Source organism: Podarcis filfolensis, assembly GCF_964270895.1.
Source record: "Podarcis filfolensis genome assembly, chromosome: 6".
Classification (NCBI taxonomy): Eukaryota; Metazoa; Chordata; class Lepidosauria; order Squamata; family Lacertidae; genus Podarcis; species Podarcis filfolensis.
In genome coordinates, this window is record NC_139609.1 from 77,610,270 (window position 1) to 77,721,509 (window position 111,240).

Below are 111,240 nucleotides of genomic sequence, written 5' to 3' on the forward strand. Positions count from 1 at the left end.
AGTATTAACAGTTATAGGAGTTCCGTTTTAAGCTTCCTTACCTATTGCAGACAGGAATGCTACCTGTTTTTCAGACAGGGGTCATGTGCCTCGTTTAAACTGGAACCATTGATGGTGATGAATGTATGTAATTGTTTGGAAGTGATTGGAGGGTGGAGGGCAGTTAATGGATTGAGGCTGAATCCTGACAAGACAGAAGTACTGTTTTGGGGAAAGCGGGCAGGCAGGTGGGGGGGGGGACTCCCTGGTCTTGAATGGGGTAACTGTGCCCCTAAAGGGTCAGGTGCACAGCCTGGAGGTCATTTTGGACTCACAGCTGTCCATGGAGGTACAGGTCAAGTCTGTGTCCAGGATGGCTGTTTACCAGCTCCATCTGGTACGCAGGCTGAGACCCTACCTGCCCACAGACTGTCTCACCATAGTGGTGCATGCTCTAGTTATCTCCGCTTGGACTACTGCAATGCGCTCTGTGTGGGGCTACCTTTGAAGGTGACCCGGAAATTACAATTAATCCAGAAAGCAGCTGCTAGACTGGTGACTGGGAGTGGCAGCCGGGACAGCATAACACCAGTCCTGAAAGACCTACATTGACTCCTAGTAAATTTCCGAGCACAATTCAAAGTGCTGGTGCTGACCTTTAAAGCCTAAACGGCTTCACCCTGTATACATTGTAGAGGAGCGTCTCCACGCCATTGTTCAGCCTAGACACTGAAGCCATTCTTCTGGCGGTTCCCTCACTGCAAGACGTTAGAGAACCAGGCAGAGGGCCTTCTAGCAGTACTTCCTAAGAGATGTCAAAGAGATAAACAATATTATTATTATGAGTCTCTTGCTCTGCCAGCTGAGCTATCCCAATTTTACAAATTACAGTTGTAAATTTCTTATGGATAGTTTTAGCTTTTTTTGTAAACTTCTTTGGGTTTTTTTCCCCCTGCAATCAAGCAATACAGTCATACCTCGGGTTACAGACACTTCAGGTCGTGTTTTTTCAGGTTACTGACGCACCAAAACCCAGAAGTAACCTATTCCCATTACTTCCGGGTTTCGGTGGTCGCGCATGAGCAGAAGCACCGAATTTCAACCCGCGCGTGCGCAGACATGCCGCTGCGGGTTGCGAACGTGCATCCTGCAAGGATCATGTTCGCAACCCGAGCGTCCACTGTATATGTATAACAATCAATCAATCAACCAATCAGTCAAGTCTGTTCCAGATGAGGCTGGGAGAGACCCCCGCCCCCAACCCAGGAGAGCTGCTGCTGCCAGTCAGTGCAGACAATCCTGAGCTATGGCCTCAAGGCAGGCTTGCATGTTCCTAACCGAACTCTGCACATGCTCAAGGATGGCGGGAGTATTAACCTGATTTTGTGTGCCTCTCTGGCTGGGCCTGCCCACCCTTGCAAAGGCAAGGTGAGGAGACCGCCTCGGGCGTCAGGACCCGCAGGGGCAGGAGATCCTGATGTAGATCTTTAGTCCCTTCTGGTCGCTGGTGCAGCTGTTCATCATTCACCCTTTGACTGGTAGGATGGGGGCGCCATTTTGTGGCGCCAAAATGCCTTGGGCCGGCCCTGCTGTCTGGCATTCATAACCTGCACTGAACCCTAGAGGTGTGGTTGGTGAGGAAAAAAACTCTGTATGTGTGTCAGAGATGAGCCGGCTTCGTAACTCTCGAAGCCCTGACAGCCCTGGCCGCGACCGGCAGCGTCTGTTACTGGCAGGGAAGGGTTGTTGTTTTTTCCCGGTCGCCTCAGCCGCCCTTCTCGCTGCCTCACACACCGGGCGGGCCGGTCCCAGAAGAGACCGCTGGGCGGAGCCAGCCCTGCAGGAGAGCAACAGGCCGGGCCGGCGGCCACTGAAGCCCGGACTGGCGGAGGAGCAGGAGGAGGCAGCAGCATGGAGAACAGCCCGCGGGTTTTCGACAAGCCCAAGGTGAGAGAGCTGGGCGTCCCAGAGCTCGCCGTCAGCTCAGGCGGCTTTCCCGGGCCGCTGAGGGGGCGACCGCCCGCCGCCGGGCTCGCCTTGCCCAGGCACCTCCGCGGACCTGCTGGCTTCGCCAGGGGCTCTTGCTCGGCAGGAAGCCCCACGGTGCTTCAGCGGGACTTACTCCCAGGGAAGCGCGCCTGGCGGGAGGATCCCTGCCCGTGCTTCCCTCTCCTGCCCTTCTCGCTCTGCCGGAGCAACTCCTCCCCACCTTCATTCCCCCCTCAACGTTATTTCTGTTTTTCTTGCCTCTTTCTTGCCTCGGGGAGGTGCCCGCTTCACCTCTCCCTCAGACACCCGTTCCCAGAAACGGGGTCTCTGAAACAGATGACCCAACTCCCCCCCCCAAAAAAACCCCGGTGGTATTTTGTTGTTTCGTTACTATTCGCTGCTTTATAAAGGTAGGTGGGCTTCCCCGCTCTGCCTTATCTGGGGAAACCCCAGCCAGATGGGCGGGGTATAAATAATAAAATTATTATTGTTGTTATTATTATTATCATTATCATTATCATCATCATTATTATTATCTGCCCCCTTCGCTTACCTCTGTATAACCACCTCTTTTTATTTCGGCTTTCCCCACTTTATTTGCACCCCACTCCCAAGACCCCAGTTCCCTTTCAATTCCTGCCTCTCCCTCCCATCACCCTATTACCTTTAATGTTACCTGCCTTACTGCTCCTGCCTGATATACCTAGGCTCCCCTGGGAAAACGATGGAATAGAAATTTAATACATACATACATATATATATATATATATATATATATATATATATATATACACACACACACACACACATACATACACACACATACAGTATAGCAAACTGCCTATTCTCCCCCACCTTCTTCCTATCTCTTGCATTTTATCTACCGTTGCACATGTTCCTGCTGCACCTTGCCTGTTCCTGCCCTAAGTGTCCTCTTGCCTTATACATCAAATGATAACATTAGCATTGCTACTCCTATGACCTTTAGCCCCGCTTTGGGCATCCTGTTTGTAGGTCTGCCCAGTTTCTATCACTGAGCGTTACACAGAAAACAAGATTTTGCTTATCGGTTACGGCATTTATTTTCCACCGAGGAGCTCAAGGATGCATGGGGTTGTCTTCCCTCCTCATTTTAACATTCCAACAACCCTGTGGGGTAGTTTAGAATGAGAGATAGTGACTGGCCCAATAACACCCAGTGAAACTTGTGGCTGAGTTACTCATTATTCAGAGCTTCCTGATACTGTACTTCTGTCTTGCTCATAGATAAGTGCTGTTTTGGCCACGTCAGGATAGGCACTCAGATTTCAGTACTGATACAGAGAGTGAGCAAACAGTATCTGGTTCATCAAAGTGTTTTTATGGTGCGACTTCTGCTTTTGTCAGTAATTCAAGGAATGTAGTCTGAATCTGATTGCAAGCTAGACAAGTGTGACCTAACTCTCTCTCTCTCTCTCTCTCCCCCTCTCTCTCTCTTTCTCTTACTACCCTTTGGGTAGTAACATGATCTGAATGTATGTTAAGACATTCATGAGTACTGTCTCCACATGGATGCATACATCCACATTTTATAAGGGGAAGTCAATGGGTGAAAATTTTGCTAAATTGCAGTATGCTTTTTTTTGGTGTATTTTAGCAGCTCCTGCAACCTGAACTGCACACACCAACTTTAAGCATATAACTTTGCACAAATCGTTTAGTAAAACAGCACTTTATTCTTTATTTATATCCCACCTTTTTTCTTCAAGAAGCTCAAGGTGGTAGACATGGTTCTCCCTCTCCTCATTTGATCACCACAACAACTCTCTGAGGTAGGTTAGACTGAGAGGCACTGACTGGCACAAGATCATCCAGGGAGCATCATGGCAGAGCAGGGATTTGAACCCTGGCCTCTGAGCTCGTAGTCCAAGAGTCTTATCGACTAATAATATATAGATCTAATCCATTTAGCACTGATGAACTTGCATCAATTGCTGATGGCACTACAACTTTTTGCTGGAACCAGCTTATTTATCTTCAACAAGGCTCAGCAGAAAGAAGTAGGAGTGTTTAACAAACAAAAAACCCTGGAAACTACTTCAATCTATGCAGTAATCATATGGGTTGTATCTCTGACACTCGCCTTGTTTAACATTCAGTGACAGCACATTCTTGCTAGTGAGTAAAGTTCCAAACAGCAGGGAAGTTCCAAATGATGAGGAAGTTAAATATGCAATGCTGAATTGCAATAATAAGACATGAAGTAAGTTTAAAAATAGCTTTTCTTTTATGATTCATTGCCGTTTTGAGACACATTATCTTCACATTTTTGCAGAAATCTGATAAAACAAGATTTTACATATTTACGAAATAAGTTGTGCCATTAGTCATTACTTAGTGGGAGTAGTTAAACTTAGATCCAGATATTATGGTTAAAATGAGTTGGGGTAGTTTTGTGTTGTGCCAACTCATTTCATCCCTTTGTGGGTTTCTTCACTGCTCAAACTCAACTTAATTCATTAAATAATAAAGTTCACACAAATTCAGTGAAACACAACCTCTTTTAAAAAAATATTGGTAGCAGTGATATTACTGCATCCCTAAAACAACATTAATTTAATTTAATTTATTAAATTTATATACCACCCTTCATTACAAGATCTCAGGGCAGTTCACAAGATAAAAACACAGGTTAAAAACAGAAATACAGGGTTAAAATAAAAACTACAAAACAATAACCCTCTCCCACAAACACATTTTAAATACTAGAATATTAATCAGCCAAAGGCCTGGTTGAGGAGAAAGGTTTTTGCCTGGTGCCTGAAGATATATAATGAAGGCGCCAAGTGAACCTCCCTAGGGAGAACATCCCACAAACAGGGAGCCACTACATAAAAGGCCCATTTTTGTGTTGCCACTCTCCATACCTCCTATGAAGGAGGCACATGAACATCTGGTAATCTTTTGTAACACTTTTGAAATAAGCTGAAACATTGACAACCCTTAGGAAACTGACTTTTACTGTAATGGTGCAATTGTCTGGACTGCCTTTCTCTGACGCTTCAGACTCCAAATAATATTATAATGATGACACTCATGATTGATTACAAATTTCAATAGGATATTGGAAGAGGACAGTGCCATAAGTTTGTCAGCCCTGGTTCTAAATCATAAGATAAACCTTATTGTATGAGATCAAAGGTCCATGTAGTTCAGCATCTTGGTTTATGTTAGTGACCAGCCAGATGCCTTTGGGAAATCCAGAAGCAGGGACTACAGTATTCTCTAAGCAGTTTATTATAATAAAAATGTTGACCCTAGTTTCTTAAGAGCACTTTGCCCTCCCTAAGTAGTCTCATTGACGTCACAGACTGAGGAGGAGTCATCTGCTTTCTTCTGATAAGTGGCATCAGCTGGAAGAGTTTTGGTAGTTAAGTTCAGTATGCATACTGAAGAATTTGCAGTATCAGGCATCAGTGCTCCTTGTTTTATTTATATATAACATCTAAGTGAGTTCTTGGTCTTTGGCTCTGAATTTGTTTATGAAAAGATAAACAACAGAGGCATAATAATCATATGGTGAGGCTTTCAGACTTGTACTGAAGATAGACAATTGTTTGGTTACAGCTAGGAGAATTTCAACAATACTGCTTTTGATCCTCTTGATCCTTAACAATATTGCTCTTGATCCTATTCAGAATTGGATACGTTCAATGGAACACAGTTTGTGAAATTTTATTTCGGGAATGCGTCATCTAGAAACAAGCAAAAGTTTATTCTTGCTTCAGGAGTATTGTTTTTACCCGTAAATAAATTTAATTGGTGGATTAATTAACTACCCAGCTGCATTTCTAACCCCATTTACCTGGAAATAAGACCAGCAGAGGGACACGGGGGGCGCTGTGGGTTAAACCACAGAGCCTAGGACTTGCTGATCAGAAGGTCGGCGGTTCGAATCTCCTCGACGGGGTGAGCTCCCGTTGCTCGGTCCCTGCTCCTGCCAACCTAGCAGTTCGAAAGCATGCCAGTGCAAGTAGATAAATAGGTACCACTCCGGCGGGAAGGTAAACGGCGTTTCCGTGCGCTGCTCTGGTTCGCCAGAAGCGGCTTAGTCATGCTGGCCACATGACCCGTAAGCTGTACGGCGGCTCCCTTGGCCTATAGAGCGAGATAAGCGCCACAACCCCAGAGTCGGTCACGATTGGACCTAATGGTCAGGGGTCCCTTTACCTTTTTACCTAAGACCAGCGGAATTCTGTATGACTTATTCTGAGTTGCCATGGTTAGGATTACACTGCAAGATTTCTTTAATTGGATGACAGCCATCTATCATGCTTACATTTTTATTGTTAGAAAATACAGCGTGTCATAGATTTGCAGTGCAATGAGCCAAATTTTATTAATGAAATAATTTTAAAAGCAAAGCAATGTAATTAGAATAATTCCACTAAATATGTTTAGTCTGAAAAAGTTATGAAACAACATTTTGGGATCAAACCTAAAATCATATGCATGTTTCCAAGTATCTGATAAGAATAATTTATTAAAATTCAATGTAGCAAATTAGATTGTAAATAATAAACATGTAATTAATAAATTAGATAAAATAATAAACTGAGCTGTACCGCATTTCTCTCCCAATTTTGAACCATCCATTTATTCCAGAGAGATATGTGGTAGCTGGGACAGGGCAGTTCATTTGCCATTTTCTCCCTGCTGAGATGTGTTGATAGTGGTTCCAGAAAGTAATGTCTGAACAGGCTTCATTTCATTGGGTGGAGGGCATTTTTTTCAAGCTTTGTGGTGCTCCTTTATACCATTGAGACACCCAGTCATTGTATCAATGTAAGTATGTGGTACAATGAGTCAGTGAGCCTGGCTGCTAACCAGAAGATAGTTGGTTTGAGCCCGCACAGGGACAGCTGTGAGCAGGATTCCTGCATCGCAGGGTGTTGAAATAGATGACCCTCAGGGTCCCTTCCAACTCTACAATTTTAAGATTCTACCAGGTCATTTACAATGCACTGCTCTTCCCAGTATAAAAGGTTTGAAAAGAAGTCTGTATGTATTTGTCAAGCTGTAATTAATGAAACTGGTTGAGTGGGAAGAAGTATTCTAGAGTAATGATAGTGTTGTGGACTTACTGTGAACTTATTCATCTACTAAAACCCTTGAGGCGTTGCAACAGCTTGTTGAACACTAGCATTGCTATGATTTCACTTGGTTGCATGAGTGTCTTGAGATCACTTTGATCCTTTCCCAGGGAGTGTAGTACAATTTTATCCATGCCCTATAAATACCATACCTCAGCTTGTACCAGTTTCTTTTGTTAGGAGTAATGACTATGTTTTCGTCTCATAAATCAGAGGCTTTCTTTGCTACTGATCTGAAAATACACTTATTAGTGAGGGGCAATTCAGTACAATAGATGTCAGGGAATCAGAGTAGTCCCCCATTGGGCAGAAACATATTAGAGAAGTCAAGAATTGGTTTAACCTGCTTTATATAATTAGGTTTTAGTAATAAAGTTACTAGTAATAAAACAATTTAATAACATGAAATTAAAACACATCTAAAATTTGTACAAATTTTTACAAGGAACTATAAGAAAATAAATTCTTAATGTAACATAGAGATCTTATGTACTGCGCAATCCTAATGGTTTGTCAGAACTCTCACAATGTGCAGCTTGGTTTGTATGAGGTTTGAGCAGTTTTCTTTTTTGTGTACAGCAGTTGAAGCATTGCATTGTGGACTTATCAGATCTAGACCAGATCAGGCAGTCTGATAGATTATACCTTCCATCTCTAGCAGCTTTTGCTATGTCAGAGGAAGGCGTTGGAATTTTGAGTACAGTATATCTTAATATGAGCCTTCTGCAGACTCACTGACTTACAGACAGGGTTATTGTCATGTACATAAGGAGCCACTCTGGGTTCTTTTCGGAGGAAGGGTGGGATAGAAATTTCAGAAATAATACGTTGGAAACAAAGTCTGCTACTTGTTGCTGAAGTGTACCACTATTCTTAAACTATCTCAGGGGTCAGCAACCTGCGGCTCCGGAGCCGCATGTGGCTCTTTTACACCTTTGCCGCAGCTCCGGGGCGGATACTAGCGAGGTGAGGAGGCGCATTGTGCGCCCCGACACTCCCCACTGTGGCGGGCGCTGTACTGGCTGTGACGTCGTATGGGGGCGGTGCGTGCGTTAGTCACGCACCGTCCCAACGTCACCTTCCCGCCCGCCCGCCCGCTACATTGTAAGGGGCATGTACGCTGGTCACTGCATTGAAAGGGGGCATGTACACTGGTCACTGTTTTGAAGGGGAGTGAAGAACACACACACACAAAAAGGTAACTTGTTAATTTAACGTTTATTTCTATGAGGAGGAGTAATTCTGAGGGGTCAAACAAAGAAATAATAAAAAAGGGACAAAAAAGTTATTTTTATAATGACGAGTTTTGCGGCTCCCAGTTTTTTTTTCTTTGGAAACGGGTCCAAGTGGCTCTTTTTGTCTTAAAGGTTGCAGACCCCTGAACTAGCTGAATACATTCTATTTTGAACTCACAACCCTGGGCTGCCTGGATTGGGCATATTATAGTGAATAGTGTTCTGTTCTCTCCACTTTTCTGAGTGGTGAGAAGTTCAGCATATACTAGGTTTAGTTTTCTTTGGAAAGGGGTCACTGGAAGTGTATGGTGTTCTGTAATATTTTGAGTGTATTTACAAATATATAGGTTGGGTGTAGGGGAAGGCAGGGCTCAAACATTCCAAGATCAACTGCTCTCACATCAGATCTCCAGAGGGAGAATGTCAGCACTCCAAAATGCTGTTAGCTTGCAAAACCCAAAACTCACAGACATCTCTTTACCACAAAAGGAAATTACTAGTGCACTCATGATGAGCTATGCTGCTTTTTACAAACAGGTTCAAAAGAGCGTCCATAATAGGCGTTTTCATTGGGAGCAGGCAAATGAAGCAAATCTTGGAATCTGATATGTTTGTGGCTTCTTCCTTCATAAGAAGCTGCTACGCAACCATCAGCCAAATTACTATCCTCATTTTATTTGTTTAGATTGTGTTGTGTAAGCAGGCATTATGCAGAGATCAGAGAGTAAGAATATTTGGTTCTCTTTTTACATCTGAAATTTTGACACTGAGAAGTTGTTGCAATTGCAAAATAAACCAGATGCTTTGGCTAGTAAGTTTCTTTTACGAAAGCTTATCATTTCCCTATGCTGGTTTTAAATGCTACCAACTTTCAAGTTGCTTGTATTTTGGAGGATGGGGGGAGAGAGCTGCTGTGCTAAACTAAAAACTACGACTGCATGCATATATCTGTCAGAAATGTCATTTTCCACTCTTAGGTCACAAGGGCTTTAATGTATATTACTATTCACATTCTTTCAACTGTTTTGCAGGTAGAACTTCATGTCCACCTAGATGGAGCCATTAAACCAGAAACCATTTTATACTTTGGCAAGTGAGTGAGTGGTTTGGGGTGGTGTTTTTCCTTTTTATTTTTTCAGAAGCTCATGCTTAGTCTGAATTGTTTGCAAAATGTTCCTTGGTCATTAATGTCTCCAGGATAAAAGCAAATGAAACATCAAAACCTTTGATCAGGCTTCATTACTTGCATTTTGTTAGTTTAATGCAATTTTAGAGAGTAAGATTCCACCTAATTGTTATAGAACAACTAGTGTGCTTTGGTAAGGGAAATACATCAAAAGCACAGTTTTGTGCATGTGTATGTCCCACTGTGTTCAATAGAGCTTATCCCCAGGTAAGGGTGCATAGGATTTCCCCTTCAAAGTTTGCAAGCTGCAGTAGTGGCATGTTTCTCATCAACTATCCCTCTGCAATTATTTCGAAATCCATCCCCAGTCAGGAAGGTGGGGGAATCTGGGAGTCAGAGACAGAAAAGAATCAAGCAAGCTAAGAAGTGTGAGAGAGCCTGATTCTCTGCAGAGAACTAAAGAGTCTATTCAGAATCAAGACTATCACTGATTGGTATTGTTGTTTTAAAACTTTTTCCAGATGTGAAAATCTATTTAAAAGTTCAAAGATTTTTGTAAATAATAACCTATTATAAATATACTTCAGACCTAACTATTACAGCAAAATGGGAAGGTCATATAAGGTTACTGAGTTAGGAATTCAGATTTGCAAAGGGGACTGTCAGGCGAAGTCAGATGCTTTTGTTTACAGAGATACCAGTTTCTATGAAAAAAGGAAATTTGACAGAAGAACCAGAAGTAAGGGCCATGAAACATCTGGAGTAGAAGAATATCTTACCAGAAATTGTACTCCAAAAGGGGAATTTGCTATTTCATTAGCCAGCACTCAGTTTAGTTTGGCTTTTAGCTGAGGATGGAGATTCTACACAAACATTTATTTAATCAGAAAGCCAAGATTCTACAAATGTGTGCTTCATTTACATTCTTTGTTCAATTGGTTTAAGAGAATTGTCCTCAGGCTGTCAACTTTGCCTCCTTCAACATAAGAACAAGAAATTTTATAATCTAAAAATAAAGACATAATTCCATTAATCACATAGAGTCACTTTGTATGTTGTTACATATGTTACAATGTATATTTTTATAGTCTTCCGGAGCATAAGAGAGGAATTATAGACACAGAAAGTGCCATCAGATTAATCAGTGACTACATGAAAAATATCTAGGGCTTTCTGACGCATCAGTTTTCTTCACTGACTTACTAAAAGAATTTAGTTCAGAACTTGCCCAAGTAAGCCTACCGCAGTTGATACATGTATTTTGTTTAACATCTAGGAAAAGGGGAAAACAGCTTCCTGCAGATACAGTAGAAGGCCTTCTGCAATATGTTAGCTACAGCGAACCTATCAGTCTCACAGAGTTCCTAGAAAAATTTTCTGTCTACATGCCAGCAATTGCGTGAGTAAAGTAACTTGCTCCATCTTTACTGTTGTCAAACCTCCCTTCTATCCCTTTGAGTCGCTGTTGATGCGTGTTGCATAGTATATGACCACCAAGCTTTGGTTTTGCCCTGATTATGTTTTCTTGCCATGAAAGCATTAGACCAAAATAGTACAAACCTTTAATTTGTGAAATTGCTTAGAGATCAGTGCCGTTATTCCCGCTGAGAAAGAAACAGCCTGGTGTATGTGACTTGCTGGTGCATGGTGACCCTGTACCCTATCAGTAGTTAATGAGTGGAACAGGTTCATAATCTATCTTTGTCCTTGAAGCCCTGTGTGGGCAGTTCTAGAACTGCTGCCAGCAGGATTAGATTGATTGGGACCAGCACAATATGCTTTCAGCATAGCAAAATGATCACCAGACTACTGAACTGGTTGCAGAGCTTACTGATTTTGACACATTGGATAAATCTCTTCCAGTACATAGATTTTTTGCATTCTGATTCTTGGAATAAATTCTGGTCCACATTAACCATCTAGATCTTAACCGAACACAGGCTTAATTGTATTGCTGACAGGCCATATTTAGGAAAAGCACAACTACTGCTAACTTGAGAAATATGGCTTTTGGGGGATTTTGATTTGCTCTATACTGTAATAGCAAAAGGGGGAGCTTTTACTTCCATTCCAACTAGGATCCTAATTTGCAGAGTCGTGGGGAGGGAAATACAGGACCAAGGTCACAGAGGGCAACAAACATGACATTCCTTTTCCTTGAACCCTTTAAACTTTTAGTGGGTCACTTAGGGATGATTCAAAATAGAGAGCATACTACTTCCTGAAATCCAAATTAATATCCATTCAGTTGTGAAAGTAGCAACACCCTTAAATCCTTAAATAATCATTGATTAGTATGGCATTGGCAGATTTAGGGAAGCGCAACCCATTTGCCCACACTGGGTGCTGAGCAACGACAAACAGTGGAAGGCCAGAAATGGGAAGGCAAATTTTGGTGTTGCACAGGGTACTGCTGAAATTTTAAAGTCTGACACTGATATGTGCCATAAGATACACATTTTGGATGAAAAGGCACACTGTGCTTTGTCAATAGCAGCGATTAAGAAATCAAGAGGAAACGGAGAGATAGTGTATGAGTTTGAATCTCATGCAACCTCAAACACTAGTTTGTATTACATCTGAACTAGCATGGTGTGTGAATGCTAGTAACTGACTAGGCAAGCCACAATGTCTAAAAACTGGGAAGAACTGGGATGTTTCTTTTGGAACCTACAGACTTCTTTGGCACCCTTGAAATTTGGCTGCTTAGGAAATGGAAGTGTTGGCTCATATTGTTGTTTTTTCAGATCGTGAGTTAGAACTGACTCATAACTTATGGACACTACCTTAAAATTTAGGCACTCAGAAATGTCACATTTTGATGACTGGTAGGAGGACATTGGCAAGCAGAGAAAGTGCTGGTTCCAAAACAGAATAAGCCCTTATCCAGTGAATCCAAAGTACACTTTGCTTTTTATCTGTCTTGCACACTTAGAACTACAACCACTTTCTTCAGCTCCTTATCTGCAACTCTGTGTGAGAGTTAAACTGAGTGCCTTACCACTTAGAATGCAAAAAGGATCGAAAAGATTCTTTGCTGCAGCTAATTGGCTACTTAAGTATCCTGAATTTTCCCATTAGCCTATGTAGCTCATGCTGAAATAGGAAAAATGTTTTTCCTGCATTAATGTGGCAAACATAGCTTAGCTGCTTCATAATATTTTGGGTTTTAGAATTGGATGAGACCATATTGGCTCCTTTTATTTTATTTTAATTATCGTGAGCCATTTTAAATTCCTTTGGGGAAACAGCATATAAATGTACCAAATAAAATTTTATTAATCTGTGGTCATATCAGGCTTGCAAATTCACAAGGGTTTGAACAGTGTGTTACTGAGGCGTAGAATTTTGGTCTGCTGAGAAGCATTAACTCCCACAGCACCACATATCCATGTTTTGTAGAGTTTAGATTGTTGATTGACTACACCAATTACAGAAATCAACATTTTCTACATTCACAGGGGGGACCGTGAGGCTGTGGAAAGAATTGCTTATGAATTTGTAGAAATGAAAGCAAAGGAAGGTGTAATCTATGTTGAAGCCCGGTACAGCCCTCACCTCCTAGCCAACTGCAAAGTGCATCCTATCCCCTGGAACCAAGAAGAGTGAGTATCTTCTTAAAGGTGTAAGATAACACAATATAAAGTAACCTTATTAAGAGAGGTAAATAGCTGGTGGCATATTACTAACCGACAGCATGCAGTTCAAGAAAATATGTTGAAAATAAGTACATCTTCAAGGGCAATGTGAAATTCCTTCACATGCCTCACTGCACTTCACCCTACACCAGGGATCAGTGCAGTATGTCCAACCAGCATTCTAGAGTCTAAATAATAAAACGTACCAGTCTCTTTGTTTAAAGCAGCCTTTTTCAACCTGTGGGTCCCCAGATGTTGTTGAACTACAACACCCATCACCCCTAGCTAGCAAGGCCAGAGCTCAGGGATGATGGGAGTTGTAGTCCAACAACATCTGGGGACCCACAGGTTGAGAACCGCTGGCTTAAAGGATGCTGCCCGTGCATTTCTGATAGATATGGTTCAACAATGGATATCTAATTGACTTTCTTTGCATATACTATTGTTATATTTTCCCCAGAGAATGAGAGAAAAGTATGAAAGTGCACTGTTGCTAAAGTTAGCATTTTAGGCTATGTTCATTTTCCTGGGAGTAAAACCTGTTGAACTCAGTGTGGATTAGTTCCACGTAAGCATGCATAAGCTTGCAGCATTAAAGCCCAATTGGTGTCATAGACAGGGATTAGGAACTGTTTAACTTTCCCTTAGAAATCAGTGATACTCCGAAATTTCATTCCCTAGTTAAAATACTTCCATGTTTTTGGATCATCCTCATAAGCACTCACTCTCTTAATGGAGCAGCATATTTAGATTCTTCAAATCACATAAAACTCTTTACTGTGCACAATAGAAAAATAACTAAACTTTCAACTATAAAACAGAAAAGGGATATTTAGAAAATTAGCCGTTGCTTGAGGTAGACAGTGAACAGATAGTAAAATCCTGCACCTCAAATATGACATAACAGAGTTGAATATCAGGTTACTGTAATTAGTCAGGAGACAAAGATCTCTAGCTACCCTTATGTAGTTGCCATGATTTGCATGCCCCCACACACCCAAATTTAAAATAGGTTACAATAGGTCTATGTTACAACAGGTTGCAAATAAATGGCAGCAAATGTGTAGGATAAATAAAATAAGTATTTGTGATGTGCCCACAATTAACAGAAGTGTTGAGGCTTGCCTTGTGTTTCTACTTTTTTATAATTATATTTTATTAACTTTCCATCAAAAGAAAATACAAATCACACCACATTACAACTTCTATAAATTTTTCCATTTTTTGGCTTCCTTCAGCCTCTCTGCCAATCATCCGAATTATATCTTCTTTAATTACACATTTCCAAATTTTGCTATTGCCTTTATGCCTACCCTCCACTTCTATTTTCCCTTTTTACAATATTTCTTGTGTTATTACAGAGCTTCTTTAAATGCCACTAACGTTATTGTGTTTCTACTTTTTTGACAAGAAAATAATCTTAGTTTTAGAATATGAAATCCACAGCTTTTGTATTTACAGAGCACATGAAGTCCATCTGCCTTTAGCTTTCCATTTTAGAAAGCAGAGCTGGTGATTTATCAAGCCTGTCGTATTTTTTTCTCCATCCCTCCTTTTCTCTGAGAATGCTGCCACGTTAGTGAGACCTCCTGCCCCGAGTACTTCATCCATCTTGCCTGTGTGAAGCAGCTGTAAGAGTTCTTGGCAGAAGTTACTCTTAGCTGAAGAAAAGAACCAGAGCTCAAACACAAGCATTTTTCTTCCCCAGCTCTTATTTAAAAATAAAAAAATCCTTGCAGTTTTGACTGTTACAGCTACTGGTTTGAAACCCTGCAGGTGATCTTTCTAGCTCTTAATTTGTTTAGAAGAAACCAGAGCTTTGTTTGACAATACATTGCTAATTTGTATAAGGGAGTTTCGGGAGTGAGAGTAGAGAAGGGAGGAACGTTTGCTGCTATTGCCTGCAATTCCTGCCAGGGAAGACTGAAGCTGTGCATGTTAATAAAGAGCAGGGAGGATGCTATTCCAGTGGAAAAACCCATTTCCTTATAGAAATACTCAATGATCTACCATGGTCATTACCAATATAGATGTAAAATTAATTTGACTTAATACCAAGAATAGCACCTAGACTTTTTCTGGTATGTTTACAGTGCTTAGAAAATGTTTTGGGAACTGCTGGATCTGAACAGCGGAGACATCCTTAGCCTGATTTGGACCACTGATCCCTTGAGGACCAATATTGTTTGCTGTTGCCAACTCTGCTATCTGAGGGCTCATCCACACTTCCGCTTGCCCTGTCACTTTCTCCCTGGGAAAACCCACTCTTTACCACTGAATTGGAGCTGACATCAGTCAGGTTTTCTGTGAATTGATGTTTGTTCCAATTCAGCGCTAAAGAGCGGGTTTTCTCGGGGAAAGTGGCAGGGCAAATCGAAAACTGCTCAGACCCAAACAGAAAACCTCTCATACTTTGCAAGTGTGGATGAGCCCTGAGATCCTTTCAAATGGAGATGCTGGGGACTGAACCTGGATCTTCTGCATTCCTGTCATCTGTTCTACCACTGAACTAGGTTTTATCTGGCAGACTTGTTTGCTGTTTGTACCCAGATGTTGGTTGTACTGAGTCCTTTGTAATTCAGCCTGAGATGCAAGCAGCTTGGTGGTAGGAGTATGAGCACTTCCTTGAGCACTGGTAATTGGAAACAACAATGCCCTAACTGATCTCTTCGTATTTTTCTTTGTACAGGGGAGACCTAACTCCAGATGAAGTGGTTAGCCTTGTTAATCGGGGGTTAAAAGCTGGAGAGAAGGCTTTCAACATCAAAGCCAGGTCTATTCTATGCTGCATGCGTCACATGCCAAGTAATGTATTACAGGTCATCTGTGGCTCTGATTCTTACTTTATCAAATCTGTCTTGCTCACCTCTCTGCCTCCTCACCCCTTCCCCACACACTGAGGTCAAATCCTTTTGCAATATATCAGTAAGTAATTCATTGTGTTTAGATGCTCAATCACAACATTGCACTTAAGTGTAGGTCCAGGGATAGAAACAGAGGAACAAATAGAGACAGGAGGAAGATAACTTCATATAACAATAGCTAAGAAAACTTGAACAGGTTGCTAACCATTCAGGCATAAGAGCGTGGGCTAATTTTGTAGTAGTTAGTTGGGAACTTTTGACAAGTATGAATTAACAGTGCAATTGTTGTGGTTGATATTGGTAATCTTAGACTTCTTCCACAGTTGTTCTTTTCTCTCTATTTGCCATCCTTCATTCACTCACTTTCTGCGCATGGTTCTAATGACACAATTAACAAATTATTACATCCTAGTATTTTCTACGTTGGCCTTCTATTTTCCCCCTCAGATATTAATTTCACATATATGCTGTTTATGCAGCTACCTCTTTGCAATCTATTGACCCAGACCTACTGCTTATGTACATATGTTAACTTAACCTAGCCTACCTCACAGCGCTGTTGCAAAAATAAAAGGGGAGAGGGGAGGAAAACCTACGCAATCTTGAGTTCCTGGGTAGAAAAGAAAAATACAAATGTATGCATAATTCAGCTATGGAATGCACTCCTATGGGAAGCTGTGATGACCTCCAACTTGGATGGCTTTAAAAAGAGGATTAGACAAATTCATGAAGGGTAAGGCTATCAGCGACAATGGCTATGTTCTGCCTCCATGGTTAGAGGCAGTCTGTTTCTGAATACTAGTTGCTTGGAGGTAGGAAGGGAGAGTGCTATTGCCCTCAGGTCCTGCCTGCTGGCATCTTCTCAGCCACTGAGAACAATATGCTAATCTAATTCTTAACAATACCCTTAAGGCAAATAAGATGCAAGCCTCCCCCCTCTTTTTAACATTTATTTTATCCATGCAAGAAGTCTCAGTCATACTTTAATGCTTGTGTGTTCATTTGAGTAGACAATCATTTTAATGATTGCTTTGTATTACTTTTAAAAGTTGTCACCACCCTGATGTTTTGCAAGATAGAATGTAAATACTTTTATGTATTTATGTAAATGCAGTCTGTAAATAAATAAATTTCTGAATAAACATCTAAAACTTCATCTCCTGGGGCTATTAAATTGTGGGCTTATGGACATATAATACAGAAATGCTTCTGCGCTATTTTAGGCAGATGTTGTTCTTTGAGTTCGTAATAAAGGTAAAGGTCATGGCCGACTCTGGGGTTGCGGCGCTCATCTCGCTTTATTGGCTGAGGGAGCCGGCGTACAGCTTCCGGGTCATGTGGCCAGCATGACTAAGCCGCTGCTGGCGAACCAGAGCAGCGCACGGAAACACCGTTTACCTTACCGCCGGAGCAGTACCTATTTATCTACTTGCACTTTGATAGGCTTTCAAACTGCTAGGTTGGCAGGAGCAGGGACCGAGCAACGGGAGCTCACCCCATCGCGGGGATTCGAACCGCTGACCTCCTGATCGGCAAGTCATAGGCTCTGTGGTTTAACCTACAGCGCCACCCGCGTTAATTTCAAATAGAGTTTATAGTTCACAAGCTAGCAGCAGTGGAACATGTGGCATGTAGAGTGGCAACTGTGCCCTCCCAGTGATGGCAGAGCTATGTTCACCAGGAAGGGCCAGGTGAGGCAGTGCTGGATCATAGAGTTGTGGAGTTGGAAGAGACCTCAGTGTCATCTGGTCCAACCCCCTGAATCTTGCCCACAACTGTCCCTGGGTGGACTGGGCTCATGTTCTGCTTTCTGGACTAAAAATATTTTGATCTTAGAAGACGTTTGTTGCCAGAATTTTTGTAGAAAATGGCAGGTTGGATATTAATGTCTGCTATATGTAGCTGAAGTGTCTGAAATGATTACAGTGAGGTTTGATCTTTATTAAATGATGAAACAAATTGCCTTAGTGTGTCGGAGCACTACACAGTAGGTAGTTAATTGTTAACAACATGCTAACTTATCTCTGCTCTTTGCTGAAGTATGGTTATGTAATAAATTAAGAGTCCGCATACCATCTTAATCACAGATTGCTGAGCTAACGAGAATTTTCTGTCTTGAGTTTTGTGAAAGCAGCAGTCAATTAAAGTTGGTGTCAGTGAAGCTTTGCCTATGCCTTGAAACTTTGGCAGGTATTAAAGATCTTGCTGAGCTGATTTCAAAATATTGCCTGGAACTTAGAACAGCCTCTTTACAGCCTATATATTTAGGTGTACCTAAGTCCATTCATTTGAGTGGACTATGGCATACCTAACTTTGCATAGAATTAGACTGCAAGTTGAAAGGAAGCTGCAACAGGCAGAAGTTCAGATCAGTCAAGCCTCTTGGTTTAAGCTGTTGTTGTCTGCACTATCATCTTTAGCAAACATCTGTTTTTTAAAATAATATTGTAATTGGAACACCTAAAAACGGGTGCTTTGCTATGTGCAGTACAAACAGCTATTCTTAATAAAGAGCCATCATTATATCTATTTAGGTACCAGGCAAAAACGTTCCTCTATAACCAAGCCTTTGGGCTTTAACTACCTGTGGCTTTTTAGAAGTGAGTGGGATGTTTTTAATGTCTTTCTCTTTCCTCTTGGTTTCAGTGTATCTATATGGAGTTATTGTCTGTTTGGTTGTAAGTTGCTTAGGGCAAGATAAAGTGACTGCAACTTTAATAAATTAATAAAAAATGTATTTTTTCGTTATAAGATGCCCCCATGTATAAGACAACACCTATTTTTTGAGCCCAAAATTAAGAAATAAATTTGTTTATATATTTAGTTGCAACATTCTGTGTATAAGACGACCCCCAATTTTTAAACTTAAAAAAATTGGAGTGAAATATAGTCTTATACACAGAAAAATAGAGTAAGTGGAGTGTACCATAGGACCCACTCTGTTTCAGTTTTCCACAACCTGGTCCCCTCCTAATGTTGTTACGCTACAGCTCCCATTATCCCTGAAACACTGGCCCTGTTGGCTGGGGCTGATGGGAGTTGTAGTCTAACAACATCAGGAGGGCACAAGAATGGGTAGGGCTGCCCTATTTCTCCCTTTCATTTGAACCAGGTGCAACCTCCGTAATGGGTGGTGGATGGCGGTGGATGAATAAATAGGAAGCTCAGTTTAGACAAGGCAAATATGATGATGGAAGATTCCGTTGAGATATTTGTGGAATTCCTGATAGCTGGATTGTTTTACATGGCAGAGCCAGCCAGAAACCCAAGCAACCTCCTCAGGATCACTGGCAGGGCTGGATCTGCTGGAGGGTGATCATCCCTCTGCTCTTCCACATCTGAACCTCAGGTATGGGCAGGATTGAACCCTGCAGTGCTTCGGCTGCTTCACCAGATGCTGCTTCTTTTTTGGTGATCACTTGCAGCCGAGTAGGATTGTCTTCCATGAATATGGTCTTAACAGTGTGTCCTTAAGTTACTGTTGAGGCCAATTCTGGATCCACACATCCTTCCATAGTGAGGACATAGGTTTCCGGGTGGGAGTTGATCACAGTGAGGATTTGCCAAACATGCCTTCCTCTTAGCTCACAGCTGGAAGTCACAGAATTGATTGCTATGGTTATTGTTTAAGTGATTTCCATATTAAGCTTCTGAAAATGTATTGGCATTTATACTGAGACTTGTCAGGACAGAGTTAATCCACTGCTTTATAAGGAAAGGGTCACACTTTCCTGTTAGTGTGTGGAAATCTGACAGCTCTGATATTATGATTGGCATTGTGGTTGGAATGACTCAAGTTCAGGGCCAAGATAATCTGCAGTACAGATATAGTCACTTGCATAACTAACTCCATTGTGACTTCTGTGCTAACCCTGTGCTTACTCAGAACTGTAGTTGAGCAATGAGCAATAATACAGCTTTCAAACCAGCTATGGAATTATGTAGTAACAAGCATGTCTAGAGGAAATTGACTAACAAATGTAAAAAAATAAATAATAGGAAGCAGTTGTGAGTATCTCCTGAAAATATCTTCTTGAGGAGGTCTTCTCCAATAAAGTCTAACCTAAATAGTCAAGTCTCAATTATAAGTCAACTATTGCCTGAAGAAAATATTTGAACTCACTGCTCCTTTATTTTCCTTGCGGTTGACCCAGGGCAGTAATGAAAAGAACCTTTGCAATTACAGATTAGAAAATGAGATATCCTTCCCCTTGCTCTTTCAAACACTCTGATATACATGACCTTAATGCAGGGATAGCGCTTCAGCGTAAGAAGGCATGGAAGCTGTTTAGATTAGACAACAGCAGACATATTTCGCTATATAGACCTTTGAAGTTGATGTTTAAGATAGAAGACCAACTGTCCTCTATGCCTACGTTAAATAACATGCAAAGAGGTGTTCTTGTTGGGTTAAAAGGCTGTAAACCTCCCATTGTCTTAAAGTCTGTCTAAGCGTGAACGATGCAATACCTACTTGTTTCAGCTGGTATTCAATAACCAAATAATAAAGGCGGAAAAGATCTAGAGTGACTGTATACTGCTTTTTTAATTAGCTGATTAGTTTTGATGGTTTGCTTTCCTTGAACAGTTGCCTACCCAGAGCACTTAGGAAGTGGTACAATAAAAAGCAAAATATTTAAACAAAACTACATTTGATTCACTAATATAGCAATTACTTGGACGTCTTCAGTTGTAAAAAAGAAAGAAAGAAAGTTTGTTGGTGTTGCTTTTTGAAGTTGGGTGTGTGCGTGAGAGAGAGAATGCAGTACTGTATACCTGTAAACAGTGCTTGAAAACAGCTTCTGTCAGAACACTTCCCATTAATTGGCTTTTAGGGAAACCAGTTATATTTTTACTTCTTAAAAATTGTCTGCGTTGCATTCAAACAAACTCAGCTAACACCCTGGGTGCACCCTGTTTATTGTATTTCAGTTTGAATTCCATAGAATAATACAAGAAAATACAATATATAAGAAATAAAAGACACAATAAATATAGAGTTAAAAATCAGTGTGAAATTTTAATGTGATGGGTGTGCCATCTCCCATCTTCAACTGTCTTCAACCACAAATCCAGACATGTCATGGACTGTCTGAATGAAGTTTGGACTACTGGTGGTCCACAGACCACAGTTTGGGAACCCTTGGCTTGGATCAATGAAATACAGTGTGTCATTTTTCTCCGTCTTGTAATCATGCATAAATTATAGTGGTCCATGCACGAAGGAGTGAGTAGAGTAATGCAATAATTGATGGGATTCTAGATTTTTTAAAAAAATCATGGTGCATCCAGAGTGTTTGCTGAGTTTGGTTGCATGGCAAACTTACAGTTTTCTATGAAATCATAACTAGAGTTGCTGAAAACCAAGAAATGGAAAGGGTTCTGGCAGAAACTGCTTTCCAGCAATGTTTGCAATTATACCGCAAATCTTCCTCCCCATCCTCTCATACACACACTATTAAGATGTCCTCAGTATTTTAGAAGAGGCTTATATTTATCTTCCCATCTGCTTTCTATTTTGTCTGGCAGCTGACCCAGTTAAATCACACCTAACAAGATGCTTGGCGTTCTCTGAACTCCTGACCTCTGGACTTCACAGCTTTTGTAAAAATAGCTATTGTTGCAAGTTTACTTTTTTGGCCATTTTAGGATTTGTATTTTTCTCTGATTCTGGATAGCTTAGTGGCCTGCATAATGTGCTTTCTATAGAACCATGGTGTGTGTTTTTTTAATTGTTCTCTATCAAAGCAAGGTGGGCATTTCCATGCGCTCTGGCTTCCATTACGGTGTTCCATTGTGCCAAAAGCGGTTTAGTCATGCTGGTCACATGACCTGGAAAGCTGTCTGTGGACAAATGCCGGCTCCCTTGGCCTGAAAGCAAGATGAGCGCTGCAACCCCATAGTCACCTTTGACTGGACTTAACCGTCCAGGGGTCCTTTACCTTTTTACCTTACCAACAATTGCCTGATCTTCTCAGAAGGCCTTGTCAAAGGAAGGAAACTCTGGAAAACACAGTGATGTTTTTATGTGACAAATATTTTCCTATACATGGTGTATGTGTGTGTCATTGGCAGCTGCAGAAACTCAATTGCATCCTTACAAGATTGTTGTGCTTTTCTTTCCAGGCTGGTCACTGGAAGTGGTGGAACTGTGTAAGAAGTATAAGAATGATACAGTGGTTGCTATAGACTTAGCTGGCGATGAGTTGATAAACGCTGAGACCTACCCAGATCATCGGAAGGCTTATGAGGTTTGTTCAGATGATATGAGTAAGGAGCCAAAAGAACAGGATTGGGGGGAGCTGGGTAGTTCAAAACCCTCAGTGCCTGCCTTACATGCAATCTGAGAAGAACAACATATAAGACTCCCATTCCAGGGTTTTATTATCATGCACTCATGTAAAACTTGCTACATCTTTTTATTAAAACGGGACTGGTCTACAGGTACGAGAACCTAATCCCAACTGCTAGCAAACCTTCAGTCACAGACTGAGACTAGAGATAAGAAATGTCTGGCTAAAGCTTTCCAAATAGAAGATTGGTGTAGTTACTCCTCTCTGTAAATTCACTCAGGTATAAATTAATATGCTTTTGCTGGATTTTTTTTTATCAACCATGTGAACAGTTATACATAGGGTTAGAGGGTATACAGGTGCTACACCAGTTTTAGCCAAGGACTCTTGGGTGCCACCGACTGATGCTAGGCTCTTCTGTGAAAGACTTAAGACTCTTGGGGGTGCGAGAAATACATTTTCCTCCAGACTAAAAGCTTGTCCACGCTTAGCTTTTGCCCTAGTCTTTCTAGGCACAGATCCACGCTTAAAACCTCTTTGAGCATTTCCCACTGCTCTGCAACCTGCACAGCTTCCTCTGTTTTCCATGTTTTGCCGTTTCCTCCCATTAAGATTTAAAGAGTGGGTTTCTGCAGGGAAAACTCGGAGGGTGTGCGTGTGCGTGTGCTCAGACATGAAGATTTAAAGCACAGACCATGCCTGGAAAGAGTGGAGGAATGGTGCCATAACATGTAAAAGTGGGAAGGAGATAGGGAAGGAAATGTACTGCTGCTAGGCTTATTGAAAAATCTTGGTATCATTGTTACCTTTGGTTACAATAAAGTTATTCCACCAGCATTTGAAGACGTGCCCAAGAACTTTCAAGCAGTCTCCTGTTTTAATCTCCAAGGAGCTTTTTTGCATAGTTTAATTCCACATGTTTATGTTTTAATGGAATGGTTTTATTGTGTATTTTAACAATGCTGTAATTGTGTTTTTTATTGTGTTTTTTATATTTTGTAAACCACTTTGAAGCCTATTTTGGCATTAAGTGGTATTTTGCTACACATTTTATCATGATTGTTGTGAAGCAAAAAGTGACAATCTTTAGTTTTACATGTATTTTAATAAAATAACAAATTTTCCTCTTCGGGAGAAATACCAATTTTAAGCAGATTTTTCTATTGTGCATATTCCAGTTTTTAGCAGCTCTGCTTAGACTACAGCCAAAGAAAGATAAGGTAGCAAATGCTACCTTGAGAAATTCTATGAATCTCTAGCATTTGCCAGTCAGTTTTTATTCTCTTCCTTGTGTTCCCTTTTATTCAGGAAGCTGAAAGATATGGCATTCATCGAACTGTTCATGCTGGTGAGGTTGGGCCACCCAAGGTTGTCAAGGAGGTAAGAAGTTGTACTGCAGAACAAAAAAAAAAAGGATGTTGTGTCATTGGAAAAGCTGACAATTGACACTGAATATACAGCAAACTGTAGAATGTACAATCTGAACAATGGGGGAGAGGGAGAAAGGAGAGCTCTGTTGTGACTGATAGGTCAAGTTTGTAATCAGAGGGAACAATTTTACCTAGACTCTCCATTTCCAGCATCTTGAGGGTGGAAAGTGAATCCTATTTAGTTCTTTCTCCCTTCCATTCAACTTTAAAGGTGCCTAGTTCAAAAATTGCTAGACCGATTTGTGTGCAATTTTGATACTTTTACCTAGAGCCACCTCTCTTATCTGCAATTTTCAGACCACAGGATGCTAAGGGAGACTAAATGATTCCTCTCTTTTTTGTTACACACATCCCAAACTGTAAGAGCTGCCCTTGCAAGAAGACTTCTGCAGCTACCCTTCTGGGATTTGGTGGGATTCGTCTCCTCACAAGGAGCAAACATGCATGTATGTTTCATCTAATTCTTACAAAAAATCAAAACAGTTATAAACTGTTCCTTTTAAAAAAAAAAAAGCCACCATTGTGTGGTGTAATTTCACAGGAGTAATCCATTCAGGAGAGGCAAACAGAGCTGCACCCACTTCTGTAAAAAAACAAAAAAAGTTATTTGTTGTTGTTTAGTCGTTTAGTCGTGTCCGACTCTTTGTGACCCCATGGACCAGAGCACGCCAGGCACTTCTGTCCTCCACTGCCTCCCGCAGTTTGGACAGACTCATGCTGGTAGCTTCGAGAATACCATAACTTTTATATGCCTGTTGTCTTTGTCCATGGAGTTTTCTTGGCAGGGATACTGGAGTGGCTTGCCGGTTCCTCCTCCAGGTGGATCACATTTGGTCAAAACTCTCCATTATGACCTGTTCATCTTGGGTGCCCTGCTCGGCATAGTTCATAGCTTCTCTGAGTTATTCAAGCCCCTTTGCCACGGCAAGGCAGTGATAAGTTATACCAGGTGTTTAATTTCTGTCTTCCACCCATCTCTCAAATTTGATTCTGATTTGAGTGCAAGCTGCATAGCTTAATCTTTCAGGTAAGAAAACTATTGCTATTTGCAAAAGACAGTGCATTGGAGATCATAAAGAGAGGAAGGAATGTGTGAGCCCAATGCTTGTTCATGTAATGACAAACTAAACCATACTCTCCCACTCTTTTTTAGTATTACAATTCAAGGGTTTTGGGGGGTCTCCAGAAGGTCTGTGCCATACATAGTATGGCTGTGTTTCTTAAATAAGCTTTTAGCAGATTGTGATAAGTATACCTTATATAATAGGAGTAATAGCTCAAAACAATTTATAGAGCTGCTCTCACTTTAATGCTGTGGGCTGTAGTTATCGTGAACTGTGCAATTGAGAGTAACCTAATTAGCAAAAAGTTGATTCTACATTCCCACCACCCCCTGTCTTCCATTATAGGCAGTCAGCATCCTAAAGGCCGAGCGAATTGGCCATGGCTACCATGTCTTGGAAGATGAAAGTCTATATAAACGGCTGTTGAAAGAAAATATGCATTTCGAGGTAATGGAATGTCTTTCAAGTCTCCAACTCTGTTACGTGAACCAGATAATAGCTGCAGTTGATATTAACAGAGGAAGCTGCCTTGTACCAAGGCAGACCATTAGTCTGTCTAGCTCAGTATTGTCTCCCTTCACTAACAGCCACTGCCCAGCATTTCTAAATTATGAACATAGGTATTTTAAAGGGGACGTGTATTGATTCTGTTTTGTTTTTTATATAAATCTACAGATCTGCCCTTGGTCTAGTCACCTCACTAGTGCATGCCAAACCAGCTTCAGTATGCATCCATTAGTAAGGTAAGGATATGGGTTGGGTTTTTTTAAAAACTTTGGAATAATCTTTCTACATTTTATTTAATTATTCTGACATTACTTCTCACTTATTGGATCAAAATCACTGCCCAGTTATCAGCTCAAATCCTAATACTGAGGCGAGCCATGAGGTTTAAGCCTCCCAGTTTGGCATCTAATAATAATAATAATTTTATTATTTATACACCGCCCATCTGGCTGGGTTTTCCCAGCTGCTCTGGGTGGCTTACAGCATATATAGCAACATAATAAAACATCAAGCATTTAAAACTTGCTGATACAGGGCTACTTTCAGAAGTCTTCTAAAAGTTGTGTAGTTCTTTATCTCCTTGGCATCTGAAGGAAGGCTGTTCCACAGGGAGGGTGCCACTTCTGAGAAAGCCGTCTGCCTTCTAGAGCATACAGTTAGCACTTTATCTAATTTGTCTTTTCTATAACAAAGAAAAGTAACACAGTATGACAAGAAGATATTCAACAATATACATTGGATCTTATATTCTTAAGATCTGAGAAAACTTAATATGATTTGATGTATGATAAAACATTTTTTAGTGATTTCTCCCCCTCTGATATTTTCTGTGGATTACTTGAAATGTGTTGTATCATGTCACATTATTGTACAGTGGACGCTCGGGTTGCGAATGTGATCTGTGCGGGAAGCACGTTCACAACCCGCAGCACCGCATCTGTGCGTGCGCAGGTCGCGATTTAGCGCTTCTGCGCAAGCGCCAAAACCCGGAAGTAACCCGTTCCGGTACTTCTGGGTTCAGTGCGATGCGCAACCTGAAATCGCGCAACCCAATGCGTCTGTAACCCAAGGTATGACTGTACAGTGAAAAATAAATAGTATATTTGGTGTTTGGACTGTAGTTTAATGGAAATTGTCTAGGAGGTTCAATACAAATGGGATAGAAAACAGGCTTCACTATATTTTTCCCCATGAGGAAAATGCAAATTATACTCTTAAAAAAAAACCTGATGTTCTTTCAATTCTGCTTTTTTCAGGTTTATGAAAGATGAAGCAAATTATTCCTTGAACACGGATGATCCACTCATTTTCAACTCCACAGTTAACACGGATTACAAAATAGCTCGTGATTGCATGGGCTTCACTGAGGAAGAATTCAAGAGGCTGGTAAATTGGTTTCAGTTTTTTGCATTGGTTGTGCTTGATCCTAAACATCTTTGCTTTGAAAGAATAGCTTACTTCCAAGTAAGCTGTGCTTCGATCTGCAGCCAAAGTAAATCTTCTCAAAGTTACTTCTCCAAAACAGAAATGGCCTTATAGGAGCTCACCATAATGGGCATAGAGCCACATCTGCAGCCTGTCCATTTCCATGAATTGTACCCCACACCTGCACCAAATCACAACTCTAGATTGTAGAGGTATGGTGAGATTCTTAACGCCATATAGACAGGCGCAGTAGTCAGTCAGCTCACCACATAATTATAAGACCATTGCAGAAAGGTTACTGCTTTGTAAATGGACATCTTAATTCACAATCTGTATCTGCATATGTTCATAAACTTTGTCATTGTGTAAAGCACTGATGCACTTCAACCCATGCTCTGACTGATAGATTTAGCTCCTTACTTCAGATAATAAAATAACCAGGAAGTGGAGTGCTTCTTAACTCATTAAGGAGTTGTTGAGAAGAGCAAATCTATATAAACTCATTCAAGTGCTTATTACAGGACACAGTGTCCTTTATTGCAGCCATTGTCCTCCTCCCCACTTCATAGCTGGAGTGTTTCCTCACCCATTCTTGAAACCATTTTTAGCTGAATTTCTACTTACCCACCCATTCAGCCCTTCTTCCTTCTTTTCCAGAACTGTCAGTTCTTTGCTTAGTCATTTTTTTAAAAATGGGCACATATCTGCCCATTCACCCCAAGAGCCTTGTTGACTTGGTATGTGGGAGCCTGGATATAATTGTTTATTTTAAATACTGTGCCCATAAAAAGGAAAAACCAAGTAGGAAGAAAGCATGTGGATATGCAGAAAATATATTAGGGTTTGACTTATGAAAACAAAGGCACAAGGCATACAAATGGAGACAAGTGCTCAGTTTCACTACAAGCCAGGAAAAACAATCTCCATTTACAATCTCTGGAGAAATGTTGACTCATCTTGGCAGACATGTCAGGAGGAAAGAGAGTGCTGAGTCACCACATCGTTTAGCCAACAAGCCAGCATATGACATGTTATTTATGTAGCAGCACTACCAACATATCTGGCACTTTACAAAAAATGAGGTGATAGGTTCTTGCTTCCAGAGATCAGCAGTTAAACTGCTTCTGGAAGTCAAAACACGGAACCATCTATTGCTTGCATTGCTGCGCTCTCAGAGCAGTATTCTAGTTTTGAACAATAAGCCCACAAGGCTCCAACTTTTGTGCATCATCATGGTTTGCTGCCAGTGGTTCACACCAGCCTGGCAGGTAAGGAGTTTGGGGGGAAGAAGGCCACTAACACGGGGCAGCTCATAGTGTAGTCTGCTTCTCTCACCTACGGAGACTAACCAGGAGATGTGGCAGGTACCACCCAGCCGTTTAAAGAGGTTGAAATGTGAGCCCTTACCGCTAAGGGTCACCCCATGAGGACAGGTTGGGAGTCCACTTGTTCCTGTCTATGATCCCTGCATAATGCCCCAGACCTGAAGTCATTTTGACACAGACAGTAATATGAGAACAAAAGAGAAGTATAAACCTTTGTACAGTGGTACCTCGGGTTACATATGCTTCAGGTTACATACGCTTCAGGTTACAGACTCCGCTAACCCAGAAATATTTCCTTGGGTTAAGAACTTTGCTTCAGGATGAGAGCAGAAATCGTGCTCCAGCGGCAGCAGGAGGCCCCATTAGCTAAAGTGGTGCTTCAGGTTAAGTACAGTTTCAGGTTAAGAACGGACCTCCGGAACGAATTAAGTACGTAACCAGAGGTACCACTGTAGCTGTAATGAGGAAGGTATTAAAAACTCAGAACCCTAACACTGGCAACTTGGACATGTCCCATAGCATAGGAATGACCAGCAAAGGCATAAAATTGGTCAGGCAAGGAAAACATTTGTTTGATTTTTAATGGGTCCTTAATTTATAAGCCAGTGCACATCCCCCATCCCATCAGGGAGCAGGGCTGTACTGCTTTGTCGCACAGCTTTCCCCTGCCGCAGCCCCGACATCTGTATATTAGGCATGGACAACTGAAAGGAGAGAACCATGTGCATTTCTGCACACTTAGGTTTCCCTTGGAGCTGGTGGCAGTGATGGTGGGCCGCTGGAATGAGAAGTGGGCCAAGTGATTGAAACTTTGATTTTTCCCACCAGAAACCTCTCTTTGTAGTAGTGGTAGAAAAATCTGGTAATAATAATTTGCATGTTGGAGGTCCCAGCTTTAATCCCTGGAATCTCTACTTAAAAGTTCTGTGGTAGGAGCAGCGCTGGGGAAATGCTACCTTTGATTCCATAGAGCCCTCACTAGTCCTGATAGATAGATGGATCATTGCTCTCACTTGGCATAACACAGTGTTGCATCAACTGATTACCAGATCTGTGGAATATGTGCTTCTTAAAGTGCTCCACTTTGCATGTCTAATCAGGAGTATCAAGGCTTAATCCCATCTAAGTGATCAAAGCCTAAAGACTGTTTTTAAAAGGCTGACATTTTCCCACTTAACGAAAAGCTGAAAATGTAGGGTTGGAAACTGCATCCATTACTTTCACTTAGACTTGGCTAGTAATACATACTAAGACACTAGCAGAATATTCTACTTGCTGAGTTCACTTCTGTGTTTGTTCCAATTTTTGCAGAACATAAATGCTGCCAAGTCTAGCTTCTTGCCAGAGAAAGAAAAAAAGGAGCTTCTCTACAAGCTGTATGAAGCCTATGGGATGGTACAAAGCACAGAGTTCTGATCCATATGATGCCGTCTACTCGTGACCTCTTTTCCTGACAACTTCATGGTAGTCAGAGACCTCCATTTTGTTTCTTTGAAGACAATGCACAAACTTAGTACTGTGTTACTATCTTGTTTACTATTACCATCCACAGAGTGGGGGCATACAGTATATATAAAGAACAGTATTCCTACAAGGTTTGTGTTATATTTGCCTAGAGCACCCAGATCCCATAAATAAGATGGGTGCTATGAGTTTACATGTTTGGTTTTTTTTAGGCTAAAGATAATAATCTTTTCAGAGACTGGAAAGTTTGGAGGAGGGGTTGCTTCTTGTAATGGCTGAATTTACCTCTGTTTACCAAAGTAGAAGCAGGTTTTAGAGACTGGATTATTTCAAGAACCTAGTTGACCAGAAGCGACAAAGAGACAAAAGAATGTGTATATACAATGGGGAAGCAAAGCATCTCGCAAACCATTTCCCTCTCTCTCTTGAAAGCTATAACTTATCTCTGGCCTTACTGAGATTTCTCTGTAATTTGTCTTCTGTATGCCCATACACTTGAAACAGAGAGAATCACAACTGAGTTTTTTCAGATGTTTAACATCTTTTAGTGGGGAATCTCTGATAGAAATGAGTATTTCACTTTATCCCTGGTTGTCATAGGCTGGGTTTATTCCTTTCTTGATTCTGTTTGGCCTTAATACCAACTTAATACTTATTTAAATGTCATCAAATTCTTTGGAGCTAATACTTAAAGAATAGTGGTTCTGATCCAAGGATTGTTGAGTGCACCTGGAAGATAACAGTTCCTACCTGTATTTCAAGAATGCTGGGAGCGTGCATCACTATCCAGAAGAGAGTGTCAATGGTGATCACCTTGAATGACTCTTCTGAGTCACATGCATCTGATCTGTTCATATAGGTCCCAATATAGCAAGGGATCGCTGCCGAATTGGGGCAAATTACTGTAGTCCAGATTCAGCATCTTGCCTTTCCCCAAATCAGATTTGTCCAAGATGTCTTAAGCTGTGTATGTTCAAAGAACAACACAGCACTTTAAAAAGGATTGATTTGCAAAAGAAGCAAGCTCCTTTATTCCAGTACACTTGCTTTGTCTGCTGCCTACGCTATTGGAACTGCTGCCCTTTTTTACTAGCATTTTTGACTAAGCTCTGTTTTATACAGCATAATGTTTTTTTCTTGTCTGTTACCAACAGTATGGTAAATTTAGCTAATGGTGCTAAGTTATCTGGTAGGTTTTCAACTGCCTGGTACACAAACTAGTTAGGCTGAATTTCTGGAATTGAACTTCATGGTCTTTTGATGCACACACACACACACACACACACACACACGATCCATGGAACTGATTTGACTTATGCAAATACTTTGGTTTAACCAAGTTATGGTCAGTCTGTAAGTAAATACCTTAAAAACCACATGTCAGTGGTCTTTTGCAGAAATATAAAATATAGTATCCAAATCAAAGTAATACTTCATCACCATGCCAGGAGGCCTCATCTCGCATACATTTGTGGGATTTCTTCTAGTGATTATAATATTCTACTTTGCATATTTTAGAAATACGTACTCATTTGTTGGAGAATCTTTTAAAAATATCCACAAAGTCTCCATGTATCTGAGCAGATCCTTTTGTCCTTGTATTTCATTATAAGGAACCTGGAAGTCTTGTACTTGCAAGGATAAGACGAATGTACTACAGAATTTGTCTCCTAGACTCACGGAAATCTTCCACTCTGGAACTTGAAACTCCCAAATACATGTGCTTTGATCTGAACTTCTATTCTTTCCGTGAACAGAACAGAGTTCATAGAACAGGGATTTCTTGATTCTCCCTTCCCTTTGCATATCTGCTCCTAGGGACTGGGGAGCCTTGGATGTGTTGTGAGATACGTTGTGGGGCTGCAGATGGAGGGAGGAGTTGGCAATATTTGCTCCCCTCTTACATGAACAGAGCAGCGTTTAAAGTGGATCTTTTAAATTATGTAATTTTATCAGATTTCTAGAAAAGTGAACAGCATTTGTGCACCTCTAAAGATGCCTCAAGGTGTTTTCAGTAGTAGAGCATGAATAGTTTGTGCAGTGGCTCAGCATATGTTAAAATACCCAGGTTTTATTTATTTTACCTTTGTGCTTCATTCATAAGGAATAGTTGTTGAGGGCACAAACAGATAATCTAGCAAAAGTGCATCTGCTGCAACCACATGTTTAGCTCCCCTTCCATAATGTTTAATAGAACTTACTGATTTGATCACGACACACCATGTTTCTGCCCACTTCCAAGTGGCAGCCAACAACATGAAGTGGCGTTGTGACATCAGAATGCAGTTGAGTTCTTCTAGATGTCATGGACAGGAGGGTGGTGCCTAAAACCTCAGTTACCATTTTCAGTAACAGCTGTGCACTTGATATAAATCTGGCTTGGTCCAGAGACACATGTCTTCAGCCACACAAAAGTGAATTCACACAATTGTGTGTTTTTTCTATCGACAGAGCAGGATTTCTTATCTTAGTTTAACATTTCTGGACTGACATACTTGTGAACATGGCTGGCGCACAATCTGAATGTGTATTAAACTGTTCACAACAAATGGAGGCTTATTGTAGGCTTCTACCCTGAGCTGAAAATGAGACTGAGGCCCTTTATAAAACGAACATATCGTTATGCTTTTTTAAAAAATGAAAAGAATCTATATCAAGGAGCTGGACTTGCTTTAAACACTGTTTCTTTGTGAAAGGAAAGCTCTTCACAGAGCCCTTTGTCTGTTCGAGCTTATCACCAAGTAGCTCTTGACATTGCTGGGACTAGTGGTCCCTTTTTTGTCTTAAGTGTGGCCGTGAAGTGTTAGTTTTGTAGGACATAGGAATGACACACATCTTTGCTTTCATCACAATGCAAGCAGGGCTTATTGCTATCAGAGATAACAAGTGGTATATGCGAACCTAAGTCTGCATGACCCAGAGCCTGTCTATCACTGTATTTCTGATGCTGTACTACTAATTATTCTATATAATAGTGATATAGGCTTAGGTTTACAATGTTTTTAAAAGTTCATAAACACAGCTGAGGAAATCATACAATGCCATATTTCGGTGGTTATATAGGCTGGTATTACAAAGCTTCAGACACCAAAAATATGCCTCTGATGAATGGCTTTGATGTCACTGGGTCGCATGTGAAAAAGAGACTGAGCCTTGCATAGTGCTTGTCTCCAAAAATAAGTTCTGAATGTAAACTATAATGTCTTATGTATAACCAAGAATATATATATAGGAATTATTTTGTTATTTTTATAATGTCAATGAAAAGTTATCCTTATAAATTTTTCTTATGTTGTTCACATCCTGAAGAACAAAGGAGAATTTTTATTTTGGTTTAATGAAATAAATTCCATTTTAACTATATTCATATGTCACTGTTGTTGTTGATTTCAAGCCCAAGTCTGCAAGATGTGATTCAATTAAAAAACAAAACTAGAAATGTTGTGCTTTTATCTCAAAGGCAGGTACTGTCACTTGGTGGAACAAGGGGATGGAGGGATGTCCAGTTGGATTCCACCTGGACTGCAGTAGCTATGAAACCTGTTAGGGCAGCTGGATGGGCAAAATTAACTGTAATGAAGGAACTGTGGGCTAGACATCCGCTTAAGAGTGCCAATGCGTGGCTACATAACACAGAAGAAACGAGAACTTGTGCTACTGTTCTTCATGCTTCTCAAGGCCAAATTAGATGTGACACCCAATTGCATGCCTCTTCCCCAGCAGCTGGCTGTTGCAGCTGCTTCTTTTTAAAAAATAGAAATTAAAAGCTGTGAGTTTGAGTATAGGAAAGCAACTGAGGGAGGGAAGAAAGAAAAGGGTTAAGCAGCACTGCACACACTGTTTCCATGTCATTCTTCCACAACTACAGACTCTCAGGGATTCTTTTTACTTAGAAAGAAGCCATAGGTGGATAGCCCTGGCATTTCCAGTGAAAAAGCGGGTGGTGAGGAAGATCCTTCATTGCCTGAGGTCCTAATGAGAGCTGCCATTTCTCTCCCCACACCCCAAAAGAATGATCCTGGGAAGATCCTATATCATGATGTGGTATCATTTCCCTGGGGCATAAAGTCCCAACCGAAATGCCAGGCTGCTAAGCCACTGCTTGAAGCAACGGTGAAACTTTGCTTTTTGTTTCTTAAAAATAAATAAATGGGCCATCTCATATTTAACGTAAGCTCAGCCCTGCCTTAAGTTTTGTTTTGTTTTGTTTTTTGCCTGCCCCACTCCCCAATCACTGATACCATCTAACTTTCACCAGGGAACGAAGGGTCCTATGAAAGATGAGTGGGATATTTGGTCCAGCCGTTGTATAAGGCAACTTCCTTTGGTTCTTATCTAGATTGGCCTGAAATAATCCAATCAGTTTTGGAATTTGCTTTGAATCTTTTGTCCAAAAAGGACATCAGTCAAAGGGAAGTATCTTGCAAGGGGGACCAAGTGGTTACCAGTAGATAGAGCAGATAGAACTTATAAGAGTTTGAATGGTCACTGCATCACCAAATATTCCAGCAGGTAACACAGTGCTTTGGGAGGCCAGTGTAATGCAGGCCAACAGACAAGTTACAGGACTGCCTTGGAAGGTGGTAGATTCTCCATTGGAGGCTTTTAAGGAGATGTTGAATGGTCATCCTTCATGTATGCTTTAGTTGAGATTCCTGCATTGCAGGGAATTGGACTAAATAACCCTCGAGGTCCCTTCCCGCTCTACAGTTCTTTGATTCTATGAAGTCTGAAACTGAATATTCACATCTTTCTATACAGCTACATATGCAAGATCCATCAACTTTTGGTTGCCAACTTATATAGTAAGGAACTAGGAAATACTATATAACCCGGATATAATAAATGGCTGCATGTCATTCAGTGGGAAATGCCTTTGGAAAACAGGATGTTACATGATTTAAAAGAGCATGATATTTCAGTACCATTGGCAAATGCTCTTCATATGTTAACTCCCCACTGAAACTTCATGCTGAAGTAGCTTGGAACCAGCTCACAGGGGATTTGGCTAAATATAATACTTAACCCAGGCATACTTAACAGGCTAGAAGCACTATGTTTAGTATGTCTCCTGTAATATCACAGTTACTAGTGAATAACCTACTGTCCCTCTTTTTCCCCAGTGTAGGTTTGCGTAGGAGACTGAAGCAGGAAAACTCATTTTGCTGAGCAGGGTAATTGCTGTTGGTTATGTTCCAGAAAGCTCTTCCTTATTGACACCACCCTCTAACTCTTCACCCCAATTAAAGGGCAAGGAGAAAGGGCAGAGACTGGTTTCTTATTGAAAGAGGTAACACAAAGCCTCTTGGCTTTCTGGAAGGGGAAGGAGTGACTGGCATGTTATTGAGAGAGATTGGATCGAGTAGGCAGTTGTATTGGATGATCTAATAGTCCTACTCCAACTCTTGAGTCTGATTTAACCATGGAAGAATTGAGGTAGATCAGGCATAGGCAAACTTGGCCCTCCAGATGTTTTGGGACTACAACTCCGATGATCCCTAGCTAACAGGACCAGTGGTCAGGGATGATGGGAATTGTAGTGCCAAAACATCTGGAGGGCTGAGTTTGCCTATGCCTGAGGTAGATAGCCTGATCTGACTTTTTCAGGAAGTAGGTCTGAAGAGCTGACACAAATAGTGTTGGCAATAGATGAAGTTAAATGAATTACTGGTCAATTAAAAATTAACAGATCGCTGGTATCCACCCAAATGTTTTTAAAGCCTATGTGGATTGCTAATCTAACAGAAATATGTCACCTGGCCTAATGTACTAGAGGACTGGATAGCCGCCAATGCAACACCAATTTTACAGTGGATCTGGAGGGTGGTGGAGTGTGTGTGTGTGTGTGTGTGTGTGTGTGTGTGTGTAAGTGTAAAACATTGCATACCCAGTAGCTTAATGTATAAATTACTGGAAGATATGAAAAACAAAAATTATCAAACATTTAGGAGAACGTGCCTTGCTGGAGAAGAATCAGCAAGGCTTCCGCAATGGTAAGTCCAATTTCAGTAAACCTTTAGAATTACAGTGGTACCTCGGGTTACATACGCTTCAGATTACATACACTTCAGGTTACATACTCCACTAACCCAGAATTAGTACCTCTGGTTAAGAACTTTGCTTCAGGATGAGAACAGAAATCGTGCTCCAGCGGCGCGGCGGCAGTAGGAGGCCCCATTAGCTAAAGTGGTGCTTCAGGTTAAGAACAGTTTCAGGTTAAGAACGGACCTCCGGAACGAATTAAGTACTTAACCCGAGGTACCACTGTATTTGAGTGGGTTCATATGGATAGGAGTGAGCCAGTAGGCTGTGTGTATTTGACACTGTGTACAGTTTGGGTCTTATCTCAAAAGAATGTAGAAATAATTTCTTAAATTCATAACTGTAAACATCTTTTATCCCATCCCATCCCTTAACAACAGCCATATTTGTCAGATTTTCTGCGTTTTCTTATATAGTGTGAATGAATGTTGTCCTGTTGACCCCCCTTTTCCATTTTTTCTCTTCTGCTCCCTTTCCTCCTTTTATCCCCACCCCAACCCTGTTCCTGGTGTTTTCTTTGAGAACTGTAAATTTGAAAACTTAATATATATTTTTAGAAAGAAAGAATGTAGAACTGGAACAGAGCAGCCAAAATGATCAGCAACTCTCTTATGAAGAAATATTGCAATGTCCAGAACTGCTTAGTTTAGAAGTGTATGGACAGACATGACAGACAGTTGTATAAAATTAATGCACGGTGTGGAGAATATATAGAACTAATTTTTGTGCTCTCCCTGATAATAACCAGAATCCAGGGTTATCCAGTGAAGCTGAATGGGGATAGATTCAGGACACACAAAAGGAAGAACTTCCTACAGCACAGAGTTAATCTGCAGTATTCACTTCTACAGACTGTGGTGGAGATGGCCAACAATTTTAGATGGCTTTAAAATGAAATTAGACAAATTGATGGGAGAACAAGATATTCAATGACTAGTGCTAGTATATAACCAAGGCAGTATGTCTCTGAATATCAGCAGCAGGAGAGGGCTATGGCTATCATGTGGTGCTCATTGTCTGCTGGGCAAAACAATGCTGGGCTATAGCCTTGGGTTTGATCCAACAAAGTTCTTTTGTTCTTAGATTGCCACACTCACACAGCTAAAATCATGTTGCTGTGAGGGGGCAGCCAGCTACCATTTCCACCCCACCCTGCTTGAGGTGTGCACACATAGACCAGTGATTTAATGCCCCCCAGAGGCCATTTTGAGAATCCTGCCATATTCCATGGGTAGACATGGCTGTCTGTATTCTGATCCGAAGAATTGATGCTTTTGTATTATGGAGCTGGAGGAGACTCTTGAGAGTCCCATGGACTGCATTCTGAAGGAAATCAGCCCTGAGTGCTCACTGGAAGGACAGATCCTGAAGCTGAGGCTCCAATACTTTGGCCACCTCATGAGAAGAGAAGACTCCCTGGAGAAGACCCTGATGTTGGGAAAGATGGAGGGCACAAGGAGAAGGGGACGACAGAGGACGAGATGGTTGGACAGTGTTCTCGAAGCTACCAGCATGAGTTTGACCAAACTGCGGGAGGCAGTGGAAGACAGGAGTGCCTGGCGTGCTCTGGTCCATGGGGTCATGAAGAGTCGGACACGACTAAACGACTAAACAACAACAACTCTGATCGTAAATATCTGTCCCTGCAGCACTGCAGCAGTAACTTATATTGGCACAGGAATTGGGGTGCTCCAATTAACGCAAACGTTTTCTGGCACACTCATAGTTAAGATTGGGTTATAAGCAGTGCTTTTTCCTGGGGGTATGCATACCCCTAAACATTTCATGATTCTAAGTTTGGCCTCACTGAGGGGCAGTATTTCAATATGAGTAGGAAAATGAGAGGAAATGTTAAGTATTTATTTTTTTAAAAAGCACTGGTTATAAGACCAAATGAAAACCCTGCATGTCTGGGGCATAAAGTGCTAGAAAAGAGCAAAACACATGAACGAAGAACTCATTTAGTTTTAATTGCTGGGGTGGGGGGACAACAGGTTTATGGATCTGCATATAAGTTTCACCACAAGATACAACTCTTAACAGAGGATGCAACAATTTACCAGAGGCATTGGAACTCTAGAACTTGGTAATGAAGTTTGCTTGAAGTAGTGCTGCCTTCTCTTTTTAGCACGCACAATTAAACCAATTTTTGAATCCACTGGTTTGTGCCTCTGAAACCCTTTTCTGCATACCAGAAAGAAGCAGCGACGTAAGCAGAAGTGGTATGTCACTGGTGCCTCTTTCATGGAGAACACTTCCTGTGGAATTTCCACTGAACTGAATTAGTGTTGTGCAAGGCTGCACCTGCCCTTATGCCACAAAAGAACCAAACTTCATTGGTTTCAATGGTGTCCATGTTGGAGAAGTGGCTGGCGGATTATGTCCCATACTTCTCTTCACCAATGTTCACAGCCCCCCCAAAAATCAGCACTTCTGAGATGCAGTATGTGCACAAGTGAGATAGATACCACAAGTCACCTAACAATCTACAGGGAGATAGGAATAAATAATAGTTTATCGTGTGAGCAAAATGTACCTTGTACGATAAAATCTGAAGTCTATATATTATTACTGAAATTGTGTTTTTCCTATACAGGAAGATAGTTGCCAAAAGGTTCTCTGAGTGGCTCAAGTCACTAAACATCTCTTGGTGTGTAGTGTTGCAGAGTGAGAGAGAGACAGTTCTCTGAAGGTACCAGCTGCCACAGAAAGTGACTGTAAGAGCCAGATGGCCATGGCAGAAACCTTTAAGTGGGGACTCCTTATTGCAATTTGGTTTCTTAACAGATGGAAGAGCCGTAGTTGTTGTCGTCCACCCTTCCGCAGCCTAAATCAGAGCTCTCACAAGGTCGGGCTGCCGTCTTCGCTCTTAGGAGTCAGTCCAGATTCCTTCTCGGTAGCATCGGCCGAATCTTGGTTTTCTGTAAAAGTAAATGATCAAACAGAGAGTTGTGTGAATTGGATCCGATGGAAATTGATTTATTTAGCTAATAAAGCTGGTGTGGCTATTGCCAATGGTTCAGTGGTACCAGCAGAATACTACCTCTTCAGCAACGTGTTAAGAAGTGTGAGAAGTTGGATGTTAGTAGCATATACCTATGTCCCATCTGCATTACATGATGTAGCTGGTATACATTGTGCAGTGATTTAGATAAGCCCTGTGTGTTTTGCAGAGAACATGTTCATCTGAGCTTCCTGATTAGATCAGCTGCCTGAAAAGCGGCTCGGGTTGGACTTGGGCAAAGAGGGACTCACCATCCCCTGCAATAGCGATATCCTCCATGGTGCTTGCCAGTTTCTCCAGTTTAAGAGCAGCTGCGTCTCCTTGAAGGTCGGGTATTGCGTTTCTCCGGCCGCTCCGGTCACAGCTGATGAAGTCAGAATAGGCAGGCTCGGTCTCCATCGTCTCATTCACATTGTATGAGGCAGGATCCCTGTGTAACGGAGATGTGTACGGTTGAGAAAACGTCAAGGGGCACGAGGTCCATTTTCACTGAACAATTCATAAGCATCATATGAAACCACTGTCACTAGCCAATGTAATCAAGGAGCCATTTTGAAATTACACCTTTTCACTTTCTCCATATAGCTCAGGAGTTGCAAGCCAGACCCACTGCCTTAAGAGGAAATTCCTATTGGCAGACCACGTGTCCATCTAGCTCGGTAGGAAGTGCCAGATACAATTTGGAAAACAGAAAGCCTCTTAGGATGCCAGTAGAGTAAACCCAGGCCTGTATATATATATTTGGTATGAAAAGTACCCACAGAAGGCTAAAAGCAGGGGTGGAGGGCTGGCAGGGGAAGAGGTTACTTTCACTTCCATTTTCACAAAAATGGGAAGCAGGTATGGGTGACTCTCTCAATGTTGGTTTCTCATTTTTCTGTTCTTAAGCTGAATTCTCCACATATCCACAACAGGTGGCAATTTTTAAAAGTCCCCATGAAACTTCTTCAATTTAGTACAAATCTCTCCTAATATGCACATTTCTTAAGAAATATGCAACTTTGCCTAATATACACACATTTGCAAAGCAATGTTCGCTAATACAGTGGATTTTTGTATGCTGTTTTCACCAACACATGCATATTCTTGGCTGGAGAATTGTACTGCAAAATTCAGAGAAGTGCGGCTTTCAAAAGATGGCAATGTATTGTTCCAGAAGGCATAAATTAGATAGATTCACCTTTAAAGGTGAACTGAACCAAATTTCTCTCCTAGTCCTGCACATCACCTGCTTTTGGGAAAGGAAGGTAACAATTTAAACAGCCCATCTCTGCACTCCAGCCAGGCTGCCATTCCTGATTTCAGTCTCCCATGGCTGAATTTTTAAAAGCAGAGAGAGGGAGAATCGTGAAAGTGCCTGGCTCTTTCAATGTTCTTTGGTGCCCTGTTTCCTGCAGCCCCAAAGATTAGGGCACAGGGCTGGGCTGGCACGGTGGCATCAGCATCGTACCTCACACCTATGAGAACATGCAACACAGAAACTAAAAAAGCTGGCCACCGTTGGGATGAATGTTCAATACACAGGTTATCAGGAGGGGCCCCACCATCCTACTAAGCTTAGCAGGTTTGGTACAAAAATACTGCCAGGCATAACATCCTTTCTCCCCTGCCCTCCTTCCCCCCAAGCTCAGCTGTAAAGTCCATGATTGATGAGGAGCTAAAGGAACACAGAGCTAAAAACTGATTACCCTTGAGAAATGTATTCACCTTCAGCATTACAAAGATGCCCTTTCTCCAACCGGGGCATTCTGCCACCTCAAGAAATATTATCTGTCTGAAGTCCAAAATGGAAAGACCTGAACTGAACTCCTGAAGTCTATAGAATTCACACTGTCTTTCCTCTTGTCCAGATCTGGATTTCTTTTTTCAGGATCTGAGAATACACGCCTACATTCTGAGTTGTGGTGTTGTCCTTTTGGAGCTATTTCCTGGAACAAGCATGCTATAAATTGTGGCAAACCAACTGATCAGGTTGCTACATTGGTATGAGAAGGTGACACAGAGTTTACCTAACAGCTGTATTCAAGAACAGCAATCAGGGACCAGTGAGATGGGAGCTTTCAGAAAAGGCCCGGGCACATTTACCTAGCATTAAAAGACACCCTCAGGACCCAAATTAAAAACAAATAACTGTCAAAGCTGCAACAATCCCACCATAAAGCCTACAATGAATTGCAAAAATGAGGGAAGTTCTGAGGAGAGGACTAAAGACAGCATGTGGTTTCTCTTATTGCAAGCTTTCACAGCAGCTACTATAGATACTAGTCATTTGCTGGTCGTATTTCTGGCAACATATATTGAGAATGTCGGGTTGGTGCCAATAACTTAGAAATGCACCATGAAGCAGCTTTCCCCCATCCCTATATGACAAGCTGCACTTTTTCTCTTCTTATAGACATTTAAAGGACATTTAAAGATGTCCTTTCTTTGCATCTAGACACCCTATTGCCTCAGTTCTAAAACTATTCTTTTATCAGAGCACTTGAAAAATGCTGGAGGTCTCAACAAACCACTTACCGTACTTTTCGCCCCATAGGACGCACCGCCCCATAGGACACACCTAGGTTTGGGGGGGGGGAATAAAGAAAAAAAGCCCGGGACTGCAGGCAGCTCTGCGCAGCCCTCGGGAGACCGGCGCAAAGTCGCGCCGGTCTCCCGAGGGTTGCGCAGAGCTTCCTGAAGCCTGGAGAGCGAGAGGGGTCGGTGCACACCAACCCCTCTCGCTCTCCAGGCTTCAGCAAAAGCCTGCATTCGCCCCATAGGACGCACACACATTTCCCCTTCATTTTTGGAGGGGGAAAAGTGTGTCCTATAGGGCGAAAAATACAGTACTAAACTTCTTTTTTGTTTTGCACACCAACCACACACACTCTTCATATGACACTCTGGGCGCCTGCATACACAGCAGCTCATTGTGGTCATGCTCATGCAAGCATGTTTTGCACCGTGTTTTCCACATGGCAATGTCCTCATCAAAGTCATGCCCCGTATTATTTTCCTGTTGAATCTGGATTCATCATATCCATGGAAAATACATGTGGAAGTGGTAAGTCTGGGTTGCGGGGGGTATGGGTATGTGTGGCATTTTGATGAGGACAACATTGTGTGTACAGTGTGAAAGACTTGCAGCACTGGGTCCACAATAAACTGTGATAAGCTTCTCTGACTCCTTCCATTTTTAACTAGATTGTCCTCTACCCACTGTGGCTTTCGCAAAGAAGTAGCTAATGAAGCTAGTCCCCCTCCCAGAATTCATGCACCATTTCCTATCATTGGTTTTTGTTTAGCATTTGATACGTGTTAAATAACCTTGATTTTAATAAGAAAAAAGGCATGGTAAATAACTTATAAATATATTTGCTGGAAAATGTAAAAGTCCTCTCAGGAGATTACTATTTAAGTAGTTCCAGAGGAACAGAGTCCAATAGCACCTTATAGAATGATAAATTTCTTGTAAGAAACACTTTTGTGGGCTGCATCCTATTTTGCTAGATAGATTTTGACAGGACTCATTGCTCATGGAATATCTTTGGGGTTGAAATATTAGAGTTCTAGTTAGGAAATACTGGGGCTCCTGTTAAGACAGAGAAGAGACAAGTCTGGTGTGCTGGACTGAGTACATTGTATGGCCAGCAGATGGAGTCTTTGGGTTATGTTTAACTCCCATTACAGTAAAACATGGGATCTTGACAAGGTTCACATGTTCTGCAGCAGGTTGTGGATGCTCTCAATAAGCGGCATGGCGATTGGCTAAGCTGTATGGGAAGCGGCATTAATCAAACAGGTTCTCACATGAAATGGTGCTTATTTGTTTTTGTTTTCAAGCAGCAAGACTGAAGTCCAAAGGCATGGTCCAAAGATACATGATGCATCCATCTTGCTGGAGCCAAGCCTGAGAGTGAGGCCATCAGAATCTGATGGAAGAAATGTAGGACACCAACTAGAAAGAAAAGGGTTTTTTTTGTAATGTGAGGAGGGAAAGTGGCAATGTATCCCACTCTAATTCAACTGATGTTTCAGTTGATGATCTCCAAAAGCTCTGGAGCGATAGCTATAACAGAGTTTTGCTTTGTTTTTCCCTGAGGCCAGAGGTGGTGATAGAATGGAGATCAAGGTGTGGGGTTTTTTTTCAGGGAGGATTCATATGCTGGCAAATTGAAGTTGATTTGGAGCTCTTGGGCAACAAACCTACTTCCTCAAGAGATCTAACTTTTTGTGATATGGAAAGTTAGGAGCAAATGCAATGGAAAGGGTAGGATAGCACTTGCTTCGATGCAACATCATCTAGCCTCCCTGTGAGCAAATCAGGATCAATGCACAATAAACATACCATCTGGAAGCACCCCTAATGCTAAGTTGGTCCTAGAGAATAAGAGGTGTGAAGCAAGCACAAGAAGGTCTTTCATTGGCTTCACTTCTGAAATTTCAAAATTTGTCAATAGAAGCAGGTGCATATAAGAAAAAAATTGCCCACGGAGGTGTACTAGATCTGATCTGATCAGTTTTGCAATGTCATTTCACCTACTTGGTAGTATCTTGGTAACACGAGCCCAGAACTTTATCTGCAGGATATAAAGGTGTGATCAGTTCCTGCGTGCATATTTCACTGAGTGCAAAGTCACAGCTCCGGTCATTTGAAACTGAGGTGGCATTGAATATTTAAATTTTGAGGACTGGCGTTGGTGTCTGTATCTAGAGATGTAGGGACACCTGTGGCACTGTAGTCTAAACCACTGAGCCTCTTGGGCTTGCTGATAGAAAGGTCTGAAGTTTGAATCCGTGCGATGGAGTGAGCTCTTGTTGCTCTATCCTAGCTTCTGCCAACCTAGTAGTTTGAAAGCACACCAGTGCAAGTAGATAAATAGGTACCGCTGCGGCGGGAAGGTAAACAGCGTTTCCGTGCGCTCTGGCACTCATCACAGTGTCCCGTTGCACTACAAGTGGTTTAGTCATGCTAGCCACATGACCCGGAAAGCTGTCTGCGGACAAACGCCAGCTCCTGAAACAGCCTGAAAAGCAAGATGAGCGCTGCACACCATAGTCGCCTTTGACTGGACTTAACCGCCCAGGGGTCCTTTACCTTTTACCTTATATAGAGATGTGATGCATATTATAAATAGAAAATGATGTAAAACAATGCTACTGCTGCATTTTTTAAAATGAAAGTAAAAAATAAAATTCCAACCAAGCTTGATTTTTCTGTTTAAAAGTGAATTTTGCCAGCAGAATTTTGCCAGCAGAATCTTGGGATTTAGGTAAAGAAGCTAAGAGACTACAGCTTAGAATATGAAGGATCACAGCTTCAGAAGGAAGGGTGAGCATATATGTCGGTTTCAGTTTCTCATTCAGTTGGGCTGAATGATCATTAAAATGGCAACTGTGATTCAATGTGCAAAGAGATAAGCCAGGTAAAAAGTGATGTGCATCCCGAAACTTAATAGATGTGCTAGTGAGGTTTGAAGTGGCGATGGTAAGTAAGACTACCTTGGAATAATAGTAGATAGCTTGGTGGTAACGTGGCCTAGTATATGGCAGCTGTGAAGAAGGAAAATTCCGTGTTTGGGATCGTTTGGAATAGGTTGCCACACCTCAAAAAGGATACTGCAGAGCTGGAAAGGGTTCAGGAAAGGGAAGCATTTGCAAGTTTGTTAGTTCAAACAAAAGACAAGTAAGAGAGGTCATGATAGAGGTGTGTAGAATTATATGTGGTGTGGAGATAGATGGGAGTTTTTCTCCTTCTCCCATAATACCCAAAGTCATTCAGTGAATCTGAATATTCAAAGATTCTGGACAGACAGAATAAAGTACTTCCTCACATAGCACACAAAGTATGGAATTTGTAACCACAAGATGTAGCAAGCAACTTGGATGGCTTTAAGAACGCCTTGGGAGTTGAGGGTACCGATGGCTACAAGCCATGATGGCTGAGTATTACTCTCAGGCGTTGAGTAACACTCCAGTTGCTGTGAAGCACAAGTGGGGAGAGGGCTGTTGTGCTCATGCCCTGCTTGTGGACTTCCCATCGACATCTGGCTGGCCATTGGGAGAAGAGGGTGCTAGATGAAATGGGCCTTTGCTCTGATGCAGAAGTGCTCTTCTGATGCTCTTGCTAGCCAGCCAAGTCACAGGGTCTTTGAATGAATGCTCTAGCTTCCTCTTTTCTCTCTTAACCCCAACCCCAGCCAGACTTAACAAGAACCAAATCAGACCAAAGATCCATCCAGTCCAGCATTCTCTTCCCCATATTGGCCAACCAAGTTGTTACAGGAAGTATATAAGCAGAGCCTGCTTTTCCCTGCCCCATTTTCCCCTCCCCATGGCCCTGAGCATGGAAGCTCTGTCTAGCTAACATAGCTAATAGTTATTGATAGATACATTCTCCAATGGTGTGACTAATTACCATATTTTTCGCTCTATAGGACGCACCGGACCATAGGAGGGGGAGAACAGGGGGGGGAAATTTCTTGTTCTCCCCCTCTAAAATGAGGTGCGTTCAAGGTGCATTCACCCAAAGCCTCCGGAGCGCAGCGGGAGTTCCCTCTGGGCTCCAGAGGCTTCAGGTTCCTTTTGACCTGCTCTTTGGGGCTGGTGGGGGGAAGTGCTGCTTTCCCCCACCACCAGCCTCAAAGAGCAGATCGGGGAGAAGCGCGAAGGTGGCAAGCCGCCTTCCCGCTGCCCCCCGAGGTTGTGGGGCTGGCGGAGGGGGAAGCGCTGCTTTCCCCCACCACCAGCCTCAAAGATCCCTGAAGCCTTTGGAGCGCAGCGCAAGTTCCCGCTGCGCTCCAAAGGCTTCAGGCTTCGGGGACAGACTTTGGAGCCTCCACAGGGCAGGCTTTGCGCAGCCATCCCCAAGCTAGAACAGCGAGACGGAGCGCTCCGCAGCGCTCTGTCTTGCTGTTCTGGCTTCGGGGACAGCCTTTCTAGCCTCTGCAGGGGAGCGGGGTGAAGGCACCCCGCTGCCCTGCAGAGGCTTTGCGCAGCTAACCCCAAGCTAGAAGAGCGAGACGGAGCGCTCCACAGCGCTCCGTCTCCCTGTTCTGGCTTTGGGCTTAGCCGCGCAGCCTGCATTCGCTCTATAGGATGCACACACATTTCCCCTTAATTTTTGGAGGGGAAAAAGTGCTTCCTATAGAGCGAAAAATACGGTACTTTTTTTTTTTAATTTAAGCCATCTAGTTGGTGTGTTCCGTAAATTAATCCAAACCTTGCTGTTCTACCCTGCCTTACCTCTTGCCTTTCTGATTCTTTTGCTGCTCCTCAGCTTTGCAGTGAAGACATATACCCTGTGCATCTAACATGTCTCCATTCATGTCGATGAGGCATTTCTGGCATTGTTTGAGTAAGGTTACCTTTTTTTTCTCGGCCATTCCAAATGTTAAACTGGCAGGCTCAGCAGTCGTGGACTTACTGCAGCGAAGGGGAATTGGGAAAAGCATTAATAAAGTAACAGTAGGTTTACAGCAACCCTGTAATTCAGCCTAACCACCTATTCTCCTTTTTAGAATCAGGAGCTACTGTCTAGCACAGCCCAGTGTGTTTATGCCCACTGAAATCCCATTAATATGGGCAACTGGAGTGTATGGAGATATACTTAGGGAGCTTCTGTTTTCTTGATAAGCGCTCCTGCTCTCTTCAGCTACTCACTGGCTCCGACCACCTGTACTATCTACTCCTTGCTTGCTTTCTCCCTTCACTTCAGGTTCTGAATGGCTCAGTGGATGTGAACCAGAGGCCCTACATCTTGTGCCACGACAGCCATTTGCCAGTGGCCATCTTTAGTTCCAGAAAAGGGCGGCAGCTTAAACTAGGCTTTAAACTCGGCCTATAACTGGCATAATGGGGAATGAATGTGTGAAGCTGCTCCCCTTTGTTCCCATGCGTACCCCTCACCTGTTATCTAATTCCAGCAACTTCCTTCCCCCATTACTCCTGCCACATACCCACTTTTTAAATGACCTGGCAGTTAAAGATCCAACAGCCTCAACTGTGAAACAGACATGTGCAATTCTTTCCGCCCTGCAAGTTCTGAATGGAATCCTTCGCCCCACTCAGCCTTGTCAGAGCAGAGGACATGGCAGGATGGAGTGAGAAGAATGGGATTATATTGCCACACCCCCAAAGCAAGAGAAGGGCTGTGGTAGTACAAGCTATTAAAAGTTCTTCTCAACTCTCTCTTTTTTTACCTGTTTCCCCAAGGGAGGCAAATGTGGACTGGCATGCGTGCACAGCAACCATTTAAAGCAGTGGTTCCCGATTAGCTAAGTACTGCGTACCCCTTGTTTTTCAAAAGCCAAACCATGGACCCTCTGCTTTTGAAAATGTTATCCCTCTGGTAGTCTTGTGAATGGTGCCACCATACCCTCCAACACGCCCCTGGCACAAAACCAGGATGCACATCTTCCGGGCCATGCTCCCTCCCACATGAGTCATGTGACCTGCATAAGAGCACAGCCCCCCCAAAATGAAATGTCCCAGACAGTTGATGGGTATCTGCCACAGACCCCGTTGGTGGGTGACCACCAATTGGGAACCACTGGTTTAAAGCATTGAAGGGTTGGAAGGCTCACAAGAGAAAGGCTTAAGCACCCCCTTCTCTTCCAATATCTCCAGTCCAACCTGCCATTTCAGGTTTAAAAAGGATGCTGAAGTTGTGGAAGGTTTGCAGGCTGTGAAGGACTTGCTCACAGATTTATTGACAGCTGCACGAATGATGGTAGCTAGGAATTGGAAGGGGCAAGAAGACTTTAAAATGGAAGAATGGTGTAAAGAGGTGTGGGATATAGCTATTAATGAAAAAATTAACATGTGCCATTAAGGTAAGACAGGGAATACACAGGAGAAATAATTTTGAGGCGATATGGACGGTGTTTGTAGAATTTGTACTGTTAAAACGGAAAGGGGCCAAACCATTGCAAGAGGTGTTGAAATTTTGGGAGGTTGGATAGTTAACAATGGAATGGTCCTGGGGGTGGGGTGCACATTTTTATTCTTATTTATTTGTGATTATTACTTTGTAAAAAAATAGAAAAAGAAAAAAAGGAGGGAGAAAAGAGATATGCAAAATACAATAGTAAAAAAGGGGGGGAATGCTGAACTGATGAAGTATACTACTTATTTGCATGTAATGCCCAATTTGGCCTTGAGTGGCCTGGGGAGGCCATTTATTTAAATTTTTCCATGCCTAGGTTTTTTTGGGATGTGGATTTCCAATAGATACTGTTCACTTCACAAGATGCCAAGAAAAAATGGGACAGGCAGCATCCAGATTTTTTAAATATTTATTGCTGTTGTTGTATTTTTTAGGCTGCCTTTCAGGCTAAAACCCTCACAAGTGGGTCTACAAAATATATGAATTGTGTAATCCATTCATGATTTGACTGTGCATATATTATATCCTTATCTCGGCTTTTTCAGGTGAAACAACGTTTGTGAACTGCCCTCAACAGTCACAGGCATACTGAATCTCCGGTGAAGATACAGTTAGTTTATAAATTTGCACAACTATTTGAAAAGTTGAGAACAGCATTTAAAAATAACTGCCCTCCTGCCCTTTCCAGCCAGTGTTCAAACTTTCCCCTGGAGCTCTTGAATGATTTAAAGTGTACAGATTACTTACTTCTAAGATCTTATTTGATGCAAGTATTGGATATCAAGAAGACCTCTGGGCTTTTTCATTGTGGCTACTGTGACAGTATTATTCGAAAGAGAGGGGGAAATATTAGGGTTGTGGGCTTTTCCCCAAGATAACAAATTTCAAGTAGAATCACTACAATTTTTCCTGTTAACATTTCACCAGCAATAGCAATTAAAGCTATATGGTTATCGTGTTCCCTGGAGATTTTGTTAGTAGATGATTATCCAGGTATGGGAGGAATTACTGCATGTCAATCAAGTGGGTAGCACCTGGTTTACATATAGGTAAGTACCTGAATATCCGTAGTTCAAACCACTGAATATTATTCACGTTAACATGAACCATTGAATAATATGACTAAGCTTATGGCGCATATAGACTGAATGCTTTATATCGTATGCCAGAGGCAGGCAGACCTCAGAATTGGGAGGGATCGTGTGTGTGTGTGTGTGTGTGTGTGTTGGGTTTTTTACTAGAACCCAAGATCTGCCAACTTGAGACAAACACAAACTAGCCTCTGAGCACATGTTCAGCCCAGGCATTTGCATACAGTTCCAAAACTGAACTCTCAGCCCTGCCACACAAAAACCCAGTACTGCAAATCATTCCGAGATCTACTGGTAGATCGCTCTGGAACTACCTTCTGCCTTCCTCGGCACCCATGGGCTACTCATTGTTAGTGGGGGTCAGGGCCAGCCCATCCTGTTTCACCACCTGAGGCAGAATAGGAAGGTGAGGTCCGCCTTTGCCAAAGCCTTGCATACCCAATAAACACACAAGACGTAACTGGCTGTACGTTTGAAAAAATAATGTATACTATTCATTGTATTGTATTGAATTGTAGATTTCAACAGAAGAAGCTCATAAAGTTCAACGAAAAAAGTAGAAGACCCAGTGGATCAGTTCATTCTCTAATCAGTTTCTGCATAAGGTCCATATATGTGAAAGTGTCTATTCCACCTCTCTGTTCATAGAGTCCAACAATCCACATGAAAGGTTGTTGCAGTTCCACAGAATCCTTTCACAGAATCTAAGCCTTGTTTTGCCGTTGACTCTATGTTGGACAGCCGGTTACGTCTTGTGTGTTTATTGAATATGTTTCACGTAACCAGAGGTTTGTTGTTGTTTTGAAGCCCTGCATACCGGCATCACACAGAGGCGGCTTCCAGCAAGATCTTGCAAAACTCTCACGAGATCTTGCCGCTTCTCCTTGCTTCTCTGATGGCAGCAGCAGGGGTGGGCAAGATGCCCCCGGGAGCACTGCCCTTCAAGATTCCACCGCCTGAGGCAGCAGCCTCAGTCTGCCTCATGTGTGGGCTAGTCCTGGTGGGTGGCTGTGTGTGTTGAATGCAAAAGGATTCTTCAGATTACATAGGATGGCAATACACAGCAATGCTATGAGGTTAAATATTAACTTTTATATAGTGCTTTCAAGATGCCGAAAGCACTTCAAATGCACTACAAGAGGATTGTTTCACCATTTTATATTCTGTTCTTTATCATAAAAACGGTTGGTTTATGTTTTTCGAGTTGCTTCGATCAGAAGGGGCAAAGGTTCAGCCGAGATGTTTGGCGCTAAAGGGGAAAAGGAAACCTAAAGCCTTAAAGGGGACTGGGGGAGTGGGAAGAAACCAAATAAATTATGAAGACGATAAATGCAAATAAAACTGCGCTTCTGATTAGCTGACAGGTTTGGCAAGCACTGGAAACGAGGTGTATAAGTAGAACGGACAAAGAAGAGAGCTAGCTCTGTTTACCTGTGAGGAAGCCCCACTGAATTCAGTAGGACTTGCAGCTGAGTAGACATCGTTAGATTGTCTTGTTAGAGTGCTATTGAACAAAAAAGTACAGAAACCAGAAGGAAAAAGCCAGAGGTCTGCAGCAGATTTTCCAGGATCAAAGCTAACACTGAAAAGCTTGGGAGTTGCTTTAACACTTAGTCTCAACTGGGTATCAGGATGTGTTTTCCTGTGTAGTTTGCATTTGTTCTAGTGGTTAAATGTTCGTTTTTATTTTTATTTTACTAACAGCTGTTTAAATTGTTGCCTTATAGAAACCTTTAGTAAAAGCTAAATTTGGTTTGTTTGCAGATATTTTTTTGGGGGGGGGTGGTGTTGAACATATTGGAAGCATGCAGTACTGCAAATAGTGTCTCCCCCCCACCCCCAAAAAGGAACAATTAGGCCCCTAATTGCCTTACCATACTATCCAGTTTAGAGAGCTGGTTGACCCAGGAAAGAAATTAGTCCGGCAGGAGCTAAAGATATCCACTGGGTGGCGGTAGTAAGGACCACAGGAGAAATGACACATATTTCCCCTCCCTCTCGTGGTGCAGCCTGCAGCCTGTGCTTTTCGCATCAGCCAGCATTATCCCCATATTATCATTATCCCCATATTACAAATATGGGCAGAGCTCTGACATGGAAGGTGAATGCAGGCATCAAATGTGTGCCCTGCAGTACGCTCCTGGCTTTGCAACTTGGCTTGCGCAGGTAAATACCAACAAGTTATCAGCGTTAAATGTGTCTCTAGGAAAATGCATAATAAGCACGATTCGCACATGAACCCAAAAATGTGAACATGAGAGATGAATCTTTTCACGTGAGTCAAAATGTGTGTAGTCCTGAAAATGTGCTTAAGCCCAAAAAATTCATATCCACAAGCAGAGAAAATGTCAAAAGGGACATTTTATTACAGCGGGGTAGGAAAAATAAAGTTTCAGTCACTACAATCTGATAAATGCAGTACAAATTATGGGTGAGTTTAACCTTAATATGCTAATACATTCATATCCCTTGTCCTGTTGGCATCCGTCTGTCTCGAGAGACAATGGAGTGCGTCTCCAGGGGTGAAGTCAAACCACGATGTTAGCAGCACCCAAGCGACCTCACCGGGGTGCAAGCCTGGGCAATGTGCAGGGAGCTCAGTCTCAGTGATGTGGTCCAAAGGAAAGCAGAGTGTTATGTACTGAAGTTCTCACCCTGGGCCAGCAGGGGGATACTGTAAATAGTTTTCACTCAGGTCCACATATGCAAATAAGGGATTGAAAGTGACATTCAGTGATTGGATAGTTACAGAAAGTTGTTACAGTTGCGTTGTAGTGGAGCTCTATATAAGCCCTTCAGTTCAGTTCTGTTCTGGCCTATGAATAAACAAGAGCTGTTTGAAGAATCACTGTGTCGTCTGATATGTTCACCCACAACTTAACACAGAGCAATATGCCTGGCAACAGCTTGGCTTCAGGAGTTGCTGGAAGGAGATGCCCAAGGCACCATCCAACCATCTTAGGGACTCCACTCCGAATCTGTGTAGGTGTTACTCCTTAGCCTTTTCTTCTCCCGAAGATATTCCGAATGGTCACAGAGGTTGAGGATCAGAGTCTTCCTTCTCCTAGATGGGCTACCTCTCACTTCCTTCTACAGCACATGCATAAGCAGAAACTTCCTTTTTGACCATTGGACCCACTATTGGTCTTGTCCACTCAATCCGCCACAGGGGAAATCCCTAACTCACCAAGGGTTTGAGATCTGTTAGCTATCCTCAGCTGGTTTAGCCAGCCAGTTGACCCAGGGTGTGGCTGCTGTTGCATGCTGGCAGCTTCTAGGAGCTTTAGGTGAGACCCTGGTGCAAGGTGGGGACCAAAGGTGGACAAGCATCCTGGAGAATTGAATGCTGGCCGAGTCATCAGGGTTGCCCCTTCAACATACCTAATGCATCAGGCAGCCCGGCCATCTTTTTAATTTAAAAAAAAAACATTAAATTTTTTTTTTAATTTTAATTCCACATGAATATTCTTGTGTTGCTGTTGGTTTGTGGCCTTATTCGGTTTTCTACAAAAGAAAACTTTTTAAAGTTCATAAATATTCTGGGGATTGTGGAGAAGCTTGGGATAGTATCCTTCTCCCTGTGTGCTCTTCCTGAATTCTGCAGATTTGCAACTTTCCAATAGCACATTTATTTTGCATAGGAGATGAGTTTTAAACTATTGGTAGAAACAGAATGTTAAAAAAAAAAAGTTTTCAGATTTTATAAATATTTTAACAAGAAAATGGATGATGGACTCAAGGGCATCCTGATCAAATTTGCAGATGACACCAAACTGGGAGGGGTGGCTAACACCCCAGAGGACAGGATCACACTTCAAAACGACCTTGACAGATTAGAGAACTGGGCCAAAACAAACAAGATGAATTTTAACAGGGAGAAATGTAAAGTATTGCACTTGGGCAAAAAAAATGAGAGGCACAAATACAAGATGGGTGACACCTGGCTTGAGAGCAGTACATGTGAAAAGGATCTAGGAGTCTTGGTTGACCACAAACTTGACATGAGCCAACAGTGTGACGCGGCAGCTAAAAAAGCCAATGCAATTCTGGGCTGCATCAATAGGAGTATAGCATCTAGATCAAGGGAAGTAATAGTGCCACTGTATTCTGCTCTGGTCAGACCTCACCTGGAGTACTGTGTCCAGTTCTGGGCACCACAGTTCAAGAAGGACACTGACAAACTGGAACGTGTCCAGAGGAGGGCAACCAAAATGGTCAAAGGCCTGGAAACGATGCCTTATGAGGAACGGCTAAGGGAGCTGGGCATGTTTAGCCTGGAGAAGAGGAGGTTAAGGGGTGATATGATAGCCATGTTCAAATATATAAAAGGATGTCACATAGAGGAGGGAGAAGGGTTGTTTTCTGCTGCTCCAGAGAAGCGGACACGGAGCAATGGATCCAAACTACAAGAAAGAAGATTCCACCTAAACATTAGGAAGAACTTCCTGACAGTAAGAGCTGTTCGACAATGGAATTTGCTGCCAAGGAGTGTGGTGGAGTCTCCTTCTTTGGAGGTCTTTAAGCAGAGGCTTGACAACCATATGTCAGGAGTGCTCTGATGGTGTTTCCTGCTTGGCAGGGGGTTGGACTCGATGGCCCTTGTGGTCTCTTCCAACTCTATGATTCTATGATTCTATGATTCTATTCTAAAAACAAAATCTTTACAAATCTAATTTACCTTCCCCCTCGACTTCCCTCCCCTCCCTTCTGTGGATATTTATTTCATATCTTTTTATTACTGTATATCCAATTCAAATATATTTATAATTTTCCCTTTATGTTCCCCTGAATTGTCTCTTACTGCACATGTTTTTATCAGTCCCGCTAATGCTTTTAATTTGTTTCCAATTTGTCTTCAAATAGTCAATCAATTTCCTCCATTCTATTTTTAAAAGTCTCTCCTCTTGATTTCTTATTCTTCCATTAATTGCCAATCTTCCTTTGTCAGAACTGTTTCTTGCTTCCATCTTTGGGCATAAATCATTCAAGCAGCTGTGGTAGCATACATAAACTCCCCCCCCCCCTCTTTGGTAGGTACCTCTCCACCAATTATTCCTAAAAGAAAAGCTTCTGGTTTTTCCCCACAAAAGAAATCTGAATCATCTGAAGAAAGCAGAAAACTTTGTTCTCTCTGCAGCTCTCAGTAAACAGAAATAAAGTAGGACCCAAGAGGGTGTCACTATGGAATGAAGTTATGCTGAATTGCAGCAGGGAGCATTCTCTTCTCCCAAGATGCTGTTGTTTGTCTTCCCCCATCTTCTTGGTTTTCTGTTTTTGTTTTAAAACAATGCTTTCATTTTGTCTGAGCTCCTTTGAAGGCGCTGGAAAATTCCTGATTTTCTCAGGGATGTACAGTAAATACTGCATGTCCAAAAAAGACTGTAGTGTGCCTCAACAAAGCAAGGATAGGTTAGGGTAAATTCCAGCAGTCTTGCCATACTACACACAGTGGACTATTCATTAGGCAGAGAATTCAGGACTATATTTAGATCCCTTGCTTCAGTCCTAGTGCAGTGCTGCAAATGAGTGGGACAGATGATTTGACTTGGCAAGAACTGTCCGATGCAGCATATAGAACGAATAAGATATGCATGCTTTGTAGCACTCACCACATTGCTAGTGCTGGGTTTTTACTCCCATGTTCACACGACGTTATCCAAAATGCATATGTCTCTTGTAAAAAGGTAAAGGGACCCCTGACCATTAGGTCTAGTCATGGCCGACTCTGGGGTTGCGGCGCTCATCTCACTTTATTGGCCACTTCTGGCAAACCAGAGCAGCGCACGGAAACACCGTTTACCTTCCCGCTGGAGGGGTACCTATTTATTTACTTGCACTTTGACGTGCTTTCAAACTGCTAGGTTGGCAGGAGCAGGGACCGAGCAACGGGAGCTCACCCTGTCGTGGGGATTCGAACCGCTGACCTTCTGATCGGCAAGTCCTAGGCTCTGTGGTTTAACCCACAAAATACTACAGTGGTACCTCGGGTTAAGAACTTAATTCGTTCTGGAGGTCTGTTCTTAACCTGAAACTGTTCTTAACCTGAAGCACTACTTTAGCTAATGGGGCCTCCTGCTGCCGCCGTCGTGCCACCGCTGCACAATTTCTGTTCTCATCCTGAAGCAAAGTTCTTAACCAGAGGTACTATTTCTGGGTTAGCAGAGTCTGAAGCGTCTGTAACCCGAGGTACCACTATACTGTTCAATGCAGTTTCTCAAACCAACTTAACACCAAGTGGAGTCCTTAAACCAGAGGTTTTCAACCTTTTTGAGGCCTCGGCTCCCTTGACCAGCTACATTCTTTCTGTGGCACCCCTGTGGGGCTCAGGAGCCCAGTTACGTCACCCCTTGCCCGCAGAGCTGGCAGCCTCTCACCCTTTTTCGAACACCCTCCCTTGTGAAGTGTGCCCTCAGTCTCCTCTCCCCTCTCCTTGGGAGTCCGCCAGGCAGCAGCTGTCGTTGCCCCTGATCTCTGAGCTGCTCCCCTGCCCTAAAGAGAGGTGCCTCTCCCCACACAGCCCCCTCTCTGGGGCACAGAGGCAGTGGCGTAGCGTGGGTTGTCAGAACCCGGGGCAAGGCAAGTAATTTGCACCCCTAACCCGTGGATTTGTGCCCCCTAACCTGTGGATTTGCGCCCCCTAACCCTAACCCCCAGATGTTGCGCCCGGTGCGGCCGGCCCCCCCCTGCACCCCCCACGCTACGCCACTGCACAGAGGATGCCCCCAGCCTTTGTGACCCAACGGAGAATGGCCAAAGGGATTTGGCTGGCCGGAAACAGTGTCCGGGCTTCATAGTTTTTCTGTTTTTGCACACAAAAAATGCTCAACAGCTGTTATGTCTGGCTGTCACACAGCAAGCACAAGTAAGGCCAGCGCAACACCTGGCTGCCTGCTGGCCCGCCTGGCCTCGCACTTGTTTGTCTATTTGCAATAGCAAGGGCTGGTGGACTGGCTGGCTGAGCTCCCCTTACTTGTTTGTTAGCTTGCTTGCTTGCTATGAGGCCACCATCATATGATGCTTTCGTTTTGTTTTAAAGACAGTTCTTATGGGCCTTGACAGTGTTTCATTTCCAAAAAGGAGTCAGTTTTTATGCATCCAGTTGCTTCAAACTGCGAAATATGAATATCTGCAATAGTTTCCGAGCACAATCGAAGTGTTGGTGCTGACCTTTAAAGCCCTAAACGGCCTCAGTCCTGTATACCTGAAGGAGTGTCTCCACCCCCATCCTTCAGCCCGGACACCAAGATCCAGCGCCAAGGGCCTTCTGGCGGTTCCCTCATTGAGAGAAGTGAGGTTACAGAAACCAGACAGAGGGCCTTCTCGGTAGTGGCGCCCGCCCTGTGGAACGCTCTCCCATCAGATGTCAAGGAAATAAGCAGCTATCCTATTTTTAAAAGACATCTGAAGGCAGCCCTGTTTAGAGAAGTTTTTAAATTTTTATGCTGTATTATTTTTAACACTCGATTGGGAGCCGCCCAGAGTGGCTGGGGAAACTCAGTCAGGTGGGCAGGGTATACTGGTAAATATTATTACGATTATTATTATTATTATTATTATTATTATTATACAGTGCTTGCACATGCATACAGCCACCAACATGTGTGTGTGTGTGTGTGTGTGTGTGTGTGTGTGTGTGTGTGTTGGGAACATACCTTACTTAATTCATTTTCCTTCTGCTGAGGACAGACATCTAGCTCCATGCACCAGAAGGCACCAAGTAGTTCTGGAGAAGAAGTAGAAAGAAAAGGAGGATAAACGTGGTCCTTAATCATTAGCAAACACTTATTCTGGACCCTTTTGAGGACTCTGTGACCACAAGTGTGAAGGGAAGGGAAGACTTGAAGGGGAACTGGAAGGGAAATGGAAAATTTAAAAGATACATTGTATCCAGCACTGCATAAGTTGACTTCCACCTGCACAACAGAATCTCCCCTTCCTCTCCTCCCGCTTCCGCTTCCTAAAATCTGCTCTGGTTAGGATATTTTAGCATTCTTGCTGGGTCAGGGTGGATAAGATACTGTGCAGGCCATATCTGCTTTAGAAAGTTATACTGATTTTATATCATCTTAGCATCCCCTAAGAAATTTCAGGAATAATAGTTTGGTGAGATACTGAGAACACTCATGACAATATGTACCCATCTTCCAATTCCAAAGAATGGTGGTTATACTGTATCAGGTAAGTCCGTAATGTAGAGATTCTGTTTATCTAATCATGTGGCAAGATGGTGTGGGAAACTTTCCCACTCATATCTTCTCCTTATTTTTACTTCTGGCTTGGAAAAAATGGCCTATATATTCACTGATTCGTTTTATTTTATTGCCCCCTGGGTTCCTTGCAAAGTATGCAAATAAGCCTGTATCCAGCTGAGTTTTCATTCTGGAATTTCCCTAGCAGATGGACCGAGATCCGGAAATGTCTTTGGTAAGTTAGCTGAAGTTCATAGAAAAATCCCCGCCCCCTCCACGGTTTTAACGATTTTGGCTTGTATTCAGCACTTTAAAACTTCTCTGGGTTTCCTTGTTTTCAGCTGCTTGTTCCCAATGTTCAGTCAATATATTTTCTTTGGTTTCTGACCAGTACTAGTGTATTGCAGTCTTCCGAGCTGAAAAACGTCACCAACAAGAAAACATGAGCTGGTCTGCCTTCCAGAGCAAGGATGTGATCATCGCCACTTTGTTTTGTTCTTAATCAAAGTTTGATCTCCGGAATCAAAAGAAAGCAAATGATGTAGGTACTAAAAAGCTGGATATAATCCTTCACATTTCAGAATCTAACAAAGCTGTCCTAAAAAGGACAAATTGGTTTTAGGTCAGCAGGTATCAGAAGTACAACTATATCTGGTTACAAAACAGTGCCAGTTCCATAGGTATAGATGGAGGATGTAACTGTTGTTATCTGAATTTCTACGATGGAACAAATGACCTCAGTACAGATGCTCCAGAAGGACAGCTGTCCAACAAATGCTACGTAGACTAGTTTTTGTTCCAAAGAGGAAATCCTTTAAAGATATAAGTCATGGTGATGGCAAGATCCGAAGGTCATCATGACATCTCTTGTTGCGTGGAATAAACATTGGAGGAGGTGAAGGCCAGGTCATTAATCTGTTTTGCTATTTCTTTCTCTAGTGGGCATCAATACTTGACGCTTCCGAGAAAAGGTACAGCTATACCACATACTTTAACAGCCAGGCATATTCCCTAGGAAAGCACTGGAAACTGCAGTTCTACGATGGGGAATCGGGAGCTCTAACAAAGAATCCTCAGGTGCTTCATGGAACTACAATTCCCAGCATTCTTTGAGGGAAACCATAACAGTTAAAAGTGGGAGGAGATATGGGAGGTGTCTATAGAATTTGTACTGTTAAAACGGAAAGGGATCAAACCACCGCAAGAGGTGTTGAAATGTTGAACATAGCACCGGTCTTGAAAGACCTACATTGGCTCCCAGTACGTTTCCGAGCACAATTCAAAGTGCTGGTGTTGACCTTTAAAGCCCTAAACGGCCTCGGCCCAGTATACCTGAAGGAGCGTCTCCACCCCCATCGTTCTGCCCGGATGCTGAGGTCCAGCGCCGAGGGCCTTCTGGCGGTTCCCTCATTGTGAGAAGCAAAGCTACAGGGAACCAGGCAGAGGGCCTTCTCGGTAGTGGCACCTGCCCTGTGGAATGCCCTCCCATCAGATGTCAAAGCGATAAATAACTACCTGACATTCAGAAGACATCTTAAGGCAGCCCTGTTCAGGGAAGCTTTTAATCTGTGATATTTTAGTGTATTTTTGGTTTCTATGGAAGCCGCCCAGAGTGGCTGGGGAAACCCAGCCAGATGGGCAGGGTACAAATAATAAATTATTATTATTAGTATTATTTTGGGAGGTTGGATAGTTACATTGGAATGGTCTCGGGGGTAGAGTGCACATTTTTATTCTTATTTATTATTATTACTTTGTAAAAAAAAAAAGTGGAACAGAAGCAATATAAGTGTGGGTATTCCTAAAGAGAGTATAAAATTCCTTCAGAGGCTCATGAAAGAATATTGATTGATTTTATATATTTATATCCCACCTGTCCTCCAGCTCAAGGTGGCATATATCATTCTCTTTTTTAAAATGTTATTCATTTTTCTTTTTCATTCATTACATACATCTCAAATTCTTAACATTTACTATGTATTCCTTCCTCCCTCCCCTCCTAGGCTCCCCCCAACTTCCGATTCTGGTTTGTTTCTCCTTTCACCCACTTTGCTACCTCCTAACAGAAAAAGTTATTAATAACATAACATCAAACCTAAAAAAGTAAAAGTAAATATATCATAACATTTCTCTATCTTCTAAACATTTTCTAATACTAATAGTGTGAATGTTTATTTAAATCCTGCCATCAAGTCTATCGACTTCCATTGTTTCTGCAAGTATAATATAAATGGTTCCCATTCTCAAGGTGGCATATATAATTCTCCTCCTCATCCTATCCTCACAATTGTCCTGTGAGGTGGATTAGGCTGAAAAATGGAGACTGGCCCAAAGTTATCTCGTGAGCTCCATGGCTGAGTGGATATTTGAATCTAGATCTCCCCACTTCTAGAGCTCCTCCCTATTTCCGTTCATCACATGATCTCAAGAGAGGTCCCACCTTTCCCTAGGAAACCCCATTGTTTACTACTGAATAGGAACAAACATCAATTGGGTTTTCTGCAGATTGATTCAGCAGTAAATAGTGGCTTCCCCCAGGGAAATGGCAGGACAATATAAAAACCTTTCAGACCCATCTCTGGAAACCAGGGCCAGATTTAGGTCTGAGGAGGCCCTAAGCTACTGAAGGTAATGGGTCCCTTTATATGTCCAGCTGTCCTTTGTCAACAACAAATTGTAGCTTTTTTTGTGTTGAATATATGCTATATGGTAATTTTGGACCTAATAGGATTCTAAAGCCATTTGCACATGTTGCCATGCAGACTGTAGGCACCCTGTATATAGAAATGAGCAAACCAGTGATATTTTAGGGAGCAGGCTAGCAGGCAGGACCCATTGCTTGCATCATAGGAGCCTACACAACACAAAACACTGCTGCTGTATGTAGGTTTTGTTTTATTTGTTTTTTATCTTATATTTTGGAAATGTACATCTAGGTTGTTTTTTTCTTTAATTTTTTTGGGGGGCCCCAAGAGAGTGGGGCCCTAAGATATAGCTTGTTTAGCTTATACGTAAATCCGGCACTGCTGGAAACCATGGGACAAATAGAAAATATCACGGGGCAAACAGAAGTGTGGGTTAGCCCCTAGTCTAACACTGGCTTTCATGGTAAAGTTTATTCCAACCTTCCATTAACCAGTAGCAGCAACCAATAGACTTCTTTATGAAAATTCGCACCCAAGATTGAAGTCATCCAGTATGTGTCGTGTGGGGAGCTCCACGGACAAGTGGGGATTCAAACCCTGGTCTCCCAAGCCCCAGTCCAACACAGTAAATCTCAGCCCTCATGAGTGGGTCCCGAGGGCAGACATTTTGAGAATTTTGAGCCTGATCTAAGAGTACTGGAGAACTCGAGCTTGCACACTATTTTGTGACATTCTGGTTGGCCCAATGTGGGTTTTGGAGTTTTTCTCATAGGCCAACAAGGCTACCTTTACTTTTTGACTGTCATGTGTTTGCAATACCATCAACAGGGATCTAGCATAAAGGGTAAAGGTAAAGGGACCCCTCACCATTAGGTCCAGTCGTGGCCAACTCTGGGAGTGCGACGCTCATCTCGCTTTATTGGCCGAGTGAGCCGGCGTACAGCTTCCAGGTCATGTGGCCAGTATGACTAAGCTGCTTCTGGCGAACCAGAGCAGTGCACGGAAATGCCGTTTACCTTTCCACCGGAGCGGTACCTGTTTATCTACTTGCACTTCATGCTTTTGAACTGCTAGGTTGGCAGGAGCAGGGACCGAGCAACGGGAGCTCACCCTGTCACGGGGATTCGAACTGCCGACCTTCTGATCAGCAAGTCCTAGGCTCTGTGGTTTAACCCACAGCGCCACCTGCGTCCCCCAGCATAAAGGGTACTAAGGTGCTTTTCTAATCACAGGGATTATTGAGGCAGCCTAAACTTCAAGGCCAAAGGACCCATTACTTTTTCCTACAGACATTAAGATGGATATAGAGAAGAGATAAAACTGTTGAAGAGACTCAAATAGGTGAAACACTGGACTGGTCAGACCTGGGTTTAATTTGCACAGCCAACAGATCTCTGTAGCGAAGAGCCTGGTTCAGTGACTGAGCCCATGATCTAGTGGTCTGTATGAGGAGGGTTCCAAGTTCAGTATTTTGGAGAGCTACTGCAAGTCAGCCACTATTGGGCTTGAGAAAACAAATACCGGTATCTAAGTAAGCAGCAATTTATATTCATACATAAGAACTGTATATAAGAACTTATAAGACCTGTAACTTGTTGAATTAATGCTTGAGCTTGCTTTTTCCTCCTCCCTCCCATTCCTATTTCCTTGCGTGCCATGTCTTTTTAGATTGTGAACTTTCAAGGCAGGGACTGCCTCAGTATGGACTTTTGTAAGCCACTACTCTGAGAGTCTTTTTGGCAAAGGGGCAGGAATTGAATGCTATAAATAATAAATTATGATATATAATTCATCTTAGCTAGCTTGCTAGCTACCAGGACGAATTGAGTTTTTCAGTTTGGACCTCCACACCAACCATTCCTGCCTTTTAGGCCCAACTTTTTGCCTCCAATCCACTGTGAACATCACAATGTTCCTTCTCTTCTCAATCACTTGTTAACTGGTGGTGACAGTTGTTAACATTCACAACAGGTGAAGGAGCTTGACAATATTCTTAACCATAAAACTGAAAAATTCCTCATTGTCCAACTCCTTCATTGGCAGAATACGATGGTCATTCTGTACCATATAAAATACAATTATTTCCAGAGTCAAAAAAAACTCTCATGCACACACACAAATACAATACATGCATGAAACCAGTAATTTTAATAATAGTTGAATTTCAGTTTTGTAAAAACTTCGCTTTATTTCCCCTCAACTGCAAAAGATTTCTCACCCTTCATTTCACTGTTGCTCCCTTCATTTAATCTTTGATAAATCATTAGAACATTGCTTTTCCCCCACAGCTGTTATACATTTCATGGTGAACACAATTCTGCCACACACCGAAAAGTTCATGTGGAAGAAAAGATCTTTTAAACAAATGTGTTCTAGGGAGGACCCCAGGCAATCACGCAACTCAGCCCTTCACTATATAACACTCTACATTTTGTGGCATAAAAGCGACGGTTTCAACGCGGCGGCTGCCTTCCATTGTTCAGAATGCGAAGTTATACTTACAGAAGATGGCTCCAAGCTCCAACAGCTCTCAGTGTGGCGAGTTAGGAACCCCAACTGTTAAAACTCAAGGCTCAAGTGCGGCTCGGTCACCCACACATCCCCCCAAGTGTGAGTGTGCGTGGAATGTCAAAGGGCCAGAGCAGACAGCTTAGTCACAGTTTCAGACTTCCAGTTTCCTTGCGTTAATAGCTGCTAAATGCAGTCGCACTTCTAGGGCTCAGGAGGCGTTTCCTCACTCCCTTCCCTTGCCAAGTAAGTCCCTGTTTGTTGTAATCCAATGCTCGGCCTCCGTGATGTCAACCAAGCAGCTACTTGCTTGGCTCCCATCTCCCTGCACACAGGAGGGGATCTGTTTCCTTTGCTTTTGTTTAACTTCGCATTGTAACCTCATCTCCCAGCAGCTGTGCGCTGAAACATCCTTCCTTCTGTTTTCTGTTTGTCAAAAGAGGCTTCCTACTTTAATACACCCACTGGCTGTTGTTTAGGTGTAGGCAAACATTTATTCTCAAGGAAGCTATGGGCGAAATCAAGGCATATTGTGGGTGGAATGCGTCTCAGACATTTGCCAATTAAATAATTGCTCAGAGTCTTAGCAATGGGAAATGGGGTCCCAGTTCCCATATTACCTACCCATTTTACATTAAGACCCTTCAACTCATTTATACAGCGGTACCTCGGGTTACATACGCTTCAGGTTACATATGCTTCAGGTTACAGACTCCGCTAACCCAGAAATAATCCTTCAGGTAAAGAACTTTGCTTCAGGATGAGAACAGCGATTGTGCTCCAGCGGCACGGCAGCAGCAGGAGGCCCCATTAGCTAAAGTGGTGCTTCAGGTTAAGAACAGTTTCAGGTTAAGTACGGACCTCTGGAACGAATTAAGTACTTAACCTGAGGTACCACTGTACTTCGAAGGATAAATACCCACCATGCAATGGTCTGAGGGCCTCAGTGCCCTGCCTATATTTGAACATACTTCATATAAACATCAGTTTCATGCAAATACCTGATTGGACATCTGGAGAGCTTATATTAACTTATATGTTTACATTAAGATGCATGTACTGACGATTACTGTATCCATAATGTGAACTGATGGTGGGTGTTTTTGTTTTTGTTTTTGTTACTACAGTGGTACCTCGGGTGACATACGCTTCAGGTTACATATGCTTCAGGTTACAGACTCCGCTAACCCAGAAATATTACCTCGGGTTAAGAACTTTGCTTCAGGATGAGAACAGAAATCATGCAGCGGCGGCGCAGTGGCAGCAGGAGGCCTCATTAGCTAAAGTGGTGCTCCAGGTTAAGAACAGTTTCAGGTTAAGGGCAGACCTCCAGAACGAATTAAGTTCTTAACCCGAGGTACCACTGTATTAATATTATTCACATCATTTCCTTTTTCGTTACTAATTCCTCCCTTCTGTTCCTTTGTTAAATTTGCAACTCAAAAATATTTTTTAAAAAAATCAATGCAGCAAATGTGGTGATGTCACCTGATGACATCTGATGTCACCTGAATTAGTGGAAATTCTGTCCAGTATCTGCCTAATTTACACTTCCTGAAACAATATGTGAACTGAAGCACAGCCCTCCTTCAAAATTTTCACTTCTCCGAATATTGCAGTGCTATTCTCCAAGCGAAACAGGTGTGCAAGAATGCCTATTTTAGGGGGAAGTATGCATTGAAAAAGCATAAAAATATCATGCATGTTAGGGAAAATATCTTGCAAAAAGTGTACATATTAGGGGAGATAATTATCCATTTTTGCGAGGACTTTTTCAATGCAATATTTTACAAAAATGCAGACTGATGCAGAAATATGATGAACTTAATATTAAAATGAGAAACTGAAATGGCCTGATTTGTACATCCCTAGTTCTCAGACTAGCCTATTACCCCATGGACAGAAAGCTCCCTGCTCTCCAAAGTCATCTGCTTTTCTTTCCAGAGAAGTGGCTGCTTTTCCAGAGAAGTGGCTGTTTGAAACCTGTCATGAAATGGAAACTAAACCCTGGATTGCTTTCCAAGCCTAGCAAAGAGGCTGTGTTAAGTGCTGGCTGCACTCCAACTGTATAATTGGCTTCATACACAGCTAGGATCCAAAGGTAGTGAGATATCTTTTTACACTTAATTGCTCTCAGCTTTTGTGGAGTTAGCTGGTATATTGTAGTGATTATGCGTTACAAAGATGTCGGCTGGCAACATCAACCGTGCCGTTTGGGAATCCCTGGCAGACGACTGCAGTGCCTGGCAACAGACTGTCAGGTCATGCATCCACAGAGGTGACCAGAGAAGAAATGTGTTAAGTTGTGGGTGAACATATCACACGACACAGTGATTCTTCAAACAGCTCTTGTTTATTCATAGGCCAGAACAGAACTGAACTGAAGGGTTCAGCCAGCCTGCTTATATAGAGCTCAACTACAAAGCAACTGTAACAACTTTCTGTAACTATCCAATCACTGAACGTCACTTTCAATTCCTTATTTGCATATGTGGACCTGAGTATCTTGCTTTATTGGCCGAGGGAGCCGGCGTACAGCTTCCAGGTCATGTGGCCAGCATGACTAAGCCGCTTCTGGCGAACCAGAGCAGCGCACGGAAACAGCGTTTACCTTCCTGCTGGAGCGGTACCTATTTATCTACTTGCACTTGACGTGCTTTCGAACTGCTAGGTTGGCAGGAGCAGGGACTGAGCAACGGGAGCTCACCCCGTCGCTGGGATTCGAACTGCCGACCTTCTGTTCGGCAAGTCCTAGGCTCTGTGGTTTAACCCACAGCGCCACCCACGTCCCTGGGGAGTCATAGTTGACCATGATAAATTGATTCAGGGGGCGCTGTTTATGGGTTACTATAGGGATATTTATTATGACGGAGATAAATATAAAATATAATATAAAATATATTCGTTCCGGAGTTCCATTCTTAACCTGAAACTGTTCTTAACCTGAAGCACCACTTTAGCTAAAGGGGCCTGCCGCTGCTGTCACGCTGCCACTGCACGATTTCTGTTCTCATCCTGAAGCAAAGTTCTTAACCTGAGGTACTATTTCTGGGTTAGTGGAGTCTGTAACCTGAAGCGTATGTAACCTGAAATGTATGTAACCAGAGGTACCACTGTATTAGTAAATATGAACTCATTAATAGTGCAATGCTCCGTTCTACATCATTGCTCTGATGCCCCCTGTCGCCCTACCCCCAAAGCCCCCTGTCACCAACTGGAGTGCCACAGATCTGTCTTCTTTTGGCAGAGAGCGGGGGCAGAGAAAACATTTGTTTCAGCTCAGTCTGTTCTGTTCTTCTGCTCTGCAGAAAGGAATGGACTGTGATAATCTAATACAGACCTCCGTTTAGCCATAGAAATTCTCAGCCAATGCAAGCAGGAAAAGATAACGTTAATCAGATTAGTAAGTAGAAACGTTGCCAGGAAAACTCCCAATGGAGAAACAGAATTTCCCCACAAGTGTGGTATTTCCACCCAAACCCAAGATAATGATATTTTAAAATTAACAGTACAGGAGATGACTCAAGTCATTTTTTGTGCCTGGGTCAAACAAATCTCAGTGTCACACACACACACTGGTGACAACTAACACCAGGTTACCTCTTAATGGTATCCCACAATCTGCCCTACCCTGTGCTAGGCCTGGCCATACACCGTAGAACTATGGAACCATTGTCCTTTAAGATGTATTTATTTAAAACACTTATGAGCCACTCTTCAGAGAAAGAGTGCAGGAACTGAGCTCCTGCAAGTATCATGTAATGTTCACTCCACATCTGGTCAGAGTCAAACATTTGAGTGTGGCAGCACCTGTGATCTGGGACTATTTCAAACACCTGCTACCCAGACACGTGAGCAAGTTGTGTACACTGGGTTTAATTTTTTGCTTATTTTATTTGTATATTGATAATTCTTTTGCAAGAATTTCTGTACCCCACTTTGATTAAGCAACGTGACCCAGAGGTTCCCAGGTGTCTAAGAAGGAAAGGAATTAATGGTACAAAAGTTCCTTAAGAAACACATGCTATCCATCTTGGGTTTGTAAGTTTTTGTCACCAGGGAAGTGTGGACGTGCAAAGAGAAAAGATGGTCACTTTTGAAACTGCACTAAAGACGACTCCAAAGAGCTCCCCGCCCCCGCCCCAATGTTTACTCTGTCAAATAGTTATTTATAGCTCTAATAATCTGTGTTGAGATAAAACATTTGTGGGCCCAAATGCTTTCCATCTCTGGGGAATTTCATTCCGCAACTATATCCCAGCTACTTCCCAAAGAAAACTCCCTCCCACACTGCTTAACCAGATTTGTTTTAAAATGTGTGTCTCAGATTATCATCATCATCATCATCATCATGTCACCTAATACAAGCAGTCTCCAGGCAATGTATTATTACCAACAGTATTATTAATTTGATCTTGAAGACTATAAAGGAGAGAACTTTTAAAATTTATCTGCCACAAAACATGTTTCCCAAATTTCAGTGTTCATCATTCATATCTGAAAGATATGACACTGAATTGTGTTTGTTCTGAAAAAATTGTTCTACTTGATTTCACTTCACACTTTAAAATCAAAGACCCCATAAAGCACGTTGGTATAACATTTGCTGTAATAGCACAACTGTAAGGCGATATATTTTTTATGTGCTATTTTTATGTTTTGTCTTAATATCTCACCCAATGGTGTTGAGCACTGGGTAATATCCTTTTGCTTTTAAAATAAAACATGAAATAATAATTCTGAAATAGACACCATTCTGTATTGATAGTCACAGAACTGTGGGGTTGGAAGGGATCCAATCTTCTGCAATGCAGGCTCACTGCATATTTTACTAACCAGGGCTTGTATTCAATGCTACTAGTGTTGAGATCAGCATCTTAAAAAGCAGAGACATCACCTTGCCAACAAAGGTCCGGGTAGTTAAAGCTATGGTTTTCCCAGTAGTGATGTATGGAAGTGAGAGCTGGACCATAAAGAAGCTAAATATAAATGGTTCACAGAAATATAGCAAGAGGGCAGTAGAAATTAGGCGGATCTAGGTAAAATAGATCTAGGTAAAATAGTTTGAAAAGCAATGACAAACTTAGACAGCATCTTAAAAAGTAGAGACATCACCTTGCCAACAAAGGTCCGTATAGTAAAAGCCATGGTTTTTCCAGTAGTGATGTATGGAAGTGAAAGCTGGACCATAAAGAAGGCTGATCGCTGAAGAATTGATGCTTTTGAATTCTGGTGCTGGAGGAGACTCTTGAGAGTCCCATGGACTGCAAGAAGATCAAACCTATTCATTCTTAAGGAAATCAGCCCTGAGTGCTCACTGGAAGGACAGATCCTGAAGCTGAGGCTCCAATACTTTGGCCACCTCATGAGAAGAGAAGACTCCCTGGAAAAGACCCTGATGTTGGGAAAGACGGCGGGCACAAGGAGAAGGGGACGACAGAGGACGAGATGGTTGGACAGTGTTCTCGAAGCTACCAGCATGAGTTTGACCAAACTGCGGGAGGCAGTGGAAGACAGGAGTGCCTGGCATGCTCTGGTCCATGGGGTCACAAACAGTCGGACACGACTAAACGACTAAACAACAACAACTGAACTTATTTAAAAATCATGTGTAATGCTGATTACCGAGTGGAATAACCTACCTCTGGTATATTTAAATCTTAATTAAATGACATAAAACAGTGTTGGAACACTTTTACATTTCACATAATTTTTTAGTTGGCCGTGCTAAAAACACACCTACTCTCGTCAAACGCCAACGGCTAACCGACAGGCGGCGCGGTCGCAGCTGTTGTACTCACACATGTATAGACACGTTTTAGGGATGATGCGACATGAATAACATTTCTCGTTATTGAAATATTGTTGGTGTATCAATGTGCCCCATGCATCAATGTGCCCCGCTTCCCCTCTACCTACAGTATCTGGTTCGGTCCCCTGTTCTTGCAGTGGCCAACCAGGTGTCTATGGGAAACCCAGAAGAAGGCCCAGCAGCACTCTCCCACTATTGTTCCCCAAAGTCTATTCACCCAGTTTGGAGAGATCCTGCCAGAGTGCCTTGCAATCATTTTTTCTTTTCACTACCCTGAACAGTCTGGTGTTATCAGCAAACTTGGGACTCAGCTATACAGCTGCAAATAAAACATTCTAAGTGCAATATACAATGTGACCCTAGATGGCGATGGTGAGCCTTGTGGAAAATTCAATGTATTTTTTAAAAACGCTTTTAAAAAAGCATTTTCAGAACGGTTATTATATGTGTGTAGATTCCACCTATGTCATCTCATTATTCATTTCTAGCTCCAGTTCATTCAATATGAACAAGTTAAAAAGCACATGCCCAAATACAGAGCTTCGATGCTGAGTGGGGATTTGAATCCTCTCACTAACCACTACGTGGAATTGGCAAGTAGTAACAGTGACAAGATACATAAAACAGATCCACAAGCTGAAATGCAGACATGAGCCAGTCTGAATTTTTCTGCAGTGCACTTAGAAGCATTTCTGGAACTTTTGCCTTGGAACCAAGCCAGTTTTGGGTAAACAAGCCCAACCGCAAGAGAAATACTTCATGTTGATATTGTGGTCAGGAGTGTTTGACTGCTAAATTGTTCTGGATTTAGGTTTTGATTTTAATCTCTAAGTAAGAGGGATGAGAGAGTAGAGGGCGAGAGTCCCCAGATGTTGTTGAACTACAACTCCCATCACCCCTAGCTAGCAAGGCCAGAGCTCAGGGATGATGGGAGTTGTAGTCCGACAACATATGGGGACCCAAAGTTGAGAAACACCAAGTTAAATGATTCCCCCTCATCTTAACAAAATTAACAAATTCAGCAAAAATCATGGGAAGAGATGTGACTCCTAAGGAGAGCATGTGAAACTATTTCATGGGGGCGGGGGGAGAAGCATCCTCTTTGCAAAAATATAAACAACTCAAAGAAGTGCTGCATATTAAGTGCTTCCAAACATTCCTTCAAAAATCTGGAATCTAAAATGTCAGTTGTGATGCCAAGGACAGCGTACATGATTAAATTACTTACAGGGGCAGGGTGACTATTAACTGTTTAATTGGTTCTGTTTGGAAAGATTAGAGCGATCTGAAAAGCAAATGAAAGACCAGCATTGTCAAAGATAAAATGGCCATTGTACTGTAGTTGTTTAAAACCCGATGCTAGTTCTACATTTGTTGTAAACTGGCATAAGTGCAGCCCATGTCATGTATTGCCTCTACACATACATATTACTTAAGTGGAGAATTGCATTGCAAAATTTGGAGAATTTTGAAAGATGGCTTTGTTTTAGTTCTTCTATTGTTTCACAAAGTATGAACTAGTTTTTAAATGTGAAATGAATTGAATTTCCCTTCCGTTGCTAATTAGGATTCTCATGAAAGAGTTTTGAATATACCATACTTTAATTAGGGTTGCCATATTTCTAGAAGTAAACACAAAAGTTGTTGAGCTTTTTGGCAGGAAATCACCTAAAAAGTTGTTAAGATGGTTATTTTTAAAATATCCCCCGGATACTATTTTCACCATTTGAATCTCAGGACGTATGGCAACCCTACTTTAATGCAAAAGCACATTATGAACGAATATAGATCTAAAAGCACTAACAGCAGAAATTTCAAAGCTTTAATTTTTGCATCTTCCCTTCATTCTACAATTGACTGTGGATTGGAGCTCAGTTCATTCTGTCAAATAGGAATTCCTGTCTGACAAGCTATTTATCACAGGCTTCGTAGATTGGGATAACCTTCTGGCATATTCTGGTTCTTTTCCCACAACAGTCAGAAAGCTGATTTCACCCTTATCTCTTTTTAAACACGTGCAGCTGGAGATGATGCAGAACAGAAGCAGGATGCCTTGTGTTGTTGGGAAAGAGCCATTAGAAGGTTCTCTGATGATGTTATCTTTGGAGGCATTTCCCCATAGCCATTTCCTCCAAGCATTTGACAGAACAGCTCTTTCACCTTTCCAAGCATGCTGTTCGTCACGACTAAGGTGGAAATCTTATGCACACTTCTCTAGAAGTAAGCTCCATTGAACACATTAATATTTACTTCTGCTCTGTAATTTGATAACCATAGTATCTACCATTTAGCTAGGACATGAGTGAACTTCATATCAAATCGTATCTGATTGCATTTATTAAGCCATTTGGATTTTTTTCTTTTTCTTTTTGAACCCATGTCACTTTGTTATGAACAGGCCAGCCCATACTTCTTTTTTACATTTCATTTGTGTTATGTACTGAGTTGAATAGGATCCAAACTGCAGCAGTCTGATTGGTCCTAGAACAATAGGATCCAAAAGGCAGCAGTCTGATTGGTCCTAGAACAATAGGATTCAGAATGCAGCAGTCTGATTGGTCCTAGAACAATGCAGCAGTATGATTGGTTGGCAGGATCCACCCAATCATGCTCCAGATAGAAGTGAATCCACAACCTGATTGGCTTACAGTAGAATTCTGGAATTAGCCAATCATGTGCAGCCCATTGTGTAAATAATGTATATAAAGCAGATACTTTGAGGGGACTTTCATTCATTCCTCCTCACCACTATGAGCTGAATAAAGAGCATGAAATCACTTTGCGACTCTGAGTATATTTCACTGGCGACGAGGATGGGATCCCGCTGAGCTGACTGCCACACACAGCACCGCAGCACCGCCACCTGCCGCACCGCTGCCTCGCACCGTGTATCCAGGCTTCAGCTCCGGGACACAAGGAACTCAGAATGGCAACCGACAGCAGCTTCTCGCCGTTCAACCCAGCATCTGGAGACTGGGAAGCGTACGCCTCCCGTTTCACCTTCCTCCTAGAAGCCAAAGGGGTCACCGAGGAAGAAGACGCCAAGAAGAGGGCAATATTCTTCAGCGTCTGCGGAGAGGAGACGTTTGAAATCGCCCGGGCTCTCCTTGCGCCTGAAGACGTTGCTACTGTTCCATACAAAACAATAATGGAACAGCTGAAGGGGCACTTTTCACCACAGCCCTCAGTGGTGGCTCGTCGAAATGCCTTCTACGCAAAGCGGCAAGCCCCTGGGGAAACCATAACTGGGTTTGTGACCTCTCTCCGCCAAGCTGCCCGGTTCTGCAACTTCTCAGAGCTGGAGAACATGCTTCGTGACCGCCTCGTCGGTGGCCTGAAGGATGAGAAGCTGCAACGACGCCTCTACGCTAAGAAGGACCTAACGTTCCAGGTCGCTCTGGAGGAGGCCCTGGCAACGGAAGCTGCCGAGAGGTCGACGCAAGAGGCACGGCCGAGCCAGCCGTCCCAACAGAGGGTCCACCATGAAGACCTCACCGACGACTCAGGATCTGACAAGGAGGAGGTGCACCGAGTACAGCAGCGCACTCAAGCAGCCCACATACCACAGCTGCCTCGACGAGAAGGAGGGAACTGCGCAAGCTGCGGGGAAAGTCACGAGAGGAGGACCTGCCGTTTCCGCAACGCAGAGTGCAGGCAGTGCAGAAAATTGGGACACATCGCCCGGGTGTGTCGAGCTCGGCCCGCCCGACGCCAGGCATCAGATGACCAATCCAAGAGCCCCAGGTCCCGGGGCCCAACGCACCAAGGCAACTCGACGGAGCTCACGGACTTCCAGGTATACCAGTTGCCCCACCCCAACGTAGAGAAAATTTATGTAGAGGTACAGATAGAGGGGGCCCCATGCCGCATGGAGCTTGACACGGGTTCAACTCTATCCATAATCTCGGCAAGGACCTTAAGGAAACTGTGTCCTACTGGGGGTCCCAAACTCAGGCCGGCCCCATTCACCCTCCGGGACTTCCAGAAACGTAAGGTCCCCACAATGGGGGTGGGGACCTTCAGGGTGCAATACCGAGGGCGGACGCGGCAACTGGACTTGCTTGTGGTCAAGGGCCCCTACATTAGCTTACTGGGATTGGCATGGTTTGGACCACTGGGGCTAGCCGTCACCGGGGTGAACCACACAAGATTACAAGTGGACGTGGACGCCATATGCAAGGAATTTCCGGGGGTTTTCGATGGGAAATTGGGACAGTATACGGGCCCCCCCATTGCTCTACAGCTTGACCCCGCAGTACGACCAGTCAGGCTCAAGGCCCGCCGGGTCCCGTTCGCTCTGAAACCCCGTATAGACGAGGAATTGGACCGACTCGTGGAGCAAGGAGTGCTGGAGCCGGTGCCTAATGCCCCCTGGGAAACCCCAATCGTCACACCTGTCAAGCCTAATGGTTCGGTCCGCATCTGCGCAGACTACAAATGTACCATAAACAAGGCCCTCACGGCCCATGCATACCCAGTGCCAGTGGTCAGCCATGTCCTTGCCACCCTGGCTGGGTCGAAAATTTTTGGCAAGCTGGACTTGGCCCAAGCATATCAACAGCTGCCAGTAGATGAGGCCACAGCAGAGGCACAGACGATTGTGACGCACAGAGGAGCGTTCAGGGTAAAGCGGCTGCAATTTGGTGTCAGCGTGGCACCAGGCATATTCCAGAATCTAATGGACTCTCTCCTAAAAGGGATTCCTGGTGTCACCCCCTTCTTCGATGATGTGTTGATTGCCGGGCCCACACCAGAGGAGTTTGAGGACCGCCTCCGCACCGTTCTGCACCGTTTCCAGACGGCGGGTCTCAAGGTGAAGCGGGAAAAATGTCTACTAGGAGTGCCTCAGGTGGACTTTCTGGGATTTATGGTGGACGCAGAAGGGGTCCACCCAACTGGGGACAAGGTACGGGCCATTTGTGATGCCCCAGCGCCCAAGAACAAGACTGAACTTCAGGCCTTCTTGGGACTATTGAACTTTTACCATTCCTTCCTTCCCCACAAGGCGGCGGTAGCGGAGCCCCTACACAGACTCCTGGACAAGCGGGCCCCTTGGGTGTGGGGCCAGCGCCAGGAGGCCGCATTCCAGGCAGTCAAGGACTTGCTGGTCTCAAACTCGGTCTTGGCACACTTCGACGAGAGGCTGCCAGTGGTGCTAGCATGCGACGCCTCGCCCTATGGCATTGGCGCTGTCCTGGGACACCAACTCCCGGATGGAAGAGAGGTACCGGTGGCATACTTTTCCCAGACACTCAACGCAACCGAGCGGAACTACTCGCAAATCGACAAGGAGGGTCTGGCAATCGTGAAGGGAGTAAAAAAATTCCATGATTTCTTGTACGGGCGGCCCTTCACCGTGGTGACTGACCACAAGCCGTTGCTTGGCTTGTTTGCCCCCGAAAAGCAGACCCCCCAAGTGCTGTCTCCTCGCGTCCTCAGGTGGTCAATTTTCCTTGCCAGCTACCAGTATGCACTGATTCACCGCCCTGGGAAGGCGATGGGCCATGCAGATGCCCTCAGCAGGCTACCACTACCGGAAACAGGCCCTGACCCAGCACCTGCACAAGAAGTTATGAGCCTGGAGCTGCTTCCTGACCGCCCCATTCAGGCACAAGAAGTTGCACACCATTCCAAGAAAGATAGGGTCATCTCCCGGGTCCTGGACTGGGTGTGGAGGGGATGGCCCAGCAGCAGCCCTGGGCCAGAATTCGCCGGCTACACAACCCGCAAACATGAACTGTCGGCCCACAAGGGGTGCCTGTTATGGGGAAGCAGGGTCGTTGTTCCCCAGCCCCTCCGCAAAAGGGTCCTCACAGCCCTACACGAGACACATCCAGGGGTAGTAAGAATGAAGGCCCTTGCCAGGAGTTATGTGTGGTGGCCGGGGATCGACGGAGAGATAGAGGCCTGGGTCAAACACTGCCAGGCCTGCCAAGAATCCCGCCCAGATCCCCCAAGGGCCCCAGTCCAGTCCTGGGAGTCCGCCCGAGCACCATGGTCACGCCTGCATGTGGACTTCGCTGGCCCCTTTCAGGGGAAAACATTCTTCATCGTGGTGGACTCCTACACCAAATGGCTGGAAGTCGCACTGGTACCGTCCACTTCTACGTCCGCAGCCATCCGAGTACTACGCAGGCTGTTTGCAACCCACGGGCTCCCTGACACTCTCGTCTCAGACAACGGGACTGCATTTACGTCAGGAGAATTCCAAACCTTCACAGCGCAGAACGCCATCCGCCACATCCGTTCGGCGCCATTCCACCCTGCCACCAATGGCCAAGCAGAACGCATGGTGCGGACCACCAAGGACACCCTTCGCCGCATGACGCAAGGGGATTGGGAGTACCGCCTTGCCACATTCCTTCTAGCACAGCACAGCACCCCCAGCTCAACGACTGGCCGGAGCCCCGCTGAACTACTAATGGGTCGGCGCCTTGCAATCAGATTGGACCGCCTTCACCCCGATAGAGCTCAGGATGAGGTAGTGGTGGGGGAAGGCAGGAACCCCCGGACCTTCGAGGCCCAGGACCCAGTGTACGCAAAGAATTTTGGGGCAGGCCCTGCATGGGTACCCGCCACAGTCACCAGGGTCACTGGCCCCGTGTCGTACGAGGTGCTAACAGATGGGGGGCAATGCTGGCGCCGCCACTGCGACCAGATACGGCGACGATTCCCGGGAGAAAACCAGGAGGAGGAGGACAGGTCAGGGAACAGTGGGGCAGGGAGGCCCATAGAGCAGCAGGGGCAAGCAGGAGAGGCAGAATCAGTAAATACAGAGGGGACCCGTGAGGCCGAAAGGACACCGGAACCAGAACCACGACTGAGCGAGCCGGTTGCGCCAGACCAAACAGCCCTATCACAGCCAGCATCCTTGGAACACGAGCCAGAACCTGAACCCCGGACCAGGGAACACCCCAGGCCGCAACGCACACGTCGGCCGCCGGCGTACCTCGAGGACTATGAATGCGACCTCCCGGGCAGGACTGGAACTTAGAGGGGAGGGGTGTTATGTACTGAGTTGAATAGGATCCAAACTGCAGCAGTCTGATTGGTCCTAGAACAATAGGATCCAAAAGGCAGCAGTCTGATTGGTCCTAGAACAATAGGATTCAGAATGCAGCAGTCTGATTGGTCCTAGAACAATGCAGCAGTATGATTGGTTGGCAGGATCCACCCAATCATGCTCCAGATAGAAGTGAATCCACAACCTGATTGGCTTACAGTAGAATTCTGGAATTAGCCAATCATGTGCAGCCCATTGTGTAAATAATGTATATAAAGCAGATACTTTGAGGGGACTTTCATTCATTCCTCCTCACCACTATGAGCTGAATAAAGAGCATGAAATCACTTTGCGACTCTGAGTATATTTCAATTTGGATGCAGAAAATGCAGTAAGTAAAAATAACCCATTTTCTATCAGTAGTCACTGCTGGGTGGAAGCTCTTTAGATGTCAAGGCAATAAACAACTATTTTACTTTTAAAAGACAACTGTAGGCAGCCCTGTTTAGGGGAGTTTTTAATGTCTGTTTTTAATATTCAGTTGGAAGCCGCCCAGAGTGGCTGGGGAAACCCAGCCAGATGGGCAGGGTATAAATAATAAATTGTTGTTGTTGTTGTTGTTGTTAGTGATCTGTGAATGTGCGGTTTTTCACATGTAAGTGGGTGGCCTCTTAACACCATTCGTCTACTTCCCACTTTTTAAAAGAATAGGACTTTTTGTGGTTTGCAAAGTGATGGGAAAATGCACCGGAAAGTGTGGGATGAACAAATGCTAATGGTAAGCGAATAATTGTTATATAGCTGCCTCACAAATGATTCAGAACGAATGTTCAATAGAGACTGGATATAATCTAACCTGCATAGGCTTTGTGCAAGCAAATCAGGATGAATGCTCAATAACCAGGTCATCTGGAGGGACCCTAAACACCAGTTGATGGGGAGCACAAATGGGAAACAGTGCTTTCGCACCCAGGTCCTGCTTTCTGGGCTTCCCAGAGGCATGTGGTTAGTCACTGTGGTAACAGGATGCTGGACTAGATGGGCCTTAATAGATAGATTATTCAAGGTGTTTCTTATGACTGCCAATAGTTTAACGAAAGCAACAATGAACATCCCCCTTTTCTAAAGCAGGTTGCATGATACGAAGGGTGTTTAAGGGAGAAAAGAAGAGTGGATTGTTGTCTTAAACGCCATTCTGGGGCTGAAAACTATTTTCTCAGCTTCAACATGTTCTTTAGAGGCACACTGTTCTTTAACTGGGTATCCCCCATACACCATGAGCCACTATTTAGCATCTGGCAGGGATGGATGGATCTCAGGACTCTCAACATATTATGTACAAGCAATAACAGAAAGGAGATTGTAACTAAGGAGTGTAACCACACACAAAAAAGTGTTGACTTCCTTTTGGTCTAAGATCTTTAACAGTACTGGAGACCTACAGGACCAATTCTCCTGATATGTCCCACGGAGGACCTTACGTGCCTGCAAATAACAACATCCTGAAGATTCCGGACCCCAGTGAGATTAGACTGGCCTCGATCAGAGCCAGGGCCTTTTCGGCCGTGGCCCCAGCCTGGTGGAACGCTCTCTCACAAGAGACCAGGGCCCTGCGAAATTTGACATCCTTCCGCAGGAACTGCACGACGGAGCTGTTCCGCCAGGCCTTTGGTCAGGGTTCAGTCTGACTCATTTTCTCTTTGTATAAGAACAAGCACGAAGGAGGTTTCCCAGCCCGCTCACAGGTCCTTATAATATCAGTGAAAACAGTTGGTCCTGGTGAGTATTAATTGTTATGTATTGAGTTTCTGACCCTGGCCACCAGGAGTATCGTGCATATAGTTTTCACTCAAGTCCACGTCAGTTACTTTAGGTGGGAAACCCTGGGTTGTTGTTGCTACAATGTTGACAGCCAGCTGCCTATAAAAGCAGGCTGGCTGAGCTGTTTGTTGTTCAGTTCAGTTCTGTTCTGGCCTGTGAATAAGCAAGAGCTGTTTGAAGAATCGCTGTGTCATCTGATATGTTCACCCATAACTTAACATTAATCACTTTCAATTTTAACCTGAGGATTGTCATTTGTCCCGTTTTAACTTTAACTTTAATTTATTTTAATTAATTTTGGGGTGCATTTTAATCGACTGATTGCTTGTTTTATGCATATTGTATTATTTATATGATGCTAGCCACTCTGAGCCCAGCTCCGGCTGAGGAGGGAAGGGTACAAATAAATTATTATTATTATTATTATTATTTACTGAGCTGCACATATTTCTGAATTACATTCCAGTCATATGGCAGTTATCTGGTGAACAGCACAAATGGCAGCTGCAAGCTTATGATGGCATAAAGGGTACTTAATGGCAAATGAATGTTTATTATGGAATCGCCACTGTTCCTGCATGCAAAGGTGTTTGTTTATTTGTTTGTTGCAGCACCCACACATTTTGCTAGCCCAAACTTCTCCAACCAGATTTAATCCGGATTTACCATTTCTGTGGGAAATCCAAAAAGGAAAACTGTTGCCAGAGACCAGCATGAAATATCTTAACAAACTGCTTGCAAATTGAGGCCACTATTTTAGTGGCTTATGAAACATTTGACAACACAAACACACTTTTATATCATAAAAGTTGTTAACAAATTTTGGACACACTTTGGGCGGAGATCAGTTCAAAGGTTTCTGTACCTCCAGGGGAACAAGCCACCGGGCGTCGCATTACAAGTGAGCAGAAATGTGAAAGCAACTTTTTATCTATCTATCTATTTTAAATTTTATTTATTTGGTTTTCCAGATTAAAATTTTACTTTGCTTTTGAGCAACACTGGCTGAAGCTAAGGAGCAACTGCAGAAATAACATTAAGCCTTGTTAACAGAGAAATCTGAGGGCTCTATTGGACAAAAAACAAGGCACCAGGCAGGAATACCAGAGCAAAACAGCAGCCAGTAGGCTTGGTCTTTATTGAAGACTATCATGACAGGACTCCCACCTGCCACAAGGTGGAACAAGATGGAAGCCCCGAACAAAAGAGCACCCAAACTCTATTAGCTGCCCATATTACACCCCCCCCAAACTACATCATGGTTACATCATGAAAGGGGAGGTCTGGTGGCAGTAATCTGAGCATCCTGGACCCTGCCCCAGGGTTCTCCTTGCCCTCCACCAAGCACCCATCAAGTGTAACAAAAGAGATATTTACATTTCCCTGTTTCCCAGCCAAGTTAATCATACCCTTTTGTCTTCATCTGGGTTTGTTATTTCTGGAATGGCTACCTGTCTGGCACTCAGGTATCAGGATGCCAGGAATTATCACTCAGGCAGAGGGGCTGCTGAGTAGCTGAGCTCACATGTCTATATGAATTTCTGAGCCAGTACATAGATACATTTATCAGTGAATTCTTACATTTGGTATTGTGCAGCAAAGGCCCTTTGAATAGATAGGAAGAAACTGTGATGAAGTGTATTGTGGGGACAAATCACAAAAATCACAAAAGTGATTGTGCTGATTTTTATAGTGGGCTGCATGTGCATGATATCTGCTGGTGGGGCAACCTCCCCCCCCCCCCACCTATACATAAATTTCTGCAACAGCCTGGAAAGCAAGGCAGATGACAAAATAACTGCCTGGTCCCGGGTAACGCCATCCTTCAGGCGCAGCCCATCCATCAACCAAGCTCTAAAGAGGCTGTTGCCAAGGCAACCGTTCGCACCAACGACGGCTAATCCCATTGAAGACAGGCGAGGGGGGAAAGACCCTTCTTCTCCGTCCCACCCCCTCGAAGAGACCAAGATCTCTAATAGGCCAACCGCTGACAATAAACGCTTGTCCTTTAAAAACCTTATAGCCAATCAGCGTCGCTCATGGTCACTGCGTCACCGCCAACCCTGCAGCACATCCCTCCGCTCTTGTTTTCTCTTTTCTGTTTTTTGTTTTTTTGCCTTTTCCGGCCTCGCGACAGGCTGGGCCTCGCCTCTCCATTGGTCGGCTGCTCAGACCCCACCCCCGATGATCGGGCCTGCGGCGCCCGGCCAATCAGCGCGGCCCGGAAGGGTGGCGGCGGCGACCACAGGGCCAACAACAACAACGGCGGCGGCAGAAGCGGCTGAGGCGGCACCAGGCCCGGAGGGGAAGGCGACGGAGTGAGGCGGAAGCGTCCACGCGGGGGAAAGCAGAGAGCGGAGGGGCTGCGTTGCCGCCATGGGGGCCGTGCTAGGGGTTTGTTCCTTGGCCAGCTGGGTAAGTACCTGAGGGGAGAAGGTCGGGTAGGCCCCGCCGGGAGGCGGCTTCCGGACTGAGGGAAGTAGGCCGCGTCGTTCCCTATCCCCTGTTTCCGACCTCCAGTGGGTGTCAGGGTTGCCGCCGTTTCCCACAGAGGCTGAGGGGGCGGCCTCGACAGACGTTCCCAGGTGCCTTTTGCGGCTCTGGGGTTCAAATCGAAACCTCCATGTCTAGGAGCACTATATCTCTATAAATACCGCGACAAATAACTCGTTGTCCAGGTTTGGGGCCTCGCAAGATCCCTTGCCTGATGGCTGCTGGACCTAAACGGACCTTGATGCCACATTCCGATGCCCGTTTTACTCGCGAGTAAGCCCACTCAAGCTCACCGAGGCTTGCTTCTGTGTAGATATGCTTTCGTTTCGCCCGAACCAGGCCGATCCAGTTTCGTTTGTATAATCATGCCTTTCTTTGCTTCAGATTTATTTATTTGAATTTGTATACCACTCTTGCTCCAAAGGGATGCGGGTGGCGCTGTGGGTTAAACCACAGAGCCTAGGACTTGCCGACCTTTCGGCGGTTCGAATCCCCACGACGGGGTGAGCTCCCGTTGCTCGGTCCCTGCTCCTGCCAACCTAGCAGTTCGAAAGCACGTCAAGGTGCAAGTAGATAAATAGGTACCACTCCGGCGGGAAGGTGAACGGCGTTTCCGTGTGCTGCTCTGGTTCCGCAGAAGCGGCTTAGACATGCTGGCCACATGACTTGGAAGTTGTCTGTGGACAAACGCCAGCTCCCTCGGCCAATAAAGCAAGATGAGCGCCGCAAGCCCAGAGTCGTCCGCGACTGGACCTAATGGTCAGGGGTCCCTTTACCTTTAAGCCCCACTCAAGCTCACTGAGTCTTGCTTCTGTGTAGATATGCTTTCATTTCTCCCTGTTAGGCCGATCCAGTTTCGTTTGTATAATCGTTCCTTTCTTCACTTCAGGTTTATTTATTTATTTGGATTTGTATACCACTCTTCCTCCAAAGATGGTGGTTTGCAACATAAAGATACAAAGTTCAGCACACAAAATACATAATAATAAGAAAAACAAACCAGTAACACTTCCCCCTCCCACCAACACACTTATAAGGCCATGTAGAATGTTGGTCAGCCTAAAGATATCGTGAAGGCGCCAGACAAGCCTCCCTTCAGAGAGTATTCCGTAAAGGGAGGGGGGAGCCATCTTATTCTTATTTTGCCACGCTCTAGAACTCTTGTGGTGAAAAAAGGCCTCAGATGATGATCCCAGGATCCCAGGGCGTTTTGCAATACTGGGCTTCCCCAGTATTACAAAAATGAATGAAAACTAGTAATGGCAGGTTAACATCAAATCGGAAACAGGATGGGGTATTTGGGTCTTCACTCTTGCAATATGGCAGTGGTTCTCAAACTTCTTTTTTGTGGGATACTTTAGAATTGCTTTTTTGGCATATGTTTAATATTTCTTATCTATAGCTTTAAAAAGAATAATTCTGGAAGTGGTTGCTGTACTAAACATCGGATTTTGGGGGGGGGCTTTGTTTTTTAAAATTATTTTTGCCTACTGTTTGTCTTTATGGCAAGGAAGGAGAGTTCATTTGGACTGTGGTTCTCTTTCCTCTCTTCGCCAAGACCTGTGATTTTATCTCTAGGAATGATGTTAGTTCCTAATCCAGGAAGTGCTGGCTGAGTCATAGCCTCAGCACGTTGACAGCTAACATTTATCCATGAGCTTTTTCCTGTGTAAGCAGGTATTACAAATCCAGTATTAGGTGACTGTCCTTTTTTATCAACTTTCTTGGTCTGGCCCCATTTGGCTGTTTTGGATGGACTTAGTAGATCACCCAAAATTTTTATTAAAAAATATTTTTTTTGAAACTAGGATCTCTACAAGCACAACCGTGGTATGTTCAGAATACAGAATGTGTGCTCATCTGCAGTAGCACTGAGGCATTTAGAATAAGCAAGCTTAATTCAGATTAAGTGATGGTAAATAGGCAACATCTCTTTAAATAAGGGAGAGCTGTCATAGCCAATTGAACAAAGGATGGTTTCATATTTCTTGTCATCAGAAAGGGCATGAAGCTTAACATTAGCAGCTATAACTCCCTCCAAAGTGCATCCAAATATTAAGACTTTTTATTACATAAAAGTAAGCTTTTTTGTGCTGCCAAGTTATCAAACGTTTCGTAATTCACTGAAATGATGACATCAATTTGCAAAGCAGTTCCTTGCGCTTGAAAGAACAGAAAGTTGTATGGAGATATTCCTCAGCGTTTCCATGACCTCTCAGAGTAGTGTAGAAATGAGTTACCCTCACCACCAGCAGTTTGAGTTGCCTATTTTTCTTTTTCCAGTAGTAGTTTGGAGTTAGTCCCTATCAAGAGAGAGTTATGTGCATATGTGCAAGGTATTGTGTTCCTTTGTTTTCAGGCATGAGTAAATGGAGCGTGCAGTGTGTGTGCATGAACCTGAGGCATGAGTCGTGGGCATGTGCAACTAACAATAAACATGCAGTACAATAGTTTTACAGCATCCACTTCATTGATTCTTAAAGTGGCTGCTGGGGTATTCCAATGTACCTGTGAGAACTGATAACATGCCACCAGAAATAAGTTTATTCAAAAGCTGCTGTAAGACGAAGGCACTCATCTGTTCAGGTAGCAACCCATAGTGTATCTGCATGGTTCACTGGTCTGCCTTTGCTTATTTCCAGCCAACTTTCCACCAGGAGTAGAATTAGCAATAAAATATACGTTAAGCAGCACATTCAAGAATAAAACAAGATGGATAAACTATAATCAACGATTTCAATTGGAACTAGCGGTTGCTTTTTTCCTCTGAAATCAGCCAAAAAGGCTGCCAGACATTGACTGCTCTTTTTATGAAACACGAGGCTTAAAGTGCTTGTTTGTGGATGAACCAGTTTGAGTTTTCTTTATTTTCTTGTGACTGCCCAGATATATGACTTGTTATAGTATATTTTAATATATTTCAATTTTATTTTTGTATGGCTCTAATAATTTTCTACAAATCATCTAGTTAGGGATGGTCCTTGATCCAGTGTGCAGATGGGGTCAGTAGCAAAGGGCACCATTTTTTAGCTCTGGCTGGTTCCCCAACTACAATGCTATCTGACAAAGCTACAGTTTGAAAAGCCATTTTAAATTTAGAGAATGGTTTATCCGTAGAGAAATAGCACAAACCATTCTGAAAATCTGTCAGCCATTAAGGAACATGTTGTGGTTTATGATTATTTTACATACACAATTTGGACACAGTGCTCAACCATATTCTCTTTCTAAAAACTAACTATACTGGTTTATAAGGTGGCGATAGGTTCATGGTGGTGATAGATTGATAGATTTAGTGGGACGCAGGTGGCTCTGTGGTCTAAACCACCAAACCTCTTGGACTTGCTGATTGGAAAGTCAGCTGTTCGAATCCCCATGACAGGGTGAGCTACCTTTGCTCTGTCCCAGCTCCTGCCAACCTAGCAGTGCAATTATATAAATAGGTACCACTGTGGTGGGAAGGTAAGTGGCGTTTCCGTTGCGCCAGAAGCGGTTTTGTCATGCTAGCCACATGACCCGGAAAGCTGTCTGTGGTCAAACACCGGCTCTCTGGGCCTGAAAGCGAGATGAGGGCCACAACCTCATAGTCGCCTTTAACTGGGCTTAACTGTCCAGGGGTCCTTTACCTTTTAGATTCATGTGACTCTATACACAGTATGTACTTTGTATGTAAGAGTTAACACTTAAGATAATATTTTCATTTCCATTTCCATTCTACAGATACCATGTCTGTGCAGTGGTGCATCATGTTTGCTGTGTCGCTGTTGTCCCAACAGCAAGAACTCCACGGTGACTCGACTTATTTATGCCTTCTTGCTTCTACTAAGTACTATTGTTGCTTGTATCATGCTGGCACCAGGAATGGAAATGCAGCTGAAAAAGGTACTGAGACTTTTTGTGACGTGTGTTTGTAACACAAGTCACGGTGCACAGATTCACCTACATATCATATGGCATGCAACAGAGACTGAAATACAAGATGATAGTATTTTCATTAGGCTCTTGCTGTAAGAAGGGAAGGGCAAGTGGATTGTTTGACTGGACTCATATTCCAGTGTCCTATCTCAGCTAATATCGGAAGAATGTTCCATGTATAAGGTGAAGATCTTTAGATTTATTTTGCTAAGCTTCAGTTAGCCGCCTTATGCAATCCCTCTTCAAATGCTATTTCACTAGGATTCTCTGGTTTGCTGCAATAGTAGTCTTTCCCTGCTTAGGTGTGTACCTCTTTTGCATGTTGGTGGTTGGGGCCCTGGGGCCTTCAGCTGATCCTACTTTATTCTGTTCAATTAAAGATGAGTTTGTGTTATGTCACTGCATTAAAATCATACGAGTTGGAATGGTCACCTAGTCCAACACCTTGCAATGCAGGAATCCCAACCTCTGCTTTAAAACCTTCAATGAAGGAGAGTCCACAACCTCCTGAGGGGTTATGAAACTTCTAGTCTGTCTGCCATAACACAGGGTGATTTAAGTATAGTTTGTGGGCTTTATGAAGCCCCAAAATACTATAAAGTGGGCCACCCATTTGGTAGTGCAAAGAGAACATCAGCTTTCATTTTTCATCAGCATTTCAAATCTTGTTGAGCAATGGAAGCATATGCCGAAAGTTCAGTAAAATGGTGTGTTGTTATTATTTTGTAAGGTGCCTTCAAGGTCTGCTTCAGCTGAGAAAAATCTTGGGATTTGTTGCTCTCTTCTTTCAGGTGCCTGGATTTTGTGATAAGGTGGTTCACTGTGAAGAATTGGTTGGATACAGAGCAGTTTACCGAGTCAGTTTTGCCATGGCGGTGTTTTTCTTTCTCTTCTCACTAATCATGATACAAGTGAAATCAAGTAAAGATCCAAGGGCTTCTGTACATAATGGGTAGGTTGGGAATGTGGACTGGTCTCTTCTTTCCTCTGCCCAGAGCATTAAACTCATAAGCACAGAAAATTGCCAAGTGAATATGTTCATGTTTTACTGAGTGGGAGCTAGTGCCCCCGTGAGGCAAAATAGAGGTATAACCAGTAGCTTCTACTTTAAAAAAAAGATACTCATAGACTAACAGCAAAGTCCAGTTAAATATATTCTAGCATTTGTGGGGCAGGGTGGGCTTTATGTTCACTGGATACTAGGCATTAAGTGGGCAGCTTTGATGGGGCTTCCCTTTGAGATGTTAACCTAACACTTCCATTTGGGGCTCATCAGTCCTTGGCTCCTGGGTGCTTCCCCATTCTCCTGTGAGATGGAGCAGGCAGGCCTTGGTGGAGATCTGGGACCATGTTCTCACCCCTAGGTTCGGGTCTCTAGGAAGGGATCACCAGGGGGTTATTTACCAGGAGCAGGTGAAACGTACAGTGTCTAAAAAGACAATATGTCATGAATATCTTGAAGTAGACATGGGGCTTCCTTTTAGCTAAGTGAGATTAAGATTGCAACCCAAGTAACTATGCAGGCATATACGTGACCACCTATCTTTATAATACTTTGGCACATCCCTTAAAGGTGCTTGACTTTGTTAGCTTAAGAGAAATTATTCTAATCAGTGTTCTGTTTTTTTAAAAACAGGTTTTGGTTCTTCAAAATAGCTGCCATTGTTGGCATCATGGTTGGAGCATTTTACATTCCAGAAGGACCTTTCACAACAGGCAAGCATTGATGGATGAGGAAATAGAATTTCCCTTAGCTGTTGCTATTAAGTGAAGCATTTGGTATTCAATAAAGTGTCTTATTAAGCGTTGATTCAGTTGTGCTCATGCCTCGGGGGGGGGTGACATATGAATTCCTTAGAGTAGTCGCAACTATGGTGACAGCTCGTATTTTACTGAACTGTTCTTTTTAAAAGAATTGGGTTCATGAAGAGCTGGAGCTTATTAAATGCAAAAGTTTTTAGGAGCATATACGTTTGCCCACTCACTTAACAGATAAAGGGCTGGATTCACCTAATGAGCTCTGTAAGCCAAAGTGTACACAACAGGACTTTCCTCCTTTTGCCCTGTGTACCCCTGTTACCCAAAAGTGACTCGGAGGGGGGGTGGGTCAGGAGAACACCAAGAATAGTGTACAGAGGACAGAAAGCGGGGATGGTTCTGTCTGGTAAGCTGAAATGCTTGTGGGGAGGAAACATTCATCATAGCAAGATGCTGAATTCCACCCAAAGGCTCTATAACTTCCTTTAAATATATTTAGCCAGAGGTTGTCAAAAGTTAAGAGGTTGATTATAACATTCTCCTTTTCTTTCTAGCATTGTTTGCTATTGGCACTTGTGGCGCCTTCTGCTTCATTTTAATCCAGCTGGTACTGCTTGTTGATTTTGCGCACTCCTGGAATGAATCCTGGGTTGAACGAATGGAAGAAGGAAACTCAAAATGCTGGTATGCTGGTAAGTGCTGTTTAACTAGTGAGTAGCAAAAATCAGCAAGAGGCAAGAAGTTTAGTATGAAACTCTGTGTTTATTGGCCAGCGTGTCAGCATTGTTGATAAAAGAAGTTTGGGCCCAGTGAAAGAAATGGGATCCACACAACATCTGCTAAACATTGTTGCTTAAATGCTATCACTGTAGCAAGGTGTGTGTTGCATAAGAAGTTGTGACATTCGGAATGAAGGATATGTCATTTAAATCTTAACTTTGCCAACGTCTTGCTTGCCTCTGAGCAAACCAGGTAGCTGCTCTTCTTTCATTACGGAGGAAATACGTGAGATGTTGGTGTGATTGTATAGCACTTTTGAATACTAAATGTGTTTATTAGTAAATAATTGTGAAGGCAGCCATATAAGCTAAGAAAATGCTTTATAACTAATTTGTGGTATTATATTATGCAAGCCCTGCGGAATGTCAGTATTTCCCATGGAGGAGAGGGATAATATTTTCCTATTTGAAACAGAGTCTTAATCGGTGTTCTGATAATCTTTTGAAAAACTGCATTGTAATTTAACAATTGAACGTTGAAATGTGCTTTTCCTTTAGCTCTGTTGGCATGTACTGGCCTTTTCTACACCCTGTCCTTTATTGCCGTTGTGCTCTTCTATGTCTTCTACACAAAACCTGATGCCTGTACTGAGAACAAGTTTTTCATCAGTTTTAATATGCTTGTCTGCATTGCTGTGTCAATCACATCAGTCCTTCCAAAAGTCCAGGTATGATGAATTCTCCATTGGATTATTCTGAGGGATATAGGTTAGGATGACTTATTCGGGCTTGTATAAATATCCTTAGTTAGATGTGGTTTTTATCTTGCAAACCACCTCAGGAGGAGTAGGTGAGTGTGTGGAGCAAAACAGACTATAAACCCTTTGGTAAAGCTGTATAACACTTGCTGATATTGCTGGAGGGAATGGTGGTCATGTAATGTACTGTTTTGGTGCCACTGAACTACAACTAGTTGAGGATCAGTATAATGTTTAGCTGATTGCATTGAGACGCAACATGACAGCAGACATTTTATTCGAGGGCTGGGGAACACAACTAGCAAGATTGCATAGTCATTCATAGAAGAGTTGCTTGCAAGAAACAGTTTTGGATATTGAAAGAATAGTCTGGAGGCTGTACTAAAATACATGAAATAATATATGTGGGTAGGGGTGGCATGAGAAAAGTAACTCTTGCCCATGGAAACTGAAATATTTCTCATCAGTTCCCCAAGTAGTTCTTGTGCCTCTACTCATGCTTCATATTCCCCTCTGTACAGAAGCCTTAAGTTGTAGTGAAAGTGAAATCTTTCCAGTCAAGGCTAACCAACATGGAGTTAAACAAAAAAGCAATCTACATGGTTCAGGTACAGTTCAGTTATATAAAATTTGCTTGTCTCAAACAGGAACACCAGCCTCGTTCTGGCCTTCTCCAGTCTTCTATCATTACTCTCTACACGATGTACCTTACTTGGTCAGCCATGTCCAATGAGCCTGGTAAGCTTTCATAAGTGCAGATAATTGTGCCTTCAAAACAATAATGGTAGTGGAGACAGTTGTGAAGGAATAAAAATATACTGAATCTTTGAGTGTATTAGGAATTGGAACCCTGCAGGCTTCTAAGAGATGCACAGGTTTAGTTAAGTATGAAGGCAATAAATAATCTCTTGTCCGGCTACTTCACATCTGGAAATCATATATACTTTGTGAGTTCATGATGGGGGAAGAATTAGATCAAATTCCAAGTTTTTTGTAGAGCATTTTCACTATGAGAGGCAAAGAGATTCTGGGTTTATTACTAGGCTATAAACTCTCCTGAGAGTGAGCACTATTTTATAAATCTGTGGAATTTATTTTCCAGAACGCATCTGTAACCCAAGTCTTCTGAACATCATCAGCCAGATTGCTGCTCCTACTTCCATCCCAGCAAATGTAACTGCTATTGTACCTGTTGTTCCTACACCTGGACCACAAAAGCTGCAGTGGTGGGATGCACAGAGCGTTGTTGGACTTACAGTCTTCGTACTTTGTCTCTTGTATTCCAGGTAACATTTGATCTCTGTAGTTTCAAAACTTCAGGCAGATTCTTGAGAATCGCATCTTAGGTTTAGGCGTAATGAACAGGTGGCTGCTGTGTTTTGAATCAAGGTAAACATTAACTGAACATAAAGTTAGGCGCATTTCATCAAATTGTTGGAGCAGTAGGGTATCTTATGCCATTAATAAAGTATTTGAGCTAGACTTCAACTGTAACGGAATTCCATGAATTTTTATCTCTTCCCAGCATGGCTGGTGGTCAAGAAAGTTGGGAGTTGTAGTCCATCCATTTCTAAAGGGCCACAGTTTTCCCACCCGTTCTAAGGATTTTTAATGTATTTTTTACACTTGTAATTCATTCCTCCTCCCAGAGTTGAAAGCAGATTATATGTTTTCCAGCGGTCTCGTTTCCAATCAGCTTACATAGCCAGGTCTACTTAGCATCTGTGGTAGAATTGCATTACATACTTACAGACTCAGGTGTTCTTGGGCACTTTGAATAAGGCTAAACAATTTACTGGTAGATTTCAACTTTCTTATTCAATCTGAAACATTTAACACCCTCTTCCTTGAACCGTTTTGCAGTATCCGATCTTCCAACAACAGTCAAGTGAACAAACTGACTCTGTCGACAAGTGACAGCGTCATTTTGGATGATACTACCGGAACTGGTAGTGATGTAGAAGATGGAGAAATTCGCCGGGTACCGGATAATGAAAAGGATGGTGTCCAGTACAGTTATGCCTTCTTCCACTTCATGCTGTTCCTTGCCTCCTTGTATATCATGATGACTCTTACTAATTGGTACAGGTAAGAATAGTTTGCGGAGATTTAATCAGATAGTATAATATTGTTGCTGACAAGTACAGTGAGGTTATCATAATCATCTCAAATATTAACTACTATTTTTAAATTTACTTTCTTAAAAAATGGGAACCTAGGAGTCTGCCTTATAACAAGTTGGACATTAGTCCATGTTGCTCAGTATTGTGCACACTGACTGGTAGCATCTTGCCAGGCTTTCAGATTGTCTTTCCCAGCCTTGCCTAGAGATGCAAGGGAAACTATCTGATCTTCCACAATTACTGAATAATAGTATTCTTTGACTGCTTTAATGCCGAGAGGTTTACATGCATTCTCTGTAATCTTGCGACAGCTTTATAATGAAAGTCAGTTACTTCCATGTGTGTGTGGCTTACCTAGTCACCCTGTGAGTAAAGCCAGAAGCTTCCAGCTCATAACGTGTGCTTTGATATGCTGCTTCTAGTTGTGTATCAAAATTGTAGGACTTGCATCTCTATAATAAAGTAGGATAGGTACTTGGTGTATCTGAGCCCTTTTTATAGTTCATAGTTCAAGATAGTTATCTGAATGTAATGAATTCATAAGTATCTAATGAAGTATATTAGTAGTCTCATTTCCCAGCCTTGCTGATTGTTGTAATTAAAAGAAACACTGTCTCTACAATTCCTGAGTGTACAATAGATATGCACATAGCCAAATTAAGTTTGAAATCAAGGTAGTGGCATAGTACCTGCTTCAGTCTGTATGACATATCTTGTTATACAGCTGAATCTCTTTTTGTTTTTCCTGTTAAGCCACTGTAATATTCTAGCTCTGACTATTAACTCATTAAGCTAGATAGTTCTCTTATGCTTCAAACTGCATGACATCTTGTCAACTGCTAGCCCGCTTGGGCACTGACAGGAAGAAACCGTTGCTTTCATGGGACTTACTTCTGAGTAGACATGGTTACAATGCTCATGTTAGTCACCCTAAGCCCTAGTTTCTTGCATGAATAAATTAGGCTTAAGCTTTAAGTTATGGCTTAATTCATTTTTACCATTTATTCATTCCACAGCCCTGATGCCGAATTCAAAACTCTGACAAGCAAGTGGCCAGCTGTCTGGGTGAAGATCTCCTCCAGCTGGGTTTGTCTCCTCCTCTATCTCTGGACCTTAGTGGCACCTCTTGTCCTTCCTAATCGGGACTTCAATTAAACGATAATTTCTCTGAAAGCATAGAAACATGAAGTTCCTCTCTGCTGAAAGCCAAATGGTCTGTATCGCTTCTTGGAGCCAAGGCTCCAGCCATCTCTCCTGCAACATATACAGATGAATAGAAAGCTGCTAACTTGTATAATGCTTGATGCAAAAATCTAAGCTCTGTACATTTTGATATGTTTAAATGAAAGCTAGCTTTACCATTAGTCTACTACAGCTGTGCTGTTTGATACCGTAAAAAAGCCAGTAGTATAAACAACCGAGTTGAAAGAAAAATTGCTTGAGCTTAAAGTAATATATTTTAAAGTTATTCTAATGCTTCAGTATATGGAAGTGAAAGCCATACTGCAGGTGTACATTCCACTTCAAGAAAACATGTTTAATGGCGTTTTAACATACAGAATCTGTTTTTCTCAATGGAGCAGCATGCTATGTAGTATGGGAAGTTCAAATCATCAATTTTTGGATCACTGTAGAAGACCAATTTTATAGAAAAGTTCTACTGAACTTTAGTATTTGTCAGTTAATTCCGAATGAAGTATCTACTATGCTTTAATTAAATTATATTAAAATAATTTGAAGTGCTTTTTTGTCTAATATTTGCGATGTGAGTAAAAGCCAGTGCATCGTTTTGTCAATCTTGGCATTTGCACTATAAACATGTTTGATTAAAATTACCTGTTCAGTCTCTCTTTATTTTGGGCAGAGGTATGAAAAATCCTGTATATCTTTTCAAACCACAGTTCAGAGAATTCATGTCTGGAAATTGGGGTAATGAGCACCACAGAATGGAAGATCAGTTGTTCTCTCCCTGAGCTGCTTTAAAAAAAATTAATCCAATCCCCCCCCCCCACATACCTTGATGGCTTCAGAAGGCAGTCAGATCCCATTGTGTTAATTGTATTGTCAAATATTGTCTTGAAATAATGAGGCTGTCTTAAGGTAGATGGTTTAATATCCACTCATGCATAAAGTTACAATTAAACTATTCCTTTTATAAAATGCAATATAAAAATAAATTCTCACAGGTGTATACTGTAACCAAACACCTGACTTCTACATACAGCAAAAGGCAAAACAAATACTGAAACAATTTACTTAGCAAAATACCAAAACTGACTGACGGAACAGTAGAAATAAAGCACCTCAACTACTATTCTGGAAAAAACCTCAAAAATTTTAATAGTGCCTGTCAAGCCCACTGTATAAATTCAAGTATCTTTCATTTTCTGTTAGACTTAAAGGCAATTTGACAGTTGTGGTAGGTTACCAATGTCTCTTTCTTAAGGCCTGGTACTGTTTCAATACGACCAAATAATTTCTTAAATAAAGGTCGAGGATACATTAGATATATTAGCTGCTAATATCTCTACTTGAAAAATTAGTGCATTAGTATAAACATAATACCTGAACTTTAACTTCTGTAACACTATGCTAGCTGTTTAATTTGCCCCAAATTTAGAGGGACAGTTTAAATTAAAAGATAAGTTTAGATCTTTTTCTCCACAATAATGAACATCATTCAGTATCACGTGTTTTCACACTTCTTACATGCACAGGAGCTACCTGTGACTGCCAGAAGAAATATTTACACCTAGTATATCCATTTCAGAACACTTGTAAAAAGCTTTGAGTAATAATAATAAAACTTGTTTCAAATGCCTATGATGGCCTATTTTGATAACATACCACATAGTATAATCAAAATTGCCAAAATTGCTTCACCTTTTGGCAATACAGAGGCAGATGGTTATGCTTTTTTTTTAATATGAGGGGAAATACAAGTTTGGCACTGACAATACAAAAAGTCCACCAGCTGAAAACCTTCTATTTACAATAAGCACCAGTTTCTGGTCTGTAGTTGGCACTAAGTAAAAGCCTCTGCAAATAGCTCCAACCATCTAGTTGAAAGTGCTAAAAGATGAGGTGGTAATAAGTGTTGACCTGCCTCCCTCTAAACATGAAACAGCAGTCAATTCAATCTCCACAAAGGTTTCAGGCTGAAGTGCTGGATGTCACAAATATCTAAGTTAATCTACAACTCAAGACTATGAAAGAAGAGGAGGTTGCGTACATAACTCCAAGACCAAACACACATGAGATAAGCCACGAATAAAAGGAAGACATAAAGCACTAATGCACATTAACAAGGACAACCATGAAGGACGGACAAAAGGAAGCCAATTTAGCACTGAGGTCCAACTGATAACATCCCCCCCTCCACAAACACACTGAACGGAAAATAGTTACACTTACAAAACAGAAATTGTGCTTGTAAAATACCCTGTCCATTTGGTTTACAGAGACTCAGAAATAAACACGTCTAAACAAGCATCCTTGCTTTGCTGGACAGACATCTACAACTATGACAGTTTCTGTATTACACCCCCCAAGACCTATGGTAATAGAATTCTATAACTAAGGCAGGGTATTAACTGGCAGCTAAGCTAATAAGCAGAATTACCTGTCCCTTTCAGTTGGTCCTGGTACAAATTCAAGTATGGGCATAAAAACGGTGTACAGATTCTTTAATGCTTTCTATTAGGCAGAGTGAACATGTGCTTTCATTGATTTCAGTGGTTTTAATGATACCCACTGCATTTGCAAACCCTGTCTGCAAGATTCAAGTCTAAGGTTTGCATCTCAGTGGCAACACACCCCCTACAAGAGAAGAGAATATGCTTATATGTGGAAATAACTGAATAATGATAGCGATAATCAGAGCGTGTCAAACCAAAGTGTATCAGAATGGCAGCCCAACATTTACTCCTAGAAACTAGCCTGCCGTAAAACAGCTACCATTCTATCACACAACCAATATTATTTCTTTCTTCTCTAGGGAAAGTCAGTACTGTATAATGCATTATGATGCTTCTGCTTTGTCAAAACTGTTGGCCATTTTAGCTCTTTTCAGCCTGAGAAAGTCTAGCACTTTGACCCTCAACTTGCTCATTTGAAAGCAGGTCTCATTCATTTCAGAGCAACTTACTTCCAAATAATTGTGCTTAAAACCTTGGCGTTAGCAACGTTCCTTAAGTCACATGACACATTTAATCGTAGGAGATGCGGCTGTTTGCAAAGGGTCAAGAAACCGCAACGTTTACGGTGCCTCAAAACTGCACCCTTCTCCTGGATTGCGGTAGAACTTCACCTTGCTCCATGGCTTCCCCTTTTTAATTTGCTTTGGTTCCAATGTAAAGTGCCTCCCTCAGCTGTCTCTACCCCTAGGCTACAGTCTACCTAAGAACAAGGCAGAGTTCAAAATCCCTTTGTAAACAGGAAGGTGACCTTTTGGAAGCTTTAACTGCTATGTTAATAGCAGGAATAGAGTTGCGTTTTCAAGCTTCGCAAAGAGTCATCACATTGCTTCTCATCAATCTCCCCAGTCAATAATGGGTCGAGAGGAGAAGAGTCAGTGGAGGGAGCCAGAAGAGAAGCATCATACAGGAAGTCATCCTCTGAGGCCAGCAGCAGCTCATTCCAGGCAGAGATATCCAGTTTCCCTGCAGTGCCCCCATATTCTTCAGGTAGGATCCATGGTGGAAGGTTGTGGTGAAGAGAGCTCAAGTCTGACCCATGAAGAAAAAACTGAAAAAGAAAAACCCAGAAGTTACAACAACACAGGTTCAGTATCCTTGAAATAATAATGTAACACTCTGATATAGTATTCTTGAAATAATAATGGGATACCTCAATTTCAAGAAATTCAGAGTATAATTCACATTGTGTATCCAAATAACTGTGGCAACAAGAGACCAGGCTGATCCTAATATTAAATTGTGACCCACCCTGGGGCCTGCTGGTGAATGGCAGGAAACAAATTTACCATATTGAGCTCCCGTTGCTCAGTCCCTGCTCCTGCCCACCTAGCAGTTTGAAAGCCCGTCAAAGTGCAAGTAGATAAATTGGTACTGCTCCGGTGGGAAGGTAAATGGTGTTTCTCTGGTGCGTAACCCCAGAGTCGCCCACGACTGGACCTAACAGTCAGGGGTACCTTTACCTTTACCCACCTGGTTGCAACAGCCACTACTCCTCTGCCATTGTAAGCTGTGCAAGGTGGGAGAAGATAAGAGGAGGCCCCTTACAGCTATGCCAAGTAGAATTCCATTGGTCACAATTACACTACAGATATATGCAACTTGCTAGTCTGACCTCTATGAATGAACAACAGCCTGTCTGCAACATTAGCCACTTTCGTTGCGTCTTTTGGACTGTAGGCCTTTGGGGCAAGGGTTGTCTTGTGTTTACTGATGTTATGTAAGCTGCTCTGGCAGCATTTTCAGCTGACAAGCAAGATTAAAATGCTTTAAATGAATGAATAAATAAAAATAGCCACTTACCCGATTTGCTATTTTCTCTTTCAGAAAGGGTTTGATGATGGCAAAAATTCCCTTGAATATTCGAGGTTCATTTATAATATTGACAGCTTTTATTCTAATAGGAAAGCCATCCTAAAAACAACAACAATACGAGTCAGGTTTAGAAATACTGGTTACTTTATGAATAGCTTTTACCAGTTTTCAAAAACACACATTTAATTTACTGATGTATGAACTCACAATGGAACAAAAATAGCTCCTTACAAAAGATCTGTAGGCAGCAGGCACATTTGTGAAGATTCAATTTTTTTATTTTTATATATACTTGTGAAGATTATAGAACAAATGTGTGCTGTTTGACCCACAAGGTAACACTTTAAAGTACACACACGTCTTATCCAAGGTGAAATATAATATTTTAAGAGAAGATACCAATTACTCGAACCTTCATAAGGATCTCTTATAATTAAAATCCAGGTTTCTTTCAATTGAAAATGAAGACTGTTTCAAAGCTAAACTATGCTCACAAAGATATTCCACTCCTTTGTTGAAACCCACCCATTTCCATAAGCACCTGTGTCAAGTGAAATGGCTTTTAATATTTGTTGGTTATATAATTATTTTTTCCCCTTTATAGATTCAGATCTTACCTGAAGAATTCCGATCACTTTTTTGCCTATAAATGGACCAAAATGAGATGCCTTAGACAAGCTGACTCCTTTGTAGTCTGCAAGGATAACAATTCCATTCACCTGGGTCTCTTCAGACTGAATGAGCTTTTCTAATGTTAAGTATATGGCACGAATATTTTCAGTAATTGGGTAGTTACTTGGGATCCATCTGTCTATGGTTATAAGACAGAGATGATAAGTTGCAAAGCTGAATAAACCAACAGTACATTTCAAAACTGAATTTTCTATTTGTCTTATAATGGTTAGTCATCCTTTAACAGTCTCTGTCCTAATTCACATTAGTTCTTCATTAAATAAAACCCGCAGATGCTTCAAGAAGCTGATCTTTTCGTATGCTTTGTGCTTGGACTTCTGGAGCAAAGCAGGGCGTATATTTAAGGACAGGTGATGTTCATTTTCCTTGGGGGGAAATGATGTATTATTCAGTATGGGAAAAGGTAGAACAGTATGGGTAGAACAAAATCTCAAGGATGTGTAACAATAAAGATTTTAATGCTCCAACCTATTTCAAAATACAGTTGTTGATTATTCAGTTGGTTATACAGCAGCCTCAAGAACAAAACTTTGCGCTTTTTTAAGTGCCTCTCTTAAAGAACTGTGTTTCAAAACACCATGTGATAATAAAATATTTATGTTTGTGTATCCTCATGATTTCATCTCTCTCCCACCCACCTAATTACCATTAATGGTATTTTTTGATTTCTCAAATTCCATGCAAACAATTTTAAAATAAAAATGTAATACTGAGTGAATATAGATACTGGAGCAAGTAATAAGACAAACTTTATATATATATATACCCACTACTAACTTTTGTTGATATCTAATTATATCCCTCTCAATACTAAAGGAGAAAGGTGGGTTTGAGCCATGAGGCAAGGGGGTAGGACATTTTATTATTTATATCATTTGTTTATTGCATAAAGTTTATACACAGCTTGTGTGTAAAAAAACCAAAAAACCTCAAAACAGTTTACAAAAAGATAAATCAATAAAATCAAGAACAATTCACAACAATAATTTAAAACATACAAAAGTTAAAATACTTAAACAGATTAAAATTATTTCACCTGGCTAGGTTTATCAAAACAAGAATGCTTTTTTGCAGGCACCCAAAAGAGCACAGTGAAGGCACCTGCTTGATCTCAACAGGCCGGGAGTTCCAAAATTGCTTGCCTGGTTTTCTCTCTCTGGGCTGTCACCATGCATGGTGTTGGCCAAAGGTCAGCACAAGATGACTGGAGGTTTAAATTACTAAGAGGCCAAATTGTCAGCCTCAATCCATAAAACTGTCGTCACCACATCTTTTCTCCTATGTCAATGAACTGGACCCAAAACATAACAGCAGTAGAGTAACCAATCAGGGACAAATAAATCCCAGCTACTTTCTTCAGCAGTACACTGTCCAAACCATTCCATTAGAGATCAAAAATATCATACTCCTTTATGGTCTGTTTAAGGCAGGCCTACTCAAAATTGAGTTTCTTTCAAAGATATGTCTGCACCAGTGTTTTAGCTCACAACTGTAATTTGAAATATTTTTGGTGATTTTCTCAATGATAATATATGCCTGAAAATACTATATGTATGCACTGAGGATGTTTGTTTTTGTTAGCTCATATATTATGTTACAACATACTATATTAGCATTGAAAACATATTCTGTCTCCTATGTACAATTCAGATTTAAGTAACAATTTAAAGTGTTACTTTAAAAGACTGGTGTAACAAGAAGAAAAAGTAAATATTTATGGAAAGCCAGGAAGGAACAAAAGGAAATGTAGGATTTTAGTCCTCTAGAAATTATATAAGTACAACAAATAACAACAACAATATCCCATCTCCTCATACAGAAATTACAGATTAAAAAAATGTGTTCTGAAAACTGAACTCCCTGAAGTACGTGAATTAATGACACAGTTCTCAAGTCATTAACTGCATTTCACTGGATTATGCAGTAATATTAGTAATAGGGGAAAGAAAGCATAAGCATCAAATGAAATATTTGTATCTTTTTTAAAAATACAAATTTGGTAGCAAGTCACAAGAAGCAATCCTAAACAGTTAACCAAAGGCAGGGGGGAGAAGTATTAAAAAAAATACCTGGGCGAATGCAAACAACATGGCGTCCTTCAGTATCTAAGTGAGAAAGCACAGTGACAAAACCAGACTCTAAGGCAGGCTTTATAGCAGACGGTTTCAGGTTAGTAAAAACCTCAGGCCAACTCCTCCTACAGCAGTGATAGTTCACAAGGAGCTGAAGTGCCCGATCATAATCAAACTTCCGGGCTCTAAGGAACCTGAGCAAGAAAGCGTCATCTAAACATGTTCCCAGGTTAGGATAGTCTTTGCACACCATGTCTCTGAGGGCTTGAACATCTCGAAGCCGCCACTCAGGTTTTTCCTGCAGCTCTTCACGTGCCTTGGCGACAAGTTCAGCGGACAATGAGCACACATACTTTGGCTGATCTGGCAGGACCTCAATCTCTGACAGAGATCCCACAGAGGGACTTGGAATGGTGCCATCACCATTTCCTGACATTGGTTAGTGGGAAAATCTGCAAGAAGATAAAAAAACAACAACACAATACTATGAACAAACAGCATCTAGGAAAAGTGGTCAGAAGTGTCTACCTAATCTTCCATATAAGTCTTAAGTATTCCAAAATAAAACACCTATTTACTGGTTCTATGTGGGCTTAAGAATCACTCTGAAAGATTCTTTAGTCAGCTCTGATTCAGAGCAATGTTTGTACAGGAATAGCTCCACCTACCCCATTGCTTACGACAAGATACTGTTGGATATCACCTACCACATAAATTTGCATATAAGATTTCATTTCAACTTCAAGGGGAAGGGTGCTTTTCCACTAAGAGCTGCAATATTCTGAAAGCGATGCAGAACTAAGTTTGCACAAATGGTAAGCCAAACTATTGCTTAATGCAAACACATGAGCGTGTGAACTCTTGGAGAGGAGATTGTGGCCTCAAGTCTTTTACTGCTGAGGGTTAAGCATGTTATAGGAACCTAAGCTCATAGTTTCTCTCATTCAGACAAAGGATGAGCTGTAATCTTGTTCTTGGTTTACAATTCGTAAGAACACAAGAAGAGCCTGCTGGATGAGGCCATCTAGTCCTGTTTTCACAGTAACCGACCAGATGCCTATGGGAAGCCCACAAGAAAGACCTGAGCGCAGCACAACATATTCTTCTCATGGTTCATCTGGAGCGAGACAAAATATGAGCCTGGGTTCAGACAACACATCCCAAACCAAACATCCCTAATGCAAGAGAGAAAGGGAAAGCATGTGCTATTTAAGAGCAGTATCCAACTATTAGTATTATGCCAAAATTTATAGGCAAATCTATTGTTATTGTTCTGGGGACCAAAGCTGTAACTATTCCTTGATAATGTGAAGTGTTAAAACTTGTCAAACCTAAGGTTATGAGCTGACGGGGGGAAAGACAGGTGAGGACAAAGGCAGAATTACAACTGCATGTTACAACAGTCCCTCATAAAAACACAAGACAAGCCCTGCCAGAAGAAACCAAAGGTACATCTAGTCCATTATCTTGTTTTTCATAGTAGCCAACCAGGCATTTCCTAGAAGCCCATAAGCAAGGGCATGCAGGCAGCAACCCTCCCGCACTGAATCCCAGAATCCAGAAGTCAAACAGAGCTATGCTTCCACCAAGCATTTAGGTGCCATATACCCACCATAACTCACAGCCAATGACAGGTGTTTTCCCGCCCATTAATCTGACTAGCTGCATATATCTAAAGCACTTGCTCCTTAAAGAATCTGGGAACTGTAGCTCTCTGAGGGGTAAAAAACTACAGCCCCTGATGTTCTTTTTCTTGGGGTGGGTAGGTGTTGCTGCTTTAGACCGCCACTTTCTTTGAAAGCACATGACTCCTCCCAATTTCGTACACATCAGGCTAGATCCAGACCAGGGCTGGATTTAGGATTGATGAGGCCCTAAGCTACTGAAGGTAATGGGGCCCTTTATATGTCCAGCTGACCTTTGTCAACAACAAATTGTCACTGTTTTTGTGTGTTGAATATATGCTATATGGTAATTTATGGACCTAATAGGTCCATGCATAACACAAAACACTGTTGCTGTATGTAGGTTTTATTTTATTTGTTTTTTATCTTCTATTTTGGAAATGTACATGCAGGTTTTCCCCCCTTTAATTTTTTTGGGGGCCCCCAAGAGAGTGGGGCCCTAAGCTATAGCTTGTTTAGCTTGTACGTAAATCTGGCACTAGATGTATGGCGTGCCCACCGCCACCTTCTCTGAAAGCACATCTCTCCTTGCAATTTCATACAAATCAGGCTGGATCCAGGCCACGCCAGCCGCACTTCTGATCCCACCAAAAGCAAAATGAAGCGAAGAGAGACTCCCAAGCCCCATATGCATAGCTGTCAACGTTTCCCTTTTTTAAAGGGAAAATCCCTTATTCTGTTCCCCACCCCCAGATACTTTTTATTGCTTTTTTTGTAACAACAACCAATAAAATAAATACTCTTACATTCAAAAATTTGTATGTCTTCTTATTTACCCTGTGCCTTATTGCGCCCGGACTTCCTTCCATCCCTTCAACGGTTTTCATGTCTCAAATCTTTTCTTACAGTTTCTTATTTACACTCCATCCACATCACAAGATTTACATTAACCCTGCTACAGTTTTTAAATTCTTACAATTACGCCGTATACATTCAACAAATTTACTCCAATCCTTTCCGAACTTTGCTTCTTTTTGGCTCCGAATCTTATAAAATCAATTTCGCCAATTCTATGTATTCAAACATTTTTGTCTGCCACTCCATTAAAGTTGGGATTTCTTGGAAAATCCCTTATTCCGAATAGGATTCCTCGCAAGAAAAGGGAAAAGTTGGCAGCTATGCCCATATGTTTCAATGGAACTAACGAACGTGACGCAGGTAATTGGCTGAATCGGGGCTAGTTACTCGTCTTGAATCGCCTGCCAGTTTCGTAGAGCGGCCTTTCCCCGCTCCCACCCGAGGGAAGAAAAACTCTCCCTCCTCGCGAGTAGCCTTTGGAAGCCTCCAGTTCCCTGGGAAACCGCGCGCGGCTTTTGCCGAAGCGACGTCCAGGAGGCAGCCCAAGTCCTCGGCTGGAGCCCCGCCACCGCCCGCCAGGCCTCCCACCTCAGCAGACGCCGACAACTCTCTCCCTCCCTCCGGTCTCCCCGTCCCCTCACCGTAGCTCCAGCTCCACTGGAAACTGAAGGGACACTTTCCAGGAAGAAAACCCGCTCGCGACCCGGAAGCACTCGGGTGACATCACAAACCTTGGCCCGCCCTGAGCGAACCTAAGAACGCGCGGGTGGGCGTAGGGTAAACTAGGTGTGTGACTGGGCGTGCGCGGAATTCCTGGAAGGCGGCGCAGTTGCGGAGCAAAGGGCCGCAGTCTGTTGGTTCGGAGCCGTAATTCCGGTTCCCGATGTGTGTCAGGGTTTAGAATCCACCTTGCGCAGGGTCAGGGAGGGTAGAGGAAAGGACGGGAATGCAAGCTCTAATAAGGTAGAGTTAAAGAAGAGGTAGCGTTTTGTCTTTTTTTAATTTTAAAAAAGGATCGCAAGTGCTTTGAAATGACCCTGCTTTCTATCTATCTATCTATCTATCTATCTATCTGTCTATCTATAATTTTATTTTATTTATTTTATTTTATTTTATTATTTTGTTTTGTTTTGTTTTGTTTTGTTTTTATTTTTTTAAAAAAGCAGAAAAAGCAGAAAAGAAACTGGCCAAAGGGCAATTCAGGAAAGACTCCTCCAGGGCACTTTTAGTGTGTTTGCTCGTCTTTGTACTTCGCACCTTTAAAAAGTTAATTTAAGGGCAGGGTTAGATATGCCCGGATTCTGCGGCAGGGCTTTGAAACATGACCTAAGGCTTTTAATGTAATCATGCAATATATTTGGACTCAATAGGTGTTAGGCAAAAGGAAGCTTCTCTTCTTACATTAACGCTCAGTGCTTGTTTTCATTACCCCTTAAATCATTTTTCTCCAACCCAGTTGTTTTGCACCACAACCCCAGAACATCTGGCCCATCAGATTGTGGGGTGAAACATCTGAAGTCAGTGGAAGACCTACAATTTTGGGTCCCTGGAGCATGGGCATAGCCAGGATTTATGTTGGGGTGGGGGCAGAACCTCAATTAGTTAAGTATTTTTATTTATTTATTTACTTGACCCCCTTGGCAACGCCCATGCCCTGAAGTTTGAACTGTTATGGGGGGGCCCCTTCGCAACCAGCAACAAGGTCTGAGTAGCCACTGTTATCTTCAATGGGGCCGCCCCATGTCAGGTCACCACAATTTATTTCTTTTTTAAATTAACTACTACATTTCAGATTGCATTGGATTACCTCATATTACATGAAGCACATTTTACAAAATACTCTTTTTCTGGTTTTTCCTAGCAACATATTCAAGTACAGTTTCATCATATGAGAGCTTTCCTGTGATGTCATTTTCTAGAGACAATATACATAAAGAATTTAAGCACTCTTTAGCAGAACAGCCAACTTACCGTGACATCCCACCTTTGCAACATCTGTGCTACTGACTCTCAAACGTCGGGGTTGTTGAATTATATACAACCAAAAAATAATCAGCTTGATTTTGTTAAGTGATGTGGACAGTGGATTAAGGGCCCTGGAGCTTAAACTTCCTTAGATAGGGCTGCCATGCATCCGGAATTTCCCGGACATAGATGGTATTTTGCTGCCGGAAACAGTGTCTGGGCGGAAATTGTAGAAAATGTCTGGGAAAATCCAGACGTGTTGTAAGTGTAGAATTTGCTCTCCCCCCCAAAAAAAGAAGCAGCTCAACAATTACCCCCCCCCCAAAAAAGGGGGGGGGAAATCTCAACAACTTTTGTATCTGGGTTTTCACTTTTTGAAATATGGCAATCCTACCTTAGTTTCATACAGTCATACCTTGGGTTGCTAATGTGATCCGTGCGGGAGGCACGTTCGCAACCCGCAGCGTTCACAACCTGCAGTGCTGCATCTGCTCATGTGCATGACGCAATTCGGCACTTCTGCACATGCGCGTGACGTCATTTTGTGATTCTGCGCATGCTCGAGCGCTGAAACCCAAAAGTAACCCATTCCGATACTTCCAGGTTTGGCGTGATCCTCAACCCAAAAAATGCGCAACCTGCAGCGTTTGCAGCCCGGTAGTAGATTCAGCCCAGTCTGGAGAGCATCATGGGTAGCAACGCCAGCTGTAATCTGTTCCAGTTAGTTCACTTAAAACATTTGACCAGCAGAGGGTACCAAATGCACATCACAAATTGAAGCAGAGCTGCAAATGCGTACAATTCTCATACAGTATACAGTGGTACCTCAGGTTAAGTACTTAATTCGTTCTGGAGGTCCGTTCTTAACCTGAAACTGTTCTTAACCTGAAGCACCACTTTAGCTAATGGGGCCTCCTGCTGCCGCCACACGATTTCTGTTCTCATCCTGAAGCAAAGTTCTTAACCCAAGGTACTATTTCTGGGTTAGTGGAGTCTGTAACCTGAAGCATATGCAACCTGAAGCGTATGTAACCCGAGGTACCACTGTAGACTTACTTCTTCCTGTAGGACAGATTTAAATTCGCTTTTAGGCTCATCCCAAAATACTGAATGAATGACACCATAATGGCAGGCCTAGAAGTAACCCAGAGGCCTGAAGAGCATAATGTAAAAATGGTGTTTAGTAGAGCTGGGCGATCCTCCGTTTCATTGTCTGTAACCGGTATGGCGTTCACATCACGATAACCGGTTTCAGACTTTTTGAGCTGCCGATACACTGCGGCTCCCCAGCTGCTGCCAGCTCAGCGCACTTCCTTGTCACTGCCTGCCTGCGCTGTGATGGCGGCAGCCAGGGAGTTGGAATGTATCGGCAGTTGCCTTCGCCCAAGCAGGCGGGCTGCATCTTTCCTCTTGGGGCGGTGGCCACTCCAGAAGGAAAGAAGCAGCCCACCCAAACAGATGCATAGAGAACATGCTTCTCAGGCTCTGGGGCTTGACTGCCGCTTGCTTGCCTTCACCCGGGAGGAAAGACTGCATCTTTCATCCCAGAGCGCCCAACCGCCCCAGAAGGAAAGTTTAGGCAAAGGCAGACACCTTTGAGGGAGGCCTGATGCATTTCCAGCTGGACGGGCGTGAAAGCATCCTTGAAACGCTCAGCTGAGGAGAGGGAAGCCTCTCGCCCCCCAGCTGAGCGAAGTTCTGGTGCTGTGCTCCCCTGTATTCGCTGTGGCAGGGAATCGTAGAATGGCAGAACTGGAAAGGACCACGAGGGCAACAATGCAGGAATATTTTTTTGCTCAGTGTGGGGCTCGAACCCAGAACCATGAGAATAAGAGCCCTGTGCTCTACCAGCTGAGCTATAGAAGATATTTGATGGGGGGGGGGGGAAACTGGCGAGATCCAGATTGATTGTTGTGGGGGTACTTTGTGATTTTTAAAAGGAGGACTCTCAGATACACACAAACACACACATGCACTTTGCGAGGCATGCTACAGGAGAGGGGTCTTAACTGTGTTTGATGAATGCAGTGGTTACGGAATACAGCGGTACCTCAGGTTACATATGCTTAAGGTAACAGACTCCGCTAACCCAGAAATAGTGCTTCAGGTTAAGAACTTTGCTTCAGGATGAGAACAGAAATTGTGCTCCGGTGGCGCGGCGACAGCAGGAGGCCCCATTAGCTAAAGTGGTGCTTCAGGTTAAGAACAATTTCAGGTTAAGTACGGACCTCCAGAACGAATTAAGTACTTAACCTGAGGTACCACTATATCGAGGGCAGAAATGCGATTGTGTGTATGTGATGGCAAACTTTTTTTTGTGGCAGCAGGTCAGCAGCACTGAGCGCTGGGGGAGAGAGTCCTTTTTGGGAGTCCTCCTGATGTTCCCCGAAGAAGCAATGTGCATGATGGTCGTCTGCTAATCACACATTGACTTGTGAACCTTCTGAGTCAGCAGCCAGCAGCTCTGCTTAGTGTGGTGTGGCAAATGGTGTCCTTGAGGTCTTCTGATGCTGCCCTGGAAACCAGACAGGATCCTAAACGTTTCCAAAACATGGCAGCAGCACTCTGCAGTTTCAGACTCCTTCACTGACCGCAAAAAAAGTAATAATAAACACCAGGACAGAACTGAAGCCTGACTCTGCAGAAGCGCCACCGCCTCCTCTTAAATAAACAGGAGCATTAATGGGGTTTGGCTGAGTTGCTTTGATTAATTTTTGAACTCAGGCAGACGATTTGGACTTTTTCCTTGGGTGAAATTTTATCACCAAGGTCAGCTTTCTTATATATAAAAAAACCCCTCAAAATATACTTGTAAATACATTCAAATGATCTTCTGTCTGGTCCCAAAGTAATCACATTTCATTCCATCAGTAAAGACATCCTGTTAAAACATCCATAAAACGTTCAATTACTTTAAACAGATTTGTTTTCTTTTTCCCTGCCACCAAGGTAAATTCAAGCATCTGAACACAATCCAGAAGTTTAGGAGGTTTGGTTCCCATTTAAATCCATGGGGCTTGAAAACCTGGGTGTGCACATTTTAGGAGAGGCAAGCCAGTCGTTGGTGTGTTCAGCATCATAATTTGCACACCTGATACCCACAAATCACATACAGAATGTGCCAGTCCCCTTGCCAGTTCCCATTTATTGATTATTAACATTAAATCTGCTGTCAGTCCTTTCACCTACAGCTCTCAGGTCAGTTTACAACAATTTAAAATTCAGAATCAAAAAGCATTTAAAACAGATTAGTCACAGAAATGGAGTGGCCCTTTTTATTTATCATGGTTGTTTATTTCATTTATGGATTGCCTGCAATAAGGCATCCCAAAGTGTGCAGGGCACAATTGCACGTACAAAACCACTGGGCAACCTCCAGTGCACTTGTGCCGTTCGCTTGAGGATTTATACTTGTGCAACAGAACTTCCCCTCACCACTCTCCTCCTTTTGCGCCTGCCCCAAATCTGCTCTGGAGGAGGGGGGAAGCCCAGAACAGATTTATGGGGTGTATCGTATGTGGAGACCAGGGAAAGCTCCTGTGAGCAAGCGTGACTTCTTCCACTAACAGAAAGAATAATAGATTTAAAGTCTCGTGCTCTACCAATTGAGCTATTCCAACTGAGCAAGGGTTACCTAGCGCTCCATTGTTTACAACCCAATTAGAATATTTGCATAAATAAGTGTGCGTGTGTATCTGTAGTGCATTTACAACACCACCACCACCACACATATAAAATCAATTTAGTTCCAATACAAATGACGACTAGAACAATTCCTAGTTTCTTTTATTGGGCTAAGAATTGGCTATTTCTCTCTCTCATTCCATCTGACAAAGTTTCATGAATTCAAAAGTCCATGTGCCACTTCATTTACCTAAGCCACCAGGCAGTACCATCCTACGGATGCTATGATGATCTTAAATACAGAGCAAGGCTATAGACACACCACATGTTTAAAGTGCATTCTTCCACCCAAAGTATCATGGGAAATGTAATTTGTTAAGGGTGTTTGGAATTGTAGCTCTGTGGGTAAACTACAGTTTCCAGGATTTAGGGAGGTGCCTCAAAAGTATGGAATATTCAATACGAAATATTATAACGAGAATTATCTTAGTTACTGTCAGAGCTGCCTGAGGTCCCAGCTCACAAAGGACCAACGCCGCTTCGTTGTTAAGTACGAAAGTCTTTATTGAAGTTCAGTTTCACTTCCAGAGCCGCAGCGTGCAGCTCTACGTCTAAAACTCTAGATCGCTGATGCTCCGTCTGAATCTCCTCCCCCCAGACATCAGTTTAAGACTCTAGCCTTGCTCCACCTCTTCCTCTGCTCTTTCCGCCTCTGGTTCCGCCTGTCCGTCGGGGTCTCGCCCTTTCTAGACTCTTCTGACGCTGAATCCCCTGAGCCTTCCCCCCCCCGGCGGGCTTTAGGAGCTGGTTCCCCATCCGGGTCCCCTGCTGTCCCCCGCGCCTGTACATTTGAACTTGGCGCGCGCGCCCAGCCAGCAACTTTCCTCCTGACCGTTTCACTGCTGCTGTCACTGCTTCCCCCTTCGGGGGGGCTAGCTGCAACTGACCTCCCCTCCGTTCCCCCACTCTCCGATGGAGGCGTGGTCAGCCCTGACTCATCTTCTCTCCCTGCTGGAGGAGACGCTGGTCCTGACACATGTGACTCTTCCCCCCCACTACGCTCTGGTGGGGAAACTGGTCCCAATCCACCACTGCTGCTTTGGGGTTCCCCGCTGGCTCCTTGTTTCTGGTGCGTCCCCCCTGGGACCCCCCTTGCCCTGACCATCGACGCCCCCTTCTGGGAATCTTCTGATTCGCTGGAGAAGCTCATGGAATCTCTCGGGTCACTGTCATACTCCCCTACGCTGCCCTCGGATTCTTCCCCTTCGCTCTCCATTTCCTCTCTCCCCTGTGCTCCTGCTCCCGAGCCCCTGACAGTTACAGAAAACCCTGGAAGGCTGCCACCAAACTCAAGCCAATTCTGAGCCTCGACCTGCCCACCTTAGGAAACAAGAATTCAGGACTGGCCCCTTCGCTCTCTGCAATGCATGCTGATTATCTTTATTGCTGGACTTGTTATGTTTGTTCAGTTTTGAGATTAAATATCTTCCCCAGGCTTTCTCTGTTTGAAGATATGCCCAGCTTTCAAATCAACCACCTCCCTATGGTCGTAAAAGGTTTTATTGCTAATGGTGGAGAAGCTTTTGTTTTTTTTTTTTAATGAAGAAATGAAAACCGAAGATAATTTTCCCAGGCTGAGAACCTGACGTGAGTCAAGAAGTGAAGACCATTACATGGAGCCCATTAAATATAAACCAACTCTGGCTGCCATTCATTTACAGCGCCATTCATCCATATGTCCCAGGGCTGATGTATAGCTCAGAATGGTGAGCTATATTTTATAAAGGCCTGGCAACAGAACATGAGCAGGAAAGATTTAGAATGGGAAGCTCCCAGAGTCACATCCATCACGACAGGTCATAAAGCAGTGCTTTCAGCCCTAGCAAATGAATTTGGCACAACTGGAAAGATGGTTGTAGCTCAGTGGTAGAGCACATGTTCTGCATCCAAAAGGTGCTGGGGTTCAGTCCCTGGTCTTTCCATTTGAGGCCAGGGAAAATGGATGCCTGAAATGTAGATAAGCCATTGCAAGTGAGCGTCAACAATGCTCGAACTTGCTTTGCACACCAAGTGATCCATGCAGGGTGCAAGCGCTGGGAACGATAATGGGCCATAAACAAAGGAGCTATAATGAGCCATAGACAAGAGCATGGATTAAATAAGGCCACAACTGTTATGTATTGAAGTTCTCACCCTGGCCACCAGGAGTATTGTGTATGTAGTTTTCACTCAGGTCCACATCAGTTATTTTAGGCGGGAAACCCTGGGTGGTTGTTGCTACAATGTTGACAGCCGGCTGCCTATAAAAGCAGGCCAGCCGAGCTGTTTGCTGTTCAGTTCTGTGACAGCTTACAAATAAAGAGCTGCTTTGGAGAAATCGCTGTGTCGTCTACTATGTCTACCCACTATTTAACAACAACTTTATTGGTAACAGCAGATCCCAGGTTAGGTGTGGCGATTCGCCTGCTGGGATAACTGGAGGAGTTGGCAGCAGTTTCTGGGGCCGAAAACGAAGCGTCCATCAACAGTAGCACTTCAAATGGGTGTACACGAAATGTTGCCTATGTTGCCTGCAGTCTGAAGCAGTGCTAGAAACAGATATGAAAGCTAGGAGCTAAATCAATGGCACCTTAAACCTAAGTTATGGGTGCAGCAATGGAATGTCTAGGCGTGCTTTTTTATATATATAGCAAGAATTCAAAGCTGAAAATGAATAAACTGCAGCTAAAATATTATGTCCATTTTTCACATGGTCTAGTCCAGGGCTGGATTTAGGTTTGATGAGACCCTAAGCTACTGAAGGTAATGGGGCCCTTTATATGTCCAGCTGTCCTTTGTCAACAACAAATTGTTGCTGTTTTTTGTGTTGAATATATGCTATATGGTAATTTATGGACCTAATAGGTATCTAAAGCCATTTACACATAACAAAATAATGTATTTTATCAAAATAATTGTAGAACTGAAATACAATTAAGAAGGAAGTATATTAATAGTGGAAAATTTTGGGGGCCCCCAAGAAAGTGGCGCCCTAAACTATAGCTTGTTTAGCTTATATGTAAATCCAGCACTGGTCCTACCCCTGCCCACCTCCCTAATATTTTTAAGCGGGTCTCTTGTCCAGTCTCCAGAGAGTAGCTGGAAGTGGTGAGGCAGAAAAAAGATCCTCCTTTCCTTCCACTCTGCAGTTTTAATCTGAAATATTTGGCGCAGTACTGTGCCCAGAGCTCAGAAATTGCCAGCACTAACGAATTTCCCTGTCGCAAAGTGCGCCTAGAACAATGGGAGTTTCGAACACTGGTCTGAAGTGATATAATTTCTTCCACCTCATTCTGTTCCATTCTGTTCCACAGCCACAGTAAGGCTGTGTAGACACAATACATTTAAAACACATTCAAAGTACAGTGGTACCTCGGGTTAAGTACTTAATTCGTTCCGGAGGTCTTTACTTAACCTAAAACTGTTCTTAACCTGAAGCACCACTTTAGCTAATGGGGCCTCCTGCTGCTGCCGCGCCGCTGGAGAACGATTTCTGTTCTCATCCTGAAGCAAAGTTCTTAACCCGAGGTACCACTGGGTTAGCGGAATCTGTAACCTGAAGTGTATGTAACCTGAAGCGTATGTAACCCGAGGTACCACTGTACACACACACACAATTCCTGGGAATCATAGTTTACCCCTCAGAACTACAATCCCCAGCACCCTTAACAATCTGCACTTCCTAGGATTCTTTGTGTTCATGGGGCGGGGAGGGGAATGTCCTCTGAATGTGCTTTAAAGGTATGGCATGTCCACAGTGCAATTTTTCTAGAAAAAGAGGTGCCGGAACTCACCACGAACGCCTCCTCTGTTCTCTTATAATGGCAACGGTGCCCACCTGAGAGGTGCTGGAACTGAGTTCCGGTGAGTTCCGCCTGGAAAAAAGCCCTCCATATAAACAGGTTTCAGATATGGAAGTACACTGGAGCTGGATTCATGGGTGCAGAGGTGGCCCATCCCTTGCAAATGATAGTTTTGGCTAGCAGCTTTAAACAAATCTAATCCACAAGCTGCTTGGCATGAAGAGCCCATTTTAGTTCTCCAATATTTTATGGCCTACTGCTGTAGCATCAGAGACCAAAACGCAGAGTGTAGGAAAACATCTCGTGAAAGACGCCACAAACACAGCGCTGACAGTTCTGCAGCCCAAAGGCCTCCACAGGCAAACCTAAACACTGCCAGCCTCTGTTTTTACAGTGTTGTCTTGCAATCACATTAATGTTTGGCTTCTTCTCCAAAAGGCAGACCATTTTTTTTTTTTTTGCCCTCTGCAAAAACTGGACCTAACAAAACACATCTGGTGAGGGAATGTGCCGTTGAGCTAATGACTTTCCTTCTGCAGTAATTTGCAGAGTGTCAGTTGACTTGTTCCCAAAGTTTCCTGGAAGGATTATTAGTTAAAAGGACTGGGGGAGGGGGGTTAAGTTGAACCAAAATGAACATGTCTTTATTGTCAGCAAAAACGTGTTCCGGTTCTCTTTTCTTTCCTTGGTGTCATTTCCAAGAAGCAATTTGCCTGCATTTAAACAGTTGTATTTCAGAAAATTACTCCTAGCTTCAAATATTTAGGTAAAGGTAAAGGGATCCCTGACCATTAGGTCCAGTCGTGGCCGACTCTGGGGTTGTGGTCCTCATCTCGCTTTATTGACCGAGGGAGCCGGCGTACAGCTTCCGGGTCATGTGGCCAGCATGACTAAGGGAACCAGAGCAGCGCATGGAAATGCTGTTTACCTTCCCGCCAGAGTGGTACCTATTTATCTACTTGCACTTTGACGTGCTTTCGAACTGCTAGGTGGGCAGGAGCAGGGACTGAACAACGGGAGCTCACCCCGTTGCAGGGATTCAAACCGTCAACCTTCTGATCGGCAAGTCCTAGGCTCTGTGGTTTAACCCACAGTGCCACCTGCGTCTTCAAATATTTAGTGTCACGTAAATAAAGTTGCTTAGGACAAAGGGATCCTTCTTCACAAAATACATCATCCTGAAACTAGGTATCAGAATCATCATGTTGTACATATGGACACTCACAGATCTTACAGATGGAACTGAAATGTATCAAAAGACCTTTGTTGACATGGAGCTCTTAGGACTTGTCAGTTAGGGGATGTCAGATAATTCCGACAGAAACAGGGGTGGAAATTGCTGCTGTTTGCTTATTTGTCTCATGTCCAGAATGGAAATCAATCCAGTGACTATGACTGGCATTTGCTGCTGTTTGTTCTTAATCCAGAATTGAGGACACAACCCAATTTGCATGGCATTTCCGTTGCACTGAAATGAGTGGTAAGGGATAACATAATAATGCAACTAATTAACTAATTCATTCGCGGAAATTCTTCCCACAGCGGACAGCAAGGCAAATAATGTTGTTTTGTTGGAAGCCGAACTGCAGCAGAATGGAAACAGCACTGCATGCCACAAAGATGAGCTGGAATGGAAATCAGTACCCTTCTGCCTTCTTATTGTCAGCCAATCTCCATTTCTTTAAGACAACAGTGAGGAAAGGTAGGTCAGGATCTTCTGGTAGATATCTGGGTAATCGAAAGTAGATTGGCAAGAAATTCGGACTCCAATTCTTTTCAAGTGGCAACAGCAAAATGACTCCCCTGCCCTAAATCTTTTACACTGTTGAAATTAAAAGAGTTTGGGAGGTGGGATTGGGTTTTACATGGAAGGTTAGTTTGGTTCTGATGGTCAAAACAAATTCCCGGGTCCAGAATCCTTTAGTTTTAAGTGTATGTCTTTTGCACCTTGCTCTGACTGATGGATCTTAAAGGTTCTGTTAAAAAAAGAAAGTAGATCTTGCAAGCAGGAGGTCTGCCCACATCTGATATACGGCAGACTGGGGATCTCCAGCTGGGGATACTAGCAGCCTGACACAACCACCTCCCTTTCGACATCACTTAACATAAAAGGAAGCCAATGGGGGCTACTTGAGAGCATCCACAGTACCTAATAAGAGCCCTTCTAGCTCGGACCAAAGGCCCATGTGGTCCAGCTTCCTGTTCTCACAGTGGCCAACCAGATGCCTGTGGGAAGTCTGCAAGAAGGACCACAGCACTCTGCTTTGTGAGTCTCAGCAACTGGTATTTCGAGGCTAGCTGTCTCTTGACAGCGGAGGTAAAAAGGTAAAGGGACCCCTGACCATTAGGTCCAGTCGTGACCGACTCTGGGGTTGCAGCGCTCATCTCGCTTTATTGGCCGAGGGAGCTGGTGTACAGCTTCCGGGTCATGTGGCTAGCAGGACTAAGCCGCTTCTGGAGAACCAGAGCAGCGCACGGAAACGCCATTTACCTTCCCGCCGGAGTGGTACCTATTTATCTACTTGCACTTTGATGTGCTTTCGAACTGCTAGGTTGGCAGGAGCAGGGACCGAGCAACGGGCGCTCACCCCGTTGCGGGGATTCGAACTGCCAACCTTCTGATCAGCAAGTCCTACGCTCTGTGGTTTAACCCACAGCGCCACCCATGTCCCAATAGCGGAGGTAGAACATAGCTATTGTGATTAGAAGTCACAAATAGCCTTATGTACATTTAATCATAGCTGTAAGCTTTAAGTAAATTCTGTGGTGTTCTATGTGAACTCATCCTTAGGTTCAGAAAGTAGCCATGCCCTATCACTGTTGTACAACT

At 43.0% G+C, this 111,240-nt stretch overlaps 4 protein-coding genes and 1 long non-coding RNA gene across 12 annotated transcripts; 2 read left to right on the plus strand and 3 right to left on the minus strand.

Moving 5' to 3' along the window:
* The first annotated feature begins 1,323 nt into the window (after nt 1-1,323).
* On the plus strand, nt 1,324-32,834 carry ADA (adenosine deaminase). 2 transcript variants are annotated; one of them, XM_083619056.1, is made up of 11 exons: nt 1,324-1,926; nt 9,367-9,428; nt 10,738-10,860; nt 12,923-13,066; nt 15,789-15,904; nt 22,090-22,214; nt 23,565-23,636; nt 25,096-25,197; nt 25,426-25,493; nt 26,514-26,643; nt 29,319-32,834. In XM_083619056.1, the coding sequence occupies exons 1-11, from the start codon at nt 1,891-1,893 to the stop codon at nt 29,421-29,423; spliced, it is 1,083 nt and encodes a 360-aa protein (XP_083475182.1). In that variant the 5' UTR covers nt 1,324-1,890; the 3' UTR covers nt 29,424-32,834. The 2 variants fall into 2 exon arrangements, with proteins under 2 accessions (XP_083475182.1, XP_083475183.1); XM_083619057.1 differs by lacking the exon at nt 1,324-1,926 and adding an exon at nt 3,725-3,779.
* A 4,626-nt stretch (nt 32,835-37,460) lies between these two features.
* On the minus strand, nt 37,461-62,124 carry PKIG (cAMP-dependent protein kinase inhibitor gamma). 3 transcript variants are annotated; one of them, XM_083619286.1, is made up of 5 exons: nt 61,814-62,124; nt 56,130-56,200; nt 45,745-45,924; nt 38,769-38,947; nt 37,461-38,434 (listed from the first exon to the last, which is right to left on the minus strand). In XM_083619286.1, exons 3-5 carry the CDS (start codon nt 45,882-45,884, stop codon nt 38,355-38,357), a joined length of 399 nt encoding a protein of 132 aa, XP_083475412.1. In that variant the 5' UTR covers nt 45,885-45,924; nt 56,130-56,200; nt 61,814-62,124; the 3' UTR covers nt 37,461-38,354. The 3 variants fall into 3 exon arrangements, with proteins under 3 accessions (XP_083475412.1, XP_083475410.1, XP_083475411.1); XM_083619284.1 differs by lacking the exons at nt 56,130-56,200; nt 61,814-62,124 and adding an exon at nt 46,458-46,559; XM_083619285.1 differs by lacking the exons at nt 56,130-56,200; nt 61,814-62,124 and adding an exon at nt 46,408-46,450.
* On the minus strand, nt 39,258-43,489 carry LOC310764887. The gene is made up of 2 exons (XR_014549323.1): nt 41,345-43,489; nt 39,258-41,029 (listed from the first exon to the last, which is right to left on the minus strand). It is a non-coding gene; the product is annotated as an uncharacterized lncRNA (long non-coding RNA).
* A 16,237-nt stretch (nt 62,125-78,361) lies between the features above and the next one.
* SERINC3 (serine incorporator 3) lies at nt 78,362-90,053 on the plus strand. Of its 3 annotated transcripts, none has more exons than XM_083618882.1 (11): nt 78,662-78,870; nt 81,232-81,284; nt 82,669-82,830; nt 83,655-83,815; nt 84,500-84,579; nt 85,176-85,313; nt 85,899-86,068; nt 86,746-86,836; nt 87,201-87,384; nt 87,962-88,186; nt 89,238-90,053. In XM_083618882.1, exons 2-11 carry the CDS (start codon nt 81,276-81,278, stop codon nt 89,374-89,376), a joined length of 1,359 nt encoding a protein of 452 aa, XP_083475008.1. In that variant the 5' UTR covers nt 78,662-78,870; nt 81,232-81,275; the 3' UTR covers nt 89,377-90,053. The 3 variants fall into 3 exon arrangements, with proteins under 3 accessions (XP_083475007.1, XP_083475008.1, XP_083475009.1); XM_083618883.1 differs by having other exon boundaries at nt 78,677-78,870; nt 81,235-81,284; XM_083618881.1 differs by lacking the exon at nt 81,232-81,284 and having other exon boundaries at nt 78,362-78,870.
* Nucleotides 90,054-90,312: 259 nt separating this feature from the next.
* On the minus strand, nt 90,313-99,767 carry TTPAL (alpha tocopherol transfer protein like). Of its 3 annotated transcripts, none has more exons than XM_083619075.1 (5): nt 99,621-99,767; nt 96,494-96,948; nt 94,349-94,542; nt 93,720-93,830; nt 90,313-92,967 (listed from the first exon to the last, which is right to left on the minus strand). In XM_083619075.1, the coding sequence occupies exons 2-5, from the start codon at nt 96,930-96,932 to the stop codon at nt 92,692-92,694; spliced, it is 1,020 nt and encodes a 339-aa protein (XP_083475201.1). In that variant the 5' UTR covers nt 96,933-96,948; nt 99,621-99,767; the 3' UTR covers nt 90,313-92,691. The 3 variants fall into 3 exon arrangements, with proteins under 3 accessions (XP_083475201.1, XP_083475203.1, XP_083475202.1); XM_083619077.1 differs by having other exon boundaries at nt 98,958-99,640; XM_083619076.1 differs by having other exon boundaries at nt 98,928-99,638.
* Nucleotides 99,768-111,240: the final 11,473 nt, after the last annotated feature.

Bases quoted from the DNA above. Each gene is read 5' to 3' on its own strand.
- ADA (XM_083619056.1), top strand. From the start codon at position 1,891: ATGGAGAACAGCCCGCGGGTTTTCGACAAGCCCAAG. The intron at 9,429-10,737 runs GTGAGTGAGTGG...TTTAACATCTAG, and splicing joins ACCATTTTATACTTTGGCAA to GAAAAGGGGAAAACAGCTTC. The intron at 23,637-25,095 runs GTAAGAAGTTGT...CTTCCATTATAG, and splicing joins CACCCAAGGTTGTCAAGGAG to GCAGTCAGCATCCTAAAGGC.
- PKIG (XM_083619286.1), bottom strand. From the start codon at position 45,884: ATGGCCGAGAAAAAAAAGGTAACCTTACTCAAACAATGCCAGAAATGC. The intron at 38,948-45,744 runs GTAAGGCAGGGT...TCCGTTACACAG, and splicing joins AAGAATCAGAAAGGCAAGAG to GGATCCTGCCTCATACAATG. The intron at 38,435-38,768 runs GTGAGTCCCTCT...TTACTTTTACAG, and splicing joins TATCGCTATTGCAGGGGATG to AAAACCAAGATTCGGCCGAT.
- SERINC3 (XM_083618881.1), top strand. From the start codon at position 78,832: ATGGGGGCCGTGCTAGGGGTTTGTTCCTTGGCCAGCTGG. The intron at 82,831-83,654 runs GTACTGAGACTT...CTCTTCTTTCAG, and splicing joins TGGAAATGCAGCTGAAAAAG to GTGCCTGGATTTTGTGATAA. The intron at 88,187-89,237 runs GTAAGAATAGTT...TTCATTCCACAG, and splicing joins ACTCTTACTAATTGGTACAG to CCCTGATGCCGAATTCAAAA.
- TTPAL (XM_083619075.1), bottom strand. From the start codon at position 96,932: ATGTCAGGAAATGGTGATGGCACCATTCCAAGTCCCTCTGTGGGATCT. The intron at 94,543-96,493 runs GTATTTTTTTTA...TTATAACCATAG, and splicing joins TGTTGTTTGCATTCGCCCAG to ACAGATGGATCCCAAGTAAC. The intron at 93,831-94,348 runs GTAAGATCTGAA...TGTTGTTTTTAG, and splicing joins AAGTGATCGGAATTCTTCAG to GATGGCTTTCCTATTAGAAT.